At 45.1% G+C, this 144,179-nt stretch overlaps 1 protein-coding gene across 1 annotated transcript; it reads left to right on the forward strand.

Moving 5' to 3' along the window:
• Window positions 1–2,217: 2,217 nt before the first annotated feature.
• SCD5 (stearoyl-CoA desaturase 5) lies at window positions 2,218–74,985 on the forward strand. Its single transcript, XM_060247401.1, has 5 exons — window positions 2,218–2,467; window positions 59,129–59,259; window positions 60,778–60,983; window positions 70,348–70,580; window positions 74,390–74,985. Exons 1-5 carry the CDS (start codon window positions 2,218–2,220, stop codon window positions 74,578–74,580), a joined length of 1,011 nt encoding a protein of 336 aa, XP_060103384.1. The 3' UTR covers window positions 74,581–74,985.
• The last annotated feature ends 69,194 nt before the right edge of the window (window positions 74,986–144,179 follow it).

Genomic DNA, 144,179 nt, shown 5'->3' on the forward strand with positions numbered 1-144,179 from the left:
TTGGGGTGGTCAAAGGGAATTCCCTCCATTTTGCGCAAATACAGACACTTCTTGGATCCAGTCCAGCATTTTCTATTGGCTCCACTCTGGGGATCAATTGTAATTATAGGAAAACTCCAGGCCCTACCTGGAGGCTGGCACCCTACCAATAGCAAAAACCAGACTGTCTGGAGATGCCCAGAAGCCTCCTACTTGTTTGGTGTAACCAGTGTATGTAGGGCCTCCTTTTTCTCTCAACAAATGGTCTTGTCTATGCCAGTAGCAGCTCAGGTGTAAAAGCAGTCATCTATTTCTTATTGTAGGTGGTGGTGCTGGGTTGCATATTTTGAACTGAAACTAGAATCCCAGAGGAATAATGTGCTTCTTCCAAACACAGGTGAATTCTTACTTCAATAAAGTTTTTAAAATAGGGGGACTGCAACTGACAAGAGCAATAAAAGTTGAGGAAAAATCAGACTTATTTAACACCCCTCCAAAAGACCCAATAAATACAAAAAAATAGATAAAATATGCATAAATTATTGAATCTATAAAAATAAAGAGTAACCCAAAGTATGTATAAAACAATTGCTCCAGGGGGGAAAAAACCCCTTCAGACACATTTTGGTAGCTCTTTTTGAAGGTCTTTGTATTTGTAGTCTTCTCCTGTTCTTTCTTTTCTCTATTCTGCTTTCTCCTGGGATTGCAGTGTCAATGACCCAAACTCTATTTCTCATTTTGTCTACAATGGTGATATAAGGGGTGTCACGTTCCAGATGTTTTATGTGCTTGCAATCGGAAGTCCCAAAGAATCTTTGTTTCATCATTCTCCATTATCTTGTCTGGTTTGTGCTTCCATGAATTTCTGGCTGATGACAAGCTGCATGTCTTACAAAGATTCCATTGTAAAAGAGCTGCAACTCTCTTGTAATGTTCTTTATAGTCAGTTTCAGCAATTTTACTGCAGGCACTGGCCTGTGGTCAACTATTTCATCTTTCGTCTTGCAAAGTCCACATTTGCTGTCCTTGGTCTCCTTAATCTTGGTTTTCATGCTTTTCATTTTGAGTGCCTACATTATTATTTTTATTAACAAGAAGAAGATTTTCACCCTCACTGCCCCCATAGGGCTCTCAAGGTGCCTAACAAATTAGAACACACAAATTAAACTCATCTTAAAAGCCACTGACACCAGCACACAAATGGATCAGCAAAACAAGTTAAACCCAGAGCTGAAGTACCAAAAATGAAAACAACAGTTAAAAATATTGAGAAGGAAGGAGGGATTTGTTGGGCCTCACAGGAATGGACGCTTAACTTCCTTACAGCTTCCTGACTCCAAACCTGGACCTCCATGGTTGTATCCCTGCCCTTTAAACCATCATCCTGAACACAATTCCAAACCTTTCTTACATTAAGTTGGAATCCTGGACAAACACGTCTAATTTTTTGGACACCCCCCCCCCCCCCCCGCAGTGCCTGATTAGCAACGCGCTTTGGGTAAGCATCGGTGGATGACAGATATGAATCTGCGAAGCTAGCATAAGTCGACTTGACAGCCGTGTCTGCAGGGAAGATTTTCGGCGACATCATCCCGAGGAAGGCCAGTTTCCTGGCAAAGACGACCTAGAGGCCTTGCCTGAACATAAACTCCGGCTACCATGAAACCTCCCTGCTCGAGTCTAGGCGGCCTTTGTTGGATGATGGAAACCTACATCATACATTTTCAGTCTGGCCAATATGTGGCAACAGTGGACAGAGATCCTGTAACTCTCTCTCTCTCTCCCCCTCCCCCTTTAAGAGCACCGCATGGGATTCTGATTGGCTGTAGCTATGCAGGTCTTTTCTCTCATTCTCTTTCTCTCCCCCCTCCTCCTCTTTTTTTTTCTTCTCCATCTTCTGTTGCTGTGCGGAGTTTGGCTCTGCCTCAGCAGCAGCAAGCAGCAGCAGCATGGGTGAGAGGTAGCAACAGATGCTGCACTTTGGGACTCGCGTCCATAGACCCCTGTTCGAAGAGCAGTCCAGAAGATCAGAAGGAAGGGGGGGAGAAGAGAGAGAGGAGAAGAGCAGAGCAGAAGGCATCTGACCCTCCCCCAGGGCAAAAAAAAAAAGAAGCAGCAACACTAGCCTTTGATCGTTCCCTCCCCCCTCCCCACGCGCACACCCATAAAAGCGAGGATTCCTCCGGCTGGCGTTGGCAGTCTCCCATCCCTCGCCGCCTGCTGGTCTCGCTCCCAGCGATGTCCACCCCAGGAGCCGACAGCGTGATGGATGGAGAGGGGGAGATGCCCTTCTGCAATGGGAGAGAGGCGAAGATGCCCTCCGGCGAGGCGAGAGGGGAAGCCTCGGCGGCAGAGAGGAGCAAAGGGAAAGTTGGGCGGCAGCAAGAAACCGTCTGGAGGAACGTCATCCTGATGTCCCTGCTCCATATCGGCGCCGTGTATTCCGTGGTCCTCATCCCCAAAAGCCACGTCTTCACTCTCATCTGGGGTAAGGGCATCGGTTCGGTTGTCTTCCCCAGCAGCGGCTGGTGTGCTCCGCTCACCCTCTAGAGAAGGGGCATCTGGAAGGCAGGGGTTAGTTTGTTAAGTCTCGGGTCTGATCCCCAGAGGGTTGATTCATTTCATACCAGGGCGAGCGGAGTGTGCGTCAGCTTTGCTTTGGTAGAGAAGGGGGTTTTATTTAAACGGTTCCTTCTGAGGTCAGTTCCGCTTCTGCTCAAGAAATCCCCTGGCTGCCCTTTGGCAGTGTCTTTGCGACCTTCCTGCATCCAGAAGAGATGGTTGCATCTTCGATACTCCCTGATGTCAGTTGGAGACACCATTTTGCTCTGCAAGCGGTATGGAAGGGGGAACCCACCCGCCCCTTTCATCACCTTGATGGTTCAGAATGCTTGAAAGGTGAACGATCCCTTTGCTGATCTTGTGAACGCCCACTTTTGGCAATGCGCTGGATGTGTCTTCTAGCCCTAAAAGGGGATGAAATACCTGCGGCTGCTCTCACAATCTTTGTGAGAAATCGGTGTGCGCACGTTGGGGGTAAATTATATGCCTAAATGTGTTAGTTGGAATGGGGGAGGCATTAATACAGAAACTGCCCCCTGATTTTAAAGTCACTTACAAAGGTTGGGGGATAGGAAGAAGTCCATTCGATTTAATTTTAATATATATATATATATATATATATATATATATATATATATATATATATATATATATATATATATATATATATATATATATATATGAGTTTGGGATTGGGGGTCTGGGAGGCTGCTCTTTTTAGCTTTCTAGCCCTAGTCTGGCTGGCTTAGTTTGAAATTTCATTTCTGAATGGAAGCACAAATAAAACCCTCAATGAAAGAATCCAGGACAGGAATAGAAAAGTCAATCAGTGGCAGTTCTTGAAGCCATCAGGAAAATTGCTAAACACCGACTTCTTTGGGCCAGATTAGGCCATGATAGTCCTAAAGAGCCTCTCTCATTCATTTCCTGCTGCTACTGTAGATTTTGCTGCTGATTTCTGGATACTACTTGGCTTGCTACATTAGCCTTGTCTGTCGTATCATGGAGACACACCATTTGTCTGCTTGTGATCATTCTCAAAGGCAGGACTAACCTTAGAAACCACCTTCCTCATCAGGATTCCTTTCCTTAGTTGTGACTCTCCCCTTCCATCTACAGGCTGGGAAGAATGCCTCTGAGCACGCTGAGAGTGCTTTTCCCCCTTGCCACTTACTGACCATGCATATTAAGATTATGATTTCAATAAACGCTGCCTGTTAATGTCTGTGACACTTTGCAGGTTTAACATAAACAAAAGGACAGGTCCCTGTAAGCCTTTTTCGGTGGGGAAAAGACACCTTAAAGTGTCAAGGAAAATAAATTCAGTCGTATAGTCTAAGATGATGCTGAAGAAGAGTAGTGGGTTTCGTTGAAGGCATCAAGGAAGAAGGGTTCTGAAGGACAAAAGAGGATCAAGAGAAGCAACCAGGCAGGTTATGAAGCCCGAGCAATCTGGCTGAGGACAAGCTTCCACACAACCCCGTGTCACTTTTGCGTGGCACTAAACTGTTTTGGAGGTCATTCATTCATAGGGTCGCCATGTCAGAAACGACTTGAGGGCACAACACAGAGAAACTGATCCCTTTGTGTTGCTGGCTTATTGATGCTATATGACCCCTGCCTGCCCTCTCTTTCGTCCTCATCTCCCCACTGACACTTGCCTTTGTGTTAACCTGCACCTCCAGGTTCTCCTTTGCGTGCCATAACTCTTGCAACTGCAGCACTGGCAAGGGCTGTCCCAGGACCTCTTTGTTTCTTTTGCACAGACCTCCTTCCCTGCATACGCTCCAGTGGTGCAATCTAGGAAGGACTAATGTGACATGTGATATTTCTAAACGTGTCCATTGGATCTTAAGCTTCCCATTTACATTTTAGAGGCTGTGCTCTCCTCCTCTATGTCACACCAGTTCAGGAATGTCCATACGTTAACAACAATGCTTCCTAGAATATATCCAACCCACATAGCAATGCCCTGTGGGTTTCTGATTTTTTTGCTTTGATGTCTTTTCCTTTCGGTAATTTAATTGGTTATTTGAAGGCTGTGCCTGCTCCATCTTTAGGGTTGCTGGCTCTGGGTTGGTAAAGATCCAGAGATTTTGAGGGTGGAGCCTGAGGAAGGTGGGGCTTGGGAAGGGGAAGGACCTCAGGAGGATATAATGCTGCAGAATCCATCCTCCAAAGCAGCCATTTTCTCCAGGGGGGTTGTGGTTGGTTGTCTGGAGCAATGCTCCCTCTAAGCTGTGGCATCTTCTGATCAAAAATTCTACTTTGTGAGCTACTGGCATTAAAGTTGTGGATGAGAAATTTGGCTACTGCATAAATTAGTTTGTTCTGGGCCCATCCTTCCTGAGCTAAGACAAAAATGTGTGAGCCAGAGGCTAAAAAACTGCAAGCTAGCTCATACTAACAGCTTAGAAGAAGCCAGGGCTTTAAAAAAATTATTATTAAAGCAGGAACGCACAGGAATGCAGTCCCAGCTGGCTTGACATCGGGGTGTGGCCTAATATGCAAATAAGTTCCTGCTGGGATTTTTCTATTAAAAAGCCCTCTGTGAAACAATGGTGACATCAGGGGTGTGCGGCCTAATATACAAATTCATTCCTGCTGGGCTTTTTCTACAAAGAAAACCCTGGAAGGAACACTGGTATGGAGATCAATTATAATAGCAGGAGATCCCAGGTGCCCCCTGGATGTTGGCAACCCTATACATTTAAAAAGGAAGAGAGAAACAGCAGTCCTCTTTCAGCAACACTCTCCTTCTACCCCAGGACACTAAATTGCCTGGATACTGCGCTTTTGTTTTCACATGGGAAGAAGACTATCACATAAAACAGGGGTGGCCAACGGTAGCTCTCCAGATGTTTTTGCCTACAACTTCCATCAGCCCCAGCCAGCATGGCCAATGGCTGGGGCTGATGGGAGTTGTAGGCAAAAAAAAACATCTGGAGATCTACCATTGGCCACTCCTGACATAAAAGACAGTATGTTGTGTGTGTGAGGGGTGCATTTGCTGCTCTGTGGGCTAAGCCCTAATACCTACTTTTTACTGAGTGAGGAAACAGACTAATTTCGCACTAGTCCTTTAATCCTGGTTTAGCCTTGTCCCCGGGTTGACATTCTACACTAAAATCATAGAGTTGGTTTCTCTTATTCTATGATTCTAGTGTAGAATGTCAGTTTGGGGACAGGGCAAAACCAGGATTAAAGGTCTAGTGCGAAATTGGTGTGAGTCTAAAGTAGGAAATCACTTGTGTAGGAATACTCATTAAGAACACAAGAAGTTAAGATGAGCATCGCTGGATCAGACTAGTGGTCTAACTAGTCCAGCATCCTGGCTCACGCTGGCCAGCCAGTTACCCTGGAGAGCCGACAACAGGGCATAGAGGCCAAAGTTGCCTCCTTGGTACCACTGCTCCTTCTAAGGTGTGGAGTCTTGTGAGCAAAAATTCTACTTTGTGAGCTACTAGCATTAAAGTTGTGAGCAAGCAATTTGGCTGTTGTATAAATCAGTTTGCTCTGGGGCCATCCTTCCTGGGCTAAGACAAAAATGTGTGAGTTGGAGGCTCAAAAAAACCTGTGAACTAGCTCACACTACCTCAGTTTAGAGGGAACACTGAATTTGGTACTGCCTTTGAATATGGAGGTTGCTTTCAGTCAACATGGCTAGTAGCCACTGATGGACCTTTCCTCCATGAATTTGTCTAATCCTCTTTCAAAGCCATCTGTGCTTGTGGCCATCACTACATCTTCTAGTTCTACATTTTAATCACTCAGTGGCTAAATATTTCCTTTTGTCCATCCTGAATCTACCCCTTCATCATCTTGGTTGCCCTCTTGTATAACTTTTTCCAGCTCTGCAAGATCCTTTTTGAGATGTGTGCGCATTAAGTGCCATCCAGTCACTTCTGACATGGTGCCCCTATGAATTAATCTATCGTTAACACCCTTCCTCAGTAGGCTTGCTAGGTCCAATTCAAGAAATATCTGGGGACTTTGGAAATGGATCCAGGAGACTTTGGGGGTGGAGCCAGGGCAAGGGTGTGACAAGCACGATTGAACTCCAAAGGGAGTTCTGGCTATCACATTTAAAGGAACCGCATACTTTTAAAATGCCTTCCATCCAATGGAAATAATGAAGGATAGGGGCTCATAGAATTGGACCCCCTGGTCCAATCTTTTTGGAACTTGGAAGATTTTTGGAGGAGAGGCAACAGATGATATGCTGAAAATTTGGTGCCTCTACCTCAGAAAACAGCACCCCCTCCCGGAGCCCCAGACACCCATGGATCAATTCTCTGTTATACCCATAGGGAATAGTGGAGTGCCTGGCAGACATTTCCCTCCCTCCTCCACTGCTTTCTGATAATCCTGAAGTGGGGGGGAGGGCCTTCAAACCAGGAGATCCCTTGTGCACAACTGGGGATTGGCAACTCTATTCCTCAGGTCTTGCAAACTTCTGAAGGCCGTGGCTTCCTTCATTGAGTCAATCCATCTCATGTTGGGTCTTCCTCTTTTCCTGTTTCCTTCCACTTTTTTAGTATTACTGTCTTTTTCCAGATCTGCATGATACTTTTTGAGAGACTGCACAGAGTGATCCAAATGCCTACTCAGGAACTATGCCTAATCAGAATTTTTCACTCATTTGATTGCATAGACGCAGGAATGCACAGGAACGCAGTTCTGGCTGGCTTGGTGTAAGGGGTGTGGCCTAATATGCAAAGGAGTTAATGCTAGGCCTTTTTCTACAAAAAAAAATCCCTGTGCAAAACAATGGTGACGCCAGGGGATGTGGCCTAATATGCAAATGAGTTCCTGCTGGGCTTTTTCTACCAAAAAAGCCCTGGACTCAGTTATCCTGGATCACTATGGAAGAAAGGGGGAAATCATCTAATTGTTCAGGTTCCCTAATAGAGAAATCCCAAGCAGAGTTACAACCTTCTAAGCCCATAGACTTCAAGAGTATAATTGTTTCAGATTGCACTGTAGGTATCAAATGGTTTTATACTTCCTACACAACGCTGAATGAAATCAATATCTATCTTGTCCTGTGCTTAGTTTCTGTCACTGGTCAGACAGATTTTTCTGTGCACAAGTATAGTGTGAAGATAGACACCAGCATCCCCCCACCCATTTATCATCAAGTGTCTGATACTATGAAGGACATTTCTTTTGAATGTGGGGATTCCATGACACTGCCACGGTGAATAGAACCATCCTCCATGATTTTGTCAGGTTTTTAAAAGAGCCATCTAAGTTAGTAGTCATCGTACCATAAGGCAGGCCCCTTCTAAGTAACACTAGGAGATCTCCTGCTATTACAATCGATCTCCAGGTAACCAGGATCAGTTCTCCTGGAAAGAATGGTTGCTTTGGAGCAGGGGTGACCAAACTTGTTAATGTAAGAGCCACACAGAATAAACATCAAATGTTTGAGGGAGGGAGGGAAGGAAGGAAGGCAGGCGAGAGGGAGATGGGGAGGGAGAGAGGTGGAAAGAAAACAACTTGAAATACATTCTCCATTCTGCTGGCTGGCTTGGCTTGGAGAATTGATTTAAAGAGACAAATGCCTTATCCAAGCCAGCCAATGGGGTGGTGGGGGCTTCAAGAGCCACAAGTTTGTGGTGGGGGCTTCAAGAGCCCAAGCCACAGTTTGGCCACCCCTGCTTTGGATGGTGGACTCTAAGGCATAGTTCCCTGCTGAGGTCCCTCCCTTCCCCAATTCCTCCCTTTCTCAGGCTTCCCCCCTCCAAATCTCTGGGTATTTCCCAACCCAGAGTTAGCAACCCGTATCAATTCCATCTTGTGATAGGTGTGAGGACCCCAGATTTTATATTGACCTGCTTGACACATTACTAGCTTGGTATATTAAAACTGCCTAGACTCCAAGATGGTAAAGTTAACTTGTCTGTCTTGGTATATATGTTCCTGTGTCTGTCACCAAGGCAACCAAAACCTTTCCTTCCTGTAATTCCACAATGCAAAAGCTAATCAGCCTTGTTACCAGGCGGAGGGGAACTGAGTAAAAATTCTGTCCTTTCTCTTAATTTAAATCAGACTTAATCAGGTAGGGAATGGAAATCTCTGTTGTATTAGCTTCCCTGATTGACTTTTCACAACCTGTGCCTCTAGCAGTCTCTTTAAAGTTATTGATTGGTTTCCATCACCATCTCAGGGACCCCTCTGCACAATACTGAAGGGTGATATGCAAATGAGTTTCTGCTGGGCTTTTTCTACAAAAAAGCCCTGTGTGAAACAATGATGATGTCAGGGGTGTGACCTAATATGCAAATGAGTTCCTGCAGGGCTTTTTTTTAAACCCCCCAAAAAGCCCTGACCATCCTGAAATAGCTTCATCAAAGATATTCAGAAACAGAGTGGGTAACATCCCAGTCCTCCTAAACAGAGTTGGTGGTGGTAGAAAGTGCTGTCAAGTCTTAGATGAATTATGGGGACCCCATAGAGCAGGGGTGGCCAACGGTAGCTCTCCAGATGTTTTTTGCCTACATTTCCCATCAGCCCCAGCCAGCATGGCCAATGGCTGGGGCTGATGGGAGTTATAGGCAAAAAACATCTGGAGAGCTACCGCTGGACATCCCTGCCATAGGGCAAGAGTGCCCAGCATGATGCCCATGCATGTCACAGCAGCTGCCATTGGTGCTCACTAAGTGTTTTTAAAGAAGCAGGCAGGGCCAGGTAGCAGGGCTTTCGCCCAACAAGGATTCTGACTGACTACTGGAGATTTGATTTGGCTGTAAGGATTTTTTTTAAAAAGTCACTTTGACAGCTGCTGCCATCACGGGATAAGGCTCTGCACTGTGTTACTAAAGTTAAGCTGTGGCAGCCATTTTGTGGCTGGCTCCACCTCCTGTGGCAGCCATTCTGTGTGTCAGAATTCCAAATGTAACTGCTGGCTTAAAGAGGTTTGGGGTTTTCAAGGCAAGAGGCATTCAGAGTTGGTTTGCTGTTGCCCGCCTCTGCATTGCAATGCTGAGCTTTCTTGGTGGTCTCCTATCCAGGCACTAACCGGGGCTGCCCTGCTTAGCTTCTGAGATCTGACAAGATTGAGCCATCTAGGACAGAGTGAAACCCTTTGAAATCCCTTGAAATCAATGGGCTTTGAAAGATGTAATTGCATTTAGGGGCAGCACTGCAAAGCACGTATATGCCTTGTTCCCATTATACCACCACAAAAAGGTCATGATTTTTATTTAAATTTAGACCTATGTTCTTTTAATGTTTGAAATTCCAAGTGACGTGAATTTCTAATAATGAGCCTGTTCTTTATCTGTTGCATCAAACAGCTTCTGAATTAAAATCCTTTGTGCTTACCTATTTTTAAAGACTTCATGCTGGATATTCCTGGTAAACAGATTTTTTTTTTCCTTATATGAGAAGCAGCTGAGGTATCTCCAAATACCTGGAGGGCAGAAAGAAAAGTATTTTGCAGAGGATTATTTATTTAGAGCCTTTTGGGGGTTATGGCATCGATTACTATATTGTTGTGACTTTAAATTATTAAGCAAAAAACCTGCTGATGGTACCAAGACTAGGAGGTTGGTAATAGCCCCTCAGTAATTAATTCCATGTGATAATGATGTATGGCGTGGAGAAATAGCTTCTTTTTTTCAGTCTTGAAGCTACAATCAGTCACATTCATAACCCTTTGTTCAAGCACCATAAGCGAAGGAGGATAATTTCTCTCTTCGAAAGTTCTCCGTTAAAAATAAATACTGCATAGCTCAGTTCTTGCTGATTTCTTTTAGATGAAAGAGATCTTTTAAAACCTTTTTGTTAGTTTTAAAAAAATAAAATAAAAATACAAGCAAGCAAACGAGAAAACCAAATCAGGAACATATAATGGGAATAATAAATGTTTAAGAGCAAAGTAAAATCCATGCATTTCAATGCAATGTGTAAAGCACATGACTTTAAAATAATTTGGTATTGACTAGGTAGAGTGGTATTTGAGCACGATCAACCAACATACAGCAGGTAGGGAAAAAGTTTCGATCTAAGCCCTGGTGTAACAGTCCCATTGATGGTTCCATAGGCCATAGCTATCTGTTGTGTTTGCATGTTAAGTGCTGTCGCGTCACTTCTGACCCTATGAATTAATGACCTCCAGAATGTTCTTTCATTAATAGCCTTAATCAAGTCTCACAAACTGAAGCTTGGGGCTTCCTTGATTGAATCAAACTATCTTATGTTGGGTCTTCCCCTTTTAGGGTCACCAATCCTCAGTTGGGAAAAGGTTAGCAGACAAGAGCCTCTATGTAACAAAGTCTCATTTAAAGCAACTACAAAATATTTATGTATGTATTTCACAAATGAAGATTGTATCTTTTGGGAGATTGCAGGATTTTGAGTGCTTGTTGGAGGAAAAAAAACCTCGTCCCTGAATGTAAAGCTTAGATAAAGCCTTGCCGTGAAACATAGTGGAAAACTGGTTCTAGAAATAAGCTACCGTCCTGTGATTGTTATATACTGAATACGATACAGAGAGGAAGAGAACCATACAATGTTGGAGCAGAAGCTATCCACTTAATTGAGACTGGTTCTCATTTAATGAACACTTAACTTTCGGACTGTTTTGGATTGCATACTATGACTATTGTGTTCCATTTCCACTAGTTGTAATTTGGACATCGTACATGTAATATTGCTCATCGTTATATTCAAGTGGTTTGTGAAATATATACAGAAGTATTTTGTAGTTGGTTTAAATAAGACTTCGTTACATGGAGACTCTTGCCTTCTAACCTTTTCCACACTTCGTGTTGTTCACATTGCTGCTAAATCCCCAGTTGGGGGCAGGGGACTCCCTGATTTGGAGGCCCTCCCCCCACTTCAGGGTTATCAGAACAGAGGGGTGTTGAATGTCCATTGGGCACTCCATTATATCTTATGGAGACTGGTCCCCATAGGGTATAATGGAGAATCAATCTGTGGGTATCTGGGACTGTGTGTGGGGGAAGCTGTTGTTTGAGACAGAGGCACCAAATTTTCAATACAGCATCTCGTGCCTCTCCTCAAAAAAGCCCCCCAAGTTAAAAAAAAAAAATGGATCGGGGGTCCAATTCTATGAGCTCCAAAAGAAGGTGCTCCCATCTTCCATCATTTCCAATGAAGGGAAAGCGTTTAAACGGACCATGGTCCCTTTCAATGTGATGGCCAGGACTCCCTTCAGAATTCAATCATGCTTGTCAGAACCTTGCTCCTGGCTCCACCCCAAAGTCCCCAGATATTTCCTGAGTTGGACCTGGCAACCCTATCCCCTTTACCTGCTATCTTCAACTTTTCCTAGCATTATTCTCTTTTCCAGTGACTCTTGAATTCTCATAATGTGACCAAAGTATGATAACATCATTTTGATCATTTTAGCTTCTAGGGAGAGTTCAGGCTTGATTTGATCTAGAACCCATTGATTTGTCTTTTTTGGCAGTCCATGGTATCTGTACAACTATCCTCCAATGCCATATCTCAAATGAACCCACTTTCTTTCTGTCAGTTTTCTTCATTACCCAACTTTCACACTCACACATAGTATGGCATGAATTATCTTGATCTTGGTTGCCAGTGACACATCCATAGACTTAAGAATCTTTTCTAGCTCCTTCATGGCTGCCTTCTCCTTCTTTCTTGGGCACAGACTCCCTTTTGATTGGTGATGGAATCAACTGTACCAAGATTTAATAGTTGTTTGGCTATAGCTGTTTCCACTTCGGTTGCTTCTGAAAGACAAGAAATAAGTTCCATGTGTACTACTTTTACTTCATAAGAACATAAGAGAAGCCATATTGGATCAGGCCAATGGCCAATCCAATCCAACACAGTGGCCAAAAAAACCAGGTGCCATCAGGAGGTCCATCAGTGGGACCAGGACACTGGAAGCACTCCGATGGTTGCCCCCACCCCAAGAATACAGAGCATCACTGCCCCAGAGAGTTCCAACAATACGCTGTGGCTAATAGCCACTGATGGACCTCTGCTCCATATGTTTATCCAATCCCCTCTTGAAGTTGTCTATGCTTTAGTCTCTGAAGAATAGCCCAATATTGTTGCACCAGAGTCCTTTATAGATCACTTTACCTGTTTATATATACAGCTTCAAATACCCTCTTCAGGATTCATGAACTCACCCAACCACAATGGATAGACAAAGGCTCTGGGCTAAGAGAACCACATTTTAAATTTTCTTAAGCCTGTTTCCTTCCATTTTTCTACTCCCTTCCCCCCAAATAGGAAGTCTTTGTTAAATTTCTTTCTGAGACAAAAATATTTGCTATTCTTGACATTCTCTGCTTGTCTTTCTCTCTGCTGAGTGCACACCTACACTTTTTATTTTTGGAAAGGTTTTGTTTTTTTGGGTTTTTGGTCTGGAAGGGCTGACGCATTTTATCTGAAAAATGTTTGACAGATTAGAACAGCAAGAGCAGGTCATGAGTATAAAGAGTAAGACTCAAGGCCGTCTTTTTCTTGCAGATGGATGGAAATATCTTTGGAAGACATTTCCCACAACTGCCAGCATTCAAGTCTATATAATCCCCTGAGAAAGAAGGATACTATGTGTAGTTGGCCTGAACTATATGAATGATGGTCAATTGTTGTGAGATTTGCAGATGTATAAATTGCATCCAAAGATCTCCAGGCTTTCCAGTTGAGCTTTGGTTTTTTTTGGTTCTAATCCCCGGTTGGGGGCAGGGGATCCCCTGGTTTGGAAGCCTTCCCCCCATTTCAGAGTTATCAGAAAGCAGGTAGGGAGGAAATGTCCACTGAACACTCCATTGTACCCTATGGAGACCAATCCTCATAGGGCATAATGGAGAATTGATCCATGGGTATCTGGAGCTCTGTTTCTTGAGTTAAAGGCCCAAATTTTCAGCATATCATCTTGTGCCTCTCCTCAAAAAAGAAAAAGACCCAAGTTTAAAAACTATCAGACCAGGGGGTTCAACTCTGTGAGTCCCCAAAGAGGGTGCCCCTATCCTCCTTTATTTCAAATAGAGGGGGTATTTACAAGGAGCATGGTCCCTTTAAATGTGATGGCCAGAACTCCCTTCAGAGTTCAATTTGTGCTTCTCACTACCTTGCTCCTGGCTCCACCCCGCAATGCCTCCTAGCTCCGCCCACAATGTCTCCTGGCTCCACCACCAAAGTCCCCAGATATTTCACCCAGCATACAAAGCCTCACAGTAACACTAAACAAGTTGATGTTTCATTTTTTCATGTTTTGCATTTAAAAATATATAGCATTACTGAGCAACAGGGCTGTATTTCATGGCTGTTTTTCCCACATTAGGCAGAGACCACTGAGTCGCCTCGTGCCTTTTTCCAGTTATCTCATTACCTCATGACCCACCTGCAAAAGAATGAGGGTCTTGACTTTTGGGTCATGACCCACAGTTTAAGAACTGAGTTAAAGAAAAAATGGGAAGGAGGAGGGCAGTGAGCCTCTCAAGCCCCTGAACTGCATCCCAGAGGTAGCCCTGCAAAGCCCTAAGTGGGGCCTGGAGATCTCCCAGAATTACAACTGATCTCCAGGCAACAGAGATCATAATGCCCCTGTATAAATTGATGTTGCATCCTTGTTTGGAATACTGTGAACGATTCTGATCACCACACCGCAAAAAATATGTCCCAGCATTGAAAAAAAGTGCAGAAAAGGGTAACTAGAACGATTAAGGGTGGAAACGCTTTCCCTGTGAAGAAAGATTAGTGCTTGGGTCTCTTTAGCTTGGAGAAATGTTGACTGAGGGGTGACATGATAGAGGTTTACAAGATTATGCATGGGATAGAGAAGGTAGGGAAAGAAGTACTTTTCTCCTTTTCTCACAATACAAGAACTCGTGGGCACTCAATGAAATTTCTGAGCAGTGGGGTTACTTCTTCACCCCAGGCGTGATTAACACATGGTATTCATTGCCACAGGAGGTGGTAGCAGCTGCAAGCATAGACAGCTTGAAGAGGGGATTGGATAAACATACAGAGCAGAGGTCCATCAGTGGCTGTTAGCCACAAAGTATAGACGGAACTCTGTGTCTGGGGCAGTGATGCTCTGTATTCTTGGTGCTTGTGGGGGGGCAACAGTGGGAGGGCTTTTAGTGTCCTGGCCCCACTGGTAGACCTCCTGATGGCACCTGAGTTTTTTTGGCCCTGGTGTGACACAGAGTGTTGGACTGGATGGGCCATTGGCCTGATCTAACATGACTTCTCTTATGTTCTCATGAGAGCGGTTCTTTCCCCCCACCCCCTGAAAAAATGACTGCTTTGAAGAATGAACTTTATGACATTGTACCCCACTGACATCCCATAGCTCCCAAAACCCTTCCCTCCCCTGGCTCCACCCTGCCCCCCAAATTCCAGGCATTTTCCAACCCAGAGTTGGCAAGCCTATGATAAGGAGATTCAGGGTTAAGAGAGTGGTCCCCCCCTTCCAGATCCTTTGCAGGCATTTGTCTCATTTTAATAAAATGCTCCCCAGATTTGGGTTAGATAAAAATATGGAGCAGAGGTCCATCAGTGGCTATTAGCCACAGTGTGTATATATATGTGTGACACAGAGTGTTGGACTAGATGGGCCATTGGCCTGATCCAACATGGCTTCTCTTATGTTCTTATGTTCTGCAGTTCAGGCATTTGGAAGGAAGGTATCTGTAGCTTTAGAATGTCTATGATGCCCCCTTTCCTTTGCTGCTCCTCTATAGAGACCAGCTCTGTAATAATGTCTGGGCAGGCATCCAGACTGAAAAGGTGCCCTGTATCTCCCTTGTCTCACATTGTCTGGCTTGCCAGTTCAGGCCATAAATCGACACAAAATGCCGGTCAGATGAACCAGTTTCTCTTCTCTTCTTCCCCCCACTCTCTCTCCAGTCTTGGCATGAGATACTTCCATTCAATGATCCAGATGACTTCTTAGATGAGTTTTCCAGAGAATGATTTTAAAAAGATACAGTAAAACTTCTACAGAAGCATCCAAACCTTTGCTGACTGTTCATCAGCAGAGCTTTTTTGGTAGAAAAAGCCCAGCAAGAACTCGTTTGCATATTAGGCCACACCCCCTGATGCCAAGCCAGCCGGAACTGCGTTTCTGCTAAAAAAAAAAAAGCCTTGTTCATCAGTAAGAAGTAGTTGGTGGTATGTGAACGGCTCGGAGAGGTCGTTGTGAGCTAAGGTTAGACAGAGGCTAAAACAGCTTAAGGTTGGGAAATACCTGAAGATTTTGAGGGTGGAACTTGAGGAGGGGGTGGTTTAGGAATGGGAGAGACTGCAAGGGAGTATAATGCTATACAGTCCACCTTCAAAAATGGCCATTTCCTTTAGATGAATTGATCTCTGTCGCCTGGAGACCAGTTGTAATCTGTAATCAAAAACCATTTGAAGGCTGGCATTTCCAGGCTAAGAGGCAGAAAAACACGTGACATACAAAGTGTCCAATGAAGCCCCAGTATCATACGGACCCCCATAGACAAGAACCAGGAAGGGGAGGTGACTTGGAGGCGGTAAATGGCAAACTCTAAACACTGTCTCTGTTTGTCCACTTTATTTCTAAAAACACCTGCATTGAGGTCCTGTTGTATTTATTTGCTTATTTCTTCTCTCTTCCAAGGAGGTTCAAAAGTGATATACATGGTGGCCTCCACTCATGTTACCCTCAAAGAATCAAAGAGTTGGAAGGGACCTCCAGGGTCATCTAGTCCAACCCCTGATAACAGTTCTGTGAGGTGTCAGGCTCAGGGAAGGTGATTAGTCCAAGATCAACCAGTGAACTTCATAGAATCATACAGTTGGAAGGTACCTCTAGGGTCATCTAGTCCAACCTCCTGCACAATGTAGGAAATTCACAAATACCTCCCCCTAAATTCACAGGATCTTCATTGCTGTCAGATGGCCATCTAGCCTCTGTTTAAAAACCCCCAAGGAAGAATAGCCCACCACCTCTCGAGAGGGTTGGACTAGATGACCCTGGAGGTCCCTTCCAACTCTAGGATTCTATGATTTTCCTTCCTTGGAGGTATTTCAACAGAAGCTTTGTGGCCCTCTGACAGCAATGAGGAACCGCTCTAATGGTCAGGAAGTTCTTCCTGATGTTGAGCCAGAAACTCTTTTGATTTAATTTCTACCCATTGGATCTGGTCCTACCTTCTGGGGCCACAGAAAACAATTCCACACCATCCTCTATATGACAGCCCTTCAAGTACTTGGAGATGGTGATCATATCACCTCTCAACTGTCTCCTTTCCAGGCTAAACATGCCCAGCTCCTCAACCTTTCTTCATAGGACTTGGTCTTCAGATGATGATGTGGGATTTGAACCCTGGTCTCTCCCTTGTAGGATTAGAGAGCCAGTTTGGTGTAGTTGTTACTGGACTATAATCTAGAAGAACCAAGTTTGATTCCCCACTTTTCCATATGCGCCTGCTGAGTGACTTTGGGCCAGACAGTTCTCTCAAAGCTGTTCTCTCAAGAGCAGTTTCTGTCGGTGCTCTGTCAGCCCCACCTACCTCACAGGATGTATGATGTGGGAAGGGGAAAAGAAGGGAAAGGGAAAGGAGATTGTAAACAGCTCTGAGACTCCGAGTGAAGGGAGGGGTGCAAATCTAATCTCTTCTTTTTAGCAGCTTCCATTTGGAGCCTGGAGATTTCCAGGGATTACAGCTGATCTTCAGACCACAGAGATCAGTTCGCCTGGAGAAAACAGCAGCTTCAGAGGACAGACTCGATGGCTTGGCATAATACTTTGCTTGGGTCTCTCTTCAGACTCAACCCCCAAATCTTCAAGAATTTCCCAATCAGGAGTTGGTCACCGCCTTTCCGCACCTGTATGATGCTTTACGCTATCAGAGCTACACATGCGTATGTTTAACATGCAGTTAGTTACCAAGAGTGAGTTCTGAGATGTGAAGAGGGGGGTATCCCCAATTTTCATTTCTTTTCAGCCATGGACTCATTATGGTGTTAGTTAGACAAATCATCTCTCAGCTTTATGCCGAGGGCTGCCAGCTCCAAATTGGTAAATACCCAGAGGTTTTGGGGGTGGAGCCTAAGGAGGGCAGGATTTGGGGAGGGAAGGGACTTCAATGGGCATAATGCCATAGTCCCCACCTTCAAAAGTGCCCATTTTCTCTCGGTTGCCTGGAGAGCTATTGTAATCCCAGGAGATCTTCAGCAACCACCTCAACATCGGCAGTAGGGATTCATACCTTGGGATGCCAGTTCTGGGTTGGGAAACACCTGGAGATTTGGGGGATAGAGCCTGAAGGGGGTGGTGTTTGGGAAGGAGAGGGACTTCAAGGGGTTTAATGCCAGAGTCCATCTTTCAAAGCAGACATTTTCTCCAGGTGAACTGATCAGTGGCTATTAGCCACAGCGTATTGTTGGAACTCTCTGTCTGGGACAGTGTTGCTCTGTATTCTTGGTGCTTGGGGGGGGGGGGGCACAGTGGGAGGGCTTCTAGTGTCCTGGCCCCACTGATGGACCTCCTGATGACACCTGGGGTTTTTTGGGGGGGGCCACTGTGTGACACTGTGGGCATTTTCCCACAGAGCTTACCGTGGAGCAACGTCCCTCTTCACCGCGCAGCGTCTGCGCGGATTTCCCACCAACAGCTCCACATAACCAGGAAGAGCCGCAGCTTTTGTGTCGCTAACGTAAACTGGTTTTTAGCGGTTTACATATGCAACGCAAAAGGTCCGGCACTTCCTGGTTCTGCGGAGCAGTTGGTGAGAAATCCACGCAGATGCTGCGCAGTGAAGAGGGACGTCGCTCCGCAGTAAGCTCTGTGGGAAAACGCCCAGAGTGTTGGACTGGATGGGCCATTGGCCTGATCCAACATGGCTTCTCTTATGTTCTGCCAGCTGTGATCAGTTGTAATCTCAGCTGCCACTTAGGGTTGCCAACCTCCAGATGGGGCGACCTGGAGATCTCCCACTTTTACAACTGGCAAAGGTCAGTTCCCCTAGAGAAAATGGCTGCTTTGAAGGGTGGACTCTATGGCACTGTACCATGCTGAGGCCCCTACCTTCCTCAAATCCCACCCTCTCTTGGATCCACCCCCAAAGTCTCCAGGTATTTTCCAACTCAGACCAAGCAACCCTATGCCACCTTGAGGTTAGCAACTGTACAATCATACCCCATCTGCAGTTGGTCACTATTCCAGAGATTACTGAAGTAATGAATGTGGTACACAGGAACAGGACTAGATGAATGCCAAACTATTAGTATTTAGGGTTGCCAAGTCCAATTCAAGAAATATCTGGAGACTTTGGGGATGGAGCCAGGAGACTTTGGGGGGTGGAGCCAGGATCAAGGGTGTGACAAGCATGATTGAACTTCGAAGGGAGTTCTGGCTATCACATTTAAAGGGACAGCAGTGGTAAAGCTGCAGTACTGCAGTCAGAGCCCCTCTGCTCACGACCTGAGTTCGATCCCAGCAGAAGCTGGTTCAGGTAGCTGGCTTGAGGTTGACTCAGCCTTCCATCCTTCTGAGGTCGGTCAAATGAGTACCCAGCTTGCTGGGGGGAAAGTGTAGATGACTGAGGAAGGCAATGGCAAACCACCCCGTAAAAAGTCTGCTGTGAAAACGCTGTGAAAGCAACGTCACTCCAGAGTTGAAAACGACTGGTGCTTGCACAGGGGACTACCTTTACACCTTTTAAATGCCTTCCCTCCATTGGAAATAATGTAGGGGCACCTTATTTGGAGACTCATAGAATTGGACTCCCTGGTCCAATCTTTTTGAAACTTGGGGGGTCTTTTGAGAAGAGGCACTGGATACTATGCTGAAAATTTGTGCCTCTATCTCAAATAACAGCCCCCTCAGAGCTCCAGATACCCGCAGATCAATTCTCCATTATATGGGAATTAGTTTCCATAGGAAATAATGGAGTGCTCAGCAGATATTTCTCTCCCCTCCCCCCGCTTTCAGATGACTCTCAAGCAGGGGAGGGCCTCCAAACCAGGGGATTCCTTGCTCCCACCTGGGGATGAGGAACCCTAAGTATTGCATTGTAGTAGCTGTAGTATAAAGCCTGCAGGTCTTGTCCTGGTAAGGTAGCTACCAAGGGTTTTTTGTTTTTAATTTACAGATTGTAAGACAGGCTTTTTTCCCTCTGCTATGTTATGAAAACTCAACTGACACAATGGAAGCATAGAAGTAGCATTTGTCAAGGGACATTAACGCTGCTTAACATGCAAATATATCTTCAAATGTGGATGCTAAATATTCTCTCTTTCATTTTACTGCGGGGAGAGAGGATGCACAGGAGAAATAATGTACTGATTTAAATTTTTATTGTTCAACCCAGTTGGTTTATAAGATATGTTTCCACTGAATCACACCGATGGTTTTTTACCCTGGCTGGTGTGTATGTTTCTGATCTTTACAGATGATATTGGATTTCTGATGATATTGGAGTTATATCCTGCCTTATACTCTGAATCTCAGAGCGGTCACAATCTCCTTTACCTCTCCCCCCCCGCCCCACAACAGACACCCTGTGAGGAGGGTGGGACTGAGAGAGCTTCTTACAAGAGCTGCCCTCTCAAAGACAGCTCTGTGAAAGCTATGGCTGACCCAAGGCTATTCCAGCAGCTGCAAGTGGAGGAGTGGGGAATCAAACCCGGTTCTCCCAGATAAGAGTCCGCGCACTTAACCACTACACCAAACTGGTTCTTTAGGCCTACCATACTGAGTTATCTCAGTAAATAACTGTGTTTCATTCTCCACATGAACACATGAAACTGTCTTATATTAAATCAGAGACTACTGGTTCCACCAAGGTCAGAATTGTCTACTCAGACTGTCAGTGCCTCTCCAGGGTGTCTGGGGACGGTTTTTCACATTACTCCCTACCTGATCCCTATAACTGGAGATACCGGGGATTGAACCTGGGACCTTCTACATGCCAAGCAGATGCTTTACCACTGAGCCACCTCCTCTCCCCTCCATTTCCATAATATAATGGGGAGGGACAGTGGCTCAGTGGTAGAGCATTTGCTTGGTAAGCAGAAGGTCCCAGGTTCAATCCTCGGCATCTCCAACTAAAAAAGGGTCCAGGCAAATAGGTGTGGAAAACCTCAGCTTGAGAACTTGGAGAGCCACTGCCAGTCTGAGTAGACAATACTGACTTTGATGGACTGAGGGTCTGATTCAGTATAAGGCAGCTTCATATGTTCATATCAGTGCAGCTTGATCAGATACCTCACAATACAAACCTTTCTGACCTATATTGTTTAAATCACCAGGCCTACTATTAACCCCTGCCGAAGGAACACATTTCATTCAGACTTCCATCTCTTGTTATACAGGATGACATTTACCTTAGTCCAAATGCAAATGTCAAAACCAACCTTTTTGACTTTATAATTTCTGATGACTAGTGGTACATCTCCAGTCCAGTACCACCAACTACCTTCAATAAATGATTCAACGTTGATATCTCTCTCTCTCTCTCTCATACACACATACACACACACACACACACACACACACGAACTGCACAGCAGTCAAAAGTATGTTTAGGACTCATTAAATTATATAAATGACTAAAGAAGAACAATATAGCAATTCTTTTGTTTTCTGAAAGTACATTTATATCTGTTATTTCCAAGGTTTTACAGTCTTTGGGCTAGGGATTGTGTGTTTTTGCATCCAGCTGCTACTGCAGTAGCACAAACAAAGTCCTATGGGAAGAAGAACAGGAAAATCAGCAATCCTTCCAATGGTTACTTGCAGGCTACATTTAGTGTTTCACTCTCTACGTATGCTCATCAAGCACTTAAATGCAGAATTTACATTTTCTAAGAGAGTTATCTGTCTGAATATCAATCCCATTGTAGCATGTCTAAGGGACTCAGGGCAGCACAAAGCTGTTTTATTCTCACAATGATCTTGTGAACTAAGTGAGGCTGAGAAACTGGGACTAGTCCAAGGTCACCAACATCATGCTATTCAACAGTGTTGCACCCCTTCCATGAGAAATGATACTCTTTGCCACAGGGTTGATTGGGTTGTGCAGTTTTTAGTGTACATGGCAGCCTACCAGTGGGGCAAATAACATCCCAAGCTACTTCAGGTCAGTGACTCCTCCTTCCATAGGGCTGCCAACCTCCAGATAGGACCTTGAGATCTCTCAGAATTGTGACTGATCTCCAGATGACAGAGATCTGTCCACCGGGGGAAAACAGCTGCTTTGGAGGGTGGACTCTGTGGCATTACATCTGGCTGGTCTACCCCTTTCCTGAACCCTGTCCTTCCTAGACTCCTCCCCAAAATCTCCAGGAATTTCCCAACCTGGAGCTTGCAACACTATCCCTCCATGCCATGGTCTAGATCCAAACTGGGTCCCAGCATGCTTGGGAATTTTGCTCTCAGTCTACAAGCTGCTGTTGGACTGAGAGGATCAGAATTAGGTAGGGTTGCAGATTCCAGTTTGGGAGTTTCCTGGGGCATGGAGTCTGGAATGGGTGAGTTTGGAGAAGCAGAGGGGCTTCCGTGGTGTATAATGCCATAGAGTTCACCGTCCGAAAGCAGTCATTGTCTCCAGGAGAACTGTTCTCCATAGTCTAGAGCAGGGGTGGCCAAACTTGTTTAATGCAAAAGCCATATAGAATAAACATCAAATGTTTGAGAGCCACAAGACATGAACGTCAGGGAAGGAAGGAAGGAAGGAAGGAAGGAAGGAAGGAAGGAAGGAAGGAAGGAAGGAAGGAAGGAAGGAAGGAAGGAAGGAAGGAAGGAAGGAAAACAGATGGGAAGGGAGGAGGGAAACATATGAAAAGAAAGCAACTTTAAATTGTTATCCAAGCTGCTGGCTGGCTTGGCTTGTAGAAGTGATTTAAAGAGACAAATGCCTTCTCCAAGCCAGCCAATGGGGTGATGGGGGCTTTGAGAGCCACACAATATGTGTGAAAGAGCCACATGTGGCTCCCAAGCCACAGTTTGGCCACCTTTGATCTGGAGACTAGTTGTAATTGCAGGAGACCTCCAGGCCCCACCAGGCAATCATAGAACATCAGAAAAGCCCCTAATCAACTCCTGGCAAAACATGCCATCTAGTTTGACCCTAAATCTGTTGCAATTAGTTGGCTTAGAAGGATGCAGTTCAGTTTAGGAATTACGCCTGCTGCATGGCTGAATGAGAATTTGAACTGAAGTTTCCCTGTTCTAGCGTTGCCCTTTAACCACAGTGTGTCTCTGTATGCAAACTTAGCCAGGCTGTTCTATGCACAATTGGATCAGGCTGCTGTGTTTTCTTTCTCATTTCTGAACATCCAAAACTATTAAAATATTTAGAATAAACATATACTCCAAATGTGAGCCTACCTGAAACCGATGCAGGCTCACCTCAAGTGCTTTGCGATATCATCTTTCCACTCGACTGGGGCTGGGTTTTGTGTGAAAAGACAATAGTGCTTTTGTTCTTTGATCCCCCTTGCAGATGATTATTCTGTTTCAGCAGCTTGGTGTAATTTATCTTGGATCGACCTTCTCAGTGGGTATTGAGCTCCGAATGAAAGGCTGCTGCTTCCATTTTTATTTAATGAGATCCAATTCTTTAGAGTTTTTAAAAATTCACTCTTGGAGCAGAAAGGTCTGCCAGTGGAGAGGTGCTGTCTCTGTGTTTGGGAAGTTTGCTTTGATATTAATCAACTATAGTTGTCATATATAAAAATTATGAATAGCATTAAACAGACAGGAAGCTGGTTTCAGGCCACAATGGGATTATGCCTCTGGAATGTCTGTATCTGGCTAGCTCACTGGTTCTTTATTTGGTTCAGATGTAAGAATCCTTACAGCATTCTCTCCTTTTCCCCTTGTGCAAGCAGCTAATGAGAACCTTCCAATTTTGCAGCAAACCACAGTTTGCTGTTTGCATATGAACCAGTAAACTATGGTTTGTTAGTCCCCTGCAAATTGGGATTATGAATTGTGGTTTATTTATGCCTTGGGATCCTGGTTTGCCAGGCCAGAATAAACCTTAGTTTGCTGATTTTGACATAATGGTAACCTGTGATTTGCCAGAATGCTGGGAATGTCTAATAACTGGCTGCTCAAGGGGAAGAGGGCAGAGAATATGGAGTGTCAGGGCTACCAGGAGGCCTCCCTAGAGTTGCCACATTTGCCTACTGCTGCTCTGTTGATGTTGACTATGTCACAATGTCACTTTGGTAGGAAATCCTGGAAGTGACATAGAGTAGCTCTATGAATTGCTGAAATATGATTATTTTGATACAGGTGGTTTTGATACATGGTATCGTATAGTTTTCCTCCCAAATTGCTAGAGCGTCTGGGGGAACCATAGAGTTTCCCCAGAAGCTCCTAAAGCGGCCAGTGCACAACGTCACCGGTGTGATGACGTCACTTATAAGTGACGTCACTGTGCCAGCGACGTCGGGAGGGGATCCACCCTCAAAGTCCTGGGTCCATCCCCAAAGTCCCCAGATATTTCTTGAGTTGGACCTGACAACTCTGCACCTGAAAGTTGGCAACCCAGCAGCCTTAGATCATGGGTGGCAAATTCACCTGGTTTTAGATACTGACCATAGTCAATTGGGCAGGTTTATAGGAAAACAGGCAGTTCTCCAAATTCTACACTGTGGGATTTGGTTCCAGACCATGTAAGAGCTCTGAAGGTCATTACCATATGAGATGCTAAGACAAGAACTTGACCTTAGCCAGTTATCTTGACTAAAGATCTGCCGTGTCCTCTGTAATCATAGCTGGGTTAAACTCCCTGGGATCACTTCCAGGCCTGTAATTGCATCCTGCGTCTTCCATGTGAACTTGAAGCTATTTATTTATTAATTATATTTTTACCTCACTTTTGAACCCAAATCAGCTTCCTAAAGGCTCATAGGAATCAGAAACTCATGCAAATAACAACTGAAATTGAAATACTCTGGTTTCTCTTCAGATTGCATAAATTGAACGTGGATGTTCCTTGGGAGATGTGGATTCTCAGCTCAGCTGAATCTAGAGATTACAGAGCTGGTTTAGGGGTGGCCAAACTTGCTTAATGTAAGATAAACGTCAGATGTTTGAGAGCAGCAAGAGATGAACATCAGATGTTGGAGGGAGGGAAGAGGAAGAGGTAGAAAGAAATGAACTTCAACTTTAAATGCATTCTCCAAGCTGCTGACTGGCTTGAAGAAGTGATTTAAAGAGACAACCACCTTCTCCAAGCGGGCCAGTGGGGGCTTCAGGAGCCACACAATATGTGCAAAAGAGCCACATGTCGCTCCAGAGCCACAGTTTGGCCACCCCTGGTCTAGCTGTTTCCAAACCTCTCCCTGAGAGCAACATCTAAATTGTTGGAAGCTGGAATGTGGGGTCCTGAACAGGAACTGAATCCAGGCATGACAGGGGTGGCGGCGGCTGCCTCCTTTCCCCTCATGCTTTCTGATTTTTTAAAAATATATTTTCTACCTATATTTCTTGTGACATCTAACACTCTTGTAAAGTCACTAGATGGAAATGTCTGCAAGGAGCAAGGAACTGGGCAGGGAGTGATTGGGAGGGCAGCAGGAAGTTGCAGTGATGATTCTCTAGAGTGCCCCCTAGAATACAGAAGTTGCATTACATCAGCACCGAGAACTATCCCAATAGATCGTGATAACAGCATTTTGAGATATCTGTAGGGCATTTGTTTTTGGAGAGAAATCAACTTGACCCAATAAAATTAAGATAGGATTAAAAGAACTCTCTGAAAAATGACATTGAATAAATGGACTACATTGTTCAGTTGCAAAGCAGCATGATCTATGAGCCGGGTTGCCAACCTCATGGCTGGCTAATATTTGTATAAATGTATAGAACAATAAACTAGTCCCTTAATGAAGGACACCCAAAAGTGTCAATTTCTTGTATCCAAAATAGACTCGATGCTAGTTTCCAGTAGATGCAAAGGCATTCAATTTTTTACATGAAGAAAAAAGTTGGAATCCCCTGTAATTCCAACGTTTTCCTACATTCCATTCTGCATTCCAACTTTTTTCTACATGTGAAAAATTGAATGCCTTTGCATCTACTGGAAACTGGCATTGAATCCGTTTTGGATACAAGGAATTGACACTTTTTGCTCTACTTCCTTAAGGGACTTGTTTCTCTTCATTGTTCTGTACATTTATACAAATATTAGTCATTTGTCACTAAAACCCTTGGGTTGTGCTTGCACTTGTATTTCCAGAGTGACTTCTCTCTATTGTATTTTAAAAATATTTTTAATATATTTTTAACCTCATGGTTGAGCCTGGAGATCACGTGGAATTACCATTGAGCTCCAGACTTCAGAGATCAGTTGTGCTGGAGAAAATGGCTGGCTTGGAGGGTGGGCTGTATGGCATTATACCCTGTTGAACTCCCTCCCAAACTTTGCCCTCTCCGGGTGCCATCTCCAAATCTCTAGGAACCTTCCAAGTCAGAAATTGGCAACCCTTTGTAAGATGCTTCAGTACAGTTCTGCTTGCCATAGATATTTGGACTTCTGTTCAGAACTTCTAATCAGAAAACTGCAATGTGACATTGATGGGAACAGAAGCAGGAATATCTAATTCAGAGGAGAGAGAAGCTGTGAAAAAAGGAACAAGCATATTTGGAAAGTCATTCGATTTAGGGATGCGGCAGAAATTTCTGTTTCTTTTTTGCAGCTTAGTGACGTACTGTGATGTGGAATAAAAAGCATTTCAGCTTAACTGCCCTTGAAAAAGTAATTATCTGCAGCTCTCCCTCCTAAAAAATATCCTTTTCTCCAAAGAAAGACGGCAAAAGCGAAAACAGCAAAGTATCAGATAACTGCTGTTCCTGCAAAAGAGTAGCAAAATGACCTCCACTGATTTCTACAGCGAAGTCTTAATCTTTTTCACATTTATCCTCTTCCCCCCAAATGTCTGATGAGCTGTCTTCTGGTTTGACTACATGTGATGCTGTGAGTTCTTATGTATGGAGTTCCCACATTTCTCCCCTCTAAAAATCAGGCATGTGGGCAGGGCCGGTGCTAGGCTTTTTGGCGCCCTAGGCGAGACTTGTAGTAGCACCCCCCCCCCATTTAAAAAAATCGAAAAAATGTAAGAAAAATGGAGAACACCGAACATGAAACCCTTCACATTTTTAATTTAAATTTTAACTTTTTAAAAAAATGGTGGTAATATGACATCATCAATCTTTGCTTTTATCTCTCTAGTAGAAAATAGTTTTAGTACAAAAATCACAAATAACTTCAAATAATCCTGTGCAGTGCGATATATTTCAAGATCAAGTATTACATTTCCAGATCTACAAACATGGAGTGCAGCATATCCAAGCCCCAAAAGACAGCTGCCACAGTAAATAAATCAGAATGAGTCACAAACCACATACAGAGCTCTATTTGCTCACAGAAAACTATTTTATGACAAAGTTTCAATCCTTACACAAAACCAGAGCTGCCTTCAGACCCCAAAACAGGCCAGTAGTCTCAAGAACAAGATCTATAAGATCTTTGAAGAACAGGATACAGATGTTTAAATTGAACAGTGTACATGGAGGTACTAATCAGTGTTCCCTCTAAACTGAGTTAGTGTGAGCTAGTTTACAGATTTTTAGCCTTCAGCTCACACATTTTTGTCTTAGCTCAGGAAGGATGACTCCGGAGCACACTAATTTATGCGGTAGCTCACAGCTTTAATGCCAGTAGCTCATGAAGTAGAGTTTTTGCTCACAAGACTCTGCAGCTTAGAGGGAACATTGGTATGTACGAACGCATAGGGGGAGAGGGCCCTGCTCTCAGTGCCAACAAGAATGCAATGTAACCAGTATGACCACAGTGTCTTTCAATTCATTTCCAGTATACTCCCATAGGAACAGAAGAATCCAACAAAACACACATGCACAGAGATCTGGGTGCACAGTTTTGTTTTGTTTTTTAAGGTCAATGCAACTAAGTTTGAGAATCTCTGGTCTCCATAATGAAAATACATCACACATAAGGAGAAAGCAAAGAGTACAGTTGGAAAGAAAACGAAAATCTTGTCTCCAAAGCTCATGAGGCTGAAAATATGGACTAAGCATTCTGATAGTAACATGAAAGAAAGCACATGAAAATGTTCAAGATTCCATTTTAAACCTTGCACTGATGATAAAAATCCAATCAGCCAAGACAGCATAATATGTACAATGAACAGTGCAAAAAACTAGGATTATACAAATAAAGACCAAATATTTATATATATAAATATTGTAATACATCACATCCACTAGGTTTCACAATTAGAGTGCAGTAACTGTGGCAGTAGAATACATCCAGTAAAAAGTGCATTACTGAGTTAATTAAATTCAGGGGCAGCCAAAAAAAGAAGAATGGCTGGTACTTTAGGCAGCAGAGAACACTGCAGAAGTGACTGCCAAAGAAGCCAAAAGCACAGAACAGCTGGTTGGCTTGCAAAGATACAGCAGAGCTAGGGATGTCAGTCTTCAGGTGAGACCTCAGGACCCCTGGAGTTGCAACTCATTTCCAGACTACAGAGATGAGTTCCTCTGGAGAAGATGGATGCTTTTGGAAGGTAGATTCAATGGCATTGTACCACACTGAGGCTCCCTGTCATCCCCAGGCTCAATTCCTAATCTCCAGGAGTTTCTGGATGACTGGATCTAGTAAATTTATCTCCCCATCCCCTGCTGGTGGCCTGGCAACCCTAGAACAGACACTGCAGCCTTTGCAGTGAAACTTGAAGTTTGGCATACATGGCCAAAAGTTTGTCTGCCTTTTTTTTCAACCTCGGATATTGAGCACAGGAGCCACTTGACTTTAGAGATTTTGACAAGTGCACATTTCCATGCCATCCAGGGTTAGGGGGACCTTGTGAACATATGAAGCTGCCTTATACTGAATCAGACCCTCGGTCCATCAAAGTCAGTATTGTCTTCTCAGACTGGCAGCGGCTCTCCAGGGTCTCAAGCTGAGGTTTTTCACACCTATTTGCCTGAACCCTTTTTTGGAGATGCCAGGGATTGAACCTGGGACCTTCTGCTTCCCAAGCAGATGCTCTACCACTGAGCCACTGTCCCTCCCCAAAGCCACTGAGCCACTGACCTTCTCCCCTCTCCTCTCCTGGGTTGAGCGGGGTCCTCCCCGGCTTTTTTTTTTTTAAGGAAAGGATCAAGGCTATTAGCAGGGGCGGGGAGATAAGATACAATACAGGTGATCCGTTTGGAAGAAGAAAGGAGAAGGGGGTTGAGGACTGGGTGACTCAGGAGACGCGAGAGGAAGGCAAGCCAGCCCTGCCCTCCCCTTTTGAGAAAGCAGCATTGGGGATTGCAACAAGCATGCTCGGGCTGGTGCTGACCCCTTCCCTGCCCAGACTAAACCTTGGATTTATCCGTGCTCCTTTGTCAAGGCAGAAAGGGGGGGGGGCAGGGGAGGAAGGGGCAGGCTCTGCCTCTCTCCCTCAGCTTCCTTTGCTTTCTTTTTCTATACCTGATCCCCTGTCTGAAGAAGTGTGTTTTTAAACACACAAAAACTTATGTTCTGAATAAAACTTGGTCTTAAGGGTGAACTTGACTCCTGCTTTGTTTCTTTTTCCCAATGAGAGTGCCTTGGTGAGCTGCCGGGGAGGAGGGCGGGGTGGTGCTTTGCCCTCTGCTGCAGTTGAGCTGCAGGCATCCAGCGCCTCCGCCGGCCCACTGGCTGCTTTCACCTTAAGGGCAAGAGCAGCGGGGTGTGGGGAGAAGGGGTGTTTCCTCCTCATGAGAGAAGCCGGGCTCAGTCCAAGGAGGAGAGCAGAGAGGCCAATATGCATTCCCAGAGCTCTCAGCTTCCTGGGGAAGCAGGGGGGAGGGGCACCCACGCTACATGTGAGCTCTCAGCCCACCGGCTCCCTTTGAAGCAGAGGAGGGTGGGGCTGAGAGTCACGGCCGGCGGTGGCAGGGAGTTAGCGCTGCTGGGAGGCGAGAGGCAGCGGGGAGGCGATGGCCGTGAGAAGGCAGAGGAAGGCGGCGGTGGCCACAAAAAGCATCTTCAAGTGCAGGGAGGGACTTGGGAGGTGTGAGGAAGCAGCGGCAGGCGCCAGAAGGTACTGGGCGCAGGGAGAGCGGGCACCTCATGGCGCCCTTAGGCCAAGTGGCGCCCGAGGCAGCCGCCTATATGGCCTGCTTCCACACACCGGCCCTGCATGTGGGAATATCAGTCTAGACTGGGATTATGGCACCCTCTAGCCCTGTTTGCACATCACACATGTTCATCCTGTCTGTATTTCTATACATTAGGGAAAGTCAGTGTGTGTTTACTTTAAGAATGAAACTGAGGACCAGTATCTGGATAAATGTCTGGTTTGTATCATACGTTCAGTTGTATGTAAATTCAGTGTAACACAGGAATTACTCAGTGCACATACAAAGAACAATCAAGTGTACATGGATTGTACATCTGTTCACTGTAACTTGTGAACAGGGCTAGGAAAATGGGGCTTAAGCCTTCCTGAATCTGAAACAGCCCCAGGGAATTGCTTTTTGCCCATTGGAGAGATTTATATGTACTGGTAGGCTACATGTAAGTATCCCCAGTGGGGAAAATAACAGCTCTTCAGGGTTATTTGGGGATGGAAAAACAATTCAGGGGAGGCTTAACCGCAGAGCTTAGCCATAGAGTTTCTGGTGGTTTCTACAGCTACCTGTCATCACCTCTAGGTTTGTACCAGAAATGACAAGGCACTGTACACAGTGCTACCCATTTTTGTTTTTTTTTTAAATCTCCTGCTACCACTGTGAGACATGATAAGGATTACAAACTGTGGGTTGGGAAATATCTGGAGATTTTGGGGGTGGAGTCTGGGGAGAGCAGGGTTTGAGGAGGAAGGGACCTCAGCAGAGCATAATGCCAGAGTCCACCTTCCAAAGCAGCCATTTTCTCCAGGGGAACTGATCTTGGTTGTCTGGAGATCAACTGTAATAGTAGATCTCCAGGAGTAACCAGGAGGTTGGCAACCCTACATGGTGGCAGCATGAGCTGGTAATGGGAGGTCTCCTGCCCCCACCAGAGGTTTGGCAGCTCCCCCCTCCTTATGTGTGGTGATTCTGATCCAAGATAGGCCCATGTACACCTGGGAGTTAATTTTTGAGCACGGAACTTCTCAGTGTGCGTCTACTGAATGGAACCAGGAATTGTGTACCCTTTAGTTCAGGTCTTATTTTTGTGTTACGGGTAGCTCTGTGCGATGGTTGAAGGCATGGACATTGTGCACAGAACTAGCAACATCCTTTTCTTCCTGAGGATAACACTTAGGGCTAGTTTAAGTTTTATTTTACAATATTTATACATTTGGTTCACACGTATTTGTGCATCGCCTGATTTCCTGACATGCATCTAAATGTTACTCATTGCACAATGTGTGAACCAGGTACCAGGAAACGAACTACATTTGAGACAGGGCTTTTTAAAAAAGGTAATGCAGCATGGAACTGCACAGCGCATGTGGTCACCATTTTCATGTACAGTGCTATGCCATACCAGTACATTTTCCTTGTATGTGCATACGTGTTTTGTTGAGGATTGATTATAATTCTGAGAGAGCTCCAGAACCCTCTTGGAGTTTGGCAGCTAAAGTAGCCAGTGCTAGGATAAGAAGTTCTTGGAGCTTTGGGGATGAAGCCTTGAGGAAGATGGGGTTTGGGGGAGGGAAGGACCTCACTGGGGTATAATGCCATAGAGCCCACCTCCAATGTAGCCATTTCTCCAGAGTATCAGATCTCTGTAGAGACTGGAGGTCAGCTGTAATTCTGTAGAGACGCTGTAGAGACTGGAGGTCAGGATCCACCTGGAGGATAACAACCCTATGTAACTCTAGACTAGGATCAGAATGATCTTGGTTCAAATTAGCACCTCAGGCCTCCTTCTGGCAAGCTTTATCGCCTTCACCCACTGGAGTGGCAGCTTGAGAAGACACAGAAAAACACAGCTATGTCACCAATGTCATTTTGTCCAGGTTGTACCTGGAAGTGACAAAGGGTAGCTCTAGGAATTGCCTGAACTCTCTATGGTAAAATCTGCAGCTACACTTTTGCACTTCCTGAAAGTACCTGGAAGTAACACAGTAACAACAGTGATGTTGCCAACGTTTCCCCCCCCCCACCACCATGTCCCCAGCCCTCCCACTGGTTGCAAGGCTTGGTCTGGAAATGCTAGTTCGAATCCTCATATTCTATGAAGTGAAGCGCCCATAGGAGGTTTTAAATAAAGACATTTCACAGGATTGTTGTGAAGAAAAAAAGGAGCTCCTTGTAGGAAAGGCCATATAAAAATGGACTGGATAGGTACATGATCCCCTGGGGTATATTTTCCTTTGATCACTGTTTGTAAAATGAACTTAAGGAGAAGAAATAACACTGACAATATCTTGGCCTGCTTTACTGTGTATATCAGCACTTTAAAGATTAAGAAAACTGGCTAGGCAATAATAAACTTATAAGCTCAAAAGAAAGCTGAGCTTGCTTCTCCTCCAGGCACAGTTCTAATTGGGAAAAAAGAATTCCCTCCCCTCAGGATACTTTGGAGAATTGGGCTTCTCACTGATTTTGTCCTATTTGGTTTCTTGGAGACCTAATTGGAGGAGGCATTCAGAGACATGACCATTGGGCACACCAAGGATAGCACAGTACATTGGTGAAGGTTATGAGGTGGAAAACCTGATTCAGATGTTTCCTCATCTGATCCTGGGTGATTTTAAGCAAGTCACTTATTACCTCAGTCACCTCCCCCACCAATGGCTGCAAAACAGACACAACAACTCTATTAGGCTGTTGTGATGAATAGTGAAGGGTTCAAAAATCACTTCATTAGATTCATATTCTGACCTTGAATTTTTAAAAAAGTTCTCTGTGTGGTAAAGAAAAACAAGATAAAAATAAAATGAAAACAATTCATTAAATCTAAGATAGTAAAAAAGAAAAATGAAGCAAAGTAAACAGTAGCAGTTAATATTCCGTCTGGGGCCCACCCAAATGTACCTTAAAACACTAGAACAACTGAAAACAGATACAATAAAAAATAAAAACAGAATAAATTAAAAGCTAAGAAATGTAGTTTGTTTTAAAAAAACCCAGCAGTCTACTTTGAAGTTGGATGGTTCATTTTGTATTTTATTAATAAAAAACAACATTATGGTTAACTTAATTCTCTCAGTGGGAAAAATGAAACATCTGTAACTCTAGGGTGTGTAAAAAGGAAAACATTTAGGTTAACTATACGTTACCATGTTTATTGGTTAGCACCATCCATGTTTGTCCCACGTCCTGTCAAATATATTGTAATATTCTTAAGTTTAACAAATAAAACAATGGCTTCCCAGAGCCAGCTGTTCATGTGAGGAAAATCATGGGGTTTTGGGGAGGAGGTTTAAGCCTCCTTTTACCAGAGGCAGTGGTCTCAGTCCAAATCACACACACACACACACACACACACACGCCTCATCCTGTGGCTTGGGAATTCTGCTGCAACTTGGAATTTCTAACTGTGTTCCACAGGAAGGATCCATGGTGGATGTAGTGAGGCCCTCTAAATTTGGAGGCCAGATGGCTGAGATTTTTGAGGGAGGCCTGTTTAAGGGAGTTTCAGGGGTGATAAGTGAGGGCACTTATTGATGGCAGGCGGCCTCACTGGTGACCTAATGTTTTGCCAAAATGCCAGAGTGCCCAAGGTGGCCCATGGGATTGAACCAGTGATGCTTCTGGGAGACATTCTCTGTCAGATTAATCAGTCTTCTAGGGCTGTTGTGGAGATAAAATGGATGAGGGAGAATCATGTACATTTTCCTCAAGTTCCTTGGAGGAAGGGTAGGATAAAACAAATGCATGGAATAAATTAAATAGCACAATGTAGACAAATATTTTAGCTGAATCCCATTCATTTTTTGCTACTTTTCTGCTTGTAAGAAGAGTAAGCATTTCTGTAAATGTAGTGGAGTCAGGGTTGCCAGCCTCCAGGTGGAATCTGGGCATCTCCTGGAATTACAGCTCATCTCCAGACTACAGAGCTCAGTTCCCCTGAAGAAAATGGATGCTTTTGGAGGGTATGACATTGTACCCCACTTAGGTCCCTGTCCTCCCCAGGCTCCACCCCCAAATCTCCAGGAGTTCCCCAATCTGGATTTGGCAACTCTACCCCACAATCCCCCACCAGTGGCCAGGAGGAAACTGGCAACCGTAAGTGAAACCTTCCAGAGCAGGAGTGGCCAAACTTGCTTAATCTAAGAGCCACATAGCATAAGCGTCAGATGTTTGAGAGCTGCAAGACAGGAAGGAAATAGATGGGGGAAGGGAGGGAGGGGTGGAAAGAAAGGAACTTTAAATGCATTCTCCAATTTAGCCAACAGGGTGGTGGAGGCTTCAAGAGCCACACAGTATGAATGAAAGAGCCACGTGTGGCTCCTGAGCCGCAGTTTGGCCACCCCTGTTCCAGAGTATGAAGTCTTTCAGTTTATGCTGCCTTCCACTTCAGGATTCTGCTCTGCATTCTGCACTCCTAGGGCTACCAACTCTGCTTTGGGAAATTCCTGGAGATTTGGGGGAATTAGAGCTTGGGGAGGGTGGGATTTGGAGTCAGGAGGGAGCTCAGTTGGGTATAACACCACAGAGTCCACCCTTCAAGGCAGCCATATTCTCCCAGGGGAACTGCTTGACCTCTGTCATCTCGAGATCAGTTGTAATTCTGGGACATCTTCAGGCTCTGTACAGAGGTTGGCATAGAGAATGAGATGGCTGAATGCTCTGGTGAAATGTACCACTTCATCTGGTGGAAGATATCATTTTGGAATTCCGATATAAACTTTTGCATTTTTTTAAAGAACCAGAAGAGGCTATAATTTCCCTTTCATGTTACTTTTCACCTTGCATGGAGCTTATTTGCACCTTGCAGTATAATATTCTATCACCACCTACTTCTGCAAGCATGAACCAGACCTCAGGGTTTTCAGGTAACCAGTCCTTGGCTAGGACTATCTTTACTTACAAAACTTTCAAAAGGTAGCAGCATTGTTTTGAAGTACAAGAGCCAGGGCTGGTCCTGCCACTAGGCAAACTAGGGGATTGCCTAGGGCACCAGCCTTCTGGGGCCCCCGAATAAGGCGGCCCCCCCACATGACTAGGCTTCCCAACCCGCTCTGGCGGGTAACCCCGGAATTTGCAGCCTCCTCCCCCGCTCTTAAAAAATCTGGGGGTGGGGGGGGAGAGAACATACCTGTAGGCATCATGTTATTGTAGAGCTTCTGATCCATTTTTAAAATGTGTCCCTTTAAGGCTGCACAGGAAACAGGAAGGGCTTCATGGGAAAGGGTCAGTAACAGTTTCCATGGAGAACGGCCCCTCCCTTTCTTTTCCTGTGCAGGCTTGCTTTCGTTTTCACAGCAAAGTTCTACTGGAAGAAGACCAAGTAAGTATTTGTGTGTGTGAGAGAGGGAGGGGGCAGGGAGGGGGGATTCCCTGGTATGGAGGCCCTCCCCACCCTTTAGAAAGCGTGGGGGGGAGGGAAATGTGTACTAGGCACTCTATTATTCCCTATGGAGAACGATTCCCATAGGGAATAATAGGGAATTGATCCGTGGGTATTGGGGGCTCTGGGGCGGCTATTTTTGAGGTAGAGGCACCAGATTTTTAGTCTAGCATCTAGTGCCTCTCCCCAAAATACCCCCCAAGTTTCAAAACGATTGGACCAGAGGGTCCAATTCTATGAGCCCCAAAAGATGGTGCCCCTATCCTTCATTATTTCCTATGGAAGAAAGGCATTTAAAAAGGTGTGCTGTCCCTTTAAATGTGATGGCCAGAACTCCCTTGGAGTTCAATTATGCTTGTCATATCCTTGTTCCTGGCTCCACCCCCAAAGTCTCCTGGCTCCGCCCCCAAAGTCCCCAGATTTTTCTTTAATTGGACTTGGCAACCCTACACATGACGCAATCATGTTATCAGTTGTGGGGGGGCACCAGCCTTGCCTAGGGTGTCTGGGGCTGGCCCTGAGAAGAGCTAGATCTGAGTTCACTAGGATCTTCGAGACTAACAAAATGTTGGGGGCATAAGCTTTTGACAGTCAAAGCTCCCTTTGTCAGAGACACACCTACAGGGCTTCTTCTTCTAACAAAAAGCCTAGCAGGAACTCATTTGCATTTTAGGCCCCACCCCCTGACACCAAGCCAGTTGGAACTGCATTCCTGCTAAAAAAAAACCCTGCACACACAAGTGCTGTCAGGTTAAACTGACTTACTGCAACCCTGGGAAGGGGCTGTCGAAGTCAGTGAGGAGTAGAGATGGTTGCCATTGCCTTCTTCTGCAGAGTCTTCCTGGTAGTCTCCCATTCAACTACTTAGCTTCCAAAATCTGACAAGATCAGGCTTTAGTGCCACAAGAAGTGGTAGTTACAAGCATAGATAGCTTCAAGAGGGGATCAGATAAACATCTGGGGCAGAGGTCCGTCCGTGAGTGGCTATTAGCCAAAAGGTATAGATGGAACACTGTCTAGCGCATGGAAGCTCTGTCTTCTTGGTACTTGGGAGAACTTCTGAAGTTCTGGCCCCATTGATGGACCTCCTGATGGCACCTGGGTTTTGGCCACTGTGTGACACAGAGTGCTGGACTGGAGGGGCCACTGGCTTGATCCAACATGCCTCCTTTTATGTTCTTGCTGTGTTCCCTTCCCTCCTCAGGCTGTCCTTAACATTCCCAATACAATCAGGTGCTTTTCAGACTGGCAGATTTTCAGTGGTGATGTTGTGAATGCGTAATTAATTTGTTTCACAAGGGACTATTTTTTTATCATTTCTTTTTTTCTCCCCAAGGATATTGTTGCAGTTTGTTCCTATTATAACTAGGTTGTTTGATCTTTGGAATTCACTGGAGAGCTGTTAATAGATACAACTTTTTGTAGTCTCTTTTAAAAAGCTGGGTCTGAAGTTTCCCCCCCGTTTTATTGTTTTAAATCTCTTCAAGGAGCTACTTGAATTGCACCTTGTAGAGAATGAAGTAGGAGTCAAGTAGTACCTTTAAGACTGACAAAGTTTTATTCAGAATGTAAGCTTTCATATGTATGCATAGTTCTTCAGAAGAGGGAATGGGTTACAGTGAGCAGAACTTACATATAGGTGCCCTGAGCCTGCCTTTGGCGGGGGACGGCGGGATATAAAATAAATTTATTAAAATATAGCTGGGGGTAGTGATTAAGAATGTAAAGTGTTATAAAGTTAGGATCAAATGGCAAAATAGTGTAATAAACAAACTGAAAAACCATTTGGTCTGGATAGCATTTGTGTGGGAAACCAATAAAAGGTAATAAAAGTTGCCTGTTAATTGCTTTTGCTACAAGTCTAGGTAAAACAAAAGGGCATGTATTTCCTAGTAATGTTCTTGTCCACCTAATTTGCCTTTTAACGTGTAACATACATTATAAACATCATTCTGTACATTATAAACACCATTCTAGTTTGCCATTAGAAAAAAAGAATACATTAAAATATAGTGAAAACGGGTTAAGTCAGGGATGGGGAACCTTTATTCTGCCAAGGGCCATATGGATATTTATAACATCATTCGCGGGCCATAACAAATTATCAACTTAAAAAACAGTGTTCCGCTGAAGCAGAATGATTCAGGCCAGCAAAATTAATGCAAATAATTGTTTTTCTATTTGAAGTCATGTGGGGAGAGCCTAATCTGGCACACACACCCAGCACAAACACACACACACCCAGCCCACTGCCCTAGGCAAATGCCTAGGTCCAGGGCTTTTTTGTAGAAAAAGCCCAGCAGGAGCTCAGTAGCATATTAGACCACATCCCCTAATATTAGCATATTAGGTCACACACTCATTAGCATATTAGGCCACACCATCTGGGATAACCAAGTGCAAACTGAACTGTGACAGTAACTTTTCCAGGCTCTGCAGCAATTCTGGCTGCCTAGCCAGACCCTAGGGAGGCTGCTGCACAGTACATCTGGGCCCTGTGATCCCTGCCTGGCCCTGGGAAGGCTGCTGTACAGTGCAGCTGGGCCCCACAATTCTCACTGGCCAGCCAGACCCCAGGGAGCCTGCCACATGGCTCGGTTCAGTCGAGCAATCCCCCATAATATGGCCCTCGGGACAGAGGTTCTCCACCCCTGGGTTAAGTATATCTAATGAGATAAACAGCCAATATCCCTTATTTGAGTATGTCAATAGAAAAAAAAATTCTAATACACTATTCTAAAAGAAAAATACATTGAAATACTGTGGATATATGGCTATACTCAGTGAGAATGGGTTTAGCATAAGTAATGAGATAAAAAACCAGTCATGGGGAAGTGTTTGTTCTAAGTTTCGTAATCATAAAAACATTAACTCTTTTCAGTCCATTCTTTATCTAACCTGGGGTCGCTGTTTGCTCTTGCAGAAAGAGAAGATACATGCAAATGCCTGGTAAAATGTTTTATCCGTAATCTGTGCTTGGGTTGTTTAAATGTTCTCGCGGCATGTCTCAGAGCTGCTCAAGGATGAGGATTCCACAAAACATGGAAAATATCTTTAGAGCCCCAAATGTCAGGCTGTTTGCGTGATAAATGCCTGTAATAGTATTGCAACTTAAGCATACTTCTGTAAATGTTTTGAATCAAGAATCTTACAACATTTCCATCGTCCCCACACTGCTATCAAACAGCAATGATCAGCTCATGTTTGGGGGCAGGCCCATAGCTACATTAGGGGCATGGGGGGCATGGCCCCTCTGTTTAACCCCCCCCCTTCCCTCTATAGGGCCCCTCCATTGGAGCCACCATCTAGGAACCCGACGCACTTTCTTTCTGAGCAGGGTTTGCTGAGCAGAGGTGGTGAAGTCAAGTTAAAAGACGGGGGGGGGGGGACAGCGAGAGAGTGAGCAAGAGAGAGAGCAACAGTGTGCGGGGGAGAAAGACGGACAGCGAGAGAGAGCAAGGGGGAGAGTGAGAGAGAGCGACAACACCTGGGGCTGCAAATGCCACAAACATCTTGGGGCCCACGTGAACAGGGGCTCCATGCTACCACAGGCCCTTTCCCAAACTGTCCTCTGCCTTTGAGGTGGTGGTGGCAAAGATCTGGAAAGGCAAGCGAGCTGAAGGAGGAAGTGGTTGCCCTTTCGACTGAACAACTTGCATCCTAAAGGGGGGGGAGGGGTTATGTACTTCCTGAAGCCCTCAGCAACAAATGAAAGTCTGCTGTTTGGCGGCTGTCACTCAGCACTGGCGACTTAGTTAAAACGACAGCGACTTTGCCAAGGACTGAAACACGCCGCAATATCTTGCTCCTTCCTGATATAATAACATGTTCCAACCCAACCTTCTTAGAGAGCTGAGAGCAGTAACAAATGTTACTGTCTGAGCAGAGGGGGAGACGGAGAGGGTCGCTAGGAGCCTAAACCCCGCCCATCAATGGTCTATCCCACTTCTGTAAGCGGCTGACTGTTCCACGGACTGCCAAGCGATTCATGGAGGGAAAGCATCATTTTTCAGTACAAGGATTTTAGCTGCCTGCCGTAGCAGACTGAAAATTAGTCACTTGTGATCCTTCAATGTAATTGGTTTTGTAGGAGTGCTGCAAATGTGCATACTAGGTGTGACAAGGTTGGGAGGGGGCTTCTTCCCTGTTAGCTTTCCCCTCCCCCGTTCCCCCCCACCCCACGGTTGGACTCTGGCCTGTTGCAGGCTGCTTTGGGCTTTCTCTTGAGTAGTAGGGGGAAGTGATCCTCGCCTGGGGGCAGAACTCCCTTTGGAGTTCAATCATGCTTGTCACAACCTTGCTCTTGGCTCCACCTCAAAGTCTTCTGGCTCCACCCCCAAAGTCCCCAGATATTTCCTGAGTCGGACCCGGCAACTCTATTGACTGATTCTCGTGTTACGTTCAATACCTGCACAACTGAATATGTATTTAAACCCTGCATTATCCAAGTGCTGGTGCCAGGGATGCCAGCTTCCAGGAGGCCTCCTAGTATTACAACTGATCTGTAGATGACAGAGATCAATTCCTCTGGATAAAATGGCTGCTTTGGAGGTTGTGGCATTGGATCTCTGCTGAGGTCCCTCCCCTCCCCTCCCCTCTCCGTCCTCCCTAGGCTTCTTGTAAGCAAAGATTCTGCTTTGTGAGCTACTGGCATTGAAGTTTTGAGCTACTGCATAAATTAGTTTGCTCTGGGGCCATTTTTCCTGGATTAAGACAAAACTGTGTGATCCAGAGGCTAAAAAACTGTGAGCTGGCTCACATTAACTCAGTTTAGAGAGAACACTGCTTGCAACTGGCTCTTGCAACGGAGAGCCAGTTTGGTGTAATGGTTAAGTGTGCGGACTCTTATCCGGGAGAACCGGGTTTGATTCCCCACTCCTCCACTTGCACCTGCTAGCATGGCCTTGGGTCCGCCATAGCTCTGGCAGAGGTTGTTCTTGAAAGGGCAGCTGCTGTGAGAGCCCTCTCCAGCCCCGCCCACCTCACAGGGTGTCTGTTGTGGGGGAGGAAGGTAAAGGAGATTGTGAGCCACTCTGAGACTCTTCGGAGTGGAGGGCGGGATAGAAATCCAATATCTTCTTCTTCTTCAACTGATCCCCAGACAGCAGAGGTCAGTTCCCCTGGAGAACATGGGTGCTTTGGAGGGTGGACTCTATAGCATTATATACCAATGAGGTCCCACTCCCCCTCAAATCCTTCCTTCCCCATGCTTCACCCCCTAATCTCCAGGCATTTCCCTTCCTGGAGTTGGCAGCCCTTCCCTGCAATACAGTAGTAACCTTGGAGAGGGAAAGTGCCAACTGTATGTAAAACACTGATCATTTGTGGTTATTTTCAGCTGAAAAACCCAATTGAAAAAATAAATTAGTTGCCTCACCCTACAACAAAACTGATTTTAAGTTTAGGATCCTGGTCTTGCTGGGAGTAAAGTGTAGATGACTGGGGAAGGCAATGGCAAGCCACCCCGCAAAAAAGTCTGCTGTGAAAATGCCATCACCCCAGAGTTGGAAACAACTGGTGCTTTCACAGGGGACTACCTTTATCTTTTTATGGAACTGTTTGTGTTGTTGAGCATGGTGAATTGTTGCACCAGAGCTGCAGAACTCTCTCAAAATATTTGTCACAGCAAATACTCTGCAGCTTCAGGGCAAGGAGAAGAAGAGGCAAGCAGAGATTTAGCTGAGGCTGTGACTTCCCAGTACCGGAGATCTCCTGACGCTTCACTTGAATTCTGTGCCATTCTGCAGACTTTATCTCTGCAAACTGACATACTGAGTCCAATGCCTTCTTAATTGGAACTGCTCTCGAGGATGCTGTCAGAAAACAAGCAGAGAGCAAGATGGGATGTGGAAATGGTTCCCCCACCTCACCTGCTGCATTCTGCAGCAAGATTTCAGTTGCTATTGATTGCGGATAGAGGAAGGTTTCATCTCATCCCCCGTTGCTTATAATGTAGCTCATCAGATAGCAAGTTAAGTGGAGGTGACACCCTGGAGTGCTTCACAAAGTCACATTGAGAGTAGCTTCAGCTTCTCAGATATGATTTCTACCATCATTCCGTGTTCCTCCTGCCTTGTTGGATTGAGATGGTTTATGTGCTACTTCTGTGTATGACTATAGTGCCTTTGCAGTAGTCTCTCTCTTTCAAAGCCAGTTCCTACTAGGATTATTATTATTACTTCCGTAAATTTATAGTCCACCCTTTCCTGTGATGCACTCAGGGCGGATTCCAACATAATAAAACCATTAAAACCAACAATAAAACATCAGTACAGTTAAACCATTAGAACAATAAATCAGAATTAATTTAGGACGGCTTGGGTGGTGTGAGCACATAAGGCATAATTATTGTAGGCAATTTAGTTTGCCCAAAGATGTCGGTCCCAGTCAAGGTGGCAATCATTGCTGGGAGGCCAGTTAGATGGTATAATAACTGACGCCGCCTTTTCTCATTTTTATTTAATGGTTTTAACTGTTTAATTCTTAACTGTTTTATTGTGTTGTAATCCGTCTTGAGCCCATCTTGGGAAAGGGCGGACTATAAATTCACTAAATAAATAAATAGATAAATAAATAACACGAGGACGCCCGCTTGCCTCAACCATAGGCCTGGCAGAACAGCTCCGTTTTACAGGCCCTCCGGAATGGTAACAAATCCGGAAGGGCCCGAATCTCCATAGGAAGCTGATTCCACCAGGTCAGGGCCAGGGCCGAAAAAGCCCTGACCCTGTTCGAGGCAAGCCGGACGTCCTTTGGGCCAGGGATGGTCAGAAGATGTTGACTGGCTGATCATAATGGCCTTTGGGGCTCATATAGGAAGAGATGGTCCCGCAGGTATAAGAACATAAGAACATAAGAGAAGCCATGTTGGATCAGGCCAACGGCCCATCCAGTCCAACACTCTGTGTCACACAGTGGCAAAAATTTTTATATATACACACACACTGTGGCTAATAGCCACTGATGGACCCTGTGCTCCATATTTTTATCTAAACCCCTCTTGAAGGTGGCTATACTTTTGGCCGCCACCACCTCCTGTGGCAGTGAATTCCTCATGTTAATCACCCTTTGGGTGAAGAAGTACTTCCTTTTATGCCGGTCCCAGGCTGTGCAAGGCTTTAAACATCAGTACTAAAACCTTGAAGCGGATCCGGTACTAGCCCTCTTCTGTCATTATATTTTATCATGTTTATGAGGCAAACAGTCATGACCTGAATGGCTCAGGATAGCCTGATGGCATCAGGTTTTGGAAGCCAAGCAGGGTCAGCCCTGATCAGTACTTGGATGGGAGACTGTCAGGAAATACCAGGGTCATCTGCAGAGCTGGGCAATGGCAAACCACCTACAAAGCTTCTTTGCCTTAAGAAGAAGAGCAGGTTTTTATACCTCACTTTTCTCTACTTTAAGAAGACTCCAAGTGGCTTGCAATCTTATTCCTTTCCTCTCCCCACAACAGGCACTCTGCGAGGGAGGGAAGACTGAGAGAGCTCTGAGAGAACTGGGACTGGCTCAAGGTCACCCAGCTGGCTTCATGTGGAGGAGAAGTGGGGAATCAAATTGATTCTCCAGATTAGAGAACACCACTCTTAACCACTACTCCACGTTGGTTCTCACCCTGTGGGGTTGACATAAGTGAGCTGTGACTTGATGGCAACCCCCCCCCCCCCCCCGAAACAAACAAACAAGCAAACAAAAACGCCATCCAAGTACTTGCCAGTCGACCCTGCTTAGCTTCCAAGATCTGATGAGATTGTGCTTCCTTGGCTATCCAGGTCAGGGCAGAAGCTGAACTCTATACCCCATTGAGGTTCCTCCCCTTCTCGAACCTTGTCCTCCCCAGACTCCACTCCCCAAATTTCTAGGAATTTCCTAAAATCAGGCTGGCAACCCTAGGTGCAATGGTTTTCTCAATGTCAACGTTTTTTTCTTTCAGTCTTACTACATGTTCGTATTGCCCACGCCCCATTTAATGGATTTTCTGTTCAAACTCCCTTGCTTCCTGGTGTTCAGAATAATGCACCGTGTGAAAGAGGTCAAAGTTGGTGCAGACCTAATCTCCATTTCTATGCAAGTCAGCTGATGAATGGCCCAGAATTTCTGTGATGCGACCTTGTTTTCATTTCCCTGCACACGACTGGCAACATTGACAAATCAGGAATCAGAGCACGGATGAAAGTCGTCTTGTTGACGCACGAGGTGCTAGAGCATGGTTGGCTTTCAACGCAATCTCCACCCTGCTGTGTTTAAAGTGAAATGAAAACAATGGGGGGGCCATGGCAGAGAGGTGCAATTTCTTAGCAGGTTGATGAGATAAGGACTTAGGAGAAAAATAGGATATAGGAGGCTTTACTTTCTGATGATTGTGGCACTCTACGAAGTCCCATTGTTTATGCCTGATTCCACAGAATAAAAAGCATTATTTGTTTATTCTAGCCAGAAAAGGTGTTGGGGAGGGGCATTCTCACTCAAAAATTGTTTTAATTTTAAACCGTTCAAACTGTTTTAATTGTTTTAAACTGTTTCGATTGTTTTATTATGTTGGAAGCTGCCCTGAGCCCACTGTGGGAAAGGGCGGCCTATAAATCTATGGAAATAAATAAATAAAAAGACAAAGGGCTTTGGGCAGTGGGTTACAACACCTCTCTCCTGTAGTTAGGCTTCCCAATCCCCAGGTCCCAGCGGGGGATCCCCTGGTTTTACAGGCTTCCCCCCTCCCGCAGCCAGCTGGCCGGCGGGGGAAGCCCCACCCCAACAGCCATTATGCAGCTCCATGAACATTTCCCATAAGGAATGATGGGGAATTGATCCGCGGGTATTGGGGGCTCTGGGGGGGAGCTGTTTTTTGAGGTAGAGGTGCCAAATTTTCAGTATAGCATCTAGTGCCTCTTCCCAAAATGCCCCCCAAGTTTCAAAAGTATTGGACCAGGGGGTCCAATTCTACGAGCCCCAAAAGAAGGTGCCCCTATCCTTCATTATGTTCTATGGAAGGAAGGCATTTTAAAAGGTGTGCTGTCCCTTTAAATGTGATGGCCAGAACTCCCTTGGAGTTCAGTTCTGCTTATCACACCCATGCTCCTGGCCCCACCCCCAAAGTCCCCAGATATTTCTTGAATTGGACTTGGCAACCCTACCTGTAGTTTATAGTTTGCTAGGAAAACAACCTGCAAGAGGACAGTACCCAGCAACCTACATGAGGGTTGTGAGTGGGGCCATGGGGGTCCTGCAGCATTGTGTGCATTGCTATGTCACTTCCAGTTTAAAAAGGAAGTGACAAAGAACAACTCTAGGAATTGTCAGAAGGTCTATGGTAAACCATAGGTGATTCCTAGAGCTACTCATTGTCACCTCCAATAAGAACAATCCTGCAATTTTTAAAAAATTACTGCATTATTTCAGTGCTGGCACATATGTTTTCCTGTCCCAACACAGCGCAGTGAAACACCTGTTCTATTACTTGCAGAGATCTTTTTCTGGTTATGTGTCCTGGAAGGAATTTTCCAAAGGCAGCAGCAGAACTGATGTAAACTGAGGTTGGCGGTAGACATATAATCCATCGCTCTACCTTCAAAAAGTCTAGCCCTGAGAAAAGAGTTAGGATAAAAAATGCCTCTTACTATTTCCTTGAGCAATTGGTCTATTTTCACGTCTAATTATTTTCGGTAGCTCACAGTTTAATAACTAATTGGTTCTGAACTCATTTAAATGACTTTTGTAAGTATATTCTGTGCATGAGTGGCTGGGGATTGTGTCATTCCACTCTAAATAAAATAATTCAGTGGCTTAAACTGTTGTGAGAACCATTATGAAGTCAGCAGAGTGAGACATTATGGCCTGATATCAAAGAAAATGACTCCAGCTTTCCTATGCAATGTGGGCCTTGCAGCCATGCTACCAGAATGTGTCTGGGAATCAAAAACTGGGTATAATTTGAGACAGAAACCCCAAGGGAAACTCAGAATACCATTGCTGTCCCCAGTCTCTTGCATGGCATATGATTTACCACCTCAATTAACTACTTTTTGAATGGAAATGAAGATTGCAAAGGAAGTGGGGGTAGGAAAAATGCCTCCTGGAGTTAGAGAAGCTGGAAAGACGAATTTCGTGCTCTGTGTAGCCCTGGGCCCTTAGTAGGGCTTTATTTTGCCAACCTCTAGGCCCCACAACTGATCCCCAGATGACAGAGATAAGTTTTCCTGAAGAAAATGTCTGATGTGGAGGGTGGATTTTATTGCATTATACCCCGCTGATCTCCCTCCCCTCCTCAAACCCTGCCCTCCCCAAGCTCCATGCCCAAATATCCAGTGATTGCTCAACCCAGATCTGGCTAACTTCATAGGCTTAGACAACTCTGGCCCTGTTCTCCTGATATCTCTTGGTAAGGCAGTGGGGGGAAATTAATGGGGGGGGGGATTTTTGTCACTCTGACTGTGTGACATCACTTCTAACCCCACAGAAACTCTAGAATTTCCTAGAACATTCCTAGAACATTGCCCCAATGTGATAATGTCACTTCCAGGTTCATGTTGGAAGTGATGTTGTACCATCAAAGTGGCAACAATTTATATGTCCCCACTCTCCATTGTCTCCCACCAGTTGCCAGTGCTTGGCTGGCCACCCTAGCTCTTACACAATAAACAAAACATATGAACATATGAAGCTGCCTTATACTGAATCAGACCTTTGGTCCATCAAAGTCAGTATTGTCTTTGTCAGCGGTTCTCCAGGGTCTCAAGCTGAGGTTTTTCACACCTATTTGCCTGGACCCTTTTTTGGAGGTGCCGGGGATTGAACCTGGGACCTTCTGCTTCCCAAGCAGATGCTCTACCACTGAGCCACCGTCCCTCCCCAAAAGAGTGAGGACTTCCGGGTTATGTCACCTTGAGTTCAGTGGGGGTTCGCGGAGCTTGTCTCTAGCGGCCCCCCTGAAGGGGTTTCCTTATGACATGGGACTTTGCAAGAAGCCAGAGGTATAGTGGCGGCTGTTCCTGCCTTTCTTGTATGCCCCGAAGCTCCATCGCCATGTTCGCCATCACGGCAGCAAGAAGTGAACACCTGACCGCTTGCTCTCTTTTTTCTTAACAAGCTTATGATGCATTGCTTTCCTACCTCAAGCATGGCAATTCTACTCGACAAGTAAATTTTCTTTCAATATCACTGGTTAATGGGTTGTTTTACATAACAACAAACGGGACAGTTCAAAGGAAGGGAAAGAGGTGGATTTCCCCCCCACTCTCCCGTGAATGAGGCTTCGAAAAGATAAAGAACAACTTTGAACATTGACAACAATTTGAATTAGACTGAATATAGATATCCAAATCGACCGGGATTATAATTAAATATGTGTTAAAGAGACTATTATCTGGCTATAATATGGTCTGAACAAAAATGAGATATATTTTAGAGAGATTTGTCTTCGCCGTCTGAGTGCAACTGAAATGGCAACATCAAAACACATGGCTGGAGGAGATTTGGAGAGGCAGACTAACTGGGTTTCTGAGTTACTTTTCAACTTGGATTAATAGACTGAGTTATTTGGTAGAGAAAAATGGCATTACCAAGCAAAATGTTTTATAAAAAAGATATAATGGTTACCATAACTTCTCTAAAGCAAGATCTTGGTTCATTAACAGAGTTGATTAAAAAGCAAATGGGAGCTTTTATGTTGAAAGCTAGTGAAATCTCAAATCTACACGAGCAGAATGTTAAAGAGATCTTGGTGACGTCTGTGGAATTGGAAATGGAGAATGATCAGCTGGGAAACAAACAGAAGAAAACCAAAATGGAATCTTATTGCGCAGTTAAAAAGGACTGGAAACTGAGACTGATTGAAGTTTTTTCGAGAGGAACAAGTGGCGTGGGATCCTTACTATTTTTACCGAGAGGGATGACTGCATTAAGGAGAGAGAAAGTACATCTCAGCAAAAAAATTAAGACATGGAAGTCTTTCAGGAAGAAGGGTCTTTGAACTATTTCTCTCTCTGTAGGTAATTGGATATGGAATTCTCAACAAGAACTGATACACAATTTTAAAGGGCCAAGTGAGATTTTTGGGTTATATTAAGTTGTTTCTCCTAGAGCAATATGGGTATAAAAGTTAAAGGATTGAAAAGTTTTGAAAAGAATTTTATATAAATAAATAATTAACTTGGATCAATTTTTAAGAAGGCAGACAACACAATTATTCTGTAATCTGGTAGATCTGCTCTTAATATTAGGCTTCCCAACCCTCCCGCCCTGGCGGGGGACCCCCGAATTTGCAGCCTCCTCCCCCGCTGTCAAAAAATCTGGGGGGGGGGAGAGAACATACCTGTAGGCATCATGTTATTGTAGAGCTTCTGATCTGTTTTTAAAATGTGTCTCTTTAAGGCTGCACAGGAAACAGGAAGGGCTTCATGGGAAAGGGTCAGTAACAGTTTCCATGGAGAACGGCCCCTCCCTTTCTTTTCCTGTGCAGCCTTGCTTTCATTTTCACAGCCAACAAAGCTCTGCTGGAAGAAGACCAAGTAAGTATTTGTGAGTGTGTGAGAGGGAGGGGGCAGGGAGGAGGGATTCCCTGGTATGGAGGCCCTCCCCCCCTTTAGAAAGCGTGGGGGGGGGAGGGAAATGTCTACTAGGCACTCTATTATTCCCTATGGAGAACGATTCCCATAGGGAATAATAGGTAATTGATCCGTGGGTATTGGGGGCTCTGGGGGGCTATTTTTTGAGGTAGAGGCACCAGATTTTTAGTATAGCATCTAGTGCCTCCCCCCAAAACACCCCCCAAGTTTCAAAATGATTGGACCAGAGGGTCCAATTCTATGAGCCCCAAAAGATGGTGCCCCTATTCTTAATTATTTCCTATGGAAGAAAGGCATTTAAAAAGGTGTGCTGTCCCTTTAAATGTGATGGCCAGAACTCCCTTGGAGTTCAATTATGCTTGTCACATCCTTGTTCCTGGCTCCACCCCCCAATGTCTCCTGGCTCCACCCCAAAGTCTCCTGGCTCCGCCCCCAAAGTCCCCAGATTTTTCTTTAATTGGACTTGGCAACCCTACTTAATATGTTTGTTTGGAGAAATCGTTTATACTGAGAGATAAATTACTATGTTTTTTTCTGCTGATTACTTTTTCTCTCCCTATGTTTTATGATATTTTAAATCTGATTTTTTTTCTTTCTGTTTGAATTAAGTTAGAAGGACAAACATATTTGTTTCTTATGGTCATTTTAATGACGATATTGTTAAGATAACAAGTTAGTCTGTATTTTCAATATGGTTAAGCTTAGCCAGTTAGTTCTGTGTTGAGATTTCTCTGACTTTTTTATACTTATATGTGCTGAAGAATAGTTTAGACTTGTATTTTAAGTAATAGTTTAGTAAAAAGTATATAATGAAAAATAGAGATGGTAAAATATAAGGGGAAAAATACTTGCAGGTAGAAAGAATTAGGTATTTCATTTGGAGGTTTAAATGTAACTGATATATTTGCATTTTTCTTTGTTTCTGGTTTCACACTTTGTATCCACACCCCCCCCCTTTAATGTCTCCTTATCTATGCTTATGCTTTTTCTTTTTATAGTTAAAATCGATACAAATTTAAAAATGTACACAATAAACAAAAGAGAACAAAGAGGTCTTCCAGAAAACCAAAACCCTAAGGCAGAGCCAGGAGTATCCAGAACACTCAAAAGGCAGGGTTTATAAAGTGAAAATTATCTGGAATTTATAAATCCTGGATGAGAGTATATAATGAAATATAAACTATAGTGTAATTTTACCAGATCTGTTTGCAATACAGTAACAGATCAGCAATTTATACCAATAACATATACAGGATAATATAACAGGACCCCCAGTACAAATTTGTTTCACTATCCTTCTGATACGTTCTTCAGATTGAACTTAGAAAAATGGCCATGTCCATACAATCATACTGTGGAAACAAACAATAACATTTTCACATTTCCTGCAGGTGTAACTAAAATGGCAGAAATTGTAATATTGATAATACACTGAAGACACAGGATAGCCTTGTAGTAATCTTATAGATGTGAAGGTAGAGAATAAAAATTTTCTGAGTGCTGTTGAGTTGTTTGTTTATAAAATGTTTTAATTGTATCTTATTGTTTTATCATTATGTTGTACTCCGCCCTGAGCCCTACAGTGAATGGACAGGATAGAAATATACTAAAATAAATAATTACATAGTCAATACAGGTAATTTCTTCTAATTCAAAACAAAATCTGTGCATCAAATCCACCTTAAAACAGTGCTCCCGGGTTAACTTGATCTCATCAGATCTTGAAAGCTTAGCAGGGTCCATCCTGGTTAATAACTGGATTGGAAACCACCAAGAAGTGCAAGGTTGCTATGCAGAGGCAGGCAATGGCAAACCACCTTTGAACATCTCTTATCTTGAAAACTCTACAGGGTCACCATAAATTGGCTGCTATTTGATGGCACATCCCACCACCATCTTTGTAAGGAAAGTTCTCCTTTCAGATTTCAAATTATTAATCAATATATTAATCACCAGTTTTGTTAATACATTGGCATTGTTCTCTCTGCTCTTAGCATTTGAAGGGGCCTTTGTATTCCATTTGGCACTAGAGAAGCATCAGATGAATTACGGGTTTTATATTTTCAGATGGAAGCTGCTTCCCCTCCCCCTTCTTCCCAGAAGGCTAAAAATGCAACCTGATACCACCTGTGTTCAACACCATGTCTTATAGCTAACCTAACGTCCACCACGTCCTGTACAAATTGCAAACATGATGACTTGAATCAACTCCTCCTCCTCACATCCAGCTAGGGTTGCCAAGTGATTCCTGAAGATCAGATCAGTTTCCATGGAGAAAACCGTTGCTTTGGCACATGGACTTTGGCACATGGACTTATGCCCCGAGGAGGTCCCTCTCTTCCCTAGGCTCCACCCCCAAATCTCTAGAATCTTCCTTCCCAGAGTTGGCAATGTACTGGAGAACTTGCAAATTTGCGTCCTATTTTGTGACATTAGGAATAATCAAAATATCGCATGGCTTGTATTGAGCTCAGCCTGTGCTCTTTTATATCTGTGGCATGGTTAGTCCTATAAATCACTAACCATATTGTAGACATGCGAAAAGCAACATCATGCAATTGAAAAATCAAGCAAAACGTAAGGTAATCGAATATAAACAGAAGGCAGCACACAAAGAAGAGGGCCTTCTATACATGCAAGAGGAGTGCTGTTGGCATCTCATTCTCTCCCATGTCCACCCTCCTCTTTCCTGAGAATAATACCACCATTGTCAAGAGACTGGAAACACAAATGCAACCTCAGTTATGATAGATAAATAAATAAGCTTGTACCCTTGGGGGGGGGTGTGGAATCTGTTTTTGTTTCCATGTATTTGAAACAAAAAGTAACCAACATTTCTAAGAAGCAGTTGTGTTCCTCCTTTTGCTAGGAAGGCTCTGTTCTGGGAGTCCACTCAGAAGTTTGGTTTCCATTAGGAACATTTAATTTTAAAGGTTATCTTCCCTCTTGCTGAGAAATCCATTCCAGGGAGCTCAGTGGGGCTTACTTCTGAGTGCCAGGGTTTATATTCATCTCACAAGCATAGCTGGTTGAGAATGAACCTTGAAGTCTTGTAAGGGGAAAAAAAGGACGGGGAACCCAAGAACTTAATAATAAATGAAGGAAGAAATCAATATCCCCCTCCATGTTGTAAGTGTATTCCTCTTGTACTAAATTGCATACAAATGAAATTGTGCACAAAATTGAGCACGTGTAGGGTTGCCAGCCTTCAGGTGGGGCATGGAGATCTCCTGCTTTTACCACTGATCTTCAGCTGCTAGAGCTCAGCTCCCATGGAGGAAATGGCTGCTTTGAAGGGTGGACTCTATGGCAGGGGTGGCCAACGATAGCTCTCCAGATGTTTTTTGCCTACAGCTCCCATCAGCCCCAGCCATTAGCCATGCTGGCCAGGGCTGATGGGCGTTGTAGGCAAAAAACATCTGGAGAGCTACCGTTGGCCACCCCTGCTCTATGCATTGCATCATGCTAAGGCTCCTCCTCTCCCCAAACCCTGCCCTCTCCTGGATTCAACCTCAAAGTCTCCAGGTATTTTCCTACATGGACCTGGCAACCCTACTTGGAAGCAAAGGCTGGCCGTTGTGGATTCCTGGACTGCAGAAATGGTCTGAGCCTTAATCATGGAGGGGGGGGGAGAGTCTCAGCTACACATCATGTTTCCCCAGAACCATCCCTAGGTCTGCCCCATAATTCATGTGTTGCTATTTCCATCCTAGGAACTTAATTCCCAGACAAAGTTGAACCCAGTTACGACTGGGAGTATTGTATGCACACACAGAGAGACTATTGCACACACAGAGTAAGTGCTGGAATGGCCTTGGGTCAGCCATAGTTCTTGCAAGAGTTGTCCATGAAAGGGCAGCTTCTATGAGAGCTCTCAGCCCCACCTACCTCGCAGGGTGTCTATTGTGGGGGAAGAAGATAAAGGAGATTGCGAGCCACTCTGAGACTCTGATTCAGAGAGAAGGGCAGGGTATAAATCTACTGTCTTCTTCTTCTTCTGTTTCTCCTTCCCTTCCATGCCACTCTCTCAACCTGACATGGCTGCATGAAGTAGGGTTGCCAAGTCCAATTCAAGAAATATCTGGGGACTTTGGGGGTGGAGCCAGGAGTCTTTGGGGGTGGAGCCAGGAGACATTGGGGGCGGAGCTGAGAGCAAGGGTGTGACAAGCATAATTGAACTTCAAGGGAGTTCTGGCCATCACATTTAAGGGGACTGCACAAATTTTTAAATGCCTTCCTTCCATAGGAAATAATGAAGGATGGGGGCACCTTCTTTTGGGGCTCATAAAATTGGACCCCCTGGTCCAATCTTTTTGAAACTTGGGAGGTATTTTGGGGAGAGGCACTAGATGCTATACTGAAAATTTGGTGCCTCTATCTCAAAAAACAGCCCCCCCCAGAGCCCCTGATACCCGCGGATTAATTCCCCATCATTCCCTATGGGAATTGCTCATGGAGGTGCATGATGGCCCTGGGGGCGGGGCTTCCCCCGCCGGCCAGCTGGCTGGGGGAGGGGGGAAGACTGTAAAACCGGGGGATCCCCCTCTGGGACCTGGGGATTGGGAAGCCTAGCATGAAGCTATTTTCCCCATTGCAGTACAGAGTTGCCAGTTCCAGGTTGGAAAATTCTTGGAGATTTGGAGGTGGAGTCTGAAAAGGGTGGGATTTGGGGAGGGGAGGGACTTATTTTCTCCAGGGAAACTGGTTGCTATAGTTTGGAGACCACTTGTAATTCTGAAGGAACACTAGACCTCACCTGGAGGTTGCCAAACCTATGGGAATGCAACATGCATATTCCTGGCATGCCACGATCCTCATCTGAGTTGGTCCATGTGCTCCTGGGGATCTCAGTTCCCAGCATAGACTTTGAAATGCATGTTTGAGTGTCTAGTAATGCATTCTTAAGCCATCAAGAAAGCAGAGGACCCTCTCGGTCCATTTTATTTCAGAATACAGGAATTGAAAAATTGGCAAAGAGAAGTGACATAGCGATGGAAGCAAACATTGCTGGATATCCTGAGCAACCACTTGTAGAAGATGGTTGAATAAATACCAAAATATGGCTGAAAGCAGAGAGCTATTTTGGGGGGATGACTTCCTCTTCCCTTAGAGACTGGTGGCAGAAAGCATCATCAAGTCACAGCTGACTGATGACAACCCCCTCATGAGATTTTCAAGGCAAGAGAGGAACAGAGGTGGATTGCTATTGCCTGCCTCTGAGTAGCAACCCTGGTCTTCCTTGGTGATCTCCCACCCAAGTACTGACTAGTGCTGACCCTGGTTAGTTTCTGAGATCTGACAAGACTGAGCTATCCTGGGTTCACACACATACAATGTTACACAATACTTTAAAACCCTTTTCAATAAACCTTTGTTAGTCTTAAAGGAGCCACTGGGGTCAAATTTGTTCTACTTTTGAAACCCTACTAACTTTAAAAGAATATAAGATGGCAGCCTTTCCTTGGACATATGGAACAAGTTGCTGGCATTTTGGCCAGTGACAAAACAGCTGATGTTTCTATCCAGATTATATCATTATTTGTGAGAGGGGAAAGAGCCATTCAGCAAGTTCTTTGTGTCCATTTTGTTTCCTAGCAATCTAGTGACCTCAATGGCTGTATGGCTAGAAAAAATTCGACAGGTTCAGCTTTTTTCCTTCCTGGATTTCCAGTGCTACCCAAACCTGGATCTAGAGAATATCTTCAGCACTCTATTAAAGGCACAGAATAAAAGGCATCAAATCTTCTGGATGCCCTTGAGTATTCATTATTATATGTATTATTTATTATTTATATTTTACTCTGCCCTATGTATGGTTATCTGCTCCTGTTTCACCCTCTCAGCAGCCCTGTGAGATGAATTAGGTTAAGAAAGAATGAATGAATGGCCAAGGTCTTCCAAAGAGATAGTGTGGTGTAGCAGTTCAGGTAGATTCTGAGAGACCTGGGCTCACATTCTCACACTGCCATGAAATTCTCTGAATGACTGCTGGCAGCCATCTTGTTTTAGACAGGACCTCCTGACACACCAAGTTAAAGACTGTGAGGTGATCCAGGAAAAATGCCTCAATCTTACAGTTTGTGGTACAGAATTCACAGGGAAAACACACCGATTTAAATTTCCAACCGTTTTACTCTGTAAACTGTCTCAAGGGCCTCAGTGAACAGCCAGAAAGGTGGCCTTCCTATATGGTCAATAAAGGACCTATGGTTAGAATGTCACGGTCTTTCCTTTCTTGACAGAAGTGGTAGGTAAAAGTTGAAGCCATCTCTCCATCTTTCTAAAATAAGAATATGTGATAGATTTCTCAAGACAGACAAAACACCAGACCTGGAGGGTGCCAAGATTTGATCCCCACATCCTCTTAGTCCAGAAAGAAAGCTTTGGCAATTACTGTTGGGGTGGCGAGGTTATATTCAAGCCTTTAGATCAGAGGTGGCCAAACTGTGGCTCTTTCACACATATTGTATGACTCTCAAAAATACCCCCCCCCCCAATTGATCAGCTTAGAGAAAGCATTTGTCTCTTTAAATCACTTATAACCAAGCCAGCTAGCGGCTTGGAGAATGCATTTAAAGTTAAAGTTCCTTTATTTCTACATCTCCCTCCCCCATTTGCTTTCCTTCCTTCTTTCCTGGCTTGCGGCTCTCAAACATCTGGTATTCATGTCTTGTGGTCCTCAAACATCTGATGTTTATTCTATGTGGTTCTTATGTTAAGCAAGTTTGGCTACTCATGGTTTAGATGTATTAAAAAGCTCTGATCTCTGAAGCACCAGCTTTACTGCCGCCTAGGAAAAAGTACAGAGGTGAGACTAGGGGGGTGGGCGGGAATTGCCACTGAGGAAGATTTACTGCCAATTTTTAGGCGGAGGAAAAAGGACACTCTTGACCGTGGAGACCTTGAATGTTAAATTTCAGTAGATGGTGATATTTTATTGCCAAGTTCCACATTCTGGATAACACAAGGTTTTCACACTGCAAAGTCTGCATTTTCCCTTGCTGCCTTCATAGCCGGAACTCCTTCACACAATATTCGCTCTCTCATTCCCTTCTACTTTGAATCCTTCTTCAAAACTCAACTTTCCCACAAAGAAATTTTGTCTCCCTCCTCTAAAATGAATCTACATGCATTTTTTGTTATCGTTGCCCCCCCCCTTCTTTTGAACACATGATGCCGCCTTCTACTGAATCAGACCATCTGTCCATCAGGATCAGTATTGTCTTCTTAGGCTAGCGATGGGGCTCTCCAGAATTGTAGGTGAGAGGTCTTTCACATCACCTACTGCCTGATCCTTTCAACTCTGGAGTACTGGTCATGTTTCTGTCATCTTGTTCTATTTTATAATCTATTTTGCTCTATTTTATTATCTGTTTTGTACTTTAAGGGCTTGTGAACCATTGCAAGAGTTTTCTACTGGGAACTGGGATAGTAATCTAATCAATCAATCAGTCAATCAACATGTACATTGATGGTGCAGTATAAATAATGGATAGGCCTAGAACTTTCCAATTGATAGATTAATTATTTAAAGCCTTTGTTGATTTGGTAGGAGTTAAATTTAACTTGCACGACCAATTTTTTTTTTTTATCAGTGAGGTTGCAAGTCAATAATAATATTTAGTATTCATATAGCATTTCCTGTATTCAGAGCAGTTCACTTACATTGTCTTAGCAGTCCTTATAACAGCTGTATAAGGCAGGCTCCAGTCTCCATATTGCAGTTGGGGGACTCAACCTGACAGAGTGACCACCAAGTGAATTCGTGGCTGACTTGAAGGAGCAACCTATTGGATCACAACTAGAGTTGCCAACCTCCAGACGGGCCTGGAGAATTCCCAGTAAACTGGTCTTCAGACTATAGAGACCAGCTCTGCTGGAGAAAATGGCCGTTTTGGAGGGTGGACTCTAAGTCACTGAGGTCCCTTCCCTCTCCAAACCCTGTCTTTAGCCTTCACCCTCAAAATCTCCAGGAATTTCTCAATCCAGAGTTGTTAACCTTAATCACAACTCAGTTTAAAACAACAGGACAATAAAATCAAACCCCAGAACACAAGTGCAGGTCACCCACAAAGTCTGTCAGAGCAAGATGGTCTTTATAATCCTCCTAAAGTGTACGCCCTGACCCAGATGGCCCAAACTAGCCTGATCTCAGAAGCTAAGCAGGGTCATCCTTGGCTACTATTTGGATGGGAGACCACCAAGGAAGTCCAGGGTTGCTATGCAGAGTCAGGCAATGGCCAACCACCTCTGAATGTCTCTTTCCTTGAAAACCCTACACGGTTGCCGTAACTTAGATAAGATTTGATGGCACTTTACACACACAAACGCACAAAACGCTTCATCGGACAGGCCAGAAAAATCTTCTCCGTGGAAGGAGTTCCAACACGTGGGTGCCACCACTGAACAAGCCCTGACTATCATGCTTCCCACATTCTTTGTTGGGAGTTCCGTGGATGGAGTACATGTTTTTTAAAAAAAACGGAGAGTCAAACTATAAGTGACACTGAATGCAAATTTAGATCGATCCAGGTGGGCAGCCATGATTGACTGAAACAATAGAACAAAGTAGGAGTCCAGTAGCACCTTTAAGACCAACAAAGCAGCCATTTCCTCCTGGGGAACTGATCTCTGTACTTCATTCCTCGTCTGAAGAAGTGCGCACGCACACGAAAGCGTACATTCTGAATAAAACTTTGTTGGTCTTAAAGGTGCTACCGGGCTCCTACTTTGTTTGAATGCAGATTTGTTCGAATGACTGGGATTTTATGCGTTTTTTTTTTTTACCCCCTCTCTCCCGTGCAGTCTCTGCTGCAGTCACATGTGCTACCATCCCCATGTTTCCTGGCCATGAATTTTGTGATTGTGCCATCAAGTGGCTGAAGAAACAATAGCAATCAAATGTTACCCTAACCAGCTGAACTGTGCTGTCAGGTGTCCAGGCAATCCAGTGCGACAGCACAAACAACTGGAACACGGCTGGGAAGAGGAATAAGTGGAGCCCATGGCCACATGTTAAAGTACAGTTGGGCAACTCTCAGTGAAACATGCATACAATGTCATGTTTTGGCTCTCACCACATCTTCAGAGATCCAGTTCAGACTGGGACTGTGGTGTAAAGAGAGAGCCCCTCCCAGTTGCCATGTTCTTGCTCGAGATCAGCTTCAAAAGTACTAGCTCTGTTTGTGAAAGTGCACTTGTACAAGTAACAGGTGCACATATATTTTCACAACGGGGCAAACAGTGCTCTTCTAGGAATGGTTTTTTTCTTGGGAAAAAGGCATGGGGGAAGGCTTACAAGCCTACTCCCCTCCCCTTATGCTGCATCCCCCATCCGAATTAAGGCCCCTCGTCCCTGCTGAGTTTGTATAAAAACAGAAACTGTCGATGTATTGCAATATTCAGTCTGCAAAGCTAGACCCCAGACAACAGACTGAGCCTTAACTGATACTGCCCACCTTATGGTAAAGATAAGCTTGTTTGTGTCAGGTTCCCTGACAATTGGGTCAGGATGTCAATTGGTTCTGTTGTATCGGAGGTTACTCATTCAGTTCGTTTCATTCCTTGTATTATCTTACGTTGCATACCAGTATATGTGTACCAAGTATTCAATTTCCATGTTGCTCAAACATGTATCTAATTGTGCATACGTTGGCATTTCGCTTGCTGTAACTTTCTCAAGATGCGCAGGAGGGAAACGTTGGCATTAGAGCTGTTATCTGGTAGCCCTGGCAGCGTCTGACTTTGGCCAGGCGACCTTGAGCATCCGGTGAAGATTCTCTCTGCTGTATGCATAACCCTGGGAACCTAACTGAGAGGGGCTAGCTTTAACTTGTACACCTTTTTGCTTTGTATATTATTGGTTCTGTTTGTAAGTTACTCTGTTCTTGGCAATGGCTTCATAGCATGATGGTCCATTGCTCTGTACTGATTTCTAATAAACTTCTGACCATTTTCCATATGCGCTGAGGTGACTGGGATCGATAACTGGCAAAACCTTATAATATGTAGAGAGTCAGTGTGGTGGGACGGTGGCTCAGTGGTAGAGCATCTGCTTGGGAAGCAGAAGGTCCCACGTTCAATCCCTGGCATCTTCAAAAAAGGGTCCAGGCAAATAGGTGTGAAAAACCTCAGCTTGAGACCCTGGAGAGCCGCTGCCAGTCTGAGAAGACAATACTGACTTTGATGGACCAAGGGTCTGATTCAGTATAAGGCAGCTTCATATGTTCATATAAAGTGTTAGACTAGGATCTGGGTAAACCCAGGCTCAAGTCCCTACTCTGCCAGGGAAGCTTGCTGGGTGACCTTGGGCCAGCCACACACTCTCAGCCTAACTACCTCACAGAGTTGTTGTGAGGATCAAATGGCAGAGAGGAGAATGATGTAAGGTGCTTTGGGGTCTCCACTGGGGGAAAAGAAGGTATATGAATGGCGTAAATCAACAAATACAAAATAAAAATGTACAAAGGTGGCCTACAGCCAGGTTTTAAAGGTCAATGGCAACACTTCACATTGTGCCCAGAAACTGATAAGGAACCATTTTTGGTTCTGTCAGCACAAGTCTTCTGGTAGCCTCGATAGCTCATCTTGTGCCTGAGGGAAGAATAGGAAATTGTGTGTGCTGTATTTTCATAGTAATTGTTTTGGTAAAAAGGTAAACCGGAGAGCCAGTTTGGTGTAGTGGTTAAGTGCGCGGACTCTTATCTGGGAGAACCGGGTTTGACTCCCCACTCCTCCACTTGCACCTGCTAGCATGGCCTTGGGTCCGCCATAGCTCTGGCAGAGGTTGTCCTTGAAAGGGCAGCTGCTGTGAGAGCCCTCTCCAGCCCCACCCACCTCACAGGGTGTCTTTTGTGGGGGAGGAAGGTAAAGGAGATTGTGAGCCGCTCTGAGACTCTTCGGAGTGGAGGGCGGGATATAAATCCAATATCTTCATCTACCTCATAGGGTGTCTGTTGTGGGGGGGGGGGGGAGGAGAAAGTGAAAGGAGATTGTGAGCTGCTCTGAGACTCTGTCCTTGAAAGGGCAGCTGCTGTGAGAGCCCTCTCCAGCCCCACCCACCTCACAGGGTGTCTGTTGTGGGGGAGGAAGGTAAAGGAGATTGTGAGCCACTCTGAGACTCTTCGGAGTGGAGGGCGGGATATAAATCCAATATCTTCTTCTTCTAAATATATAAATAACAAGGGTAATAATAACACACAGGGCTTTTTTTGTAGAAAAAGCCCAGCAGGGATTAATTTGCCTCACCACCATTGTTTCACATAGGACGTTTTTGTGGGGAAAGCCCAGCAGGAACTCATTTGCATAATAGGCCACACCCCTGATGTCAAGCCAGCCAGAACTGTATTCCCGTGTGTTTCTGCTCAAAAAAAGGGGGGGGGGGCTGAGCCTGATAACACATTTATTTTAATCATGATATATTTTTTCTGCACCCCTCAGCTTTGTGCGCCTGCCTTGCTTCAGTTCTAACAGGGGCTCCAAAAAGAGGAAGAATGATATTTTAACAAGGAAACATCATGGATGAAATTGCTTGGTGCAGGATGTATTTATTCAGTTCTCTTTTATGTCTTTCAGCTTACTTATGTTTCGTAGTGACGGCCCTGGGAGTGACAGCGGGGGCCCACCGCCTGTGGAGTCACAGATCCTATAAAGCCAAACTGCCTTTGCGGATATTCCTGGCTGTGGCCAATTCCATGGCCTTTCAGGTGCCACATTGCTCTATCTCTCCTCTGCATGCGCTTAACAAGATTGCTCCATTGTCCTTTTGATGACTGGCTGCTGGATGGAGGCAGAATGGAGGGACTGAAGCCTTGTGTCTGGGGTTGCCAGCTTTGGGTGGGGAAACACCTGGAGATTTGAGGGGTGGAGCCTGGGGGAACAAGGTTGGGGGGGAGGGACCTCAGCAGGAAGTAGTGTCAGGGTTCAGCCTCCAAAGGTGCCATTTTCTCCGGGGGAACTGATTGCGCTTGTGTGGAGATCAGTTATAATACCAGTAGATCTCCAGGCCTCACCTAGAGGTTGGCAGCCCTACGTGCCTCTTGTGAAAGTTGTATGTACGGGTTTTGAGTTGCAATTCCTCTTTTGCCCATGAATGCGCTCTTGCATTCATCAAGAGAAGAACTTGTGTCTGTGTTGATGCAAGCCTGTAGTTTGTTGAATTCTCTTGTCCTGGGGTGGCAGAAAACTAGGGCAAGGAGAAAACAGCAATTGCTTCCTCATTGTGACCTGCTCAAAAGGAGAGTTAATTTAATTTAGGTATTAATTTAGGTACCCTATAAGTCAGCTGCTACTTGATGGCTAAAAAACCCACAAGGCCTCATCCCGGGTATTCCTCACTCCACAAGCCCTGACTTTCCCAGGAGCTTGCCTCCTTTGCTTTCTAAATACAAATATCTTTCACTTGGTCACTAGTGGGCATCTAATGCGAGAATATAGTACAGCACCGATCTTTGATACCATTTGACAAAAAACGATCCTCTAGAAGCAACTTGTAGTTGAAACAACAGGGAAAATGATGAATCTCCATCCTAGGGTTGCCAACACTGTGCATGGAAATTCCTGGAGATTTGGGGGCAGAGCCTGGGGTGGGTGGGGTTTGGGGAGGAGAGGGACTTGAGGAGGTATAATACCACCAAGTCCACCCTCCAAAACAGCCATTTTCTTCAGGGGAACAGATCTCTCAAGGTCATACTAAAGATTATTTGCAAATGCAATATAATAAAAGCCCAGTGGGTTACTTCTTTCCTGCAGAGAGGGAAGAGAAGCGGCAGACGGGAGGTGGTACTAAACCCTTCCCCATTGCTGTTCTCTTGCATTAAACTGAGCCAGATGCTTTTTGCACTCATATCATTCCAGATGTTGTGTGTATTTCACAAACTCATTTCTGGAGCAGCAAGCCATTTTCTTGGTAGCGTTTGACACAACATAAACCCTGGGTTTTTTCCCCTTCTGTGGTGAGATTTTTTAAAATGTAGTTTAAAACTACAGTCAGGGCTAATCAAAAGGGATTCAGAACTCCCTGCTATGGAAGTTCCCCGGGCGATTATGAACCAGTCACAACCTCTCAGCCTAACCTACCTCACAGGGCTGTTGTGAGGATAAAATGGGAGGAGAGGAGAACAAAGGAAGTTGCTTTGGGTCCCCACTGGGCATAAAATAAATAAATAAATAGACAACCCCCTGTAACGATGTCTTTGTAATGCCTCCTTCTGTTCTCCATGCAGAATGATATTTTCGAATGGTGCCGAGACCATCGAGTGCACCACAAGTACTCAGAGACGGATGCCGACCCCCACAATGCCAAACGTGGATTCTTCTTTGCCCACATTGGCTGGCTCTTTGTCCGGAAGCACCGAGACGTCATAGAGAAAGGGAGTAAACTGGACTTCAGTGACCTGCTGGCCGACCCTGTTGTTCGGATTCAAAGGAAGTGAGTGAAATGGCGGGAAGCCTTGAGGAAAGCAGAGGCTGAAAAAGAGTTGGCTGCTTTCTGGCCTCTTATATTGAGGGGTTTACACAGCGCTTAGTGGTTTGAGTCTGGCGGAAGCTGGATTCAGGTAGCCGGCTCAGGTTGACTGAGCCTTCCATCCTTCTGAGGTCGATAAGATGAGTACCCAGCTTGCTGGGTGGGGAAGTGTAAAAGACTGGGGAAGGCAATGGCAAACTACCCTGAAAAAGTCTGCCGTGAAAACGTTGTGAAAGCAACGTCACTCCAGAGTCAGAAACCACTGGTGCTTGCACAGGGGACCTTTCCTTTCCTAGTGGTTAGAATCTCAGGTCTTAAATGGCAAGTTGGTATTTATTTGCCAGTTTGGTAGGTTCCATTCACGGGATTTCTAAGATGGTCTGCTAAGTGGCTCATTTATTTAAAACTAGGGTTCCCAGCTCCAGATTGGAAAACATCTAGAGATTTACGGGCTAGAGCCTGAGAAGAGCAGGGTTTCGGGAGGGGAGAGACTTAATTGAGGTAAAATACCATAGAGCAGGGGTGTCAAATTCATTTATTATGAGGGCTGGATCTGACTTAAATGAGACCTTGTCGAGCCGGGCCATGTCAGACCAGGCCATGTGTGTACCTATAAGATTAGGTAGCAGAAATATAAACTTTTTAAAGGACACAGACAAAAACAACTACTTTTTTTAAAATGTAAAATAAAACAGCCTTAAAACATTAGCACTTGGTTTTAAAGGTGCTTTCTTTGTATTTCTCCCATGGGAGCCTCAACCAATGGAAAAAGTCGAGATTTTGTTCTGTAGCTCCTATGCGATTGAGCAAGCCTTGTAAAGCAAGCTGAAATGCAGAAGGAAGCAAGAGAGAGGGAGAAGGAAGCAGACAAGAGCCAGTTGCTCAGGGGCCTGATAGGAGCCCTCCGGGGGCCTGATTCAGCCCCCGGGCACATGTTTGACACCCCTGCCATAGAGTCTACCTTTCAAAACAGCCGTTTTCCTCCAAGGGATCAGATCTCTGTAGGCTGGAGGTCAGTTGTAATTCCAGGAGATCTCCAGGATCCATCTGGAGGATAGCAACCCTATTGGTACCCCTAGACTAGGATCAGGTTGATCTGGGCTAAAATTAGGCCTCCCAGACTTTCCTCTAGTAAGCTATTGCTGCACCCACTTGGAGTGGTAGCAAAATACAAAAAAACACAGCAATGTCACTTTATCACTAATTTCAGTTGCCTGGAGATCAGCTGTAATCTCAAGAGATCTCCAGCCAACACCTGGAGGTTGGCAACCTTAATTTGAAACATTTGTATCCTACTTATCCCTGTAGACTCAAGGTTGCTAAGAGAGCAATGCATCGCAAACACATGAAAAGAATATCGCCCGCTGTCAACAAGATAAAACAACGCATTTTATAAAAAGACAGACCAATTTTTGCCAGAATAGTTTACTCTCCACCAAATGTCCCCATACCTTCCAGAAGGTGCATAAGGAGGTTTTATTTCAGAGGGCAGGAATGAGAGGAAGTTGGTCACAGACTTGTGGAACTCATTGCCAAGAATGCCCAAGCTCACATTTTCAGGAATCAATGCAGATTTTAAGTTTGTAAGTACCCATTTTTGTGAATCTATGGGAAAAGATGTACTAGCAGCCTTACAATGCTCATAGCAGATTGGCTTAACTGCCATCTGTGTTTCCCTTATGCTCCAACTAATTGTACATGGCTTTATTTCCTATATAAGCCAACATGCTGATCAAGCCTCACATTGAACACAAAGCACATAAAGCTGCTGGATTTGTATGATGGCCATGAATGGTATGATCTGGCAATGCCCCCATGCCTGAAACGGCAACAAGGTTGTTGTTGCCGTTTCAGGCATGGGAAAATTGCTCTGAGATTCATACAGACTGAAGACTAAGGCTACTCAAAACCAGATTTTATCGATCACCGATCCAGTTTTGCTTCTTTAAGGTGTTCAAGTCAGAGAAGTGGCCAGAGAAGAATACTGTTGACTGAGCCACATTTTTGGACTGGCTTGATATTTATTTGTTTGCCAAGAGCAACCTGCATTTGTACTGATTACTGCACTGCTCGTTGTATTACTTGTTAGTAGAATTTTCTTTGTTAGAATGGGCTTTGTTACTTTATATATTGTTTGTTATTACAGTTGTCAAATACTTTAGAGTGTTGTTAAGTATTCAAGTCTTTTGTTACCCTGGGGCTTTTCTTGTACTTTATAGCTACATATTTTTTTCCCAGAGGAGCTGATCTCTGCCAGCTAGAGATCAGTTGTAAAAGCAGAAGATCTCCAGGCCCCACCTGGAGGCTGGCAACCCTACCAGTGAGGGATCAACCTGGTTGTCCAGATTAGAATCCACTGCTCTTAACCACTACACCAAACTGGCTTTCTAGACAGTACTCATCTTAATAGATAGATGGTCTGATTCAGTATAAGGTGGCTTCATGTGTTTAAAAGAAGGGGGGACTAAGGGTAACAAAGAATGCATGTAAGCAAATGCAATTACATGCACTGAGACTGATTTTTTAGGAGAGACACTGAAAAGTTAGTTTGAAGGCCTCGTAGGGAAAATGGACTTTGAAGAAGGTGTTGGAAACATTTCCAGCCATCAAGGCAGCAAAGGAAAATGCAGATGTTTTCCATGTGAAAACTCTGTGTTATCTAAAATGTAGAATTTGACAATAAAATCTCATCATCTACTGAAATTTAACATTCAAGGCCTGTAGAGAAGACATTGGATTTGTATTCAGCCCTCCACTCAGAGCGGCTCACAATCTCCTTTATCTCCCTCCCCCACAACAGACACCCTGTGAGGTGGATGGGGCTGAGAGGACTCTCGCAGCAATTGCCCTTTCAAGGACAACCTCTGCCAGAGCTATGGCTGACCCAAGGCCATTCCAGCAGCTGCAAGTGGAGGAGTGGGGAATCAAACCCGGTTCTCCCAGATAAGAGTCTGCACACTTAACCACTACACCAAACTGGCTCTCAAGAGTGTCCTTTTTCGTCAGCCTAAAAATTGACAGTAGACAGTACGGACCCTGATGGATCAATGATCCATTCAGTATAAGGAAGGTGGAAAAATAGACTGTGTGATTCAGCTTTGTGTATGTTATGATGCCACTTCTTTAAGGTTCATGGTGAGGGCAGCTGTGCCCTTTGTGTGATTCTTGTTGGTTTCTCAAAACATCCGGTTAGCCATTGTAGAAAATGGCCCACTAATGAGTACCAAGGTCATAGCTTGCCTAGGGTGCCAAAAAACTTTGGCCCAGCTCTGGCTGGGTCATCATACTAAATAAATGGGGATTTGTGGGTCACCATATCTAAAAGGCTCGGAGCTTCTGTTTTATAGGAGCTATTTCTTTGTACGAAAGGGAACGTTGGAGACTGGTGGTGCTTGCAACACTGATAGGGCTACACACTATAGGGACATCAAGATTGCTTCTTGCCAGCCCAGTAAAAAACAACCTCCATGCCCCCCCCCCCAACAAAAACTAATTGGTTTTTCCCCTTTGTTCAGATTGGACTTGCAATGCAGAATAATGGACTGAAAGGAACAGGAAGGTTTTAAGATAAAGATAGTTTGCTATTTCTTTAGCGGCTATTTAGAAAACATCTATTATTCATCACTAGTAGCGAAGCTATACAAGATGAGGCAGGGCCTGGCACTTTGGCCAACTCTATTGTTGGCCTGCCCTGCTCTGGGCGACTCAGGCTAGCCTGGTCTCATCACATCTTGCAAGCTAAGCAGAGTTGGCTTTGGCTAGTACATGGATGGGAGACCACCAAGGAAGGTCAGGATCACCATGCAGTGACTGGTAATGACAAACCACCTCTGTACATCTCTTGCCTTGAAAAACCTACGCGGTCACTATAAGTTGGCTGCAACTTGACAGCATTTTACATACACACATTGTTGGCTTAACAGATGTGTTACTGGTGGGATCTTCACACCATCTCCTGTGCTTGGGTCCTGCTTAGATCAGAATAGAGAATGCCGTTGGCTTGCAATAACCCAAGGGTGGCCAAACGTTGACTCATTCATGCATACTGTGAGCCTCTCAAAGCCCCCACTACCTTGTTGGCTGGCTTAGAGAAAGCCTTTCTCTCTTTAAATCACTTCTCCAAGCTGAGCCAGCTGGTGGCTTGGAGAATGCATTTAAAGTTAAAGTTGCTTTCTTTCCACCTCTCTCTGCCCCAATCTATTTCCTTCCTTGCTTCTTTCTCCCTTTCCTTCCTTCCTTGTGGCTCTAAAACATCTGACGCTCATATCTTGCATCTCTCAAACATCTGACATTTATTCTATGTGGCTCTTATATTACGCAAGTTTGGCCGCCCCTGCAACAGACCGTGCATTTGTCTGTTGTGCTCACAACCATCTCAAGGACTGAGCACAGATGGGGGACTGCGGTGGGAAGGGTTGTGGGTCAGTGGCAGAACGTCTGCTTTGCATGCAGAGAGTCCTAGTTTCAATCTTCAGGTTCTTCAGCTAAAGAATAGGTCAGGTAGTAGATGAAGTGAAAGACCTCTGCTAGAGGACTTTGGAGAGTCACTGCTAGCCAAAGCAGCCAACATTGACTTTGAAAAACAAAAGCTCTGATTCAATATAAGGTAGCCTCATGTATTCATGTATATGTGCTCAGATTCCAAATGCCTATATTCCCACTGCGGGAATTTTCACAGGTGTGGAAACAGCTGTAATGGCTGCCCATAAATCTTTGGCGATATCGTTGTCACTTCATCTAGCTTTCTTTACTATTGTTCACCAGATTCGTTCCATGTTACCACCCACCTCTCAGCCTAGTGTAGAGGAAGCTCTGTGTGCTAACAACAAAGCTGGAGAAAGTGCAGAGGAGGGCAACTAAGATGATTAAGGGGTTGGAGCACCTTGTCTTTGAGGAACGGCTGAAGAGTCTGGGACTGTTCAGTTTAGAAAATGACTAAGACTACGAAGGGAGGACATGTTAAGGGTTTATAAAATTATGCACAGGGTAGAGGGAGTTGACAAAGAGAAATTTTCTCCATCTCCCCAAAAACTAGAACTTGAGGGCATCCAATGAAGCTGAAAGACTGTAGATTCAGGATGGACAAAAGGAAATACAGCTTTAAACAGAGAGTGATTAAAATGTGAATTTGTGATCAGAAGATGTAGTGATGGCCACAGGCTTAGAGAGCTTTAAAAAGTAATTAGACAGATTCATGGATGATGGATGATGATATTGGATTTATATCCCGCCCTCCACTCCGAATCTTAGAGCAGCTTACAATCTCCTTTATCTTCCTCCCCCACAACAGACACCCTGTGTGGTGGGTGGGGCTGAGAGAGCTCTCCCAGAAGCTGCCCTTTCAAGGACAACCTCTGCCAGAGCTATGGCTGACCCAAGGCCATTCCAGCAGGTGCAAATGGAGGAGTGGGGAATCAAACTTGGTTCTCCTAGATAAGAGTCCGCACACTTAACCACTACACCAAACTGCCTCTCCTGACCTGGATAGGTCAGTGGCTACTAGACATGGTGACTAAAGGGAATCTTCACATTCAGAGGCAGTCAACCTCTGAATACCATTGCTAGGAGGTAACATCAGGGGAAGTGTTTGGCCTCTATGCCCTGTTGCTGGCCCTTCAGAGGAACTAGTTGGCCACTGTGTGAGATGGGATGCTGGACTAGATGGACCAGTGGTCTGATTAGCGGGGTTTTTCTTACGTTCTTAACAGCAGATGGAAGACCAATAAGGTTTGTCAGGCTGGGAACTTCCAGTCATCATCGACAGCAAGATTTAAAGGAAGCCACACCTTTCCATGTGGTTCCCAGTGAATTTTTAAAACTCATACTAAGGGGTCTGGAGACCAAGTCCTACAAAGAAAGGTTGAAGGAGCTGCGCATGTTTAACCTGGAGAGGAGGTGACTGAGAGGTGATATGATCACTATCTTCAAGTACTTGAAGGGCTGTCATATAGAGAATGGTGCAGAATTGTTTTCTGTGGCCCCAGAAGGTAGGACCAGAACCAACAGGTTGAAATTAAATCAAAAGAGTTTCCGGCCCAACATTAGGAAGAGCTTCCTGATGGTTAGAGCAGTTCCTCAGTGAAATAGGCTTCCTTGGGAGGTGGTGGGCTCTCCTTCTTTGGAGGTTTTTAAACAGAGGCTGGATGGCCATCTGACAGCAATACAGATCCTGTGAATTTAGGGGGAGGTATTTGTGAATTTCCTGCACTGTGTAGGAGGTTGGACTAGATGATGCTGGAGGTCCCTTTCAGCTCTATGATTTATACTAAACTACATTTTGACATCATTCACACACGTGTGAAAATGGTAGTCCAGAAGGCAGCTTCCAGGATGCTGACTGAAACATCATAGTCAGCTCATATTACTCCAGTTCTGCAGCAGCTGCACTGGCTACCAATTAGCCTCCAGAGCCAGTTCAAGGTCTTGGTGTTAACCTTCAGATCCTTTAACAGTCTGGGACTCTCATAACTACAGGACCGCCTCTCCTGTTACAACCCTCTGCATTCCCTTCAGTCAACATCTTGGGGTCTCTTGCAAATGCTTGACCCCAGGTTAGCTCGGTTAGCTGTTACCAGGAGAAAGGCCTTCTCAGTTGTGGCCCCCTACTCTGTGGAATGCACTCTCAGATGACACCCATGCACTGCTGGACTTGCTTGGTTTCCACAGGGCATGCAAAGCTGAATTATTTAAGTTGGCCTTTGGAAGGCAACCACGTTTGGGCTGTTTTAATAGTGGTATGGTAATAGCCACATATTTTAATATTTTAATGTTAATATTGTATATTTGGTTTTATGGTGTCTTTTACCTTATTGGTTTTAATGTTGTAAGTTGCCATGAGACCTTTTGTGTGAGTGGTGACTAAAAAAATCAAATAAATAGATACTAATCGAAAAATAGAATAGTGGACAGAAGGCTCAAATGTGTTGACAGGTCCCTTCTGACAACTGGCAGGGTTGGGGAGGACTTATCAGGAATGGGAGGGAGGCCCAGCCAACATTGCAGGAACATGGCTACGTCACTTCTGACATGACCCAGAAGTGATGTCATTATGCAGCAACATCAGGTGATGGTCCGGTATTTGGGCAAAAACTGTATGCTTAATTCAGCTTCTACCATAGAGTTTTTGCCCAAATACCAGAGCATCACCCCAGCATCACTTCCAGGTCATGTTGGAAGTGATGCAGACATGTTGCTGGATGTCATCCGGGCTTTGCTCTTTTAAGGGGTAAGCTGATTGGTGACAAGGCAGTGCAGGATCCACTGTGGGTCTGGCGACCATAGGTTCAATGGTGTTAGGAGATTACCGGTGAGAACACATCAGCAACTGGATGGGCTATGTAAAACCTCTGCTCATGCTGTGTGCCATTGGGGGACAGCCAACATGAACCTCTACTTCACACCTTACCCCCAACCACAGTGCCTCTCCAAGAGGTCATTAGCTTTATTCGACCATTTGGAACCTAACTTGTCAATTCACCAGGATTTCTGCTGATTTGTTCAGCACAACATCACTTAAAACTAATTGCAATTTGCCAGATCTGTGTCATCAAGCGCAAATGTCTTCTTCATTAATGCAAATGCTCAGGAAAAGGTACTTCCAGCATAAAGTTAGCACGCTTTCTTCTCCCATCATCCTTATACTGTGTCTTTTAAAAACTCTTCAGTGTAGACAGATATTAGGTAAAACTACAGCTATAATTCAGGAGAGGAAAGAAACTGGAAAGAAGAATTTGATTGCTGGTAAGCATTAAAGCCTTCACAGTTTTAAAGGCAGCGAGTTTCTCTCCTATTAACTATGCAATAAAGAATTTAATGATGTTTCTCTCTTTTCTAAAAGTATGCAATAGCTTACAAAGGAAGGTTGGTGGATGTGCCTCATAGGGTTTTTGAGACAAGAGCATAGATGGTTTGCCTTTGTCTTTCTCTGCACAGCAGCCCAGGTCATTGTTGGTGATCTCTCACCCACATTCTAACCAGAGCCAACCCTGCTTAGCTTCTGAGTTACAAATAGGGTTGCCAAGCCCCCGGTCTGTTCCCAGCCCGCCGGCCCACATTGGTACAATAGGTACCACAGAGTTTTCCCCTCCCAAATGGCTAGAACATCCGGGGAAACCATAGAGTTTTCCTGGAAATGCCTAGAGCAACTGTGAGTGCTGCCGCCGCCGTGATGACATCACTTCCAGGTGATGTCATTGTGTCACACGCGTGCAAAAGCCTTACGCCGGAGAGCAGAGGGGACTTGGCAACCCTAGTTACAAAAAATACCAAGGGTGGTTGGAATAGATTTCAGAATCTGACTTCAGTGTCATGTTTGATATTTATTTGTTTATTTACATTATTTATAGTCCACCTTTTTCATGGAAACCCAAGGCAGGTTATGACAGCGCAAGTCAATGCAATCAATAGGATGGGACATCTAATAAGCAATGTAGAGATTAAATAACAAGTAATAGTCTGGAACAATTATGAAACAAAGCATAGGTGTCAGCTTGGCACATGGAGATCCAGCATGATGTAGTGGTTAAGAGAGGCAAACTCTAATCTGGAGAACCAAATTTGATTCCCCACTCCTCCTCCACATGAAGCCTGCTGGGTGACCTTGGGTCAGTTGCCATTCTCTCAGAACCACCTCACAAGCAATGCTCCCTCTAAGCTGTGGAGTCTTGTGAGCAAAAATTCTACTTCGTGAGCTACAGGCATTAAAGTTGTGAGCTACTGCATATATCAGTTTGCTCTTGGGCTATTTTTCCTGAGCTAAGACAAAAATGTGTGAGCCGAAGGCTAAAAAACTTTGAGCTAGCTCACACTAACTCAGCTTAGAGGGAACACTGCTCACAAGCTGCCTCTTTGTAGGGAGAGGAAGGGAATATGATTGTCAACCACTCTGAGACTCCTTAAGGTAGAGAAAAGCAGGGTATATAAAAATCTACTCTTCTAAGCAATGCAGAAAATGCCTAATAGGATCATAAATATAGCAAAAGATAGTACGTACTATATACAGTAGTACAGTCCACAGCCTATTTCCCTTTATTAAAGCATTATTTGTTAATCATTATAACAAAGCCCTATTGACTTTGTAAAAATGCCCTCTTGAATAATTCTGTTTTGCGTATTTTGTGAAATACTAGGAAAAGAGGAGCTTTCCTAATAGCATTTCCTAGGCCTGGAATACATGCTGAATGTCCCCCTCCTCTCTCTCTCTCTCACACACACACCATTTAGAAATACAAGAAAGCGCTGTTATCTTTTGTTCTAACTTGGCTTTCAGCAACATAGGCCATCTTGCCTTGCACGACCTTGCCTGGTGACCTTTCTTCTTTCTTCACAGGTACTATAAGATTTCAGTAGTTCTGATGTGCTTTGTCATTCCTACTCTTGTGCCTTGGTACTTCTGGGGGGAGACCTTGTGGAATTCCTACTTTCTTGCCTCCATCCTGCGCTACACCGTCTCACTCAACGTTGCTTGGCTGGTCAACAGCGCGGCTCACATGTACGGCAATCGGCCCTATGACAAGAATATCAACCCTAGGCAGAACACATTCGTCACTGTAGGGGCCATTGGTGAGTACCAAGAACACTGTCTCCCAGCCAGTTGTCTCTGGATTACTGAGTGTGTGTTACATCTGCTGTCAGATATCAAATCATCTTCTATATATCTATATGTAAACTGAATTCAGGGATTGTGAAAAAAACACAAAAACTGAATAGGCCTTCAGTGCTCCCTCTAAACCAGGGGTGTCAAACTCATTTGCTATGTGGGCCAGATCTGACATAAACAAGACCTTGTCAGGCTGGGCCGTGTGTGTCATAAAATGTAATGCCAGACAGCAGAGACATAAACAAAAGACACCGACAAACACGATTAAAGATTTAAAAAACCCTTTAAAACATGCTTAAAAGATTAGCACTTTTGCAATATTTTAACAGTCTCTGATAACTGAAGGAAGCAAGCGAGAGGGAGAAGGAAGCAGACTTGCTCGTGGGCCTGGTAAGAGCCCTCCGGGGGGCTCATTTGGCCCCAGGGCTGCATGTTTGACAGCTTTAAAGTCTAAGCTGTGGAGTCTTGTGAGCAAAAATTCTACTTCATGAGCTACTGGCATTGAAGCTGTGAGCTACTGCATAAATTAGTTCGCTCTGGGGCTGTTTTTCCTGAGCTGAGACAAAAATGTGTGAGCTGGAAGCTAAAAAGCTGTGAGTTAACTCAGTTTAGAGGGAACACTGCAGGCCTTATAATTCAGCATATAGAAAATTAAAGCAAATAAGGTGTTCCTCCTGTTGACTGATAACTTCTGTCTTCTCCATGGCTTTGTGTATCCTCTTATGTTGAAACTTCTTTCCCACAACACTGCTGCCAGCTTCCTTTGTTTCTCCAGAGAGTTGGATCCCAGACTCGCCAATTTTATCTTAATGTTTCATGGTTTCTCAGGAATCACTGAGGCCACAAGAATTCATTATTGCTAATGGCTCCAAGGCAATGGTAGGAGGTTGATGAAATGCAGCTTTTCCTCAAATAGTCCCAGACATCTAGTGCCTGGAGACAGTAGTCTGCAGGACGCCATTTAAGATTGGCTCTTTTATCAAAAATATTTTCTAGCCTACCTTTCCACCGGAGGACAAATCCTCACGGTGGATTACTGTAATATAAACAGGCATTTTGAACACACATGATGGTGTCTTACACTGAATCAGACCACTGATCCATCAAGGTCAGTATTGTTGACTCAGATTGGCAGCAACTGTCCAGGGTCTTAGGCAGAGGTCTTTCACATCACCTACACCACCTGGTCCTTTGCATGGAGATGCCTGGAATTGAACCTGAAACCTTCTACATGCAAAGCAGAGGCTCTTCAGCTCAGCTACAGCCCCTCTCAGTTGGAAACAATATTAAAACAATGGATGGGATCCTAGGTTTCTGTGAATGGAAACTACTTTTTATTGGCTTCTCTTTCTCATTGTGCCCCCTCCTCCCCCCCCAGTTTCTGTTGAAGGTCAACAGAACGGATAAGAGGAAGTACTTCTTCACCCAAAGGGTGATTAACACATGGAATTCACTGCCACAGGATGTGGTGGCAGCTGCAAACATGGACAGCTTCAAGAGAAGATTGGATAAACATATGGAGCAGAAGTCCATCAATGGCTATTAGCCACAGCGTATTGTTGGAACTCTCTGTCTGGGGCAGTGATGCTCTGTATTCTTGGGCTGGGGGGACACAGTGGGAGGGCTTCTAGTGTCCTGGACCTCCTGATGGTGCCTGGGTTTTTTGGTCACTGTGTGACACAGTGTTGGACTGAATGGGCCATTGGTCTGATCCAACATGGCTTCTCTCATGGTCTTATTTCAAGGGACCATCTGTAACTAGGGTTGCCAACTCTGAGCTGGGAAATTCCAAGAAATGTGGGTTGGAGCCTGCAGAGGGCCAGGTTTGGTGAGGGGAAGGACCACAGCAGGGTATGATACCATGGAGCCCACCCTCCAAAGCAGCCATTTTCTCCAGGGGTATAGTAGGAAGGATTACAACACTTAGGGAACTAGTATAGAAAGAAAGCCAGTTGTAATGACAGTAAACATGTTTATATAGAATTTTGAGTGCAAAAAATCATTTAGTGCTAAAATAATATACAAAATTTCACAATTGCATTATTAGTACAACTCCAATATATCAAAATATTACAGAAGATTCCAAATACAAATTATTTCGTCCAACTGGATCTGTAATTCCAGAAATCTTCACCAAGCAATATCATACAAATGTTGTACAACTCAGTCACTTTCAATGTTCATTCAGTGTGCATACAAGAAATCCCAGGTAACAATATCTCGTTTCAGTTCCTTTTCTTCAGTGAACAAGATAGTAAAGTGGTATAGCTCATTTATCCAGGACCCTATATGAAAGATCTGCTCTTATCTACCACAACAATAATTATTTCATTACCAAAAGTTAGTTTAATTCATAGTCTGGAGAGTATAATGGTGCCCATGAAGAAATTATTGTTGTGGTAGATATAAGCAGACCTTTCATGTGGGGTCCTGGATAAATGACATAAAACAGGTGTGGCTGCACCTGCTGGGCTGAAGTCTTTCGGTTCAGCTCCCACTTTCATTAGTATTCCCAGGGCTTTTTTTGTAGAAAAGCCCAACAGGAACTCATTTGCATATTAGGTCACCCCCCCGACCATTGTGTTGCGCAAGGCTTTTAGTAGGAAAAAAGCCCAGCAGGAACTCATTTGCATATTAGATCACACCCCCTGACACCAAGCTGGTTGGATTCCTGTGCATTCCTGCTCAAAAAAAGCCCGAGTATTCCTGAGAAAGGCTTAAAATGTGTTGAATTTCCAGATATCATATCTTCAACCTTTGCCTCTCTATTACTGGCTCAGTTTTGTGATACTCCTTTGTTTGAACAGAGCCAACTTGGAAGCTGATGAAAATGGGTATTTCCCATTGTTAGCTTCTTGTTCCTTGAAGCTTCAGACTGCATTCTTATCTTCCTTATTCCTTTTGTTCAGATGGCAGTACCTTGTTTTGTAGCCAGTCCCAATCCCAGATGAATAGGTGCAGATGTCAGGCCCAGAACACAATGATATTCCAAGACTCCTAAAATCACTTCTGGATACTGGGACAGGACATGCCATTGGCTGACCTTTGCCCTTAGGAGACATGATTCATAGGGTTGTCAGCCTTCAAGTGTGGCCTGAAGATCTCCCAGAATAGCAACTGGCCTCCAGACTACAGAGATCAGTTCTTGGCTGCTTTGGAAGGTGGACCTTGTGACAGTATACCCCGCTTGATGGCACTTTCCACCACACTGTGCAGAGTTTCTTTAGTCTAAGTTAATAGTATTCAATGGGTTTAAGCTGGAATAGCTCTGCATAGGATTGCTCTGTTAATCGATTGATTGATTAAATCTCATTCAAGATTTCAGTAACTGGGTGAACAAGGATTCAGTGATTCTCTAAGATTCCCAGAGACATATCCTGCAAAAAACATTCTATTATACAATCTTACGAATAATCTGATGTTGTAAATTAGTCTATTTATACAATGCTCCAAACCAGAGTACAATTCTGAACATGAAAAATTGATACTTTGTTAGAACATCACCAAGGAAAACTCTGCAGAGGAAGGCAATGAAAACCCACCTCTGTCTCTCAATTGCTCTGAAAGCCCCTTGATGGGGTCACCATAAATTGGCTGTGACTTGACAGCACTTTAAAAATTAGATTTTCTCCCTTTTCTAAAATTGTGAAAAAATCTTGCTTTTCTCTTCAACAGACTGTTTCCTAGATCCTCTCCAGGGCTACCCTCCATTTATTTTCTTCTCCTTAACCTTTGACCCTTCTCTTTGTTTCCTCTGGGTTTTGTTTCCTAGGTGAAGGTTTTCACAATTATCACCACACCTTTCCATTTGATTATTCAGCTAGTGAGTTGGGCTTGAAATTCAACCCAACCACATGGTTCATTGACTTCATGTTTTGGTTGGGTTTGGTCACCGAGCGAAAGCAGGCGCCCAAGGAGATGATCGAAGCCCGCAAAGAGAGGACTGGAGATGGCAGTTCTTGAGAAACGAAACTCATCTCGGAACATTGATGCTGCTGTATGTGTTGTTTGTATATTTCTTCATCGGGGTCCTCCTTAGCCCTGTCCCTCCCCTTAGGATGGAAGTAGTATTTTTCATCTAATATAGGCCAAGTTAATTCCTGGATTAATTCCATTTGACATTAATGCAATGGTTTTCAAATGTCCTGTTTTTCCATGAACGCTTTCCAATTCAGCAAATATTCCAGGGAACTCCTGTGTGTTACTAGGAATTCTGGGGCATGTTGAATTCACATAGGGTCAATTGCCTGGCCAACTGGACTCAACCATTGCTTTGTGTGAATCGAGAACATAGCCTAAAACATACCAAACACTCCCCAAGTGTTTGAACAAGAAAATCAGAAGTGGGAGGCAAACTTTAATTCAAGGAAGTTTGTCCACCATTTCCAGTCTTCTCAATGACGATCCCTTGATAGCCATAGCTATTGCAGGGGTTGTCCTTGAAAGGGCAGCTGCTGTGAGAGCCCTCTCAGCCCGACCCACCTCACAGGGTGCCTGTTGTGGGGGGAGAAGATATAGGAGATTGTAAGCCGCTCTGAGTCTCTGATTCAGAGAGAGAAAGGCAGGGTATAAATCCGCAGTCTTCTTCTTCTTCTTGATTTGCTCATGAGGGATTGCAGGGCTTCCCACAACACAATATTTGAAATCCTCTGCTTTAATGGAATTAAATCATGAGTGGATGTAGCCTAATTTCTTAGCTGTCTTAAGTACAGTGTTTCAGAAAGTTACATATTATTTAATATTAGAGTTAAATGTAGTAGAGTTTTTGACTTCTGTTGTTATGATGATACCCAATGAATACACTCATATCGGTTGCACATGTGAACTCTTGACAGGACAAAAGGAATTGACGGTTCTTTAGCAGCATTTGTTGTGCAGGTGGGTTGTTTCCATTATAATAGCAAAACCAAATCTTTTTCTATACCTGGTCTACCAATTCTTCGTAGGCATAAAGGCCCAGTTGCGCATATAGCGGTCTCCCTTTGAGATGGGCTTGTCCATTCATTTCAGTAAAGAAATAATTTTGCTGCCACAAAGAAATGTGGCTATCAAGTTCTCTCTCCTTGGAATTAAACGAGGGAAAGCCTGCTTACCCAGAAAGCACACCCAGATCTCTTGGAAAAGGCATCCGGGCTTTTTTTGTAGCAGGAACTGCTTTGCATATTAGGCCACACACACCAATTTAGCCAACCCTCCTGGAGCTTACAGTAGACCCTGTATTAAGAGCCCTATAAGCTCTTGGAGGATTGGCTACATCAGGGCTATGCAAAGGAGTTCCTGCTACAAAAAAAAAAAGCCCTGAAGGCATCTGAATGTAATGGATTTGGGTGTTAAAACAGCCCTGGAGCAAACTGGGTCAAGGTCTCCCTGCAGTGCTAGCACTCTCCCAGGAACAGCTGGGTTGGGATCTGGACCTCTGTGAATTTACACTGTCATCATTATCACCACAGTTCGATGTGCCAGGCAACCACTGGGAGTTAGTAGCGGAGTCACAGTCGTGTGTGGGCATGCTGACATCACTTCCAGGAAAAAAAAAACCCTAATGTGACAATAGGTAGCTCTAGGAATCTCTGGAAACTACAGCTACAACACTACAGCTATTGTCACCTGATGTGACAATAGGTAGCTCTAGGAACCACTGGAAACTACAGCTACAACAGCATCCTGGTGCAATGCTGGCACTTTCAGGTTGGGCCAGAAGTGACATCATCACACAGTGGCAATGATTGTCCCCGCCGCCCCCCCCCCCCAGTAACTACCCACTTCCCCAGTCTCCTGCTGGTTGCTGGGCCATGCTTGGGAACCCTCATGGTACTGTTTAAGATTGCAGGTCAGAAATCACAATTCTGAATGCTCCCATGTTAAAAAGCCCCTGCAAAAAGAAGGCCAGCTCAACAGAACCTTTTGCCCTGCTCTTCTGGCTTTCTATATGCAAGAAAGACCCCAGGGCCCCAGTCAGAGTATCAAAAGACTCCATTTGATCTCCAGTGATTTAACACCCAACAAGCCAGAAATGCATCCCAAAACAATTCTGAGGGTGAACTGAAAAACTGTCATTGTTGAGAGAAAAAGAGAGCAATCGCCCTGCGTTGCGAGAAACCACCAATGCTCCCTGAGTTTTCTTTGTTTTTGAACTCTTTGCTTTGCTTTGTGACTCAGTATACAATTGATTTATTGATGAGCAGGTACTTGTAGTAACATCCATATGCTTCGAGGGCCAAAATAATAATAATAATCAGTATTAGATGATTAATTTTATGGTCACGTTATATACATTGTCTTATGTAAATGTGTACAGCTAAATGACGTCTTAAACCAAATAAAGCTTTGTTTTAAATGTTTGGATACCTAATTTCTATTCTAGGTGCTCAAAGCTCCTTGCGCATGCATATTTTAACTATTCCATATTTTGTAGGTATCTTAATCCTCCTACCCCTCCCCCCAAAAAAACTTTTAACCATTGAGACATGAGAACCAATCATAAAGTGTGTTAATGCTTCAGCTGCATGCAGCATTCATTGGTTTCTGAGCCAAATATATTTTAAAAGTCCATTTATGTAGTTTTTGAAATTTATTAGACACGTTGTAAACAGCATGTTAGCTTAAAAGGGGCTCTGAGCTCCCCATGTCCAATGTTAGCCACTGAGGGGGGAAATGATTTAAAATAATATTGAATGTTGGCAGATGTACAAAATTTGAATTTTTCAAATTTATTTTTAGGAAATTTAGATTGATTGTCATGTGCAGTTTCTGTACCTGACCAAGTATTCTCCCTTTAAATTCATTTCTACTTTAATTGCCCCTTGGAGATACTAAAGGAAATAATCTCCACTGTATTAAAGCATATCAATTATTCTTCAGCAGGGCTTTTTTTTTTAGCAGGAACGCAGTTCCGGCTGACTTGGTGTGAGGGGGTGTGGCCTAATAATGTAAATGAGTCCCTGCTGGGCTTTTTCTACCAAAAAAGTCCTGCTTGACAGGAAGAATAGCCCCCAAATGTGCTTCCTGGGAATATGTGAGTCAGGATCCTAAGAACTTTGTCAACAGTTCAGTGAGCCCAAATGTCCTGAGACATGAGTTTGCTCACGTGCTCTCCCCCCACACTTCCCCCCTGAAAAGGCCAGAGGGCAAACTGCTAGATGAAAGTTTCAAAAAAAAAAAGTTTGTAGAATGGCACAAATAAAAGTTTTTAAATTTCTTCTGTGTGAAAGTTATCCTTGGATAAATTTAAAGTAGCTGTTTTAAGCCTGGACTTGGTGTTTAAAACTGTGGAAACTATACTTGTATTTAAAAAAATATATCAAGGTGGGGGGGACCGAACCTCAAATCTGGCCTCAAAAATTTGGATGCACAAAAATGAGCTATACCCCCAAACACCCAAAATTTGACATTTATTTAGATATTTTTTTTTAAAAAAACCCTCAGTTTTCAAACTTTTTTTTCCACTTTCAAAATTCATTCCAGCTCTAGTTCTCACAACGTTCCTAAGGAAGCTATTAATTCTCCACTGGAATTTTCTAAGGGATATGTGGATAGATATCTCTCAGGAACTGTTTTTGGTCTTGTGAATCCTTCTACTGTGCAGGAGATTTTGATTGTGACAACCCTTAAAGCCCCTTTCCAACTATGGTTCGATGATTGTTGGCACTAGGGCACTTTTGCAGAAGAAGGCCTGATTCTCATTTATACTACCCCTCTGGAGACAGTATAATATAGCCATCTGTGGTGGTTATAAGAATTTTCTGTAGAAAATTTTTTCACCAGTTCTCTCAACACAAGCATTAACAGATGTTTTCTCAACTGTCCAATTTCCAGGCATAACAATCTGGCTTTGACAATGAGTCTGCTGAAAATTGTAGCTCAGGTGCAGCCATCTTAACTTTTTCTGTGGATGCACATTGCCTGAGCCATGCATGTGCTACTGTGTCTTGTCTAGTGAGCAAGAGATAACATAAGAACATAAGAAGAACCCTACTGGATCAGACCAATAGCCCATCTCATCCAGCATCCTGTCCCACAAGGTGGCCACCCAGTTCCTCTGAATGGCCAACAAACGGACATAGATGTTGAGTTCTTCCCCTGATATTGTCTTCTGGGTAGGGTTTTCAGGTCTGACAGGAAACAACTGGGGATTCTGGGGCTGGAGCCAGGAGACTTTGGGCCTGGAGCCAAGAGCCAGGTTGTGATAAGCATGACTGAACTCTGAAGGAAGTTCTGGCCATCACATTTAAAGGGACCATGCACCTTTTAAATGCCTTTCCTCCATTTGGAAAAAACAAAGGATAGGGGCATCTTCTTTTGGGGCTCATAGAATTGGACCCCCTGGTTCAAAATTTTTGAAACCAGTGGGGTTTTCTTGAGGAGAGGCACCAGATGGTATGCTGAAAATGTGGTGGTTCTACCTCAAAAAACAGCCCCCTCCAGAGCCCCAGATATTCATGGATTGATTATCCCATTATATTCTATGGGAAATTTTCTCCACAGGGTATAATAGAATGCCCAGCAGACATTTTCCTCCCCCCCTCGTTTTCTGATAACCCTGAAGTGGGGGAGTGCCTCCAAACTGGGGGATCCCCTGCCCCCAACTGGGAATTGGCAACTCTGGTTCTGGGATCCAGAAGATTAGGGCCTCTGAATGTGGAGTTTTCTAATCCCCCTTTAAAGCTGTTTATTCCTGTGGCCATCATTACATCTCAGACAAAGATGTGCAGGAGAATTCAAGGTGGTGGCTAGTGGTTTCATATTTATAATTCACTGGTGTTCACAGTGACTTACGGAGGTACATAGAGCCATAGGCAAATCACCACACTCAAAGATATTACAATGTAAAAACAATTGGGACAACTGAGGAAGGGAAAAGAGATGTAAGGATAAGAAGGAAAGAAGGTGAGCAAAAACAGTTACAAGTTGCCATAGCTGGGAATGGGAGCCAGAGGGGATAAACCAAAGACCATGTGGGAAAGAAGTGTTTTGAGGACAGCTTCCAATGACATTGGATAAGTGGCACCATATATATGGCCACTAGCACCTTAGAGAACAACAACTTTTGAAAGTCAAAGTTCCTTTAATGAGAACTTATCAGAACTTCATCAGACATCAGACTCTCAAAAGCTCATACCCTGAAACTCTTGTTGGTCTCTAAGGTGCTGCTGGATTCATATCTAGAGCCAGTTTGGTGTGGTCGTTAAGAGGGTGGACTCTAATCCGGGAGAACTGGGTTTGATTCCCCACTCCTCCACATGCAGCTGCTGGGTGACCTTGGGCCAGCCACAGTTCTCTCAAGAGCAGTTCTTGAAAGCTCTCTCAGCCCCAACTATCAAGATGTCTGTTGTAGGGAGAGGAAGGGAAAGGATATTGTAAACCAATCTGAGACTCCAAATGAAGGGTGGGGAATAAATCCAATTTCTTCTTCTCCTTCTCCTTCTACTGCAGACCAACATGACCACCCTCTGAAACTATCAATGTGTATATGATTAGGGTAGGAGTTCCACAGATAGGCAGGTAACAAGGGGAAACAGTGAAGTCAGTCAAAGAGTAGAGTTGGAGGGGCAGACATCATGGGTGCACACATGACAATAAACAAAGACGAAAGAAAATACCAAAGGAAAGAACAAGATGCAGAAGAGGAATGGAAGCCAGCAAGAAGGGGACATCACATGACGTGCACAATGGTAGAAGTGACTGATTTTCTTAGCATTGTTTTGGATAGCGGTGCAGGATCAAGTAATGAAAGACAAAGTCCAAAGAGAAGAAATCTGCAATAGTAAGGCTGGATGGAGGTGACCAATGCATGGGAGAGCAACTGTGTTCTACAGGTAGAAACAACTTGGCTACTAATTCAATGTGGGGTCCAAAGAAGTAAAAATTATGTGACATGGAAGGGAGGGTCTATGGCTCAATGGCAGAACATCTGCGTTGCCTACAGAAGGTCACAGGTTCAACCCCAGTACGTCCATTTAAAAGGATCAAGTAGTGGGTCATGTCAAGTGTGGTGTAGTGGTTCAAAGCAGAGCACTCTAATCTGGTGAACTGGGTTTGATTCCCCTCCCCTCCACATAAAGCCAGCTGGGTGACCTTGGATTAGGCAGTGTTCTCTCAGATCTCTCTCAGCCCCACCTGCCTCACAGGGTGTCTGTTGTTGGGAGACGAAGGGAAGAAGAGATTGTAAGCTGCTCTGAGACTCCTTTGAGTAGTGGAAAGTGGGGTATAAAAACAACTTCCTCCTCTTCCTCCAGAGACCCTGGAGAACTGTAGAAAGAATTCTGTCCTAAATAGACCAAAGCGATGGTGTGACTCAGTATCATACAATTTCATGAATGTTGATACTGACAGATGTAGAGAAAGATCAATGTAGGAATTCTTGAGAATGAAAGATACATCTTGACATATTGAAAGAGACAATGATATTTATTCATCAGACAGGCAACTGGAGAATCTAGGGTAGAAGGGAAGTATATCTGACACTGTCATCAGAACACAGGTGGTAGTGAAATGCAAGAGATCTGATGAGGCCACACAAGATAAGAGTGAAGAGGGATAATAGGTTGCAGGAGATAATAGATTTAACTTTGAAGGATGAGTGCAAAAGAGGATGTTGGTGGACTGTCTCAAATTCTGCTATGAGTTCACACTGGCAGTGCTATGCTCGTACCAAATCCACTATGTGGGTGCACAATATGTCACCCACCAAGATGTGCAGAAAAATTTCAGATGGCAACTCAAGCATCATTCCCTGTTTCAGTAACAGTCTCCTCAAAGCCAGTGAAATGAACCTGGAATTGGTGGAAAAGTGATTTGTGTGGAGATTTCTGAAGGTGTCAAAGTCAAGGCTTGAAATTTGTGGATATTTAGTCCAAAGCCATTGCTTATATCTGCTGTGAACCAGATATCTGTGAGAGATGAAGTGCCTATAGATTTCCCTTTCTTCCCATATGTTGAATGTTTGACCAGTAGAGAGAAAAAAAGGTGTGCTCTGCTCTTCTACAAGAATAACAGTGGGCATGAATCCTTATAAATTCACAGTTTTCTGGACAAGAGGACAAGAGAATTGCTTGCAGATTTGGGCTTTGCCATGATCCTCTACTGTGCATGCAACAGGAGCAATATTCTGTAGGTGGATTGGGGCCAGTGCCTGCATTTTACAAATAACAAGACAAATTTCCATCAGTGCGGTCTAATTCAAGTAAAAATGGCCAAGACTTTTTTTAAAAAAACCTTTTTGACACTGTCCATCTTTGTGTGAAGGCTTATTTGTAGTGTAAATGAGAATCAAGGTCAGACTTTAAGACGGATATTGAATTTTAAATATATCTATTTTTTAAAACCTCAGTTTGGTTTGTTAATGTCTTATCGGTTTGTTAAACAATGACTGTATACAAAAGAACTGTCATCTTTCTGTTCTTCAGCAGGCGTTTAATAGTGTTAATATGTTATGAATGACATGTAAATGCTTGAGTGATTTATAATAAACAGTTATTAATGAGTTGGGCTTCCCCCAAACTTTATTTGAGCAAAGATTGTGCATTAATGAACATGTATTTTTATTGAATGAAGGTGACCTCCTCCCTCTCCCTGCCCCAGTCTTGTAAGGTCACATTTAGTTTTAATTCAACATCTGGCACACATTTGACAGGATTTGAGTTCGACATTTTGAGTTATTTTAAATACACTGACTTTTAACTCAGAGGGATCTTTTTTTTAAAGTGAAGTTTCAGACTCATTGACAGATTTTTATAACACCACAATGGGAGCACATGCCAAATCAGCTTTGCATATTTTTGGCCCATTTCTTATGTGCTCTGGTCAGCAGTGCTGAGCAGACACAAAGCTGGCTCAAAGCATCAACGCTTGGTTTGCAAGGACACAACTCCAGGAAATTTCAGGTGGCCATAGGAAACTGAGTTCCACTCCATTGAACACATAAACAAAGTTGCAAGGAAAATGCTGTGCCCAGAGGCCTCAATGGAAAATCCATTCCACATTTTCTTTGCAGCTTTGCTTTCTGCTTTAGCCTCTGCAAAGAGAAGGAAGAAGGAATTGGGAAAGTTGGCAGCCTGGGAGCTGACATGAGGGGGGAGGGGGGAGAAGAGAGCCCCACGGGCCTGATTGAAGTCCTGGGAGGGTCAGTTTGGCCCATGGGCTGGATGTTTGACATCCCTGGTTTAGACCTTCCTTCCCAGTCACTAAAGCATATAGCTAAGGCACATGGTTGATCTTTGATTACTTTGAGCGGAATTTGGTCCTGGGCTGTTTTGTTGCATTGTTTCCATAGGTGAAAGCTCCTTGGCTCTCATGGGAGTGCTGTGTGTGTAAGGAATACATAGGGTTGCCAAGTCCAATTCAAGAAATATCTGGGGACTTTGGAGGTGGAGCCAGGAAACATTGGGGGTGGAGCCAGGAGCAAGGGTGTGACAAGCATAATTGAACTCCAAAGGGAGTTCTGGCCATCATATTTAAAGGGAAGGCACACCTTTTTAAATGCCTTCCTTTCATAGGAAATAATGAAGGATAGGGGCACATTTTTGGGGGCTCATAGAATTGGACCCCCTGGTCCAATCTTTTTGAAACTTGGGGGGTATTTTGGGGAGAGGCACTGTATGCTATACTGAAAATCTGGTACCTCTACCTAAAACACCAGCTCTCCCAGATACTCGTGGATCGATTCTCCATTATTTCCTATGGCGGAGGCCTTTCCCTGGTGTTGTCTCCTGGCTCTGGGTAGGGTTGCCAAATCCAATTCAAGAAAAATCTGGGGACTTTGGGGGTGGAGCCAGGAGACTTTGGGGGTGGAGCCAGGAACAAGGATGTGACAAGCATAATTGAACTCCAAGGGAGTTCTGGCCATCACATTTAAAGGGACAGCACACCTTTTTAAATGCCTTTCTTCCATAGGAAATAATTAAGGATAGGGGCACCATCTTTTGGGGCTCATCCCCTTTTAAATCTGTTTATTCCTATAGCCATCACTACATCCTCTGGCAGCAAAGATGCTACATGTAGGAACACAGCCTAAAGGCCCCGTTACTGCTTCTTAGCAGTGTTATTCAGAGGACTGCTATCTTTGAACACAGAGGTTCCATTTTTGTCAATGTGGCTGCATGTGGGAAAATGGGCCGTGGAAGCTTTTCAAGGGATGGAGGTAAATAACAGCACTTGGTATAAATATCTATCAGAGGAATAGGGCAATTTTTCCAATGTAAACCTTACCAAGTCCTACACGCACTTGGCCTGGCATTAAAAAACTTTCCTCATTGTTGTTATGCGCCACACAATTCCCATCAGTGATCACCTCTATGATGTAGTCAAATAAGATTTATCTGTATGTTCTGAGCCCCACCCCCCTCAGAACATACAGATATACCCTTGGGTTCCAGTCATTACATGCTTAAACTCAAAGTGCCTTTTCTCTACCAATAAAAAGCACCCCTCATCCCCTCCACCTGAGCTAGCCGGTGCAGGTTTCTCTTAAAAGCGAACGTAGGAGTCTCTGGGTAGCAGATAAGGCCACTTGACCTTCAGATGCCAGCAGTGCCACATTCCCAGAGTAGAACAGGTTACTCATGTTTGTTATAGACATAACAGGATAGATTAGCAAGCAAGCAAACCTAGCTAATACAAGCCATAATTATTCACAGAGGCCTGGACCAAGATGGATACACTCATGGCAAGATACAATCTTGACAATAGTTCACCCTTAACCTCTGAAATTTAAAATGAAAGCCTGTTGGCAGGTGCTCACCTGAAAAGTACCTGCGGTGTCAGTCCCAGAGTTAAAGGATCTGCCTTCCTGGTAGGGTTGCCAGCTCTGAGTTGGGAAATACCTGGAGCTTTCAGGGCTTGAGCCTGGGAAAGCAGGGGAGGGACCTCAGCAGGATATAATGCCACAGAGGCCATTCTCCAAAACAGCCATTTTATTCAGGGGAACTGATCTCTGTTGTCTGGACAGCGGTTGTAGAATCACAGAGTTGGAAGGGGCCACACAGGCCATCAACTTCCTTCTCAATGCAGGATCAGCCTAGAACAGGGTTTTCCAAAAGTTTCTTTCCTGTGGCCCGGCTAATTTTACACTTCTCTTTTGTGGCCCACTAAAATTCGGGGGTGGAGCCAGGAATTATGTCATTTCCTGTGGTGTCAAGAACATAAGAGAAGCCATGTTGGATCAGGCCAATAGCCCATCCAGTCCAAAATTCTGTATCACACAGTGGCCCAAAATGTATATATATATACACACACACACACACACGGTGGCTAATAGCCACTGATGGACCGCTGCTCCATATTTTTATCTAACCCCCTCTTGAAGCTGGCTATTCTTGTAGCCGCCACCACCTCCTGTGGCAGTGAATTCCACATGTTAATCACCCTTTGGGTTACCTCCTTTTATCCGTTCTAACCTGACTGCTCAGCAATTTCATTGAATGCCCACGAGTTCTTGTATTGTGAGAAAGGGAGAAAAGTACTTCTTTCTCTACCTTCTCCATCCCATGCATATTCTTGTAAACCTCTATCATGTCACCCCACAGTCGACGTTTCTCCAAGCTAAAGAGCCCCAAGCGTTTTAACCTTTCTTCATAGGGAAAGTGTTCCAAACCTGAATTCATTCTAGTTTCCCTTTTCTGCACTTTTTCCAATGCTATAATATCCTTTTTGAGGTGCGGTGACCAGAATTGCACACAGTATTCCAAATGAGACCGCACCATCGATTTATACTGGGGCATTATGATACTGGCTGATTTGTTTTCAATTCCCTTCCTAATAATACCCAGCATTGCGTTGGCCTTTTTTATTGCAATCGCACACTGTCTTGACATTTTCAGTGAGTTATCTACCACGACCCCAAGATCTCTCTCTTGGTCAGTCTCTGCCAGTTCACACCCCATCAACTTGTATTTGCAGCTGGGATTCTTGGCCCCAATGTGCATTACTTTGCACTTGGCCACATTGAACCGCATCTGCCACGTTGACGCCAACTCACCCAGCCTCAACAGATCCTTTTGGAGTTCCTCACAATCCTCTCTGGTTCTTACCATCCTGAACAATTTAGTGTCATCCGCAAACTTGGCCACTTCACTGCTTACTCTCAACTCCAAATCATTTATGAACACTTCCAGGTCAAGGGCCAAGTGATGACACTTCTGGGGCACACTGAACCAAAACTCCACCTTTTCCTGTGATGTCATTTCCAGGGCACCCCCCACCCCAAACCTCCCTCTCCTTCTGAAAGAACTTCGTTTTCAGAAAAATCTCTCTGAAACTCATGCTGAGCCAAAATGGGGGTGGAAAGTGGACTGTCTGCAACTTTTTCATACATTCCCAGGGCCCTCTCTTTTCGCTAGGGTTGCCAAGTCCAATTTAAGAAATATCTGGGGACTTTGGGGGTGGGGCCAGGAGACTTTGGGGGTGGAGCCAGGAGACATTAGGGGTGGAGCCAAGATCAAGGCTGTGACAAACATAATTGAAATCCAAAGGGAGTTTTGGCCCTCGCATTTAAAGGTACGGCACACTTTTTCAATTCCTCCCTTCCATAGGAAATAATGAAGGATAGGGGCACCTTCTTTTGGGGCTCATAGAATTGGACCCCCTGGTCCAATCTTTTTGAAACTTGGGGGTTATTTTGGGGAGAGGCACTAGATGCTATACTGAAAATTTGGTGCCTCTACCTCAAAAAACAGCCCCCCCTGAGCCCCAGATACCCGTGGATCAATTCTCTATGATTTGCCTTGTAGTTAGCAACATTTTGCTCACTTCCCTCCCCCCCCTTTCCATATTCATCACCTTACATTTTAAATATGGTTTTTCTTTTTATGAATTTGGTGTTATCATGGTAACTTTACACCCACGGACAAAACTTTCTTTTGGACTCCCCAAGGAAGGTCACTAAGAAAATCCAGGCGTTCTTAATATGTAGAAGAGTCTTTCAAGAGGCAGAAAAGATTGTTTAGTTTCCAGGGGAGGGAGGGAAGGGAAGGGAGCGGGCGAAGGGCAGCGGGGCCAATCACCAGCCTGGCTGGGCTTGGCAACTTTCAAGGGCGGGCCGTCGGAGACCTTCGGGGTGGAGTCTTGGGGAGGGGGCGTCCGGATCCAGCCAGCCAGCCAGCCGTGCTGCCAGCAAGGAAGAGGCTCTGCCTTGCGGCAGGGTCTCCTCAGGAGGAGAGGGGGGGGCTGCCCAGGGAAGGGGTTGGGAGCGTGCTAGGACGGAGGCTGCTGCGCTTCTCCCGAGCTCTGGCGCCTTCGCCTTCCCCCCACCCCCGACAGCTCCCTCCCTCCCGTCCCCTGCCCTCTTTGCCATTTGGGTTCGCCCTCCAGAGCGCCCCCCTCCGGCTGCTCTTGAGGAGAAGCGGGAGTCGCCCTCTCCCGTGGCTGGCTGCGCTCCACTCCGAAGAGTCTCAAAGCAGCTCACAATCGCCTTTCCCTTCCTCCCCCACAACAGAGACCCTTACACTTAAGAGATCCGCACACTTAACCACTACACCAAACTGGCAGGGACTCCTCGGGAGGAGAGAGAGGCGCGCTGGGCAGGGGCGCTCCTGCTGGGCCATGTGTGTTCGTGTGCTGCCCTTCTGCGGTCCGGAGCTCCTGCACGTTGGCCTCCCCCGCCCCCACCGCGAAGGCTCCCTCCCTCCCTCCTTGCCTTTTGGGGCCTTCTTGATCGAGAGGCCAGCGGGCTCCTGAGTGCCCCTCCGGCTGGCCTGGGGGGAAGGAAAGGGGGGGTTGCCCTTTGTGGCCGGCGGGGCCTTGGAGCGCAGCAGGGCGCGGAGGGGGGAGGAGCCAGCCAGCAGGTGCCTGGGCCATGCTGCGCTCGAGGCACAGCCTGTGCCTGGCGGTAGGGTCTCCTCGGGAGGAGCGAGAGGGGCTCCCTCCCGCACCGTTTCCTGAGGAATGGCTTGGGGTAGGGTTGCCGTTTCCCCCTTCTCCCCCCGCTTCCATTTTTGGGGGGAGCGGGAGAAGAGGGTGGAAATCCTGGGGTCCCCCGCCAGGGCGGGAGGGTTGGGACCCCTACTTTTCGCCCCCACAGCTCCATGCACCTATCTCTTTGTGTGTTGTTCTCCAGCTTGCAAGCACTCCCAATGCCCATGTTCAATTGCCTGCACCACCTACACACCCCTTCCTCAACAGCACTGGCCAGTGTATGCAGTTGGGAGTGCTGTTGCCATTGCCATCAGGAATACCAGCACTATGTACCACCTACACTGGGCCCTGGCAGCTGCTGTACCTCAAAATATGCTGACACATTTAGTAGTCCCACCTTGCTCCCACCCTTACCTTGTTCTCTGCCATTGCTTTGTTGCTTCAAAAAGCTACCAGATAGTAAATGGTAGCAAATCACTGAAGCACTTCTGGGGCGCCTTTCTTGGCCATTTGAACAGCCAGGAAGCTTCGCCCATGTGCTTGAGCTTCTTCTGGGGCATGTACAGCCTGTTTCTGTTCCAGCAGTGGGACGCATGCTGCCTGACCACCTCTGGGGCACTTTCTACTAAACCTAGGGTTGCCAAGTCCAATTCAAGAAATATCTGGGGACTTTGGGGGTGGAGCCAGGAGACATTGGGGTGCAGCCATATGCAAATTTGTGACAAGCACAATTGAACTCCAAAGGGAGTTCTGGCCATCACATTTAAAGGAACCACACACCCTTTAAATGCCTTCCCTTCATTAGAACTAATGAAGGATAAGGACACCTTCTTTTGGGACTCATAGAATTGGAACCCCTGGTCCAATCTTTTTGAAAATTGGAGAACATTTTGAGGAGAGTCATCAGATGCTATGCTGAAAATTTGGTACCTCTATCTCAATAAACAGCCCATCCAGAGCTCCAGATACCCCCAGATCAATTCTCCATTATACCCTATGGGAATCGATCTCCATAGGGAATAATGAAGTACCCAGCAGACATTTTCCTCCTCCCCCCCCCACTTTCTGATGACTCTGAAGCAGAGGAGGGCCTGTTCCCACCTGTGGATTTGACAACCAAAAAGAGTAATTTGAAATAGTAAAGCAGGAAACAAAGCCACAAGGGCATCCACATCAAGTCAGCCTCTGTTTCTAGAAATTCAATATTTATAACAGCATATTCATAGAAAATTACAGCGTACTACAAAGTGCACAGGAAAACCGCTCCTGAGTAAACCATTCATATACTCATAGCCAAAAGTCTGTTCTTTTAAAGCTGGAATCAGGAAGTGATGTGAGACACCGTGAGGATAGAGTCCAATGCTCTGAAGTTTCTTCTTTAGCCAGTATAAAGATGGAATACAGCAAGGCAAAAGAACGCAACAGGGATGCTCTAAATGCCGTTTCACATGATGTTTCAACGAGCTGCATAAATCAAAGTTAAAAATCACTAATACATAAAGAATACAAAATTTTGATAATACAAGGAATAATCTTTATAAATACCTCTGAAAGTGACTAAAACAATTCGCATTGGTCTCCAATCTGAATTGTTTTAGTCACTTTCACACTAAACTGGCTTTCTTCTGAGATGGGAGGCTGCCGCCCTAAGCGACCAGACTGTACCCAGCCGTGGTTTTCCGTTGCCTGCTTCTGCATAGCAACCCAGGGCTTCCTTGGTGGTTTCCCATCTGACTACTGACCAGGGCCAACGAAGCTTAGCTTCCAAGATCTGACTAGACTATCCACATCCACAGTGCCAGATTAAACCCTGTGGAGGCCCCTAGGCAGTCAAAATCTTGGGGGCCCCCTTGCAAATTATCTCAGAGTTGGATCACTCTCCCCCCCCCCCGCTGCCTGTGCCCCCTGCTGCAGCCTCCAGCCACCTCAAAAGCCCCTTGGACAAAGCTGCGGGGGAGAGGCAGAGAGAGGCCAACTTGGCAACAACGCCAGCATCAGCTGCACCAGGCAAGTCGGGCAAAGAGTGGCTGAGAGGGCTGCAAACAGGGTGAAAAACGGGGAGTGGGCCCCTAAAGATGTGGGGGCCCGTAGGCCAGTGCCTACTTGGCCTAATTGTTAATCCGGCCCTCCACGTCCAGGCAGTTACCCTCTTGGGTGCTGCTGTTTTCAGGAGAGGTATTGGAAGAACTTGTATATGAGGCCAGGCCTCAAACCTCTGGTGTTAATTCATTCCCCTAACCTGGGTTGGTTGTTAAATAGTGACAAAAAGACTCCTCAGGTATTGCCTTTCCACACATCCCAGAACTATGCCGATTCCATGGAAGCTCTCCTGACTCTTTCTGGGCAGGCTTGTGCCAATCTCTCACCCTAAAATGTAAGCCATAAACCATAAAGAGCAACAATATATTTCTATATTCCTTTATTACAAGAGAACATGGCTACTCTTCCACTTTGTGTGGCTGAGTTTTGGAAGCACACAAAGTAAAGTCTTTTCTTCTAGCCTTCAGGGATCTGCTTTTGAGCTGAAGAGTAGAGCTTTTCTTATCAGGCTTCCATAAGAAGGCAAGTTGACTGGAAATGCCATTGGCTTTTTCTTTAAAACAGGATTTCATTTTTCCAGAGAATGTGAAATTAACATCCAGGCATCTTAATATATCAACTCTGGATCAGGTTCCATCTCACAAATCCAATTTCTTAGCTCAAAACATTTCTCTTTAAACCAGCAATTCAGCCGATCTTTACATAGTCGCTTAATTTCAGCACACTCACGTTCGTGCCCGAACGGCTTTAGTACTTGCCTTCCCCAGTAGCTGGAATGTAAAGAGAGCAGGAATCAGGCCAGACAGACAGTTACGATACACTGTAATACAACAAATCAGTTGTTCGTAAGATAAGGTTGCCAAGTCCAATTTAAGAAATATCTGGGGACTTTGGGGGTGGAGCCAGGAGACTTTGGGGGTGGAGCCAGGAGACTTTGGGGGCGGAGCCGAGAGCAAGGGTGTGACAAGCATAATTGAACTTCAAGGGAGTTCTGGCCATCACATTTAAAGGGACTGCACAAATTTTTAAATGCCTTCCTTCCATACGAAATAATGAAGAATAGGGGCACCTTCTTTTGGGGCTCATATAATTGGACCCCCTGGTCCAATCTTTTTGAAACTTGGGAGGTATTTTGGGGAGAAGCACTAGATGCTATACTGAAAATTTGGTGCCTCTATCTCAAAAAACAGCCCCCCAGAGCTCCCGATACCCGCGGATCAATTCCCCATCATTCCCTATGGGAATCGTTTGTGGAGGTGCATGATGGCTCTGGGGGCGGGGCTTCCCCCGCCGGCCAGCTGGCTGGGGGAGGGGGGAAGCCTGTAAAACCGGGGGATCCCCCTGTGGGACCTGGGGATTGGGAAGCCTATCGTAAGAATGCGCTGTGAGCTCTCCTTTTCTATTTAAAATGTTGATTGATTGCATTTTGGAACATGTCTCCACAAGAAGTGGAAAATGCATTTACAAATGGAGCTTGTTTGTGTTTAATACAGCAAGTGATTTTCTTAAGCGTGTGCATATTACGTGGAAGGGTAGAATGAATATGCGACAGAATTGGAATCAGTTTCGCCTTCTGTTTCAAAACTGTGCGTTTAAGATTAAAACTTCTGCTGCCTCCAGCTAAGAACCATGAAAGACCAGACCATAGGGCCATTCTCATGAGGTTGCCCATTTCCAGGTTAGGCCTAGAGATATCTCAGGATTACTGCCAATCTCCAGACAACAGAGATCAGTTTCCCTGAAGAAAATGGGTGCCTTTGGAGGGTGGACTCTGTGGCTTTATACCCTGCTGAGGTCCCTACCCTCTCAAGGCTCCAGGAATGTCCCAACCCAGAGCTGCCAACCCTACATTCACTCCATCCTTCTCTTTCCATAATGTGCTCTACACCAGGGGTCCCCAACTGGTCCATGGCCTGTTAGCAAATGGGTCGTGAGTTGTATAATTATTTCATTATATATTACAATGTAATAATAATAAGATGACGACACTGGATTTATATCCTGCCCTACACTCCGAATTTCAGTCTCAGAGGAGCTTACAAACTCCTTTAACTTCCTCCCCACACAATAGACACTCTGTGAGGTAGGTGGGGCTGAGAGAGCTCTCACAGAAGCTGGCCCCTGTGACAGCTATGGCTGACCCAAGGCTATTCCAGCAGCTGCAAGTGGAGGGGCGAGGAATCAAACTTGGTTCTCCCAGATAAGAGTTTTTGTACTTAACCACTACATCAAACCACTACATCCCTCACCCCAAGTCCTTGGAAAAATTGTCTTCCACAAAACTGGTCCCTGGTGCCAAAAGGGTTGGGGACTGCTGCTCTACATGAGGCTGTCTTTGAAAAAAGTCCAGAAACTTCAGGTGGTCCAAAAGGTGTGGCAGCCAAGCTATGACAGGGAGGGAATAATCCAAATTACAACTGTGATATAATTAGTAATTATTATTGCTTTTAACAACCTCCTTCACTTTTTGCAAAATATCGTATAGAATCTTTTACAGATTCCACCAAACTTTTAGTCTGTCTGTAGCAGCAGAAAAGAGAAAGAGTTCAGTAGCACCTTAAAAATTAACATTTGTGGCAGACGGTGAGCTTTTGTGAGTCACTGCTCACTTCTTCAGGTACCTGTGTTTTTACATTCTGGATGGGTTTTAAAGTGGTATTTTAATTAATTATAATGTTTTATGGACTTATTACTATTTTGATGGTTGTACATAGTTTTATATTGTTATGTTATATTTTAGCTTGGTGTTGTGTTGTACTGTTATTGATGAGTTGTGTTGTTGTTGTTGATTGGCCTAGAGCCGCAATAAACTGACTGACTGACTGACTGACTTATTATGTTTTATTTCATAAGTCACCTCAAGCAGATTCCCTGGACCAGAGCTATAAACATCTAAATAAACAAACCAATAATTCTACTGTGGTGATTCCACTTAGCTATTATGGCCAACATCCAGTGAAAAAGGAGGCGGTACTCTGAGACTGAGGGAATTTTCCCACAGAGCTTACCTCGGAGCGACGTCCCTCTTCACCGCGCAGCGTCTGAGCGGATTTCCCACCACCTGCTCCGCATAACCAGGAAGAGCCGCGGCTTTTGCTTAAACTGGTTTTTAGCGGTTTACATCAGCGACGCAAAAGGTCCGGCACTTCCTGGTTATGCGGAGCAGTTGGTGGGAAATCCGCGCAGACGCTGCGCGGTGAAGAGGGACGTCGCTCCGAGGTAAGCTCTGTGGGAAAACGCCCTTAGTTGCTGAACCTCAGGGCCACTCCTTTCTGGTAAGTAACTTTTTAAACCCTGTGTTAGCCAGAGACTGTGTTTTCAACAACAACCTATATTTGTACTGGACTGTTATGCACTGAGTATAGGAATTGGTATTTGCACCATGCTAGCTATGGGCAGCAGACCCACATGGACTGTCATTCTGTTGAACCAGGCCAGGTTCAGAACACTCCTGCTTGTGTTGCTACATGGCTGGCAACTCTGAGAGCCACTTTGGTGTAGTGGTTAAGTGTATGGACTCTTATCTGGGAGAACCGGGTTTGATTCCCCACTCCTCCACTTGCAGCTGCTGGAATGGCCTTGGGTCAGCCATAGCTCTTGCAGAAGATGTCCTTGAAAGGGCAGCTGCTGGGAGAGCCCTCTCAGCCCCACCCACCTCACAGGGTGTCTGTTGTGGGGGGGGGAGGAGAAAGGGAAAGGAGATTGTGAGCCGCTCTGAGACTCTGTCCTTGAAAGGGCAGCTGCTGGGAGAGCCCTCTCAGCCCCACCTACCTCACAGGGTGTCTGTTGTGGGGGAAGAAGATAAAGGAGATTGTAAGCCACTCTTAGACTCTGATTCAGAGAGAAGGGCAGGGTATAAATCTTCTTCTTCTTCTTCTTCTTCTTCTTCTTCTTCTTCTTCTTCTTCTTCTTCTTCTTCTTCTTCTTCTTCTTCTTCTTCTTCTTCTTCTTCTTCTTCTTCCTATCCAGCTATAACTACTCCAGACTGTGCTTCACCTCCTTGACTGCATAGCCACGCAGGCCATCAACTGCAATCCCAGTTCCAGCTACTGACCAAGGAAGAAGATAGAAGAAGAAGATATTGGATTTATATCCCGCCCTCCACTCCAAAGAGTCTCAGAGCGGCTCACAATCTCCTTTACCTTCCTCCCCCACAACAGACACCCTGTGAAGTGGGTGGGGCTGGAGAGGGCTCTCACAGCAGCTGCCCTTTCAAGGACAACCTCTGCCGGAGCTATGGCTTACCCAAGGCCATGCTAGCAGGTGCAAGTGGAGGAGTGGGGAATCAAACCCGGTTCTCCCAGATAAAGAGTCCGCACACTTAACCACTACACCAAACTGGCTCTCCATGCTCCTGGAGAATTTTAAAAGGACAACATTTTACTGCCTGCCTCCATGAAGATGCTCTGAAGGGCGAATTTAGTGCATACCAGCATCATTGCATAGCTTTACTTATGTAAATGTAACCGCCTGGCTCTTAACGAAGGACTGTTGCAATTAACAATAGACTCTGTCTGCTGCTTGGCTAGGAGATCATCATTGGAGTCATCAACCAGATCCTGTTAGGCATCTCTGTTCCTTTCAATCCTTTTGTCTCTTCTGTGTTTCTCAGGAAGCTTTACAATAGATTAATATTGGCTCTAAAATAACACATATGCTTTTTCTTTAGCATACAGCCCGCTCAGAGAACCATTATCACTCTCTGAGAATCTTTTGTCAAATCACCTGGAAACTATTATTGGGCAGGAACTTCCCATCAAGGGGTCCCGCCTCAGGAGATGAAATTGGATCTATAAGGCCACCTTTTTGGCCATTTGAGTGTGTCTCTGAGGGTACCTCTACCTTGCTGCCAGAGCAACTCCCATTCTCGATCAGTTTGGGCCCATTATTCTGGGCAATGCTGGTCATCTCATGCTACCCTTTTCCCTTAGTCTTCGCTGTGGACCTCTCTCTCATCTTGTCAAGAGAGGTATAGTATACCCACCTTTGTTATCCTGCTCATGTAAAAGTCTCTGTCTTTTCCTACCTATTTTTCTTAGTTCTATATTACTTGTTTGAGTGTGTGTTTTTATTTTTAATTGTGTGATTGAGATTATTGCCCAATAAAATTAATTATATTTATTGACTATTGCCTCTGGGGTGATTCCGAAGTTATGTATTAATGATACTGTACTATTATATAGTAGTATTGCTATATAGCACCTCTATGTTTTTACTGTTTTATCATGTTTTATGTTTTTATGTCGGCATTGACTTGTTAGCCGCCCTGAGCCTTTGGTGGGGAGGGAGGGATACAAATTTAATTGAGAGTCAGTTTGGTGTAGTGGTTAAGTGCGTGGACTCTTATCTGGGAGAACCGGGTTTGATTCCCCACTTCTCCACTTGAAAGGTCAGCTGCTGTAAGAGCTCTCTCAGCCCCACCTACCTCACAGGGTGTCTGTGGTGTGTGTGGGGGAAGGTGAAGGAGACTGTGACTGCTTTGAGACTCTGAGATTCTTCTAATTAAATAAATAAATAAATAAATAAATAGACTTTTTGGTTTTTTGCTGACAGCTCCAAGGCAGCTCTTTTGGCTGTTGGAATCAGCTTTGAAGGCTTGGACAGCGTTGCTGGAACCCAAGATGCTGAGGGTGTATGGGCTCATTTCAGTAGTGGCAAGGGATTTTTCCAACATTGCCTCTTTCAGCGTGGAGGCTCTCTCATGCCTCACCTTGTGCATAGACAATCAGCAGGTGGAAATATTGTCCCCTTCTTCAACCAGACAAAGGAGATATTTAGCATGCTTGTCGTCAGGGCCGGCTCGCTCACTAGGCAAACTAGGCAGTTGACTAGGGCGCCGGGAGACAGGGGGCGGAAAATCCCCCCCCCCGTGCCCCAGGGAAGCACTTAGTTTGCCTCCCTCTCCCCTCCTTCTGTGGCTGCTGCTGTGGCCCCCACCACCGCTAGCTCCCTCTGGCCCACCGCTAGCTCCCTCCGGCCAGCCACCCCCGCCCCCCACACCATCCGGCCCGCCCCCAAGCTCTGCTCGCTCTCCCCCCCCCTGCCGTGGCCACCGCTGCAGCTGCCCCTGCCAGCTCCCTCTGGCCAGCCACCTCAGCCCCCCGCACCATCCGGCCCGCCACCACTGAGCTCTGCTTGCTGTCCCCCCCCCCTGCACGCTTGCTGCTGCCGCAAGTAAAACTAAGGGCTGCCAGCCCCTCGCAGCCCACGCCTGCGCGTTTTGACTCTTAACAAAATGCGCAGGCATGGGCTACGAGGAGCCAGCAGCCCTTAGTTTTACTTGCGGCGAGCGCAGCAGGAGGGGTAGAGAGCAAGCAACATCAGAGGGGGAGTGTCAGTGGGCAGAAGGGGGCGAGGGCAGGCAGGAGGGGGCTAGCGGTGGCCACAGCAGAGGGGGGGAAGGAGGTAAACAAGAAAGGGAGGGAGGAGGCGGGTGGGAGCTGTGCCTCGGCGGGGCACCGGGGGGGGGGGTGGCAGGAGGCACCTGCCTAAGGCACCAAGCACCCATGGGCCGGCCCTGCTTGTTGTTTTGGGCCAATTTCATGCTGCATTGACAGCACTTTTAAAACAAGGCCGTATGCCCGGCTCTAAGAAAAGTACATAAAGAGCTGAAAGCAAACATGTCCATTCTCCACAGCGGCAAAGAAATTCCTGAGGGAGGAGCACTCTCCATACCTCCATCACATGACTGTGAGGGCAGGAAAATTCCCACTCTCAGCTCAAGACAGAGGGGAGGGGGAGTGCTCCGTGGCTTCTTGAAACTTGCAAGTCTAATCTCCATGGCTGACCTGTGTATGCACAGTCCAATGTGAGACAGCACAGGAGATACAATGAGGAACAAATACTGCCACAAACGACAGCATCCTCCCGAACAAGTCCATTTTAATACAACCCTATACCCTTTATTACATAGTTAATCTGAACAAGTATGTTTACATGTTCTGCAAAATGATAAATGGGTAGATAAGCCCACACTAGCATGAAATGGTCCTTATAAGCCATTCCTGTCACCAGCCTGGCTGCAGCATTGGGGGCTTTCAGAACACTTTTCAAGGGCAGTCCCATGTAGAGAGCATTGTAGTAATCTAATCTAGATGTAACCAGGCCATACACCGGGGCATACACCACACTGGCCAGATCAGTTCTGCCCATTACGACTGGCTAACCAGCTGAAGCTGTTAAAAGCCACACTTGGCCACAACTGCCACCTGCTTGTCCAACAGTAGGCCTGCATCCAAGAACACCCCCAAACTACACACCTGTTCCTTCAAGGAGAGCGCAAGCTCATTCAGAATGGGCGACATCTTAAGTCACAGGCTAGATTTTCTCCTCACCAGTAGCACTTCTATGCTGTTGTGATCAAGCTTCAGTTTATTAGTCCACATCCACTCCAAACTGCCTCGCATCCCCAGGTTAGGATTTTTGCAGTCTCTCTGAGATCAGCACAATATATAGCTGAATGTCATCTGTATACTGGTGACAACCCAGTCCAAATCTCTGGATGATTTCACTCATCTATTTCAAATAGACCTTGAAAAGCATAGGGGACAAGACAGTCATGTAGAAAACTACAGGTCAAAAGCCATGGGGCTGAGCAGCAGTCCCCCAAGCTCCACCTTCTAAAACCCACCCTCCAGGTAGAACCAGAATCACCACAAAATGGTACCTCCCAGTCCCAGCCCAGAAAGGCTGCAATTGATTATAACTGAGTGTAATTGAGCCTACTTCTCCATTGTACTCTGCCTACCTCTCAACTCTTTCCATTGTGCCCTGCCTAGCTCCCAACTGTACTCAAGCTGTAACAGTCTGCACCAGTTTAGTCACTCTGGCAGTCTGTATAATTCTTATCTGTTCTCTGGAGGCTGCTCAGGAAGCTACGTAGATAGGAATGGGCACAAACTGAATGACAAAGCAAACGTCACAAATTTTGCTCTGCTGATGGTTTACGAACAGAAGTTTGTGATGGATCTACTGTCACAAACTTTCATGAACCTTTAGAGCAGTCCCTGCAGTTTGTTGTGGTTCATGAATGGAGCAGAAAGCAGAGGTTTAAAGGGACTCTGAGTCCCTTTAAACCAGGGGTGCCAAACTCATTGGTTATGAGGGCTGGATCTGACATAAATGAGACCTTGTTGGGCTGGGCCAGGCCGTGTGTGTCATGAAATGTAATGCCAGATAGTGAAGATAAAAACTTTATAAAGGACACAAACAAACACAAAGATTTCTTTACTTAAAATAAATCATGCTTAAAACATTAGCACGTTTGCAATATTTTGTTTAACAGTTTCTGATAACTGACACATCTTGTCTGAATTACTGCATCAAAATCTGGAGGCAATGTGTGTGCAATCCTGAGTATGCTGTTCAGGTGTATATCTGTAAATTGCAAACCTACTTCTTATTTATTGACATTCATTACAGAAATCTCATGGTCAATGCTCTATGCCCTAGGACCCAGGGGAAAACATGAAATGGCTGGGCATTGTAAGCTTTTGTACATAAGCTGTTTTGTGTGCTGGTCAAGAACATGTGAAGGCACCATCACACAGACTGAGGGCAATGTGTTTATCTACACAACTATAGCCTTCCTCAGAAAAATAACTGCGACTCCTAGGAGGCAGTGCAAGAATACAGATACAGCAATGTATAGTGGTCATTATCAGCCTACTATCAGGAAAACCTGGGTTCAAAATCCCCAGTCTACAAAGGAAATGTGCTGGAGACACACTCTCAGCCTTATCCACCTCACTGGCTTGTTGTTATTCCTTATCTAAATAGTTCACATTGCTTGAGTACTGAGAAAGACTGGATCATGAGGGCATGAGTACAGTGAAAAGGGGGAGGGAACCCAATTGCACACAGGAGAGCTCTGGCAAAATTAGCTATACAACACAACAGAGAGAGAAAGAGAGAGAGAGAGTAGCAAGGCAAAAAGCTCTTGCTTTGAATGAAACTGTTTTGGTCTTAAAGTTGCTTTTTGTATTTCTCCCATGCGATTGAGGCAGCCAAGCAAAGCAGCCTCTCACTCTTTCCCTTTCCCCTCCTCACTCTTCCCCAAGGGTGAAAAAACCTCAGCAAATGGAGGAGCTCGGCTCTGTAACTCTGCTGTGATTGAGACAGCCTGGCACCCCAGGCTCTATACCTGTGAGCTGTGCTGTGGCACCCCAGGCTCTCTCATTCACAAGGGAGAAATACAAAAAGCACTGGCAAAGCAAGCTGCAATGAAGGAAGCAGAAGAGAGGGAGAAGGAGCAGACTATAGCCAGTTGCTTGTAGGATGCTTATGAGCCCTGTGAGGGACAGATCAGGCCCACAGGCTGCACATTTGACCCCACTGCTTTAATCCTCTGCTTTCTGTTACCCACAAAAGTTGCGAACACAGTTGAGTGGCAGGGAAGCCCTTCAAAGACATCTAATTGGACTGCACGATACAGCTCCAAAAAATGCTGCATGGCAGGGAGGCACTCCCACCACCATACAGCTTCAGAGAGCCAGCTGAAAGGGACTCCAAAAGACAGCCTTTTAAAAAAAAAGCTGTGCTCCACACCACACAGCTGTTTTGTGCTGACTTCTGCACTTCTAGAGTTTAAAAAGACTGCAGAAGAGAGCTCCCCCCACATAGCTGTTGTGGGCTGTCTTCTGAAGTGCTTTAAAGGGATTACAGAAGAGAGCTTGAAAAACAACTGCAGAGCAGGGAGGTGAACCACAAACCAGTTCACTTCATGAACAAACTTTGTGTTTTGGATCAGTACATGGTTCGATTCATGGTTCAGCCACGAACTATGAACTTAATCACATTTTCCCATTTTGTGCCCATCCCTGTATCTCATTTCTCCTTTTAGATGTCCCAAGATGTCTAGAAATAGTTTTGGGGAGACCAGCAAACCCTTGGGTGGTGATAGTATTATTTGTCTTTAAAACTGACTGAGAGGCTGGCCTAAACCCATTTGAGTTTCTGACAGGTGCAATATCTGAATGCAGAATGTCTCAGATCACAACCAATTCTCTTAGCCATTCTGCAATACCAAGCTTTTGCAGGCTCTACCAATTGGGTTTATGTGCTGCTAACCAATTCTCTAAGATCTACCAATTGGGTTTATGTGCTGCTATCCAATTCTTTCCCATGCAGTTTGACTGCTCATGAAATGTGCAAGCCTGGTTGTCCATTAGCTTTCTATGTTGTTAAGCAATATGGTACAGTTCAGTTGGCAGCATTACACATATGAGCGTAGTCACATAGCCCAACTAGAATCCTACTCCCCCCCACATCATATGCACAGCTGATTTCACTGCATGTCATCCCACACCCAAATGTTTAAATAAAGAGCAAGACAACGGATCAGTTGTTTATAATTCAACTGATTTTTTTTTTAACTGGCTCACTGTTTAGTGTTCTACAAAGTCCATTTCACCTATGTTATTTTGTGCATATCTGTTTTTAGACAGTCTTACGAAAGTCAAGAGTCTCCCCGGCATCATTTAATTACTTGACCCAGCATCCATGACCCTGGGGAGAACCAATTTCACCTACAGCACAGATGAAGAAATGGCTGCAAAGCAGAAAGAAATGAAACTCCACCCCCACAGCTACTGCACAGCCACAAAAGCTGTTTAGTGTGCTGTTGGAGTCATACAGTTGTGAGACAAGGAGCCCTAACAACTAGATCACAAGTAAACATGGCTGTTGAAAACAGTATGTGGACCTTCCAGCTATGTCCATGGCAAAGTTCTCAGCATCCCTAGCTCTTCTACTATTTAAAGCTATTATATGCAAACTGGTGTCTGGTGTGACCTGTTATGAACTTGAACAACAAAAACCCGGATTTATTTGGATACCAGGTTCTTGAGGAGCACCTGAGATTCACTACATGCAAATCATTCAGCAAATAAACTCTGGAAAGTACAACAAAGATACGCTTCTGAGAAGGACTGTACAATGCATAAAGAAATTTTGTTGAAATACTCACAACTTGATGGGTTTGCCACCAGTTACAAATGTCCAGGTATTGTCAACTTGCTCAACTCCGATCCACATATCCCTATCAATATGTTTTACATTTTGCACTATAAATTCCTGTTAAAAACACAAATTGAAAGTCTTGGTTGGAATTAGATTCTTCTTTCAAACTACATCCGGGCAATATCTCTTTCCTTGTGAATTGATGTTTGCTTTGAGTAGGAAAAATCCCAGGAAAGAGGAGGGAAAGGTTGCAGTTGATACAACTTAATGAATATGTCTTCATTGGCTGCACCAGTGAAAAAGCATGCTAGGATTATAATGAAGGAAACGGAAACTGCAGGGTAGGCAGCTTTGGAGCAAGGCCACACCACCTTGTTCATCTGCCAGGTCCCAGGCGGCTGAAAGGAGCGGCGGGGCTGCTCTGCCTCACTCCAAGGCTAGCTCCCCTGCTAGAGAAGGCAGCTTCAGAATGAGGCCATGCTGTCTCTTTTGTCTGCCCAGGTCCTGGATGGGCAAAAGGGGCATGTGGCCTGGTTGCTGTCAGGCCATGGACTGGTAACAGTAGTTGAGGACTGCTGCACTAAGACATCCCTCCATCCAATCCTAATCTAATCTAATCTAATCTAATCTAATCATCTATCCACCCAGGGCTTTTTTTGGTAGAAAAAGCCCAGCAAGGACTCATTTGCATATTAGGCCACACCCCTGATGTCACCATTCTTTTACACAGGGCTTTTAAAAAGACAAGGCCCTGCAGGAACTCATTTGCATATCAGGCCTCACCCCCTGACACCAAGCCAGCTGTAACTGCGTTCCTGTGCATTCCTGCTAAAAAAAAGCCCTGTATCCACCCACCCACCCATCCATCTTCATGCACAAGCACAAACACAAAGCCTAAAGAGAGATGGCCATTGACCCTCACACAAGAAGAGTCACCTGAGCAACATGCACAGCCAGAGATTGTCGGTAAAAGAGTCAGCGGGCAAAGACAGCCACTGACCCACACAGTGTGAGAACCAGTCATCTGTGTACACACACACACACACACAAAAATACAGAAACGTGAGGCAAGATGGATACATAACTCCTGACACACGTACACTGACATAATGAACCACAAGAAGAGACAGACACTGGCTTCCGGAGTTGGAAAGATGGGGAACTGATGCATCTCCCTTTCGTGGAGTGGACCAACGGCTTTGTTCTGGACATAAAAAGTGTTTTTATCACCTGCTGTCTACTCTCCCAGTTATGGGAAGAGTCCAAGACATGCTTGCAAGATTTTGAGTTTAACTTTGGATGGCGAGGAGTCCCGCTGGGGCTCCTTTTCGGCTTTGAAGGATCTTCCGTGAAAAATCGCATAACAACGTCTACAATGGCTTTTTGGAGTCATTAAGTTGACATAAGTTCACCCAACCCCAACTTTCTATGGACTATAGACTACTAAAGATTGGAACGATCGGTGTAAGGAAGTTTTGGACACTTGATAAGGTACAGTTCTTATCTTTCATTCCGGGATTAAAAGAGCATTTTTAAACTAAAGAAACAAAGATTTGGAACTATTTGCAAAAAAATAAAGCTGTGTTACAGAGGCTGGGGGTGAAATCGTGGCTTTGGGACTTTAATAGGCGCTGTAAAAAAAAAAAAAAAAGATTTGTTTACCTTTGTGGCTTCTGCAAAAAAATCCCCCGTCATAACAAAGCCTCGGCTTGCAACTGGGAAACAGGAAGTGACGAACTATCGTGAGAGTGGAAACCATTGAGAACGGGACTTCATTTCCAGAGAGGCAGGAAACAGCGCTGGGAGAAGAGGGACACAACCTAGACCTCCAGGTCTACTCTATCCCAAAAAATCATAGAGTTGGGGCCTGAAAAAGTTGCGGCCACCATTTTGAATGTTTACAGAACTTTAAATATTAATATCTTGGCCCAGGAAGCTCTGAGGACGGCAATTTGGGGCTTGCTGAAGAGAGCAGGCTCTAATCTGTTGAACCCTGTTATCGGTTTGTAGTTTGGTGAGGTCAACTTGGGGTCTATTATATGCTATGGGAAGACTGACGTCTGATGTCTGATCCAAAATACGAACTAAGAACGCGTAGACAAGCTGGCTCAGTAGAGGGCAAAATGTCTAAGATTGCCCAAGAACAGCTGGATGCTATGGAGGCCAGATTAACAAAGGCAATGAAAGATCTGATAACTACAAGTGAGAAAAAGTTGACTAAAGAGACTAAAGAAATAACAAAAGAGATAACTAAGGAACTAACAAAAGAAATAAATTCCAGCGCTGAAGCTGTAAAGAAAGAGATCAAGAAAGAAATTGAAGATCTGAGGAAGGAGTCACAAGCAACAACACAGAAGATGCAAGAGGTGGAAAATAGAGTTACAAATCAAGATGTTACAATAAAGAAGATTCAAGAAAAAGTTCTACTACAAGACTGTAAGCTGATGGAGAACTTTGTACGTCTGAGGGGGGTGCCAGAAAACAATCAAGAGGACTTAAAGAAATATATCATGACTATTATTGCTGAATATTTGGATGAAGATCCAGAGAAGACTGAAGATCAATGTGATTACGTGTACAGGGTCAATTCAGAGTTTGCCAGAAGGCGTAAATTGCCAAGAGACATAGTAATTAAATTTAGCACTAGAGATATAGTGGGAAGGATTTTGAGCCAACAATTTGCAAAATAATTGGTGGTGGAGGACAGCAGAGTCAGAATAATGAAGGAACTACCAAGGAAGGTCATCAATGACAGAAGACAATTTAAACCTTTGACGGATAAATTAAGGGCAAAAGGTACAAGATATAGATGGATTTTACCATCCGGACTTACTTTTGAGTATAAAGGGCTGAAGTATTCCATAATAGACATTCAAGGTATGGAAGGGTTTTTGGCGGACAATAAGGATTTTGGGGACACAGCTTAACTGAAGAATCATTATGGATTACAAATTAATTTCTTGGAATGTTAATGGCCTAAATTCGCCGCAGAAACGAAGAGCGACATTTCATTGGATTACAAAACAAAAATGTAATATAATTTGTTTACAAGAAGTACACATTAGACAATCGGATTACAACTTTTTAGGGGAAGAATTTGGTTCATTGGCTAAAGAAAAAAAAGGGGGAGTGATTTTTTACATAAAGAAGGAGCTGGAGCCAAAACTGATTTTTAAAGACAATGAAGGTAGATATTTGGCAGTAGAAGTTTTGATGTATGGCAAAAAGACTCTGTTGTTGGGACTTTATGCTCCTAATGGGGCTGAGTGACTTTTTCAATGATATTATGAAACAACTGGATCAAGTAACATACGACCAGATAATGCTTATGGGTGACTTTAATGGAACTATTCAGAACTCTTTAGATAGATCTGCGGGGGGGAAACTGTAGATGGGAAACTACCTAAAGCATTTTTTGAACTACGTAATTAAACAAGAGAGCTTAGAAGATGTGTGGAGAAAATTCGACCACAGGGTACGAGATTATACTCTTTTTTTCAGCCGGACATAATACCTTTTCTAGGATTGATATGTTATGGGCTACAAAAGAGCTGGGACTGATCACAAAAAAAGTAGAGATTCTTCCGAAAATAGGTGCAGACCATAACTCGTTGATGTGGTTGGCTAAAGGGAGGAAAAAAATAGAGGAGGTGGAGAATAAATTTATTTATTTATTTATTTATTTATTTATTTATTCCGTAACTTATATCCCGCCCTTCCCATGAGTGGCTCAGGGCGACTTACAACAAACAATAAAACAATAAAATCGGAACAAGTTATTACATTTAAAATCAAGCATTTAAAAAACTAAAAACCTAATGATGACATTACAGAAAGTGGAGGTAGTGGCATCTCTAGAAAAAGAAACTAAAGCTTTTTTCCAAATAAATGACAACCAAGAGGTACAATTTCAAACCTTTTGGGATGCCTATAAGGCTGTGATGAGAGGAACATTAATTACATTGAATAATAAGGACAGAAGGGCAAAAGAAAAACAATTGTTGGACTTACAAAAGGAAATAATTAAAAAGGAAATTGAATTAAGAAAGAGACCGAGGGAAAGGAAAATTTTGCGAGAAATTACGATTTTACAGAGTCAGGTAAGTCATTTACTGAATAAAGAGGTGGAGTGGAATTTGAAAAGACTCCAACAAAAATCTTTTGTTTTAACCAATTTATTGATAGCATATGGTTACAGAATTTAATTTCCCTTCGTTGCTTCAGTACTAACCCATATGACTTTTCAATCCCCCCTCCCTCCAATATAGACTTCCCCGAGGTTATAGATTCTAATTCAATACTAAAGATACATCTGACTAATCAAAATTTGTTATATAAATATTCCCCCCCCCTTCTTGCTTCTTCAGTCCCCCCCCCCCCCCATTATTACTAAAAAATTGTCCAATGTCTTCTTACATTCGACTCTTTCTCTATATATTCTTTAAACTTCCTCCACTCTTTTTTAAATATCTCCAAATCATAGTCTCTTAATGTTCTAGTTAACTTATCCATTTCACTCCACGATAGAACTTTCATAGTCCAATCCCATTTATCCGGTATTTTTTCTTGCTTCCAAAGCTGCGCATACAATATCCTAGCAGCTGATAGCAGGTACCAAATTAGAGTCCTATCTTCCTTTGGATATTTTTCTAATTGTAATCCAAGCAAAAATGTCTCTGCAATTTTCTTAAAATCGTAACCCAATATTTTGGAGATTTCTTGTTGTATCATCTTCCAATACTCTTTCGCTTTTTCACATGTCCACCACATATGGAAGAAAGAACCTTCATGTTTTTTACACTTCCAACATCTATCCGACATTTTCTTGCTCATCTTAGCCAATTTTTTCGGGGTCATATACCACCTGTACATCATCTTAAAACAAAAATCTTTTGAAGGGGCAAACAAACCTGGAAAATATTTGGTGTGGCAAATGAAGAAAAGAAGGGGAAATAAATACATAAGATTAAAACCGGTGGCAAAGAAATTGTAGACCAGGAGGGCATCAAAAGGGAATTCTACAAGTGCTATGCTAACTTATTTAAAGGCCAGCGAGTTGATAACGAAAGAATAGAAGTTTATTTACAAAATGTGAAGGTAAATCCAACAACAGAAATGATGAAAGAAACATTGAATGATCCAATTGAAAAAGGTGAAATAGAAGCTGCAATCAGTTCAATGAAAATAGGGAAAACACTAGGACCGGATGGCTTTTCAATAAAATTTTACAAAGTTCTTATAAATATATTAGTTCCAATGCTCCAAAAATTGATGAATAATATCCGTTTGGGTGGGCATGCCAAATACTTGGAAAGAAGCAGTTATTTCATTGCTACCAAAAGAAGACAGAGATGCTACAAATGTGAAAAATTATAGACCGATTTCATTGTTTAACGACTACAAAATCTTTGCAAAAATTTTGGCGGAAAGGCTAAAATAATACCTGGATAGGTTTATCTGTGATGAGCAAGCAGGCTTTCTCCCAAAGAGGCAAATTAGTGACAATATCAGAATAGTGGTGGACATTGTAGAGTATTATGAAAAACATCCGGAAAAAGAAGTGGCACTCTTTTTTGCTGATGCGGAGAAAGCCTTTGACAATCTTAATTGGGACTTTTTGTTTGCTGTGATGGAAAAAGCAGAGTTGGGAAAAGACTTTATAAGAATGGTGAAGGCGATATATACTGAACAGTGAGCTAAGCTATGTGTTAATTCAGATTTAACGAAGCAAATGGTTGTCAGCAAAGGTACAAAACAAGGTTGCCCTCTATCCTCATTGCTATTTATAATGACTCTAGAGATTTTGTTGTTGCAAATAATAGAGGATAAGGAAATAGAGCGGCTAAAATTGAAAGGATGGACTTATAAATATAGAGCCTTTGCAGATGATGTAATGTTTATTATTGAAAATCCAATACAAGTATTACCATTGTTATTGGAAAAAATCAGAGAATATGGTGACCTTGCTGGGTTTTACATAAATAAGGAAAAATCGCAAATTTTAAGTAAAAAATTATTATTATGCAAACAGAAAGAACTTCAAAATGCAACTGGATGTGAAGTCACCTCGAAAGTAAGATACTTGGGTGTAGAGATCATGATGAAAAATATAGATTTGTTTAAAAATAATTATGATAAACTTTGGCGTAAAATTGAAGCCGATATGTTGAAATGGAATAAACTGAACTTGTCTCTTTTGGGCAGGATAGCTGCCGTGAAAATGAATGTCTTACTAAGAATGTTGTTCCTCTTCCAAACAATTCCAATTGTGAAAGATGTTAAACAATTCAATAGATGGCAAAAAAAGATTTCTGAATTTGTATGGGCGGGAAAAAAAACAAGAATCAAAAGGAATATACTAATTGATGCAAAAGAACGAGGAGGTTTTCAACTGCCGGATCTCAAATTATATCATGAAGCAGTATGTTTAGTATGACTCAAGGACTGGATAACCTTATCCAACCAGAAGTTATTGGCATTAGAAGGTCATGGAAATCTATTTAGTTGGCATGCATATTTGTATTATGGGAAGGAGAAAATGGATGGTCTCTTCTGGCATCATTTTATAAGAAGTAATTTGTTGAATACTTGGAAAAAATATTTTAAATATGGTGATGAGAGGAAACCACTGTGGATTGTACCAATGGAAGTTATAAAATGGATTTCTGACTCACAGGAAGACAAATGGGTTACATACAAACAATTGCTAAAAATTAAGGGTGGCAAAGTAGAATTAAAAGCAGAGGAAGAACTGCAAGACAAATTTAATTGGTTCCAAATGCTACAAATTAAAAGTCTAGTGGATAAAGATATCAGGACTACAGGTATAAGGCAAGATCAGACAGAAATGGAAAAAGTGCTATTAAGGGAAGATGAAAAGTTGATTGCAAAGATGTATAAATTGTTATTGAAATGGTCTACAGAAGATGAAGTAGTAAAATCTCAAATGACTAAATGGGCAATAAATATGAATAAAGACATTTCAATGGGAACACCTATGGAAGAACTCTATGAAAATATTGACATGTAATAATATAAAAGAAAACTGTTTGAAAATGCAATACGGGTGGTATATGACACCTAAGAAGTTAGCAAAAATGAACAAGCAGGCATCTGATTGGTGTTGGAAATGTAAAAAGCATGAAGGCTCTTTTTATCATATGTGGTGGACATGTGAAAAAGCAAGACAATTTTGGCAAATGATTCAACAAGAGATGTCGAAGATTTTGGGATATGCAGTTAAAAGGGCACCAGATACCTTTCTGGTAGGATTACAAATAGAAAGTTTTCTGAAGCAAGACAGGGCTTTGGTGTGGTATATGTTGTCAGCTGCAAGAGCATTGTTTGCACAAAGGTGGAAGCAAGCTGAAATACCAGATAAATGGGAATGGATTTTAAAAACTTCACATTGGAGTGAAATGGATAGACTTACTAGAATCTTGAAAGACAGTGATGCAGAAAAATTTAAAGATGAATGGAAGAAGTTTCAGGACTATATGGAAAAGCAATGGAGAGTTAAGAGACATTTGGTGGTTTTTGAAAGTATAACCTGAAATTGGAGAAAATGGAGGAGACAGGTGATTAGAAAGAATTTTTTGAATCAATATACGATAGCTCCTTTTATTAGCAGTTAGAAAATATAGTGATAATTACAACAAACAGTTATAATTGATGTGATAATAGATTGATGAAAGATAAGTGTAATACTTAAAAAGAATTAAATAGCTATAACTGGTGTAATAATAGATGAAAGATAAGTGTAATACTAAGGGTGAACTAAAAGGTTAAGGTGATATGATTAGTATATTGAGATAAATAAGTTCAGGATGTGCTAACAATGTCCTGAAGGAAAACTAGAAGACCGAATTATAAATAGAGATATAGAGATGTTATTAGATTTTATGTAAATTTTATAGTGCAAGATTCTAAAACAGATGGCACTTTAATTGTTTTTTCTCAATAGCTTGAAGCACCGATGGAGGTCAAAGAAAAGAGGTGGGGGAAGTGAGAAAAAAAGAAAAAAGAAAATGTGTAATGTATTGATAAGGATTGAAATACTGCTTTTTTGCTTTTTTTCTTATTTGAAATACATTTCAGTATATTGCAAAAATTTAATAAATTTGGTTAACACACACACAAAAAAGAAGATACAGACACTGATGCACTCTAAGAAGCAGAACACCGATGGTATGTACAGTCAGAAGGGACAAACAGCAACTAATGTGCAAGCCAAAGTGCCCTCAAAACGAGGTTGGGGAATTGTCAGGTGGGCACCTGGCTTAATCAGGATCTTTTACCTGTGTATACAGGATTCCATGTCCAGAAATTAATGCTTAAAATATTAGGGACTCTAATTAAGTAAAACAATTAAAATTTATTCCAGAAAAATATAGGCTTACATACAAGATAAAATACTGATAAAATCATTCATACAGTCCTAAGAAAAATAGAGAGAGAGATAGAGACAACACATGGGTAGACAAACAGGGTGATAATTACCGATCGTAGTCTTCAAGAAGGCTCCAATGGCGACGATAGAAGACGGGGGAAATGGGACCCTCAACTGGCCAAGAATCGGGGATGGATCTAGACAGCGGAGATAGGGTACTGCTAGATTCACACATGTGGGGAGCTGTGTTACAGGTTATATAGACTACCTTGAGCCCTTAGGGGATGGGAGGCACGGGGGTGGATGACAGGTGGTCAGCTGGTACATCACCTCAGAAAGGGGAGGCTCTGCAGTGACCATAAGGGCTGGACTTCTGCAGTAGCCAATAGTAAGTTAATTGGTGGCACCTAATTGGGTGCCCATGACTGACCAATGAACAAGCTTGGTCCGGGGGTACCTGGTTGGACTTTCAGGTTGCAATGGACCAGGGTGAGGCTCCAAAATGGGGGAAAGAATGGGGGAAATTACTGGGTGGAGGTGTGCTTGAGTTTACCAAACTTATCTAAAAAGGTGACAATAGATGGCCAAATTGCTACCTAAGGTAACACCCGGTTTACACAAAGGAACTTGGCTCTAGCTGAAGATGGTCTTCCTCTTGTTCAGTCTTCTTCTTGGCACCAGTCTTTGTCTTGAGTTCCGTTAGTCAAAGGCTTAGGCAGTCTGGCAGGATCCACGCCTAAGATAAGCTTGATTGCCTTATGCAGAAGTTGAAGCAGCTGTTGAATATGGAGTAAGGAAAACATGATGGATTCTGGTGGTGTTAGCCTTTGGTTCATGGAAACAGGCTGGAAACTGTTTGCCTGTACAGTTCATGGTGGCGTGGCTTCTTCCACTGCAGCGGACAAGACTGGGCACGCAAGGAACAGCTGGAAGCTCGTCTGTAGCTCTGGCTAACATCCATCCAAAGATGTAGAATGCTGCTGCAAAGCTGAGGCTTATAGTATCCACATAAGAGAAACCGTGGGCAAAGTCCACTTCTTAGAGCAGATGTGTGCGAGTCAAAACTCCAGGCACCCTGGCAACCATACTGGTGATCACGATGTCCATGTGTATGAAAAGTAGGGGGCTTTTTCTTACAATTGCATGCATAACTCCTTCAAGGACAAACCTGCTTAGTAAGATGTTCAATTACACAGTTTCCCATGTATGAGAAGATCACAAGTGTTAGAAAAGCAACACATTATCAGGCTCCACACACCCAGCAGCGTGGAGTTGAGACATTGGATATTTATAGGTGAAGACATGTGCACTCCCTCTCTTTCAAAAGTCACATTCACCATCAGTGGAGCAGAGGTCCATCAGTGGCTATTAGCCACAGTGTGTATATATATATGTGTGTATACACACACACACACACACACACACACATATATATATACATACACACATACACATACACATACAACAATGGCGGCGGCAAGGTGAGGAGTGAGATGCTGAGGCTCCCGGTACAACAGCATTTTAGATGCCTATTCCATCAAAAATAATCTCTTCAGATACCACCAAGGACATTGTGCCAACTATATAGCTGCTGGGGAAGGCAAAGGCGAATCTAGAACAGCCTCCTTTGGAAAACAAAGTGAAATAAAGCGAAAGTGCTTACCAGCTGCGACGATACCAAAGACGGCGAGGGCCGCGGCTGGGAAACGCCGGGCGTGAGCGGAGGGCCGCGGCGGGGAAGTGCTAAGAGTAAACGGGGTTGAATTGGAGCGTGGTACGTGGAGTGTGGAGTGCCGAGGCCTGAAAGCAGACGGTGGAGCACGGAACTGGAGGGGTGAAGTGTCGACCGGGGAACCCGGAGAGCTGAAGGACGCTGGCGAGAGGTCGGGGGCTGTAGCAGCGGCGTCTGTGAGTTACAGGACGGGGTGAGGTACCGACGCGGCTCAGCCGCCGCCGGGACGACGGCCCTACCATCCCCCCCTCCTTCCATTACGGGGGCCGGAGGCCTGTGGACTGGAGAGTTGGGGAGTGGAATGAGAGGACGCCGGCGAGAGGCTAGAGGTAGCGACGCCGGCGCTAAAGAACTGTGGAACGGGGCGAAGTACCGAGGCAGCGGGTCTGCCGGCGGGACGACGGCCCTGGCTTCTTCCCCTCCCTTCCCTCCTTCCATCGCTAGAACTGAAGGTCTCCGGGCCGCCCGGGTGACGTGTTGACACGCGCCACCCTCATGTGAAAACAGCGCCCAAGTTTCAGGCCAAGACACCCGCACTTTATAGACACTACTGCACTTTAAGCCAAGACCGTTGCACTTTATTGTCATCAGCACTTTAAAATAATAGTATTTAAAACAGTAGCACTTTAACTAATTAAGATTACCAAGATCATTTGCACTTTATTGCCCCCGGCACTTTAGTTGGTATAAATTGTACCCTCCTACCCACTGGATCCTATCTCCCAAATTATTAAGATTAGATTAATGTAAATTATTAAAACTGGATTATTTACTGGTTATTTAAACTTGTTTTATTGACTAGCTAATTTAATGGAATTATTTGTGGCAAATTAATAAGAAAAGGGGATAATGATTGAAGATTTTAATTAAGGAGCCAATTGGATTTATAATGTATTATTGTTAGCTAGGGAACTGGATAGGTTGGGATGAGTGCATATTAAATAACTATTAGAATATTCAGTCAGTCAGTCAGTCAGTTTATTGCGGCTCTAGGCCAATCGACAGCAACAACACAACTCATCAATAACAGTACAACACAACACCAAGTTGAAATATAACATAACAATATAAAACTTGTACATCCATCAAAGTGTTATTAAAATTAGCTGACATAGGCAACACTTAACTAAAAGCATCTTCTTTCAAATACAGCCAGCATTAAATTTCTTCCTGTCAAGGTCGGTAACATATAGAAACTTAGCAAGATCCAAAGAAAGTTGATCACTCCCATCCCCTAAGAGGAAGTAAATGGTTTGGGCCTGATTTAAAGATTATTAGAATATTAGTGGGTAACTTATTGATAGGCCAATTGGAGGTGAGAGGGTTGAGAAGAGACGAACTTAAATACCTGTCAGTGGAAGGGCTGGTGGTACCAGTGAGAGATGACTGGTCTGGGGATTCTGGCACTCCTGGGGAGGGGAAGGTATGACCGTGGGAACAGGCGGAAATGGAAGGGAAGGGGATCGAGACAAGATAGTGCTCGACCATCTTCCAGCCTGCGTCCCATCCCGATGGTGACAGGTAGTGGGGCAAGGCGAAATCACTCGCCTCCGTCACTGGTGTTATGTAATGCCAGGTCCATCAACAATAAGACCTCTATCCTTCGGGAATTCCTGCTCGAGCAGGACATGGACCTGGCATGCGTGACCGAGACCTGGGTGCGCGATGGGGAGACTGTAGCTCTCTCCCAGATGGCGCCCCCAGGATACTCGGTCTTTCACCAGTCGCGGATTAGCGGGCGGGGGGGAGGGGTGACCCTGTTCATTCGAGAGGCTTACTCCTTTCGGGCCCTCCCAACTCCGGAGATCGGGGGCATTGAATGTGCCGGCCTGGCGTGGGATGTTGGGGAGGGGTTGGCGATCTGGCTGGTATACCGACCGCCTAACGCACCGGCCAGCGCCTTACTATCCCTGATGGAGGCCGCAGCAGGATGGGCATTGGAGCACCCGAGGCTTTTGATCCTGGGTGACTTCAATGTTCATGCCGATGACGTGACCTCCAATCAGGCGATGGACCTAGTGTCTTCCATGGCGACACTAGGACTCTCCCAAGTAGTTACGACACCCACTCACCAGGTGGGTCACATGCTGGACTTGATCTTCGCGTCGGGAGTTTTAGTGAACGATCTTGCTTCTATAGCAGTGCCATGGTCGGATCACTATGCCCTTAAGGCTCGTGTGGACGTCCCACCCCAAACCCGTTTGGGCGGCGAGCTTATTTTAGCTCGCCTGCGGAGCCTGATGGACCCGGAACGGTTCCTGACGGCTCTGCGGGATCCCTGGCCCCCTGGCGATTCCCTCGATGACCTGGTGGAGTCTTGGAATAATAGGCTCGCCGGGGCCATCGACGAGATCGCACCTAGGCGTCCTCTGCGTCCTCGTTCAAGGCCGACACCCTGGTATAACCAGGAGTTGCGGCGGTTGAAACGGGGACTCAGACGACTAGAGAGGCAATGGCAGCGTACTCGAGACGAAGCGACTCGAACATCTTATAGAGAGTTTATGAAGTCCTATGAGATGGCAGTCAAGGCTGCAAAGAAAACATACTTTGCGGCGGAGATTGCGTCCGCAACTTCGCGCCCGGCACAACTGTTCAACACAATTCGGACCCTTACAACACTGCCACAGGGCAGACCAAATGCTAATGAATTGGAAATTGGCTGTGAGGCTTTTGCGAATTTATTGCGGATAAAATCGCATCGCTCCGTTCTGACTTCCCTGTCATATTAGATACAGCTAGCGAACCTGAGGCTCCGTGCCTGTCTTCGGATTGTGTTCTGGACGGCTTCGGTGCGCTCAGCCTGGAAGAAGTTGACAGGATCCTCCTATCTGCACGCCCAACAACTTGTAAATTGGACCCATGCCCCTCTTGGCTTATTAAGACCTGCCAGAGGGAGCTAAGATATCCTATACGGGATATCATAAATAGATCCCTACTGGAGGGGCATTTCCCATCAGCGCTCAAAGAGGCGGTGGTCCGTCCCCTCTTGAAGAAAACAACATTAGATCCGGCCGAATTGGCACACTATCGGCCGGTCTCGAATTTGCCCTTATTGGGCAAACTTATCGAGAGGGCAGTGGCGATGCAGCTACAGAGTTTCCTGGAGGATGCTTCTATCCTTCACCCCTACCAGTCTGGTTTTCGCCCGGGCCATGGGACGGAGACGGTGCTGGTCGCCCTGGTGGATGACCTTCAGCGGCATCTGGATGAAGGCGGCTCGGCGGTGCTGATGTTGTTGGACCTATCGGCAGCGTTCAATATGGTCGACCATCGGCTTCTGGCGTGCCGCCTTGCCGACGCAGGGATTCAGGGGCTGGCCTTGCAATGGCTTTCCTCTTTCCTTGACGGTCGGGGACAAAGGGTGGCGATTGGGGAGGAACTGTCCCAGAGACACACGCTTGACTGCGGGGTGCCTCAAGGGGCGGTACTTTCCCCGATGTTATTCAACATCTATATGCGCCCCCTTGCCCAGATTGCCCGAAGGTATGGGCTGGGCTGTCATCAATATGCTGATGACACCCAGCTCTATCTGCTTATGGACGGCCGGCCCGCCTGCGTTCCAGAAAATCTGGACCGGGCGTTACAGGCAGTGGCTAGGTGGCTTAGGCTGAGCGGGCTGAAGCTGAATCCGGCGAAGACAGAGGTCCTTTGCTTGGGTCGCTGCGGCCCGGGAAGGGAAATACCCCTGCCAGTTTTTGACGGCGCGCCGCTGACAGCGTCGGGCAGGGTCAAGAGCCTGGGGGTGCTATTGGAGCCTTCTCTGACGATGGAGGCTCAGATAGCAGCCACTGCCAAGTCCGCTTTCTTTCATCTTAGGCGGGCGAGGCAGTTGGCCCCCTTCCTGGAACGCGACGACCTAGCAACAGTGATTCATGCTACGGTCACCTCGAGGTTGGACTACTGTAATGCCCTCTACATGGGGCTACCCTTATGCCGGACCCGGAAGCTGCAGTTGGTGCAGAATGCTGCTGCCCGGCTGTTATTAGGGCTCCCAAGATGGGAGCACATTCGGCCGGGGCTTCGGGGTCTGCACTGGCTGCCAGTAATATTCCGAGTCCAGTACAAGGTGTTGGTCATTACCTTTAAAGCCCTATATGGCCTAGGACCTTCCTACCTTAGGGACCGTCTCTCCCCACACGTTCCCCAGAGAGTACTACGCTCGGGTTCACAAAACCTGTTGGTAGTCCCCGGGCCAAAGGAGGCCCGTCTAAAATCCACCAGGGATCGGGCCTTCTCAATAGCGGCACCTTACTGGTGGAACCAGCTGCCGGAGGAGGTGCGGGCCCTGCGGGACCTAGGGCAGTTCCGCAGGGCCTGTAAGACAGCCCTCTTCCGGCAGGCCTACAACACCTAACTGAAGAGGAGAACATCTTGGATGGAACAAAATGCTTTTATAGACCGCTGGTTTTATTTTATCTTGTTTTATCAATTGTGGTTTTAACTGTACTTGTAAATGTTTTAAACTGAATTATGTGAATTATTGTGTTGTGAGCCGCTCTGAGACACTTCGGTGAGAAGGGCGGGATATAAATCCATTATATATATATATATATATATATATATATATATATATATATATATATATATATATATATATATATATATATATATATATATATATTATACTTTTTTTGGCCACTGTGTGACACAGAGTGTTGGACTGGATGGGCCATTGGCCTGATCCAACAGGGCTTCTCTTTTGTTCTTATCAGATTGGGCCATACCAATGAACAATCTTAGCCTAGTATCCTGACTCTTGCATGTAAGCATTCAGGGGTTTTGTTGGTTTGTCTGGTCGGTTGGTTTTTTTCTCCCCAGTAGCAAGCCTCTTCAAATGAAGAATATTGCGTCAGCCCTCACAATCATGCAGCCTTCTTGCACTGACCCCATTTCACACCCTAGGAGAAAAGGGCAAACATATATTTTGAATTGGCAGTTACGGGTTCCCCCTGGGATTGCACAGAGAAGGAAAGCATTTTGCCCTCCCTCAGTTTAGCAATCTACCTGTGGGCCACACCGAGACACCCACCCATTAAAGCCGGTTTGAAGAAGGGATGAGAATGGAAGCAACTTGCACATAGTTTAGCAAAAGCCTGTGCCTGCTTCGGGATTCACACCACCACCTCCACTCTGGAAACACGGCTCCCGGGAAAGCCATAGTGGTAGTTAGGAAGTGCCTCTCATTCTGCCCATCTCTGCCACTCCTGCCCAGCCTTATTGGCTGCTGACAACCTGTTCCTGTCTTCCAATATTATCTTTAACATACACAAACCCTTCTTTTTTGCAGGGGTGGGAGGGAGTTTGAAAAATCCTGCAACAGAGAGTTGCGCAGGTCATGTATTGCATGCGGGTGGCAAACCCTTTAAGAAGGGAATCTTAGAAGATAGTAGGTGGCACATCTGAGAGGAGGAAACAGGGAATTCTGACTTGAATGCACACCAGTCAACATGGGCTGTGTCTCTACTGCAGTAGATCCTGCCAGTCTCCCATGAGCATAGCTCCTCCTCCTAAACCTCCTGGTAATTTGTGGGTGTTTCCCCCCCACCCCCAATAAATGGCAGGGTTGCGTATTGCTGGTGTTTCAGGTTTTGGACTGATCATAGAGACACTACGACGGGACTTTCCTCTATCTGTGTGTCTCTGTGTATGACAACTGGAGAAGGTGGTCTTGAATGTGTGTAGCAATTCAGCATGAACAAGAGGGGACACCCACAAGAAACTGTAAGGAAGGGGCATTCCCCCATCTTTCCTTGCCCCCCACTCCCCCAGTGACCTTCAGCTTGTCTCCTTCCCATCCCCTCCAGCTAGCCCTGTCCGTCCTACCTGACCCTCCAGCAGCTGATCCCTGGTGAGTGCCTGGAAAAGCAAACCCAGGCCAAGCAGCAGTAGTGGTGGCAACAGTGAGGGTCAAATCTCACCTGGAGAAGCACTGCTTTTTGGGCTCAGGAGCTGGGCAAGGTGAGGGGTGTGTGGCTTTGGTGACTTCCTGGCTCACTGAGCGCCTGGAGGAGCAGACTCAGAGGTGGCAAGGGCCCCGTTTGCTGGCATGGGAGAAGGCTCCAGCTGTGGCGGTTTCCCCTGCATGGCTCTGGAGGCCCCCAAATGAGGCTGCACCATGGATTTATACAGGGGCATAATGATACTGGCTGATTTGTTTTCAGTTCACTTCCTAATAATTCCCAGCATGGCGTTGGCCTTTTTTAATTGCAGTCGCACATTGTCTTGACATTTTCAGCGAGTTATCTATCATGACCCCAAGATCTCTCTCTTGGTCAGTCCAAATCCAAATACCTTTATTGGCATAGAAATAAAAAGTACAGCATAGCAAATTTACATGGAGTTCCAGCTATAAAAACCAGTCAAACATCAAGAAGGGGAGCTAGTCTTTTGCTCCCTGATTGTTATGGCAGCCAAAAGGTACTTTGCAACCAGGCTTGTGATATGAGAACATTGGTCAGATAGCAGAAAAAAAAACCTAACTTCACTTCAGGTAATCCATAGAAATCCAGACAGAATAGGTTTCATTATGCAGTCCCGCACTTCCCCATAAGGCGATCATTTCAAGGTGCCTTCCATTACATGTTGGCAAACCTCCCAGACAATACCGTTGAGGGTAGAACATTGAGTCTTGCTAACATAAAAGAGCGGCGTAACTGGGGTGAAGTAATCTGGTCAGTCTCCACCAGTTCACATCCCATCAACTTGTATTTATAGTTAAGATTTTTGGCCCCAATGTGCACTACTTTGCACTTGGCCATGTTAAACCTCATTTGCCACGTTGACGCCCAGCCTCAACAGATCCCTTTGGAGTGCCTCACAAACCTCTCTGGTTCTCACCACCCTGAAGAATTTAGTGTCATCCGCAAACTTAGCCACTTCACTGCTTACTTCCAACTCCAAATAATTAGTGAACAAGTTAAAAAGCAGCGGACCCAGTACTGAGCCCTGTGGCACCCCACTGCTTACCACCATCCACTGAGAAAATTGCCCATTTATACTCACTCTCTGTTTCCTATTTATTAGCCAGTTTTTGATCCACAAGAGGACTTATCCTTTTACCCCATGACTCTGGAACTTAGGAGCCTTTGATGAGGAATCTTTATCAAAAGCTTTCTGGAAGTCAAAGTAAACAACATCTATTGAGTTCCCTTTGTCCAAATGTTTGTTCACTCTCTCAAAGAACTCTAACAGGTTAGTGAGACAAGAAGAAGAAGACGACATTGGATTTATATTCCGCCCTCCACTCAAGAGTCTCAAAGCAGCTCACAATCTCCTTTATCTTCCTCCCCCACAACAAACACCCTGTGAGGTGGGTGGGGCTGAGAGAGCTCTCCCAGAAGCTGCCCTTTAAAGGACAAGCTCTGTGATAACTATGGCTGACCCAAGGCTATTCCAGCAGGTGCAAGTGAAGGAGTGGGGAATGAAATCCAGTTCTCCCAGATAATAGTCCGCACACTTAACCACTACACCAAACTGGCTCTCAAGATCTTCCCTTACAGAACCCATGCTGAGTCTTCTTCAATAACTTTTGTTCATCATTGTGCCTAACTTTTGTTCATCAATGTGGGTTTGATTCCCCACTCCTCCACTTGCAGCTGCTGGAATGACCTTGGGTCAGCTGTGGCTCTTGTAGGAGTTGTCCTTGAAAGGGGTTTTGACCCTATTTACTTTTCCTTTCAGTTTCCTCTTCATGTGTCTCCTCATCTCAGAGAAGTTACCCCTTTTAAAGTTAAAAGTAGCTGAGCTGGTCTTTTTGGGCAATTCTCTATTTATACAAATGGTGAAATCAACAACATTATGGTCACTGCTCCCACTGGTGTAATCACTTTTACATCTCTCACCAGGTCCTGGGCATTACAGGATTGCCTCTCCCCTGGTAAGTTCTGGACCATCTGCTCCATAGCACAGTCATTATGAGTGTCTAGAAACTCAATCTCTTTCTCCTGACCAGAACATATATTGACTCAATCAATGTGTGGGCAGTTAAAATCACCCATTACAACACAGTTTTTATGTCTAGCTGCTATCTTTAATTCTTTCATCATTTTATAATCATCCCCTATCTTTTGATCTGGTGGGCAATAACAAACTCCCAGAGTTAAGCTTCCTTTGGGGCCCACTATTTTAACCCGAAGCATTTCTAGAAGGAAATCTAATTCTCTTACCTTCTCAGTCTTAATGGACTGTATACCCTCTCTGACATACAGAGCCACCCCACCTCCAACCCTTCCCTCCCTATCCTTCCGATATAATTTATATCCAGGAATCACCGTGTGCCACTGATTCTCTTCATTCCACCAAGTTTCTGAAATACCCACAATGTCTATATTTTCCCCCAACACTTTTCACCAGGCAGTCCATACTGTTTGTCACCATCTCAGTGGACAACTCTAATCAATTGCCCTGTAGAAAAGGTACAGCTAACTCATCATCTCTTTGAGATGAGTCATCCCAAACCAGAGACATTTCATCTCCTGTCAGCTTTCCCCCAAGATTCAGTTTAAAAACTGCTCTGCCACCTTTTTGATTTTAAGCAGTAGCAGCCTGGTTCCTTCTTGGAACAAGTGGAGACTGTCTCTTTTGCACAGCTCCTGCTTGTTCAAAAAAGCATCCCAGTGCCTAACAAACTTGTACCCTTCCTCCCTACACCATCGTCTCATCCACTTATTGAGACTCCTAATTTATGCCTGTCTCTCCTGCCCTGTGCATGAAACAGGTAGCACTTCTGAGAAGGCTACCTTGGAAGTCCTGGCCTTTAGTCTCCTGCCTAGCAGACTAAATTTTTCCTCCAGAACCTCAGAACTGCATTTCCCCACATCGTTGGTGCCGACATGTACCACAACCACTGGCTCCTCCCCAGCACTGTCTATCAAGCCTATCTAGAACACGTGTAATGTCTGCTACCTTTGCACCAGGCAGGCAAGTCACTATACTGTCAGTACATGGTTTTGCCACCCAGCTGTCTTCTTGTTTAAGGATGGAATCACCAACTACCAAGACCCCTCCTCCCTCCATCCCAGGGATGGCTCCTTGGTGCACAAGGATACCTGCTCACCAACTGAAGAAGAGGTCCCTTCTGAGGGCTCATTCCCCTTATCCTCAGTGTGGTGCCCTCTTCCATCTCCAGGTCAGCCACTTCTGCCTTAAGGGTGCACAGACTTGGCCACTATGCTGCCTACCCCCAATATCCCAATCATTTATGGGGGGGGGGGGAAATCAAAAAGTCCCTGTTCTTCCTCCCTCTTATGTATTCGATAATTTTACTCACCTCCTCCTCATCCGAAGTAATAACAACCAGTATAGCATTTCGATTTTCACAGTTCTTCTTGGCATGGACGTGCTTTAATTTGTTTCCGTGAATATCGAAGTAATAGAGGTGCCCCTGAAATGACTTCCAGCCTTCATTCATTAATTTCAAGACTTTTTCTTTTAAGCAAGCCAGGAACATGTGAGGCGGAAAAGATAAAAAGTGAGAGAGAATGAAAAGCAGGTCTCAACAGAAGCCAACATGTAAATTTGTATAGTTCTCCCCCCAATGTAATAATAAAGAAAAATTAATGGTATATTGATATTTCATTACATTGGTATATAAATTAACACATTTCTAAGGCTTGGGCTCAATGTGCAAGCATTGCTGATCTTTCTATGCTCTACTCCACCCTCCAACAGCAGGTGTTTAACTCAACAGGAAAACAGATTGCTACAGTCAAATAGGCGTCAGGGCCAATACTATTTAATTTGTTCCAAAATTATTTGGGACTAGGGGTGAGCAGTGTAGTCACCAAGTTTGCTGGTGATGCAAAATAATTTAGGATGGTGAGAACAACGCTAACTGTGAAGAGCTTCAAGAGGAACTCCACAGGGGTTTCTGGTTTCAGCGCCTCGCTGTGGAGACCGATCGCAGAGCAGTGCTCTGACGATCATCCTCAAATCAAACAGTAGGTTCCCCTGCTGGAGCACCTGGTTAGGGACCCGGTTGGGGACCCAGAGGGGGCCCCCCCGATGCAAGAGAACATAAGAACATAAGAGAAGCCATGTTGGATCAGGCCAATGGCCCATCCAGTCTAACACTCTGTGTCACACAGTGGCAAAAAATTTTATATATACACACACACTGCGGCTAATAGCCACTGATGGACCTCTGCTCCATATTTTTATCTAACCCCCTCTTGAAGGTGGCCATGCTTGTGGCCGCCACCACCTCCTGTGGCAGTGAATTCCACATGTTAATCACCCTTGGGTGAAGAAGTACTTCCTTTTATCCGTTTTAACCTGTCTGCTCAGCAATTTCATCGAATGCCCACGAGTTCTTGTATTGTGAGAAAGGGAGAAAAGTCTTTCTCTACTTTCTCCATACCATGCATTATCTTGTAAACCTCTATCATGTCACCCCTCAGTCGACGTTTCTCCAAGCTAAAGAGTCCCAAGCGTTTCAACCTTTCTTCATAGGGAAAGTGTTCGAGCCCTTTAATCATTCTAGTTGCCCTTTTCTGGACTTTCTCCAATGCTATAATATCCTTTTTGAGGTGCGGCGACCAGAACTGCACACAGTACTCCAAATGAGACCGCACCATCGATTTATACAGGGGCATTATGATACTGGCTGATTTGTTTTCAATTCCCTTCCTAATAATTCCCAGCATGGCGTTGGCCTTTTTTATTGCAGACGCACACTGTCTTGACATTTTCAGTGAGTTGTCTACCATGACCCCAAGATCTCTCTCTTGGTCAGTCTCTGCCAGTTCACACCCCATCAACTTGTATTTGTAGCTGGGATTCTTGGCCCCAATGTGCATTACTTTGCACTTGGCCACATTGAACTGCATCTGCCACGTTGACGCCCACTCACCCAGCCTCAACAGATCCCTTTGGAGTTCCTCACAATCCTCTCTGGTTCTCACCACCCTGAACAATTTAGTGTCATCAGCAAACTTGGCCACTTCACTGCTCACTCCCAACTCTAAATCATTTATGAACAAGTTAAAGAGCATGGGACCCAGTACCAAGCCCTGCGGCACCCCACTGCTTACCGTCCTCCACTGTGAAGACTGCCCATTTATACTCACTCTCTGCTTCCTATTACTCAGCCAGTTTTTGATCCACAAGAGGACCTGTCCTTTTACTCCATGACTCTCAAGCTTTCTAAGGAGCCTTTGATGAGGAACTTTATCAAAAGCTTTCTGGAAGTCAAGGTAAACAACATCTATCGGCTCTCCTTTGTCCACATGTTTGTTCACCCCCTCAAAGAAATGTAACAGGTTAGGAATCACCACTCTAGCTGATGAGCAGTAGATGACCCAGTCTAGAAGCTCTAGGTGAAGGGAAAGCTTCTGGGTTCTACCATCTTGCCCTGACATAAGAGGCTTAACAGGGAGCCTGGATATGGCTCCACCACATTGATCACCATTTTTAATGGCTCAAGTGGTGACTACCAGGCTGCTGCAAACTTTTGCAAGTGTCTCTGCTGCTTTCTGCTGAGCTTCATCTGCTTTTCATTCAACCCTAACTGTAAGTCTCCTTTTCCATGACAATTGGGTCATAACGTTGATGGATTATTAGCTCTGTGGAAGAAAAATGAAGTTGGATTTACAAAGGGGGGAGGGGGCATTTGGGCATTGGCTGGACCCCCTTCTCTGAAGATCTGGGCTTTCAAAAAGTTTCCCTAGAGTGGTGATTCTAATGTCAATGTGGATTAAGTTCCAAAGGTAGTTGCTTCTACTTCTGTTTTGTGGATGGATGTATAGTTTTGTTTAAGGATTTCCTGCTATCTGGAAGAAAAGTGGAGTACTGGGAAGTTTATATATATCTGCCTTTTTACAGTTATAACACACATTCGGCTTTGAATTCTGTTCCTGTTTGGGTTTCTCTTGCTCTGATCCTAATACTTTGCATACTCCTAGGTTTTGGAATATAACAATCTTATGGTCAATTATTTATGCAAGTGTTTTGTGGCATTGAAGAGGCTTCTTCTCTGATTTTGACTTTGACATGGCTCTACTGATGGTGATTTCAACTACTACTGTTACTACTGGTCTTCTCTTCTGCTTTACAGTGGAATTATTGTACAGTCCCTTCACGTTTGCTGACTTTTAAAGCCTTTAAACACTGCTGATTCAGAAGAATTCTCCTCAAGACAAGACTGCACTTTGGCTTGCGGGTTGATAACAGTGGGATGAGACTTTTCTATTGTTTTGATAGCATTGTTCTCAGGGTTTGGGTTAATGCTTGGTTTTTGTAATTATAACTTGTTTATCTTGGTGACTGTGCTTATCTGGTTTGTGCTAAGATTGTTGATAATAATAAGAACATACCATTTCTAAATAAACTTGAGAATGTATACTATATTATTTAGGAGAATTAGAATAAATTAATAACAGCTTTATTGGGAATTTACAATTGGGTTTAGTGATTAAGATATTGGCTATCAAAAGAATAAGAAAGAAAAAAACAACAACATACTACTCCATCTCCATCCCCAAATGTGCCTGCAGGCCATGCCAAATTTGGAGCACAATCCTATGGGGGTGGTGGTGGTGGTGGAAAGTTTTTTGGGAGCAGATGATCCTCTACGTGGGTGCAAGTAGCATTTGCGCCTGTGTAAGTCCAGCCCTGCCGCAGGGGAGGGGAGTTACATGGGCGGGGAACTGCCAGAGTGCCGCTCCACCCGAGAGCAGCGGCACCTGAATATTGGCGGAAATATGGCGGAGCGAGGTGCGCTGGTGGAGGAGGGGGTGGAGTTGGGGGCGCAGCCAGGCTTAGGCGGCTCCCTGAGGAGTTTGGGCCCTGACACGCCCCCCCAAAAGGCGTAAAGTTACGTCTGCAAATACAGCAGTGTGTCCCTTAGGCACTAATTGAAACAAAAAACGAAGGCCGCCACCGCTGCTGCAGGAGCTCGCAAACCTCTTAGGGAGTGGTGTAATTGCCTCACCAATCCCTCGCGCCCCGGGCTGGTGAGCCCCCTCTCCAGCAGCCAATCACTACCCCCTCCTAGAAATACTTCTGCTCTGACCTCTCGTAACTCAGTTGTTAGGGAGAGGAGTGCATAGAGAGGGGCTCTGCCAGTGAACTCCCCACCATGCGGACAGACAAGCACGTTGATGATGGGCTTTTCACTGCCCGGTTGCTTTGACAATATCTTTGACTTGCGAGGGGGAGAGCGAGGTCTCTCCCCTGAGGCTAACTGCTCTTGTTTCCAGGTCTCCACAGGTTCCCGGCTCCCGGAGGCTCTGCATGCGAAGACTGTTGCCCTTGGCTGGGTAAGTTCAATCAGGGCACGAGGGGGGGGGGTTTCGCAGCTGCCCCGATGCGAGCAGGTGGGTCAGAGATTGTCGCTCTAAGAGAGCACTCGGCTGAAATGCAGCCTGCTCCTCCAGCTGCCGCCCCTGCAGGTGCTCTTGATCTCTGTCTCTGTTTTGCAGGTGGGAATCCAACACAGAGGCTTCTGCGTGTGTCGGTCCACCCCCCCTCCACTCCCTCAGCTGTTTCTGCCCGCTGCTATGAATGGAACCCCACCCACAGTGAGACTGCCCAGCATGCACCGGGAAAACCATTGCACTCTGTTCCGGAAAGATAAAATCTGAACTGTGCCCTCTGTTGTCTCTCCTGCTTGGCATCTGCTGCATGCTCCCTGGGCAACCCACCCCCCACTCTGTCAGTGGCCTCTCCGTGGGAATGCCTGGGAGGGTGGGCAGACTTGGTTCTTGGGAGGGAGCGGGCTATAAGCTGCCATGCTGCCCCCGCGTGGCTGGACAGGGGAGTGGGGCTAATGGCCTGGGCTGATGGCCTACCCGACCCGACAGGGCTGTTGTGCGCAGGGCACAAAGGTGGGGCTGATTAAGTGGATGCATGCCCAGCAGCTTGCACTCTGAGTTCTGTGGTCTCCAGGGGAGGTGTTTTTTGCACATAGCAGGGGGTGGTGGCAGGACAACACCGGGGGGGGGGGCTCTGGGTGGTGGTGGTGGGTGTCTTTTGGACTTGGTTGTCTGCTGGCTCCCAGACACACATTCCAGCCACCATTTAGGGCAGCGAACTCCTGCACTTTGTGGTTCTTGTTTGTCTGCACATTTTTGTGGTTCTTGTTTGTCTGTCTACCATTGGCAGAGTCTCTGACAGCGGGAGGGTGTGAGGGGATTGATGATCTCTCAGGTGTGGGTTTTCCACCCCGTCTCCTGGTCACATGCAACAGGCTGGCCAATCCCGTGGTCCTGCGTGAGCCTGTGCCTTCCCCACCCCCTGCCTCAGCAGCGGGCCAATGGTATGCTCATGGGCGGAATCACCATGGCGATGGGTTCTCTCTCGCTCATCGGGCCCCCCTCCAGGCATGGCGTAACATCTTCCCTTTGGAAGCCAACTGCTGCCTATGCTATTTCTGCACTCGAGCGCAGCTACACGGCTGCTCTCAGGATTGGGCTGCCTGTGTATCTGGCATACAGGAGGACTTAAAAGAACTACAAAATACTCTTATGACGGCCGTTACACAACCGACTGTCAAGGTAGCATATTTAGGAGAGCAAATGGCTGAAATTAATAGGGAACTGTCAGAGACTAGAAAGCAAATTTCAGAAACTAACAAAACATTGAAGGCTCTAGACTCTAAGGTGACAGTTACTAACTGCAAAGTGGGGGATGTCATGGGTGCTGGGGGCCCTGCAAAAGAAGCCGAGCCTGCAGAAGAAACTGTGCCCCTGCCACCTGCACCAGTGCCCCTGCCTCCTGCTGGAGAAGACCCAAGCCCCCCTGCCTCGCGCTCTCGGGTGGCTCGTGTGCGTGACCGCCTTCGTCAGGACCTCAGGGATCGGAGGAGGGCGGCACGCTCACGAGCAAGACGCTCCCTGAGCCCTGAGTTTTGAAAGGATTCTGGCCCTTCTAGGAGTGAGGGTGCTTGAGTCTCAGCAGGATCCTGGCTGCCCTCTGAGTCAGCAATTAGCCCAAATGGGCAACAGACAGCAGAGGGCTATATAGCTGTGGGCTTTGAGAGAAGGCTTTGTGGAAGCAACTAGTCACTTACCTGATGTTCTAGCATCCACTTCGGCTTCTGACTTCGGCTTCTGGACCCCCTGACTCTGGCATTGACTTCTGGACCCCCTGACTTCGGCTTCTGAACCTCTGACCTATGATACCTGGACTGTGATTCGGTTTTGGCGCTTTGGACCCTCCTTGCTACCCAGCTATAGACCTTGGACTGCCCCTGGACTTTGCCTGACCTGGCCCCAGCCCGTGACAGAGGAAATAGAGAATTTTTTTTAAAAAACCCTCAGAAGATAGGGTGTTACAATTGGAGATGGACAAGGTGGCGTATCAAAATTAATAAGCGAAGCTCTTGTAAAAATATTACAGACTGAACCTTTGGAAGTGAAACAAGAAATACATCTGGCTTACCGTGTCTTTTCAGCCTTTGTGCATAAGAATGCGCTTGCAGGAAGTGCATATCAAGTTCTCCAAGAGGAAAGTGAGAGATTTAGTTCTTAAACAAACTAAAGACCATCCAATAACAATAAGAGGAGAAAATGTGAGAATTTTAAAAGGGGTCCCATGGCCAATGAGACAGAAGAGAATACTATACTTTGTCATCTTTTTAAAGAGAAAATGCTATTGCATATACCTGGCTAATTCCTGAAGGGCTTACCTTTACCTGTGATGGTAAAAGGCATAGGATCAATTCAATTTTTAAAGCTGAAAACTTTCTGGAGAGATATGCTGAAAAATGGAAGAAAAGGAATGATTATGAGGGAGAAACTCATGTGAGTTCTGATCTAGCAGAATCTTCAGAAGAAGAACAAGCTCAAAGGCCAAGAGTGTATGAAACAAGATCTCAAGCAAAGAAAGATAAGAAAGATAATAATAAAAAACCTTCATAATGGCTATTCTCTCACTTAATGTCAATGGACTCAATTCACCTATAAAGAGACAGAAAACCTTTGCCCACTTATCGAAATTGAAAGCAGATATAATTTGTTTACAAGAAACTAATATATTTCAAAAAGATCAACAACTACTTAAGAATAAAAAAAAGAAAATGCAAAAAGGATCATCTCAACTCTTCGAGGAAAAGACAATACAGAAATCTATGCAAGGCAAGAAATGGTGAAGATAGTAGAACAGTTTTATAAAAACCTATACAAGTGCAACAAGCTACCTAAAGATATGCAAAAAGAGTTATATTAAGCAATATAACCTAAATTTTTTGACAGAAGAACAGGTGAAAATCTTAGATGACCCCATGACAATGAAAGAACTGATCGAGGCAATTGGCATGCAAAAGGAAGGAAAAGCTCCTGGTCCAGATGGCCTTCTAGCTAGGGTTGCCAAGTCCAATTCAATAAATATCTAGGGGACTTTGGGGGTGTGACAAGCATAATTAAACTCCAAGGGAGTTCTGGCCATCACATTTAAAGGGACAGTACACCTTTTTAAATGCCTTCCTTCCATAGGAAATAATGAAGGATAGGGGCACCTTCTTTTGGGGCTCATAGAATTGGACCCCCTGGTCCAATCGTTTTGAAACTTGGGGGGTTTTTGGGGGGAGAGGCACTAGATGCTATACTGAAAATCTGGTGCCTTTACCTCAAAAAACAGCCCCCCCAGAGGCCCTGATACCCGTGGATCAATTCCTCATTATTCCCTATGGGAATCGTTCTCCATAGGGAATAATAGAGTGCCCAGTAGACATTCCCCCCCCCCCGCTTTCTAATTACCTTAAAGCAGGGGGAGGGCCTCCAAACCTGGGGATTGGCAACCCTCTTTCTCTCTCACACACACACATACTGGGTCTGGTTCCTCCAGAACGACATCTGAAAAGAACAGGGGTTATGCTGCTCTCTCTCTCACACACACACTCTTACTTCCTCTGCAACAAAAGCAAAACAAACGGAGGGACTGTGCTGCTGACCTTCCCCATGAAGTACTTCCTGCTCAACTTTAAAGGCACACAAACATTTTGAAACGGGACCTGTTTGCAGGTTTCTAAAGCTGCCTGAGATCTAGAAATGCATGGTGGCTGTGGGGGCGAGGAGAAGCCTGTAAAACCGGGGGATCTTCTGCTGGGACCTGTGGATTGGGAAGCCTACTTCCTGCAGAATTTTATAAAATATTTGAAGACTCTTTGATACTTCTGTTTAAACAACTTCTGGACAAGATATGCGATGAAGCTGAGGTTCCAGCCTCTTGGCAAAAGCTACGATTTCTTTTATTCTGAAAGAATTGAAAGATCTGAAGGACATAAAAAATTATAGGTCCATTTCACTTTTAAAATGTGGATTACAAGATTTCTGTAACAATCTTGGCATAGCATATTTAAAAAGTCTTATCTGAACTCATTCACCAAGATCAAGCTAGTTTTCTTCCAAGAAGACATTTGTACAACCATGTTAGAATAATATGTAATATATTGGAATATTATGAAATGCACCCAGATAAGCAATTGGCACTGATCTTTTTAGATGCAGAGAAAGCCTTTGACAATGTTAATTGGCAGTTTATGTTACAACAGTTGGAGGAAATGGACTGTGGTAGCGACTTTTTAAAGATGATCCAGGCTATATATTCCCATCAAAGTGCAAAAGTGATTGTAAATGGTGAATTAACTGAATCAATTGAGATTCAAAAGAGAACAAGATAAGGATGTCCTTTATCTCTGTTACTTTTTATTCTTACTTTGGAATTATTAAATAACCAGATCAGAGAGGATATAAATGTCAAAGACACAGTGAACATTACACATTGAGGGCCTTTGCTGTAGTGGAGCCAGTTTGGTGTAGTGGTTAAGTGTGCGGACTCTTATCTGGGAGAACCGGGTTTGATTCCCCACTCCTCCACTTGCACCTGCTGGAATGGCCTTGGGTCAGCCATAGCTCTGGCAGAGGTTGTCCTTGAAAGGGCAGCTGCTGTGAGAGCCCTCTCCAGCCCCAACCACCTCACAGGGTGACTGTTGTGGGGGAGGAAGGTAAAGGAGATTGTGAGCCGCTCTGAGACTCTTCGGAGTGGAGGGCGGGATATAAATCCAATATCTTCTTCTTATTTGGTATTTATATTAGAACGACCTTTAGACTCTATTGAACATTTGGTGAGAAAGTTAGAACAATTTGGTGGCTGGCATGAAAATTAATTAACAAAAAAACCCAAAAATTTTTTAACGAAAATTATGACAAAAGACCAAATAGATCTCTTGCAACAAAAATCAAGGTTCACCTTTGAAAAGAAAGTTAGATATCTTGGCATATACTTATTGAATAAGTACAGCAACTTGAAAGCTGATAACTATGACAAATCGTTTAAAGAAATAAAAAGAAAGATCTTGAAGCCTGGAGAGATTTGAATGTATCTCTAATGGGAAGAATCGCAACACTCTGGAATACCAGCAGCAGAGGGAGGGGGCAGACTTTATTCAGCCACCTCTCTGAATATCCTCTATGCCACCCCATAAGGGCCAGTCACCAGAGGTCGCCATGACTTCCAGTCCCCAGGCACACATGTGCACACACTAATACACACACACACACAAAATCCCAAGGTGCCTGCAGGCTCAAAAAAGGGCAAGTACCCCTTCTCTAGACCATATTTAAAGGCTCCCAATGGCATCCTCCCAGAACATCCTGAAAATGAAGATCCCAAATTTACCTCCATTCAGAAGCAGGGCTTGCACTTTCTATGAAACTAAGCATCATACACGCAACCCAAGTAACATTAAAGAACAAAGGAAAAACAGATTCGAGAATCCGCTCCCCTCCCACATACACAAATGCCCCCCCCCCCCGCCCAGCAAAACAAAATCCTACCCCTGCCAATCCTACCCCTTCTCCAGAAAACGCACACGTGCTGCCTTCTGCAGCCCCTTTACACGCCAGGAAAAATGGAACAGCAATCAATTAGTCAAATAGTAATAAATGAAAATGAACACAAATAAATCAAAGCAAAAGTAAACGAACCAGTAAATTCAAACCAGCTGAGCACTGGGCAAACAAAGGAGCCAGTCCCCAAAGTCAGCAGCAGTCGGCAGCCATTAGAACTGTCTGAGGAAATGGCAAGCACCACTTAAAAATAACCCTCCTCCATGCTGTGTGATGCACTGTGGAGCCTGCTGATTAGCCAAGGAAACTCTCCTGATCCTTCCCTGGAGTCCCATTGCATGGGAGACCTTTGGGCCTTTCCATGTTTCCTCCTGTTGCTCAAGAAATGACAAAACCCCCTCAAATAAGTACAGAACAGCAGCAAACATCTGCCCCCAAAATATTTCAGGTATGCCTCTGCTATTTCAGCTATCCCCAAATCAACCTCAAAAAATGAATTTCAGGTGTATTTTCAGTTCAGGGCTATCTGAATGCATACCCCTAGTTAGTTTATACCTAGCCATAAGTGAGCTACTGTTTGAAATTGTTGCTATTTTTTGAATAAGGTTTGGCAGGTAGTTTGTTTGACTGAACAACTGTTATCACCTGTTACTGGCATATTTCCATGTAAGCTGCCTTGGGCCCTTTTTTGAGGCATGATATAAATAAACAAGAGCTCTGTAGAAAAAGGAATTTTCAGCAAGCGAAATTTCCAGAATGTGGAGCAGCAACCAGAGTGCAGAATCTTCTGCATTACGATCTGTAAATAACTTACTGATTGCCCTTGACATGTCTGCATTTCTTTTGTTCCTTGCAACCAGAATGTTCGACTGTCGTACAGCTTCAGCCAATATATCTTGATCTAAAAGAGATACAACAATCCAGCTTGGGGGATCTTAAAGCTCCGTGAACTCTTAACATTTATTTATCTATCATTTATTTAGTATTTTCAACTTATATTCTGCCCTTACTGCAAGCAGGCTCAGGGCAGATCACAACAGCTTACTAACATCATTAAAAGAGTCACGTTCCATTGATCTCCTCTAAAGCATGGGTTAAAATAACAACATTTTTCTGTAGAATGAAGCTGGAGTCTGCTTTATTACACTTCACACTTAAGAAACCTAATGACATAGATACTAATCTCCAAGTCCAATATTTATAGACTTTGCTGTTTTTTCTGCCTAGTCAACACAAACTGATGATTACCAGCCCCCAACTTGTGATTCTTTTAATCGGTTAAAAACATTTCCACTATTTTGCATACGAATTCACTGCCCACTCTCTGTATATGTAGGACTGCTAATTCCACCCCATGCTATTGTCTGATGAAGTGTGCTTTTAGCACACGAAAGCTTACATTCTGAATAAAACTTTGTTGGTCTTAAAGGTGCTACTGGACTCCAACTTCCTTGTAAGCCGAGTTAGTGTGAGCTAGCTCACAGGTTTTTTTAGTCTCTGGCTCACACATTTTTGTTTCAGCTCAGGAATAATAGCCCCAGAGCAAACTAATGTATGCAGTAGCTCACAACTTTAATGCCAGTAGCTCACAATGCAGAATTTTGCTTACAAGACTCCACAGCTTAGAGGGAATATTGACTGGTATCTCCAGTTTTCTCAAAAAGGGTCAGGTAATAGGGGAAGTGAAAGACTTCCACTTGAGATCCAAGGCCATGGCAGATCAATAGGAACTTCTTCATGTTCCCACAGGCTTAAAAAGTTTTAAAAAGTGATGAATTTGACAATCTAATGTTGTGGTAGGGCATGACTCAGTGAAAGCACACATGCTTTGCATCGAGACAGTACAAGATACTGGTACTTCGGGAGATGCTGCCAGCTTGAATATAAAGAATTTCAATAGGTGGGTCAATACCTGAGGCAGGTTCTTATGTCGAAGTCATGACCTTTCACAAGCAGTTTTAGATGCCATGTGGTGAGGATGTAGGTGGGTGATCAAACCCAGCTTCCACCTTCCCACTGCAACCCAGCTGCCCTCTGCTGTTTTCACCCAATGAGCACCTAAGACTAGAAATAAATTTCTCAGGACAGGGGAAGTTCTCAGTGGTTGGAGGTCCAGAGCATTCCCACTGCAACTACTTACCATTCTTGTTGGCGTTGCTTTCATTTAGTTCTTGCAGATATTCCCGAATATTTGCCACAGCTTGGTTTAGTATGGTTACTTTTTGTTTTTCAAGATAATCTAACAAAGAGAAAGGAAGGAAAGGAACACTATTCTGACAGTCTGCTTGTGCCAGGAGGAACTGTGGCCCCACTCTCTGCTGTAGAGTTGCAATGAATGTAGACTCACCCAGTCTTAGCCCTGGAGCTTGTTTTCAGTGTTATGATTTGACAAAAACTTTTGAGCTTGAATGGAGTGGTCCTCACCTAAGCACTAGGAAACCTACCTAAGAGCTAGTAAACTTGCATGGGGAATAGCCTTCAGGCCAGAAACAAAGAAAGAATATGCCTTCCCGGTACATTAGCTCTTGGAGAAATTAACTACTTCTGAGCAGTCACTGAGAACAAATTGGGAGACCAGGAGGTAGAACTAACTAGGCTGGCCCAGTCAGTCAATATGTCTAGGAGGCTGAGTGAGAGAGCATGCTGTAATGGGCAGGACTTTTCATAGAATCATGGAATCTTAAAGTTGGAAGGAGCCTCCAGGGTCATCTAGTCCAACCCGAAAGTGGCTGGGCGCTGCTAAAACAGTGCGCTCTTTGGAGGATTCCTTGGAAGAGCATAGTGCACTGTGCAGCACTCCTCCCATCCTGCCTTCAAGGCTGGCTCGGAGGACCGCTCTGCGTGCGCAAGGGGAAGGAAGGGGGTGCCTTGTGGTGCCCCCAGGTGGGGTAGCGCCCTAGGCAGCCACCTACACTGCTTACTCTCACAAGCCAGCCCTGATTGGAATACCAGTAGTTGGGAGGACAGGGGCAGGCCACCTCTCTGAATATCTTCCAGCCCCCCAGTAGGGGTCAGTCACTACTCACCAGAAATCGCCATGACTTCCGGGTGCAGACACACATATATGCACATTAAATACAAAAGTACAACCCTCCAAAAAGAGTGGGACAGTCTTGACTCTAAGCAAGTACCTCGTCTTAGTTACATGAAGAGTCATTGCAGAGACACCATGGTACGTCGCCTGTAGTGAGGTGACACCAGAGGCTCTAATACACATCACAGAGCACAGAGGATAGGTATGGGGTCCCTGCCCTGTGTAACAGATATGAGCCATGTGTTCTCCTCACTTCCTACATATTTGGTGCCTGATTTAGATCACGACTGTGGCACATATGGAAAAGGGACTTCAGCCTTTCGCAGACCTGAAATGATCTAGAATATGACATGGACTGTGGATGGGCCTCACCCCAAGTGGGTTTTTCTTTTTCTGCCTTTCTTTTCCTCCCCCCCCCCCTATTACTCATGGTTCCAAAACTTGCTGTAAGACCTTTCTGCTGAAAGCAGCTTCTACAGAAGCCACTTGGTCTATTCTGTAGTGTCTCACAAAGGTTGAGAAGGAGGTCCAGGTAGCAGCTCGGCAGATCTCCTTGTGGCAAATGCTGCAGTGGTCGCTGCAAACCCAGTGGAATGTGCCATGATTGATCCCGGTGGGGGTAATCCCTGAACCTCATATGCCTTGGCAATGCATTGTTTGTTCCAGTAGGCCATGGTAGCCTTAGAGGCCTTTTCCCCTTGATTCGGCGTACAATGTGAGACAAATAGAGAGTCTGTCTGCCGGAACGACTGAGTCCTGTTCAGGTATACACGCAAGGCCCTGCGCACATCAAGTTTGTGCCATGACTTCTCTTTTGGATGTGTTGGATTAGGACAGAAAGACGGAAGGATGACTGGTTGGCTAAGGTGAAAATATGAGTTTACCTTTGGGAGAAACGAGGGGTCTGTCCTCAGTGTCACTGAGTCTTTTTGGAATATGCACAGTTCCCTCCTAGTAGACAGGGCCACAATTTCGGAGACGTTATGGCCACTAGGAAGGCCACTTTCCATGATAGGTAGCTCAGTTCTACTTTCCTTAGAGGCTCAAATGGGGGTGCTGTTAGAGCCCTGAGGACTTTTGGGAGACTCATGTGGGAAACCTGTGACGGATTGGTGCCGCCATCTGTCTAGTTCCCAAGAGGAACCTCTTCACATGCTTGTTTTTGGACAGGCCCTTGAGCTTCCCCTGGCCCAACAGGCCTGCAGTGCCGCCACCTGGCGCTTGAGTGCGTTAGGCCGAAGGCCGCACTTCCAGCCATCAAAGAGAAAGAACACCACCTCCTTGTAAGATGCTTGCAATGAGTCCTGGTTGTTTTCGTATGCCCACTTGGTAAAAGTTGTCCACGTGTGGTTGTAAATCTGTCCAGCTGCTGGTCGCCTGGCCTGAACCATGATTTTGACCACCTCCCTGGGGAACCCCTGGGTCTCTAACCCTGACCTCTCAACCTCCATACCGTCAGTTACAACCATTCTGGGTCTGGGTGTAGCACAGGACCTTGGTGTAATAAATCCAGTGTGAGTGGCGGTCTCCATGGTTCTGAGGTCGCCATCTGTACCAGGTCGGAGAACCATGGTCTCATTGGCCAGTAGGGGGCCACAAGCAGTATTTCTGCCTGCTCCCCACTGGTCCTGTTCAGAATCTGGCCTAGCAGGGCTGGCAGTGGGAAGGCATACAGGAGTCCTTCGGGCCATGGGTGCATCAGCACATCCATCCCTTCTGCAGCTGGCTCTTTGAATCTCGAAAGGAATCGGTTCACTTGACAGTTTCTTGAGGTTGCTAGAAGATCCATTACAGGAAGTCCAAATCTGTTCACTATCTGGGTGAAGACTTCTCTATTCAAGGCCCACTCTCCCGGGTCCAGGTCCTCCCTGCTCAGCCAGTCTCCGCTCTTATGCTTGTGACATTCTCTTCTGCCCACAGGAGCAGAGCTCATGCTTCCTGAAAGAGGAACCTTGATCTGGTGCCCCCTTGCCGGTTTATGTGGGCCTTCTTTGTCATGTCGTTGGTGCGCACAAGAGCATGGCGGTCCTTCAGCAAGTGACTGAAGGCTACCAATGCCAGTCTGACTGCCCGTAGCTCCAGCCAGTTGATGCTGTGCTTCGTTTCTGTCTCTGACCATTTTCCTTGTGCTACCTGATGCCCGCAGTGTGCCCCCCAGCCTTGCTTGCTGGCATCTGTTGTGACCACCATCTGTTGTGGCTGGAGGTCCCTTTGCTCAGGTTCACTGACATTGTCCACCATTTCAACTCCCTCTTGAGGTTGTTTGTCACCACAATCCATCTGTGGCTCCATCTGGCAATGTCCTTCTGGTAGGGAAGAAGCATCCACTGTAAGGCTCTGGCATGAAAACGTGCCCATGGTACTATGTCTATGCGGGAGATCATCAGCCCCTGGACCGCTGTCAGATGCATTAGGTCGGCTTGCCTCTGAGACCTGATGCCCGTCACCAGGTTGTGGATCTTTTGTTGTTTGTCCTCTGGTAGAAACACAGTGGCTTGGGATGTATGCACCCTGGCCCCGAGATGCACTAGGTCTCATTGGTATCATGTTGCTCTTGTCCTCGTTGATGAGGAACCCATGCATGTGCAGGAGGGCAGCTGTCCTCCCTGTGTGATGCACGGCTGTTGTGTGGTCCCTTGGCTGTAGTAAAATATCGTCCAGATACAGGTAAGTATGGATGCCCTCCAGATGAAGACATGCCACCAATTACCTTGGCGAAGAACCTGGGCGCTGAAGAAAGGCCAAAGGGCAAGGCTTTGTATTGGAAATGCTGCCCTTGGAAATAAAAGCAGAGGAAATATCTGGATTCTGGGTGTATGGGAATATGTAGATAAGCCTCCTTGAGGTCCATGGATGTAAGGAAGTCCCCTTGCTGCAGCACTTGTAGAATATGTCTCAGGGACTCCACTTGTTGAGGCCTCTCAGGTTCAACACTACTCTCCAGTCCCCTGATTTCTTTGGAACAACAAATAGGATGGAGTAGACCCTTTTGTAGAGTTGTTTCGCTGGAACTTCCTCTATTGCTCCTATGTCCCATAGGTGCTGGATGGCGTGTTGTAGCAGTAGTCGTTTGCCTTTTAATTTTGGTGCTGGGGAGGGTGTGAAGCGTTGAACTCTATTTTGTAGCCTTGATGAATGATGGACAATACCCACCAGTCTGTGGTGGTGTGGCTCCAAGTCTCTGCAAATGCCTGGAGCCGGCCTCCAATCTGATAGTCATGCGGTCTGCTTCTTGGTTGCGGCACCCTTGTCATTCCTGAAGGTTGTGGGTTGTCTTGAGTTGTTTCTGGCTCCGTACCTGAATGGTCTGAAGCCTCTGTAGTCTTTGCTGTCTCGACCTCGTCTTGAATAGCGAAAGCTCCGAAAGGACTGTGCAGGTCGGCTTTTGTAGTCCTTGTCCTTACGGAAAGATGATGAAGGCAGGGCCTTTTTCTTTTCCTTTGTCTCTATCAGAACCTTATCCAGCTTTGATTTGCCAAAAAGCAGCCTGCCTGAGAACTTCTCTGTAGATAGATTGCTCTTGGAGAGAGTGTCCACTTTCCAATGTTTTAGCCGGATGTTGCGACGAATTATGATGCCTGCTGCCTGTGCTCTGGCACAGAACTGAACGTTGTCCTGTGATGCATCCGAAGCAAACTCAGCTGCTCTCTTTATTTTTAAAAGGGCCCTCCTTAGCTCCAGTGGTGAGACATCTGGGTTCTGGAGAAGATTGTCTGCCCAAATGACAATGGCTCTAGTGAAATTTGAGAGTACTACTGCAGAACGCAGGGCTGGGGACATTGCCTCATGAGCTTTTTTGAGAGCTGTCTCATTCTTTCTGTCTGAGTATCCTTCAGAGCATTTTCCCCATCCTTCGGTAGAGCAGCTCCAGAATGTAGAGCTACCACTGGCGCATCCACCAGGGAAACATTTAGGTCCTCCGTTGTCTCTGCTGGTAACATATAGAGTTTCTTGGCCATTGATAACAAAAAGTTCCCGCCTCCAGGGATGGCCCACTCTGCCTTCATGATATCGTCGAAGAAGTCTGGGAAGGGAGAAATGGTCTGTACCTTGACTAGTTTCTTGAAGCCCCTTGTGTCCAGTTGAGCTGAAACTGAGGATATAGGCTTCTCTGTTTCCTGCATCTGGTAGTTCAGTGTGGAAATCACCTTACTTAGCAATTGCTGGAAATGTTTAATTTGAAACACTCTAGATGAGGAGGTCTGAGATTCAAATTCTTCCCCTGACCATTCACCATCCTCCCTCTCTGATCCTCTCTCTCCCAGTAATCGATGCAGCATCTCCTCTATCTGATCCAGATGAGGGAGGGGAGTCTCTGCTGCAAACTATTGCGATCATTGCTACTACTTAAAGGTGCAAGCCACTCTGCACCAGCCTCTTCCTCCCCTGAGGCCTCTGATGCTTCTGGTTGTGTAGGTCTGGCAGGGCCTCTGGATCTCTTAGAGGGGGGTGGGGTGGGGACCTTGATCCTGAAGAGGAATTGGGGGAAGCATGGTCTCTGCGACCCCTGTGGCCCTTGGATGCTGACCTACTCCTCTGCACTGAAGCAGGGTTATCCTCTGCTGTGCTGGTCATCCCCCTTGTGTTCCAAAGCTGGGTGCCCATGGGGAAGGAAGGGGCCAAGGGGACTCCATCATAGGCCAAAACTGGGGGGGGGGGGGCTGACTGAAACTGTGGGGGCAAGAAGGGGCCAGGCGCCATGTTGTAGCATGTTGCCCCCTGCTGCTGCAAGAGCTGAAGTGGCTGTGGAGGCCCTAGGGGGCGTTGGCTAGCCTTCCCCCAACTCCCAGGCACCCCCGAACCTGCCCAAGGACCTAAGTCTGGCCCCGGGGTCGGTTCTGGTACTCCTCCATCAGGCCCTCCCCCAGGGGCTGGAACGGGCTCACCACGTGGGCTCGCTGGCCCTTTTTGCTTCCCGATGCATCTAGTTGCTTCCTTCCCGCTGGCTGTCCTGCCAGCTAACTTCTTAGTCACTTTCTTCGGGCACAGAGGGGAGCGGGAGCCTGCAGACTCGGACCGCTCAACCTCCCTGTCGCCACTGCTGTTGTTTGCCAGGGGCTTCTTCTCAGCCTCCCTGATGGCTGTTCCATTGCTAGCTGCGGTCTTACTCATTCCCCCCTTATAATAATAATAATAATAATAAATTTTATTTTTATATCCCGCCCTCCCCCACCAAAAGGCGGGCTCAGGGCGGCTCACAGACATGACTACGTCATGATTCAATTAAAAGCAGATAAACATTATGAATACAATACAATTACATATATAGATTAAAATACATAAAAATAGGTGCTATAATTTCTGGTGTCACAATTACATATTATCAGCTTCAGTTACAACATAAGATGGCTAGAGTTAGAATGATTTTATCAAGTTAGTCTGGTCCTAATTCAAATGCGAGTTGGAAAAGAGAGGTTTTGCAAGCCCTGCGGAACTGGTTCAGGTCCCGCAGGGCTCGCACCCCCTCTGGGAGTTGATTCCACCAGCGCGGGGCCACTAATGAGAAGGCTTGCTCCCGAGTTATCTTCATTCTAGCCTCTCTTGGCCCAGGGATTTGTAGGAGGTTTTGGGAGCTAGATCTTAACGCTCTCCTGGGGATATATGGGGAGAGGCGGTCCCTGAGGTAGGCAGGTCCTCGGCCATATAGGGCTTTAAAGGTAATAACCAGCACCTTATACCGAACGCGGTAGACGACCGGTAGCCAATGCAGATCCCGCAGCACCGGCCGCACATGTTCCCACCTAGGTAGTCCCATCAACAGCCTGGCCGCTGCGTTCTGCACTACCTGAAGTCTTCGCGTTCGGCACAAGGGCAGCCCCATGTAGAGGGCATTGCAGTAGTCTAGTCTTGAGGTGACCGTTGCGTGGATCACAGTTGCTAGGTCGTCGCGTTCCAGGAAGGGAGCCAACTGCCTCGCCCTCTTGAGATAGAAGAAGGCGGATCTTGCGGTGGTAGCTATCTGGGCCTCCATTGATAGCGAGGATTCCAGTAGCACCCCCAGGCTCTTGACCCTGCGCACTGGTGTCAGTGGCGCACCGTCAAAAGCTGGCAGAGTAATCTCCCCCCCCGGTCCGTCCCGACCCACGCAAAGGACCTCAGTCTTCGTTGGATTCAACTTCAGCCCGCTCAGCCTGAGCCAGTCAGCCACGGCCTGTAACGCCCGGTCCGAAGCCTCGGGGTTAACGGGTCTGGTGCTGCTACTTCTTCTGACTCCCATGCCGGCCCCTCCACTCCTCTGCCTGAAGCCTCGGACGGGGGAGGAGACCTCTTCCTGCTGGTCTTCTTGGATGGCGTGGAAACAGTCTCTGCAGCCGGCATTCCCTGATCACTCATGCTTTTGCTGCAAAACTGTCTTCCCAAGGCTCTGCCTGTAAACAGCACCAAGCACTCATTTTTTTTTGTTTGTTTAAGCTTGGAGCAGGAGCTCAAGCGACCTATCAAGCACAGGGCTATACAGAACTGGATAGGTCAGCCGGGTATCTCCGATACAAGCCACACATAACAAAAGAAATTTGCATAGCCCTATCGAGCAAGCAGAGGCATGACCTAACCACTTCTGGATGACTTCCCCTCACTGAAGGAGAACCTGCAACTCACATCCAACTATTATACAGATTGCAGGGTGGAGACTTGGAGTGTACAACACCCCCCCACCAAGTAAAATCGGGATTATTCGGGGCAAGATATTCAGGAGGGCCAAATAACCCCAAATACCAGATTTGGCTATTCTTGAATATATGTGAGATATTTGGCTATTTCTGAATATATGGCCCTATTATACCCTATGGGCCATTGAAGTCAATGGTAAAATAGGGTGTAATGAATTGCAGCTGGGAGGGAAAGGGCTTGAGGTAGAAGTTCCAAATTTGCAGGGTAGCTGCAGGAGCCCCTCCCCAACAGAACTCCCAAGTTTCAAAAAGATTGGACCAGGAGATCCAATTCTAGGGGAACCCAAATTCCAGGTGCCCCCATCTCACCATTATTCCCTATGGTATCTATTGTACACAGGATGTTAATGGTGGACCGTTCATTACTCTTCCTTGACAAAGATGTCAGATGACTGAAAAGTCAAGAATATGGTGACAGTCCATGTTGCGGGTGCACTGGGACGTCTGCTTATTGAATTTAGAAAATCTGTGGACTTCGAGTCATTATTGGGACTTTTGCACAAGCACTTTGCATTGATGAGAATTTTTGTGACGCTTATAGCTATTTGGTTTATGTGTGCTGCTTATATGCCAGCTCTTGTTTTCACTGACCACCACTGAAAAAGAGCACTGGATTTTGCTATTTAATCACTCAAATGGTTCCAGTAGAATTTATCATGATATGCACTGCTGTCTTTCGCTTCCCGGTCTCAGAAGGAAATTGTCGGGTCAAGGCAAAGAAAAAACACTTATCAAGTCGCAATTGTTTTGGATGTTTAATTACACATTTAGAATACGTTTCTGATTGAATTGGGGAGCAGGGCCTGGCAGCAGGGGCCCCCCACCTCCATCATGGGGTCTGGCAACCCTAGTTGAGAAGTACCCTCAAGCTGTGAACCTGCCCTTTGGTTCTGTCCCCTCATCACAGTGCTCTCTATAGAGGTCTGCTCTGGAAAGTAAGAGGAGGAGAAAGGTAGTCTCACCCAGGAAGGGATACTGGAGGAGAAAGGAATTGCAGTAGGAAAGTGGGATGGCTGATGAATGAAAGAGGGTTGGGCTGGTTCGTCAGTCAAGCTCTGTTGGTTCCCTCCATATGATGTCACTAAGGCTAAAGTGTCCAAAAGAGTACTTATTCATGAGCAACAATATAGGCTCATTTTACTCCACCCACTCAGAAAATCAATCGGAAATCAAAAGGATTCCTGGAGACTGGATTGTTTCGCTCTTTTGAAAAGCCTGGCCCAAGGGACCTGGCAGCCTGGCAAGGGATGTCAGGGCTTTTCATCCCTGGCCCAAGGGACGTCTGTCTTGCCTCAACCAGGGCCAGGGCCTTTTTGGCCCTGGCCCCATCCTGGTGGAATCAGCTCCTGGTGGAGATATGGGCCCTACCGGATTTGTTACCTTTCTGGAGGGGCTGTAAGATGGAGCTGTTCCGTCAGGCATTCGGCTGAGGCAGGCGGACGCCCCTGGGTTACTGCCTATACCATCGGCCACCCTCTCCCACAGTGATCTGAATAGTGGTCTGAACTACCATACCGGGGCCACTAATTTACCCCAATCTGTATTATCAGTTTGCCACTTGGTTACACTCTACTGTATTGTGTGCTATGTTAATTGTATTTATTGGCTTTTATTGGTTTTATTGCATTGCATTTATTGCATTATGTGTTGATTTTATATGTATGTGATCTGCCCTGAGCCCGCTTGGGATAGGGCAGAATATAAATGAACCCTCCCAAAAAACATGTTCTTGACACTGGAATTAACTTACTCAGGGTAATTCTGAAAACTTTTCCCTGTCCTGGTTCAGTTCAACTTACACAGAATATATACAGCAATAGTTCCACAGGTCAACAAGATGGCGACAGTCTCAAGAAATCTTCTCAGTGCTGTAGATGCTAAGAGAATCGTGCCACGAGATGGACTGTGTTTTGTTTTCCTAAGAACTAGAGAAAGAAAAATGCTGTTTTAGTCAGTTAGCAAACATCCCATATAGTGCAAATCAACTGATCTAGGTCAGCAGTAGTTGCCATCTTCAAACATCCCATATAGTGCAAATCAACTGATCTAGGTCAGCATTAGTTGCCATCTTCATCTGCAGTAGAAGAGCTAGGTTCAAGTCCTGAAGCACCTTAGAGACCAACAAGATTTGGAGGGTGTAAGCTTTCAAGAATCGAAGCTCTCTCTTCGTCAGGTATCTGAGAAAGGGAATCAAATCTAGTTGTTCCCAAACCTGGCTGTCTAGACTCTTCCTTGTCTAGACTCAAGAGTGTGATGATGCTGTATGTTATATGGCCTACCTAATACAGAACACAGTTTCAGATGTGTTCTTTTACAGCTAAAAATGCTGTGGATTTCAGCTCCCTCTTAGCAACCAGGGAACAGGACATGAGCTGACAGGGCAGCTGTTTAGATACCCCTGTTTTGAACAATGACAACTGACAGGGTTGGACATGAACCCTGAACCTGTCAGAACTTCTCCTGGGCTGGACTCAGAGACAGCCCTGAAAAGATAAATAGGAGGGGCTAGGGATCACCTAAGGGAAGCCCAGGAGGCTCAGGGGATGCCCATTAATACCCAACTCTTCCCGGATCACAGACAATGGATTTTGAGATTTTGCATAAGAAGCTTGCTCTTGAAGTTTCAGTTCAAGAAGACCCTGTTAACACACCCAAACCTGTGAAGACACCTCTATCCCCTGTAGTGGGACTGCTGTAGTCTTTGACAGGTTTAGAAAACAGCAAGACAGCCCAAGGAAATGTCCTCTTGCCTCTTGAAGGGCTCTTGGCCTGTGGCTCTTAGTCTGGGTGTCTAGCCTGGAGGTTCTGTAGGAAGGTGGGTAGTTCCTCATGAGTAGTCTCAAGTGGCAGTTAGTAGTGGAATTTCAGGGAAGTCAAAATAAAGAGAATTTTGAAATGGATTGCAGCAGCATGGCTGGTGAGGGAGCTAAGGCAGTGATGTGTAAAGACTGTGGGATGTTTGTATTTCTACCTGAGAGTAGCAGCAATTACACTTGCAGCAAGTGTAAGTTAGAAACCCTGCTGGAGGAGAAGATATGGGGACTGGAGGCACAATTGTCCACACTGCAGTGTATAATGGAAGGTGAGGATTTTCTTGACAGAACCCATGAGGTACTCTTGAAAGGACAAGAAGAGGAAGTGGTATCTCAGCAATTGCAAGAGAACCCAACACAGGAGGAGGGTTGGTGGAAAAATGTAACACGGAGGAGCAGGAAAATCGAGATGTTCTGAGCTTCTCCTGCTCAGCAATAGGTTCCAAGATCTCCCCACAGTAATGGATTCTGAACCATTGGAACAAAGGCTACTTCCCCAGCCTCTGTGAAGCTTGAAGAAAGTTCCTCAGGATCTTGTGGATAAGAAGCCTGGAGCTTCTGCTCCCCAATATAGGGAGGGTGGTGGTAACTGGAGACTGCTTGCTCAGAGGGGTGGAACTCAAAGTGTGTTGACCAGACTTGTCATCTCGAGAGGTCTGCTGTCTGCCAGGTACACACATCCAGGATTTGACAGAAAGGATTGGAAGACTTATCAAGCCCACGGATTATTATCCTTTCTTGCTGATCCACGTGGGAACAAATGATACTGCCTATCACAGCCCTGAACGTATTGGAAAAGACTATGTGGCTCTGAGTCAGAAGGTAAAGGAGCTGGCAGCACAGGTTGTGTTCTCATCAATTCTTCCTTTTGAAGGCTATGGCTTAAGATGAGAAAGAAGAATACCTCAAATAAATGACTGGCTATGTCGATGATATCATCAGGAAGGATTCAAATTTCTGGATCAGGGCTTAAGCTTTTGAAATGGTGGTCTTCTATTGAGAAATGGTTTGCACCTTACAAAGGTAGGAAAAGGGTGTTTGGTAACAGCATAAAACATGAATTTCAATGTCTCTACACTAATGCACAGAGTATGGGAAACAAACAGGAGGAACTGGAAGTCCTAATACAGGAAGGAGACTTTGGGTGCGGTCAGACGTTCATTATATCCCGTTACTGGCATGAGTGGAGTCCGGAAGCATGTCGGATTTTTAGTGGTTGTCCATACGTCAGCATCTGCCAATGGTGGTTAGCTCGTGGAAGTCTCGTGCTGATGTGTCTTGATTGCGGATTACTTTGATACTGCTTTAAATCCGGAGCAGAACACTTACAATGTTTCCTGAGTGGATTTTCTGCGTTTGAACGCGCCATCGGTGGCGACTCGTTGGAAGCGCACCAGCGCTTCCCGCCACAAGGGATATCATTGCGCAATTGAATGATCGAACAAGAGTTGGCTTGATAAATAGCTTATTTACGGAAATGAAACTCAATTTCGAAAATAAATGTTAACTACATTAACTATGGATGTGAGCTGCTTAGAAATCCTGCGCTTTTTTCAGCATGCGAAGCATCTCATTCCAAAAAAGTAGTGCAAACGGAGTAGCACACCTGTAAGTGATACTTCCTCTTAACGAACATGCATGCGCAGAAATGCTGAGTCTACGAAACCAAACAGCGATAGCGGGCATCACTGCGCCTGCGCTAATGCTGCGCTGTCTCTTGAAAAGAAGTCCGGCAGAGTGCTCTGATCGACCAGCGATGGGATCAACATGGGAAAGCATGGGAACACGACTGCTGTCTAATCGGGGAATTTGTGCAATGGATTATAATAGAGACGTGTTAAAGATGGATTTAATGGAAAGTGTGACCGCACCCTATGACATAATAGGCCTTTCTGAAACTTGGTGGGATGACACTCACAATTAGAATATTAGGATTCAGGGGTACAACTTATTTTAAAGGGACAGGCAAATGAAAAAGGGCGGAGGCGTAGAGTTATATGTGAAGGAGATATCTACTTGTGAGGAAATATGTGAATCTGAGCATGGCAGCTCAGTTGAGAGTCTCTGGGTAAAAATAAAAGAAATAACAGTGATATTATGGTGAGGGTCTGTTATAGACCACCAAGCCAGGCAGAGGACTTGGATGAGTTACTCCTACAACAGATTGCAAAGTTCTCCAAGAGAAGGGACACAGTGATCATGGGAGATTTCAATTACCCAGACACCTGTTGGAAGTCCAACTCTGCTAAAAATGAAAGGTCAAATAGATTTCTGTCTTGCTGACAACTTCCTTT

This window comes from Heteronotia binoei, chromosome 9, assembly GCF_032191835.1.
Source record: "Heteronotia binoei isolate CCM8104 ecotype False Entrance Well chromosome 9, APGP_CSIRO_Hbin_v1, whole genome shotgun sequence".
Lineage (NCBI taxonomy): Eukaryota > Metazoa > Chordata > Lepidosauria > Squamata > Gekkonidae > Heteronotia > Heteronotia binoei.

Coding starts and splice junctions, on each gene's coding strand:
- SCD5 (XM_060247401.1), top strand. CDS start 2,218: ATGTCCACCCCAGGAGCCGACAGCGTGATGGATGGAGAGGGGGAGATG. Junction 59,260..60,777: donor CCAATTCCATGGCCTTTCAG/GTGCCACATTGC, acceptor TTCTCCATGCAG/AATGATATTTTCGAATGGTG. Junction 70,581..74,389: donor CGTCACTGTAGGGGCCATTG/GTGAGTACCAAG, acceptor TTTGTTTCCTAG/GTGAAGGTTTTCACAATTAT.